We start from the raw sequence: 144,179 nt of genomic DNA on the forward strand, positions 1-144,179 counted from the left end.
GCGGGATGTCAGTGACGTACCGCTGTGCCGTCAGAGTTCCCTCAATCACTGTCAGTCGTGGCCTGAGGTCATATGCGATGACTACCCGCAACAGGACACCAGCATTAACACTGCTGTGCCTATTCACAACTTTAGAAGAATGAGAACTCTCCCAATTCGCAGTCATACTTGCGACGACAATCATCCGGGATGGTACAGGACCGCGACTCGTCCCTGAACAAACTTTGATGTCGCTCAGCAGCAGTCCAAGCTTTCTGATCAAGTCATGTCCAAAACAGTCGCTTGTGGTATGCCAGCCGACGCATGGAACGCTGACTGCCTAATACGTATGATGGGGGCGACGCGGATTGCTGCATGGAATACATTACTTGTTCTCGGATGGTAGCCGCAGATGTGAAGGGGTTGCGATGTGGTTGGTACACAATAGGGCGATCCTCCCTTGAGGTAGGATCTGACATGGTGGACAGGAGCCTTGACAACGAGTATGCCTGCCCTTTTTTTCCCATTCAGCCCACCATCGAACCATTGTCACATTCAAATGCCACAAAAACAGGATACTGCACGATGCAACCAGCAGACTCACAATGAGGACCCTTTCAAATTCTATTAAGTGCTCATAACGCTGTCTCACACGAGTACGCAGCGTGTCCGTTAATGATCACTCTGCATCTGACGCTGCTCACGCCTCTTGTATATCCTACTAGGCCTGGAAATGACGCTAACCACGAAAAACCCTAAAGCACTCTGGAGGCCGTTCTGCCTGTACAGAGAGTTCCAACTATGAGTCTTTACATATACATCGATGCTATGTATGTGCAGAAGTTACACTGAAATACGACAACATGTGGGTGCTTCACCCATTTCTGTCAGGCAGTGTACTAACCCACTAATCAATATACTTGACTCACTTTATTGGGAAATATGTACCAACACAAAGACAATTGTTGTCAATGTTGTCTCTATGTATTACCTCGTAAATCTGTAAGCAAGCATATATTTCCGGGCCCCTAAATAAAATAGGCAATGAAGTTTATTTTGTGGAGAGGCTATGGACTATATCACTGCTGTTATGAAACTATTTCAAAATGACAATCTTCTTTTAAGTCGTTAATAATTTCGTAGGAGCTTGCTCCTAAATCGTACCGTAGTTGGGCTGACAACCTTGTTACGCAGTGATATAATCCCAAGCGGATAGCATATTAATTTTTTCGTTTCTTATTTTTACATTAACTGTATATAATACAGTAAATCTAATCTAACTGTTTATAATGAAACAAATTTACAATTTACAATAGCTTTGGAGGTTTTAATTAAGAAGCGTTACTTAATATGTGCATTTTTGTGGCTCCTGTATTAGTTGTTGCTGCAAAATAAGTAAGTAGTATTATTCTAAGTGCTATGTAGAAAGTCACATATCGTTACTCAGCAAGGAACAATATATTTGGGCATTATGTTAAGAGCATAAGAAGAGTTTTCGGGTCTTCGATTTTCTTATGTGCTTCCAAACACGGCTCTTATCAACTGATACCTACTACACTATGTACGGGATTGAAATATTTGTAGGTTGACTTCGGAAATTAAAATGTAGCCTAGTCAAGAATGAGCGAGGAGTTGGTGAACAAGCACATAGTACTATAAAAGGGCGAGAGTACAATTTACGTCTCTCTCTCTTATTTGAGAGGGAGTGAGACAGGGATGTAGCCTGTCCTCAGTGTTATTCAATCTGTACACTGCACAAGCAGGAAAGGAAACCAAAGAAAAATTACGAATTAAAATTCAGGGAGAAGAAATAACAACTTTGAGGTTTTTCGATGACATTGTAATTCTGTGAGAGAAAGTAAAGGACTTGGAAGATCAGTTAAACGGAATGGACGGTGCCATGAAAGGTGGATATAATTCGAACATCAACAAAAGCAAAGCAAGTACAATGGAATGTAGTCGAATTAAACAAGGCAATGCTAAGGGAATTGGATTAGGGTAGATGAGTTTGGCAGCAAAATAACTGATCATGACCGAAGTATATTGTAACAATTTCGAATGAGCGTGCATAGTGACGAGGAAAGCATTTCTGAAGAAGAGACACTTGTTGCCATCGAATATAAAACTGGTTCAAATGGCTCTGAGCGCTATAGGACTCAACATCTGAGGTTGTCAGTCCCCTAGACTTACAACTACTTAAACCTAACTAACCTAAGGACATCACACACATCCATGCCCGAGGCAGGATTCGAACGTGCGACCGTAGCAGCTGCGCGGTTCCGGACTGAGCGCCTACAATCGCTCGGCCACCGCAGCCGACTAATAGAATACAGATTTGACTTTCAGGAAGTCTTTTCTTAAGATATTTATCTGAAGTGTAGCCATATATGGAAGTGAAACATGGATGATAAACAGTTTAGACAAAAACAGAATAGTCTTCTCGTTCTTTTCGGTATCTGCGGCTTCTATAGTTCTAATAACGTGTCTGAAATTTCGGTAAAAGGAGAACCCAGTATTAATTTTCAAAGAGTCACCCTCTGTTGCTACTGACGGATCAGTAATAGAGAGTTAATCTTCGAAATATAATATCAGCTTCTCGTGGTGGTGAAACGTGAAAAAAAAAAAAAAAAAAAAAACATGTAATAAGCATTAGTCCCAACAGGAAGGATAGTAGCACTGGTGCAGTCCTTCTAATGATGCTTGCTTATCAATCACATAACACAAAAGCGTGAAGTGAAAAACAACATGTCCTTGAGATGATGCAGAAATAGGAGTGCCGTTTTTACTTGTAACCCTTACACAGGACTCTAAAGGCAGTGAATGAAAGTGCCGTGCTGTGGGTGTGAAAACAATCACGTACTGAACATCAAATGATGACCTGTCACAATGTATTTGAATTACAAAATGTTTGGTCTGTTGCTTTGAGTATTTTATGGGTTATTGAAGATTGTCGAAGACCATAATTCGTGCAAGTATCGAGTTTCTAACATATTGTACTGTGGTCTTGCAGGAGGCTGGCTGGGGCTTCCGAAACCGAAACGAAGAAAGGAAGATTAGGGTTCAAGGTCCAATCATCGAAGAGGTCCTTACAGAAAGCGCACAAGCTCTTGTAGGATACTGAAATCGTCCGTGTCCTTTCAAGATGAGCAGCTATTCCTGATCACACATAAACTGCAGCGCAAATTAAGATAAAAGCTGCACCAAAGCTGCACCAATCATGAGAGGCGCTAAAATAAACTTAAAAGCTGTTGATGTTTTCACAGAGTCCGACATAACATAACAGTCTATGAAGAAAACGGAGGACGGGCAAATACAAACATGGCTCTAAGCAGCAGTGACAGTGAATACGAGGGCTAGGAGCTAACTTCCCGTCGACACGAGGTCATGGGAAACGTAGCCACAGCCCGGAGGGATAGGAATGGGGAAATATTTCAGCACTTGTGGCAATGAAGGCGAGAGGAAAGCGAGGAAACACCGCATATCGATCGCTCAACGCGATATTCCGAAACAACGTTTGCATTTATGGGTAAGTATCTCATACTGCATTTTTCTAGATTCAGGTCACACAAACCACTTTTAGCTTCTTTGAAAGTAATGTTTAGGTTGCCCGTTTAAAAAGAAAGAGAAAAGGGAACTACTAAATAACTAACAAAATATATTGCAAACTCGAAAACTTCCGTACACAGCTCCAAGTACCTCGACACGTTACATAGTAGCTCATCACCGTACAAATGTATACTATATTCAGATGCTTGTAGCACTACATACAAAGTGTTTTGAGTTTGTAATTTAGTTTTTTTGGTAATTGACTATTCTCATTTTCTTAATTTTTTTGAACATATCAGCTGACGAAGAGATCCTAAAAAGTTGAAACCAGTTATGGTAACATTTGTGTGTCTGGAGGCAGAAAAATGGAGCACAAGAAATTTGTTTGTAAAGAGAGAACTTCGTTCATATGGTACAAATGGCTCTAAGTACTATGGGACTTAACATCTGAAGTCATCAGTCCCCTAGACTTAACTACTTAAGCCTATCTAACCTAGGAACACCACAGACATACATGCCCGAGGCAGGACTCGAACCTGCAACCGTAGCGGTCGCGCGGTTTCGGACTGAATCGCCTAGAACCACTCGGCCACAGCAGCCGGCCGACAGTAGCAGCAGCGCGGTTCTGGACTGATCACTTTGTTCTCCATTTCCAGTTTGGTTAGACTCTATGTGTTCCAAATCTGTCAGATATTCAAAAGTCTTCCTAACATTTGTAGAGTGCTCCAAAAAACTGATTAAAATGTAATTCTCATATATTTTAGCAACCATTACAAAAGTATTACTCATTTAACGGGAGTAACACAGTTCCGAGTATTTATATTTCGTACCGCTTTAGCACGTACCTCCAGTTTTCTCTGGTAAGCAGATACGTGAGGTATTGGATTTTCTCATTGTAAAGAAAACACCAAACTAAAACTTTAGAGATATAAAACAAGCTGGATTTATTTCTATTCCTAACGAGTATCTAAAAACAGTTGTGCGACTCTTCTCCTAACTTGCAGCTACTTGGTTGGTGGTATATGTAGACCCTAGAATATCCCTTAATCGAGTCAAACTAAAAAATTTTGTTTGGTAGCCCTGCAATTTTTCTTCCTTTTCTGAATTTATGTACGATTGATTATGAAAGTTTGCACAGCTTACGAAATAATGAGTTTCCCTTCTCGCCTAGCTGCCGAACACCTCTAACCTTAATTGCTTCAGTCACGAGATTGCCTCGGGTTATTAATGTTATGAATCGAACAAGCACTCCGAGTAGCCGACGTGGACCAACCGGTTGGACTTGGCTAATAATTCATAAGTATCTACGCGAGAGCAGTTCGGGACACAAACTGGACAGCCAGTATGTTGTAACCTCCTTCTTCAGAGGATATGAGTGAGTTCATGTCACGAGAAGGACTAGATGTCTAGGACAACTAGCCGCGAAAATAATTCCCAGTGAAACAGCATTTGATGGAGCACAATACTAAAAAATGCGGCAAATATCTACGTATATGTATTCAGAATCTGTTTACCGTAGTCATCTCTTGGTTACCCTCTACGACTTTTACCCCTCTCACTTCCATTCAGTACTAAACTGGTGCCGGCCGCTGTGGCCGAGCGGTTCCAGGGGCTTCAGTCCGGAACCGCGCTACTGCTACGGTCGCAGGTTCGAATCCTGCCTCGGGCATGGATGTGTATCATGTCGTTAGGTTAGTTGGGTTTAAGTAGTTCTAAGTCTAGGGGATTGATGACCTCAGATGTTAAGTCCCATAGTGCTTGGAGCCATTGGAATTTTTGAACTAAACTGGTGATTTTCCATTCAATAAACTTTACCAACAGCCGTATACTTTAGGTTATTTTATTTCATTTCGGGATCAACCAGTTTCGGCAATTCATTTTGCCATCTTCAGGCCCCATATACTTTTTTCGAATCAACGAGCTTATCGTATAGCGTCATAAAACTGGATACCGTGAATCCACTGAGGGCTCAATTGGTGTTTCCCTTTCGTATGAATCAGCTGCACAACGACTGGGATTCATGGTATCCAGTTTTATAGCGCTGTACGATACGCTCGTTGATTATAATAAAGCATATGCGGCTTGTAGGTGGCAAAATGAAATGCCGAAAGTGGCTGCGTTCAAAATAAAATAAAATCACCTGAAGTATACGGCTGTTGGTAAAGTTTATTGAATGGAGAAGTAAGTACCAGCCGACATCCCCTGACCGTAATGGACTGACAGAGATTAAACTGTTGATGTTTCAGAATGTTCTATCAGCCGATCTCTTCTTCAAGTGAGGTTGTACTACAAATTTCTCTTCTCCACAATTCTATTCAGTACCTCTTCATTAGTTTCGTGATCTAACCATCTAATCTTCGGCATTCTTCAGTTCAAAAGCTTCTATTCTCTTCTTGTCTAAATTGTTTATCGTCCATGTTTCACTTCCATACAAGGCTATAAACACTTTCAGAAAAAAGGCTTCCTAGCACTTAAATCTTTATTCGAAGTTAACAAATTTCTAATCATCAGAGACGCTTTTCATTCCATTATCAATCTACTTTTTATATCCTCCCTATTTCAACCATCGTCAGTTGTTTTGCTGCCCAAATAGCAAAACTTATGTACTGCTCGGAGTATCATAATGGTGTTCTATGTCCAACCTATCAACAGTTAGGTTATAAAACGTTTCAATAATTACAATTTCGACAGATGAAGTTTGACACTGTAAACTGAAGCATGCGGCCTATTTGCAGTACATTCTTTTTTTATTCACAGGTATCTTGTTCGTAAATGATACATAGGTTACAGCTAACTGGTTTCGATTCTACAGAGGCATTGTCAAACTAAAACTGTATAAAAGACAAAAGGTAAAATTGATATTAAAAACGAGGCGTTATAAAAATTATAAAAAAGCAAAAGATGAAGAGAAAAGAAAATTACAACCTTATCTTGTTACAAATGTAACACAACAAACTGTAATCAGTCATTGTGGTCTGCCGTGCCTGCTCGTGAATTAACTGAAATTTACCCATCCAATTCGACCGAGGTACTTATGAATAAAAGAGTGTCGAGATAGCCTGTCTAACAATGTTAATTGTAAGACGATGGAGTCGATGGAGTGGGGCAGTTTGTGAATCATGTCTCACAGAACATTTCAGGTGCGTCACAAACCTTAACTGCGATGCTGACATCGCGTATGAAGCTAGATAAAAACATTCCTTCCTCATACACAAACGTGTAAGTGTAATTAGTAACATGCACTTTGAATCATTTACGCTTAACAATTGGGTGTGATGTTAATTACAAGAGTGACACCTAGCCGATTGCATAAGAAATAGAAAAAAAAGTGTTTTATTCCTCCGTCTGATTTCGTTCTTTCCATTAGACGGTGTTTTAATTACATGTTATTTTCGCCAGATTTGGTAATAACGTTTAGTTTTATAAGGCACATCTAATAGCATTTAATTATTAAAGAATTTTCTCCACTGAGGGACACTTAGCTCCCTGTAACGAGAATAAGTACTAATAAAAACTTCGACGACTTTATTTCCTAGATGTTGCGGCAGTACTTGCCGAAGAAAGTAAAATAATAATAATAATAATAATAATAATAAGACATAAATAAATCTCAAACTTACAAAACTCAATTGTTTTCCTTCTGCTCAGAAAAGTGTTCTCATTCAATAGTATTGCAAAGACGTGACATGAATTCTCAACTTCTTGCTTTGTCTCACTGTCATGACAGAAGGAAGTAAACAATAATTACAACGTTACAGTGAACAGCGATTTATTTACATAGAAGAGTTTGTAACACAGGAAGTGTATGATAATAGAAACATTCACGAAAACGGAATGAATAGTTTGTACAAAGGGGTTTAACCAAGAATAGCCTTGCCGTATCCCAATCCGCCATATCCGTATCCTCCATACGCCAGTGCGGGCCCAGCAATGGCAGCCCTAGCAATGGGGGCGGCGTAGGCGACTCTGGCGACGGGGGCAGCAGCGATGGCGGGGGCGGCGTAGGCTGCCCTAGCAATGGGGGCGGCGGCAATGGCTGGGGCAGCGTAGGCTGCTCTCGCATAACCGTAGCCGAGGCCGGCACCGTACGCCAGCGCTGGGGCGGCGGCGATGGCGGGGGCGGCAGCGATCGCCGGGGCCGCGGCGATGGCGGGGGCGGCGACGGCCACACGGGCGGGGGCGGCGGCAACGGCGGGGTGGGCGCCGGCCTCCTTGTGCACGACGGCGTTGAAGCCGTTGACGGGGTCGGCGGTGTAGTCGACGGTGCGGATGGAGCCGTCGGGCTCGGCCAGGCTGTAGCTGCCCTGGACGACGTCACCGCTGCGGCTCTCGTGCTGGCTCTTGGAGTCGCCCGTCAGCGCGTCCTGGACGTTGTAGGCGAAGCTGTACTCTGGGTGCGGGTCGTACTCGGCAGCGACGGCGGCGGGGGCGGCGGCGGCCACGGCCACGGGGGCGGCGCGGATGGCGGGGGCGGCGGCGATCGCTGGGGCGTAAGCTCTGGCGATTGGGGCGGCAGCGATGGCCGGGGCATATGCCCTTGCGATGGGGGCGGCGGCGATGGCGGGGGCGTAAGCCCTAGCGATGGGGGCGGCGGGCGCGAGGACTGCAGGTGCGCCCAGGTAACCGGCATGGGCCAGCGACAGAGCCGCCACGAAAATTATCACCTGTTGATACACAGAGATCACAACATTTAGCCGGCAAAAGAAAATAACGGGTGTTGGGTGCAGAGGCTATCACATTAAACATCGCTATGAGCAAGTAGGATTTCAATTTAACACTGTGGGCGTGGCTTGTCTGGACAAAACATACTAAAATAAAATATGATCGTATTTAATCTGAAGATTTCACAAGGCTTAGCCAACGAATTTGCTGAAAAGTAAAATAAGGTGTGCCAGGATAACTCAGTTGGTAAAAAAAGGTCAGTAATGTCGTTGCCCTCGAAATGGAGGGTTCCAGGTTCGAGCCCCAACCTGGTATTCACTTTTAATCTTTCAGGAAGTTTTAAAACAGCACACACTACTGTGTACAGCGATGCACAGTGGACGATTCAGAGATTTTACTTTTCGTACCACCAATTTCTTCGCGTGATCTAGACCTTCAAATTTAGCACAAAGTGCTTCTTGATGTGCAGAACAATGAATCCCACCTGTCGATCTCGCAAACAGCCTCTGGACCTGTGAACGGCCTTCACGTGCAGTCCTAAAGCGTCGACTGCACGCCAGCCACCGCAGCGACGCGAAACGCCATCAAGAAGGCGCTGACCAGCACCAATGCAGAGAGCGGTCAGCACCACACCTCCAGGAGGACAGAGCTCAGCGCCCCTGTCAACGTTGACTAAACCAGCCGCCCATCGCTGGTCGGACCCAGTTCGGTCAGGACTTCGAGAGCATCAGTACCGAGTAATAGCAAGCTTATACTTAACCTGCGTTGTGCAACTAGTAATAGCATCTCAAAGAAATTTGCATGTAGAAGGCACAGGAAGCAAGTTAAATTACGTTTATTTTCCTTTTACATGTGAAATGTCCTATTAATCTTCAAGTGTTATGATTTTGGATTCCTGTCACCGGACGTCGCAACTTCTCTCTTTCCTTCTTTGTGTCTGTGCTGATTCCCACAGCACCCTACACAACACTTCAAACCACGAACGCAGGTTAAACAGCGCTGACAGTGTGATTCTGCCACACTGGAGAGGGTTGTGCCGACCGAAAAATGCCGCTCAGCAGTGCTACATGCAATGTTGCGCTGTTCCGGATACTTCCGAGAAGGACCGAGTAAAGCCGAGTGACATGGAAGCCTTTGGCCCATCCGTGGCTCACACACGCCGCATACGTGAAATTTGGCACCGGTGGCCTCCACTATAGTAGACTGATTTGGGGCCACTCTATCGACTGGGCACGTAAAATTTCACTTTAAAAATCAATTTCTCTGTAATGAGAAACAAACTGACACTTTCCGTTGTCGCTGGGAGTCGTACGAAAGACGTGACAAGCAGGATTTTTTTGGGCTGCTGTAGCTACACGATGCAAGAACTAAATTGCAAATATTTGGCTCAACACGAAAGAAAGTGTGCCTGACAGCTCTTGGGAGGGTCACTAACACACATTTTGCAGAGGCAAATGTAACAGGCCAGCGTCTTTGCTGAGTTAAGATGATTCGTGCAGAAGACTAGCTCAAAGTATAGGGATCTGACCGGCAGTGACATTTCTAACTGAACTATCAAGATAACCGCCTAAAGTAATTTAGCACGCTGAAATAGACACAGAGGATGGAGAACAGAAGACTGGTGGGGACTGGACACCTAATTAGGACGGAAGAGGAAAGACTTCTGTCAGTAACATTCTCAGGATCCGTGGGGAGCAGAAGGGGCGTAGGACGGCCCCGGACAAGATGGGGTGATAGTGTCTGTAGGTATACTGAGGCGACAGGCCTGTGAAAAGCAGAATGGGTTGGGAAAGTTGGGAACACAAATGAGCCTAACGTGAAATATTGAAGAAGAAGAAATAAAGGGAACCCGGTCGATGTGGCCGATCGGTTCTAGGCGCTTCCGTCTGGAACCGCGAGACCGCTACTGTCGCAGGTTCGAATCCTGTCACGGGCATGGATGAGTGTGATGTCCATAGGTCAGTTAGGTTTAAGTAGTTTTAAGTTCTAGGGGACTGATGATCTCAGATGTTGAGTCCCACAATGCTCAGAGCCATTTGAACAATTTTTGAACAAGGATTCATAACTCATGATGCCTTGTCGTGGATTTATGGCTTGTTCCTGCCCAGTGTAGGCCCATTGTGGTAACCAATGCACTACTTTCTTCGTATTTGTTGTCCGCCCCCGCACCTGAGTGGACGCCGGCCCGGTAGCTCAGCGTCTTCGGTCAGAGGGTTAGCTGCTCTCTGTAATAAAAAAAAAAAACTGAGTTAATCGATCAACAACGAACTTAAACGAGTGTCTTACGACGTCCACTCCGAGCAGATGCAACGAACGAAAGCCAACAAAATGAGATTAAAAAAAAAAAGAATGTGGTAAGCGCGACAGACTGTCAATCCTAAGGGCCCGGGTGTGATTCTCGGCTTGGTCGCAGATTTTTTTCACCTCAGGGAGTGGGTGTTACGTTGTAATAATCATCATCATTTCATCCCCATCGGCAAGCAAGTCGCCGAAGTGGCGTCAAATCGAAATATTTGCACCTGGCGAATGGTCTACCCGACGGGAGACCCTAGTCGCACGGCATTTATTTATTTATTTCGTATTTGTTGCAGCCATTTCCTGATGCTCATTTGCAGCAGTAGACCTTGTATAATGTTCTAACCGAATACTCTAAAAGCAGATCTCCGTAATATACGGAATGCAATGACGGCAACCGAATTCTTGATTTAATTATTCTGTCCAAAAACTAAAACCAATCCACCTTTAAAACTACTTTCTTTGTATAAATAAACGCAATGGATGACGTATTCACCGATACAGATCTTTGCAGATTTGAAGCAGATGAAAAAGACCTATACGATGTGTAGAGGATATTAGCAAACTTGCTGGAGCAGCATGGATACCTATGACCGAAAACGTAATGCTGTGGAAGTATAGTTTAGACCTATGACAACAGTGATTTCCAAATGGCTAGTGATGATGACTATGATGATGGAATCATGTGATTCGCAGACGGCCAGGGGTTGTCTGAATATTGAGAGCTACAGACCCGGCGTTGTACCGAGGTGGCGTGCAGCAGTGTGCTGCCACTGCGGAGCCTCACCTTACAAGCCATGTTGTCCGCTGGTCAGTGCTGGCGTCCGTGTACAGTGACGGCTGGCGGGCCCCGCTTATATACTGGTCCACGGCGCTCGGCGGCTCGCTGGCAATCCCGTTTGACAGGAACGACTTGAGAGGTGCCACCCGCTACCTCAGTGCCGTGCCGGTCCTCCGTTCAGCCTGACAGGCGTCTGGCATTCCGCATTCCCACATGTCGGACACGCGCGTGCGGTGTCATCTGCTGCGCTGCACAGATCTTTTTATCTTATTTATTTTGACAGTTCATGACAATGCAACCACCAATAGTTTAAACACATCAGATCACCAACCCCTTTTAATTTTGATCTACGTACAAATCTCAGCGCAGTTGTAGAAAATGAAATACAAATTTTATAGAACTGGTATGTACAGGGTGGTCCATTGATAGTGACCGGGCCAAATACCTCACGAAATAAGCATCAAACGAAAAAACTACAAAGAACGAAACTCGTCTAGCTTGAAGGGGGAAACCAGATCGCGCTATGGTTAGCACGCTAGATGGCCCTGCCATAGGTCAAACGGATATCGACTGCGTTTTTTAAAATAGGAACCCCCATTTTATTACATATTCGTGTAGTACGTAAAAAAATTTGAATTTTTTAGTTGGACCAATTTTTTCGCTTTGCGATAGAGGGCACTGTAATAGTCACAAACGTATAAGTACGTGGTATCACGTAACATTTCGCCAGTGCGGACGGTATTTGCTTCGTGATACATTACCCTCGTTAAAATGGACCGTTTACCACTTGCGGAAAAGGTCGACATCGTGTTGATGTATGGCTATTGTGATCAAAATGCCCATCGGGCGTGTGCTATGTACGCTGCTCGGTATCCTGGACGACATCAACCAAGTGTCCGGACCGTTCGCCGGATAGTTACGTTATTTAAGGAAACAGGAAGTGTTCAGCCACATGTGAAACGTCAACCACGACGTGCAACAGATGATGATGCCCAAGTAGGTATTTTAGCTGCTGTAGCGGCTAAACCGCACATCAGTAGCAGACAAACTGCCCGAGAATCGGGAATCTCAAAAATGTCGATGCTGAGAATGCTACATCAACATCGATTGCACCCGAACCACATTTCTATGCACCAGGAAATGCATGGCGACGACTTTGAATGTCGTGTACAGTTCTGCCACTGTGCATACGAGAAATTACGGGACGATGATAGACTTTTTGCACGCATTCTATTTATCGAGGAAGCGTCATTCACTAACAGCGGTAACGTAAACTGGCATAATATGCACTATTGGGCAACGGAAAATCCACGATCGCTGCGAGAAGTGGAACATCAGCGATCTTGGCGGGTTAAAGTATGGTGCGGCATTATGGGAGGAAGGATAATTGGCCCCCATTTTATCGATGGCAATCTGAATCGTGCAGTGTATGCTGATTTCCTACGTAATGTTCTACCGATGTTACTACAAGATGTTTCAATGCATGAGAGAAGGGCGATGTACTTCCAACATGATGGATGTCCAGCACATAGTTCGCGTGCGGTTGAAGCGGTATTGAGTAGCATATTTCATGACAGGTGGATTGGTGGTCAAAGAACCATACCATGGCCCGCACGTTCACCGGATCTGACGTCCCCGGATTTCTTACTGTGGGAAAAATTGATAGGATTATTGCTGTAATGATCCACCGACAACGCCTGACAACATGCGTCAGCGCATTGTCAATGGATGTGCGAACATTAAGGATGGCGAGCTACTCGCTGTTGAGAGCAATGTCATTTCACGTATTGCCAAATGCATTGAGGTTGACGGACATCATTTTGAGCGTTTATTGCATTTATGTGGTATTTACAGGTAATCACGCTGTAACAGCATGCGTTCTCAGAACTGACAAGTTCACAGAGGTACATGTATTACATTGGAACAACCGAAATAAAATGTTGAAACGTACCTACGTTCTGTATTTTAATTTAAAAAACCTACCTGTTACCAACTGTTCGTCTAAAATTGTGAGCCATATGTTTGCGACTATTATAGCGTCATCTATTACAAAGCGAAAAAAGTGGTCCAACTAAAACCTTCATATTTCTTTACTTACTACTCGAATATGTAATAAAAAACGGGGGTTCCTATTTAAAAAAAATGCAGTTGGTATCCATTTGCCCTACGGCAGCGCCATCGAGCGGGCCAACCATAGCGCCATCTGGTTTCCCCCTTCAAGCTAGACAAGTTTCGTTCTTTGTAGTTCTTTCGTTTGACGCTTATTTCGTGAGATATTTGCCCCGGTCACGATCAATGGACCAACCTGTAGAAACGAAGCTTATCTATGTTGAAAATTTAATTGAAAGTCTGTTACAACAAAAGGCGTATTATTTTCATAAAATAATTGTGTACAAATACACTTCACTTTATGTGTCCGATTGGTCTGCCGATGCACTGGGTAAATGGGGCCGTCCTCCTGGCAACGCAATTCTTCTTTTGAGCTCTGCTCCCTAGGAGTGTCCGCTGTAGCCTATGGTCTCGTGCTGCGAATCTCCTCCTCCTCTAGCTTTCGACGTGAGTAGATATGTTGACAGCCATAATTCATTGAGAGCTGTGTATATGAATTTATACACTCTAACGTCTCTTGTTCCCAAAAGAGTGGTAACCAGCGGGAGCATTCGTACCCCACAGCACTCAGTTGATTTAGCGTCCCATCTATCCCGCTTGTCTTTGTTATATGGTTCATCTCTACTTCTTCTCCACGAGTACAAAAAGGGCTGTCGGTCAGGCCTAGGAGATACGAAAGTTGTTTTAAAACGACCGTGACAAATTTCATTCGTGCTATGGTTGCATGAAATCCTCTTGATATTATTTTCTTCGTGTACTAACGGGTTGACGGGATCACAGGTCGTATTGCTCTATAATATTTCGCTTTGATGTTGGTTCGGCTTCTCCATCCCCCATCCCACCTCTTTCGCATCGTCCTTTTAAGTCGTTGAATGAAGTCCATCTGCAGTAACGCTGAATGACATGGCGGTCCTGAATCTGCCGCCTATGCCGCTGTAGTGATTTGTTCAAAATGGTTCAAATGGCTCTGGGCACTATGGGACTTAACATCTGAGGTCATAAGTTCCCTAGAACTTAGAACTACTTAAACCTAACTAACCTAATGACATCACACACACCCATACCCGAGGCAGGATTCGAACCTGCGACCGAAGCAGTCGTGCGGTTCCGGACTGAAGCGCCTAGAACCGCTGTGTCACAGCGACCGGCTGTAGTGATTGACACAGATTAATTCTTTTTGCTGGCTTATAGGCTATTGACTTGAGTAATAATTTCATAGACGTCTGGTTGGTGTATTGCTGTGTAAAATGGTTTTCCAAGATGATGACTGTTGCTAGGGAGTCGGTTAAGATAATAATTTCGCCGTCAGTGCAGTTTCCTGCGTACTTAACTGCTTCTAAAATGGCTACTAGCTCTCCATCATAATAGACATTCCGTCAGGAAATTTATAACATCGACATACTCGTGTTATCTGGTCCACGAATGCACATATGATGACATCAGCATTAATAATCTGTATATAGTATTTTGACATCGGTTATATGTTCTAAGATTTGTTGTATCTCCATCACATGCTTTGAAGGGTTACGACAGCTATCTTTCATACTCTTCACTTTGATCTGAGTGAGGGACATAGTAGTCGTAACACGGTAGAGCTGTAGCGTGCACCACATTGTGTTGGTGTTCTTCCATATCTAAGTAATCTAGAACATATATTGGCGCATGATTGTTAGGTAAAATAGTCGACAGTTAACCCCCAGATATTCCACACAACCAACGGTCTCGTAAATGGACTATCCGCAGCTCGTGATCTCGCGGTTGCGTTCTCGCTTCCTAAGTACGTGGTTCCGGGTTAGATTCTCGGCGGGATCAGGGATGTTTCACCTGCCTCAACTGCCTCACCTGCCCCACAAACCAAACAGCGTCATCATCATCGTAAACAGACTATGCTTTAGCATGAATTTAGATGGGAGGTGACGCTGTCGGAGGTGCAGAGATACTTCTGCTGTCTCCCATAACAGTAGCTTTGTTGGCGTCGTTTTTATCACACCAACACGGATGCGGAGAGCTTTATACTGTATTTTGTCCAGTTTGCTGGCTTGCAGATCCGTAACAGATGTATGCATAGCCGAGTCATGCACGAATAAGTGCTCTGTAAATTCTATGAAACTTGGGGTCTGCCCTTCCAGCCAATACCCGTAAATGATTGTAGAATATTTATTGCTCTTTCGCATTTTTGTGCCACTCTTCCAACGTGTGGGCTCCATGCTAGTTCGTGCTCTATCTGCAAGCCTAAATATTTGACAGTTTTCTTGACTGGAAATTTATATGGGCATACTTTTATTTGACTCAAGCCTGTACATTCGTGTCTACTGAATACACAGACATAGGTCTTACTAGGGGACATATCAAGTGAGTTATATAGCAGCCAAGTCTGGAAATTCTCCACCAGTTGTCCTAATGTCTCATTGCGCTGATTTAATGTCTCAACGGTTGCTTAAAAAGCAAAGATCATCAGCAAATTGCAAGGTCTGTGTTGTCCCCCACCACATCATGTATATCCGTACTGTATAGATTGAAAAGCCATGGGGACAAAATAGAACCTTGCGGCAAACCAGCACTTGCGACCCGATTGTTTGATCACCATTTCTAATAATGATTTGTCGGTGCGATAATATCTGTTGTAGATTTAGAGCAAATCTTTTGGGCTCACCGTAATTAATCAGCTTACATGTTGATATCGGTACTGAGACAGTCTTGTAGCATTTGTTAAATTTGTGAAAATTGTCAATAAGTGTTTATTTTCACTTTAGGATTTGCGAATTTCGGTTGTTAAAAGCATTAGAACTTAGTCTGCGCCCATTCCTCGTTTAACCCCAAATGTTACGGCAATAGAATGCCAGTATTTTCCGCTTACAACTTCCATCTGTTCTTCATCATCATTTTAATGTTTCGTGTGTACACGTCAATAACTTTATTGGTTTATACGATTCAACATTATCCCCATCCTTGTCTCGTTTCTTAACTGTCGCTATTCTTTCTAGTTTCATGGACGGGATAACGACACATTGCTCCCATACTCTATTCGAGATATTAATTAGGTGTTGTCTTTCCACTCGTGGGAGATGCCATATCATTTCATAGCTAATATTGTCAGGGCCCAACGCTGTACACCTCGCATGTAGTAGTGCTTTGCCCATCTCTGTTAGGCTGTCCGATTGCAAAAGGTTCGGCTTTGAATGCCCACACCTTTGTTGAGGTCTGGTATCCACCGTAGGGAGAACCAGTTGCTGCAGTATTGCCTCTAACATGTTCTCCGATGGAGGAGCCTCCCGTGGCGTGGTCCTCCCTTTGTTTGCGAAGTGTTTAATTTTCTCCCAAACCTTTGCGAATGGTGTTTGTTTAGTGAAAATGGAACAAAGTCCTCCGAACTTCTTTTTAGCTTTTGTTTCAAAATAGGTTTGGCTTTCGCTATCGCACGTTTAAAAGGAAGATATATTTCTGCTGTTGAGAGTCTCTTGTGTCGCCTTACTGCCTCTGTTCGCATTGCCTTTGCGTCCTAGCATTTCGCACCCCACCATAGTCTTGTAGGCCGTCTTGGAATGCAACACGTTCGCTCTTCCAGTATGGGCTTACTAGTAGCATTGGTGATGGACTCCGTAAAAGTTGTATAGCTTGCTACAGGCCTGTGTCTTTCCGCAAGTACTTCTACGTTATATTTCTTACGTAGCTTTCCGTGAATCACACATATGCATATTACAACGATTTTCGCTAAACCATTTCTGGCCGTGGAAGTTTATTAGCAGCGGTCGGTCTTCCTATACTACTGGGCCTTGCACCACTTCACGATAGGAACCAATTCGATTCATGCAATAGTTAGGTCAACTGCTGACTTTCCTTGACTGCGTATACTGTTGCGAGTCGCCTAGCCATCATTCAAAATTACTAAATTTTCTTCATCAATTATTTCCGGCATTATATTCCCCTCTCTATCTGCCAGTGTGTATTGAGATTTCCCAAAATGACTTTAGAGCCTTCCACTTGCTGTACACTGGGCGCTCTGTGTACTGAAAGAACTGACGTGGTTTTACTTGCAATGGTTACTTCAATAGCACATGCCTCGATTCCCCTGATTCTGTTGTTTATTTCGAACTGTTTGTAATGTAAATCTTCACGGATCAACATTGCTGTGTGTCCGTAACTGTCCTCTCTGTCAGCTCGTACAACTTGGTAGCCTGGAAGTTGAAGTTTTCATCTGGAGCTAGGCATGTTTCGCTAATGGCACACAACTTAGTATCATTACTTTGCGGCAGGTTTTGTAGAACCTTTACATTGTTTGTTATAGACCTAGCGTTCAACGGCAATACATCCATTGCGAATTTAGCTGTTTTCAGCTGTTCCAGTACACAATTGAAGGTATTTCTCTCCCTCAAATATCTTCCGGGTGGTTACTGGTTCATTACAGTCACCTGTTTTTATTCGCACCACAATTCGTGTTAGAAGTTCTACTACTAATTCTGTAAAGGTATTAGGTCTTTTGTAACCATTGCTTATTGTTTGCTGGGAACGGTACGGGTTGATTCCAACTGCGCTCCCTGTTAAACATCTGGGGTTGTGGAGGTGTTCGCGTAATATATCATAATACACTGAGTTGTGGCGTAGCAGAGGCTTTTTTACCTTACAAGTACAGTGCCGGTACGTGGAACCTGCGCTGTGGAATGAGACATTTCCCTTGTGCATGTAGGAGCCGGTAGTGTTATTGCGGTCCCACACACCGAATCGTTCACTGTGTAGCGCGTATTGGGGTTTAGGAGAATGAATAAAATAAGCTACTAAAACAGTTGTACAACATGAAAAATGTGATGGCAGTGGATCTACTCTCCTGTAGCAGAGAAGGAAATTCTTTTAGGGCTATATTCGGGACTAAATACGATCTGTTGTTCAATGTGGGTGGAAAGTTTTGCTGACGTGTAACGGTTTCAGAGTAAGAACTGTTTTTTAATATACCGTAAATGGACACATACTGAGGTGGCCTCAGACCAGGAAAAGTTACAACACATGTTTCACGTTGCAGAACTGTTTTCGTAGGTTATTTTATCTATTCTCCTAAACTCCAGTACTTCCACTGACAATTTTATTTCTTGCATTAATTCGTCTGTGTCAAGATTTACATCCGCTCTTCGTATCCCTCCCTGTTTATATAGTAGGTGGTTTGGTATATATACGGTTCTGGCCGAAGGCTAGCCATTGTCTGAGACTTCACTCTTCTGCTGACTGTTCCCACTTTCATCCTTTAACCTATTTCTTCTTGCTACTTTAATATTCCAAACCTAGCCTCCGACTTTCGGTATGTTTGTGAAACAATTTCTCAGTGGCCATAGGACGGAGCTTTCCTACGATGCAGGTTTTCCCTTCGATAAATACCATGTAAGGACCCCGATCTGGTATCTTGTAAAAGCGGATTTTTCTATCTTCACTCAGAGTAAGTTTCTGCATAATCGTTATTCTGTTCCACACCACTGCCTACAACCATGTCTGATTGATTCACATGCGTCATGTGTTGCATTTCGTTATCTACCACATTGTCACCCAATGCCATTCGTTTATCAGCTCCACATTTTCTTTGCAGGCCTGCTGCACGTATTCTGTCAGCCCAAATTGTACAGTCTGATTCCACGTCTGAGCTCACTTGTGACTCTGCTGGGTTTCTGCACTACCGCCTTGGCTACCACTGATCACTTCACCATGTAGTCTGCGGGAACCGGACGGCCTAGTGGACTGCCGCCTCATTCTCCGTAGGGACCTCACTTAAGAATCACTGTTTTATTACCGTTTACCTGTTTTACATGATAACAGATCCAGGTCCTTACATGGTATTTATCGAAGAAAAACCGGCAACGCAGGAAATCTCTATCCCTCAATTGTTTAACTGTGTATTCCGTTAATCAAGATTCACTTCCGAGATACTGCACGCGGAAGTAAGACACTTGCTTCCAGAGAGCGTTCGCGCACGATGTTTACTCAACCACATCTTCTGCAAGACTGGACAGATCTCTTCTGACTGGAACTCTGCAGCTCCTACATTTAGCATGTTATTCCTGGTTTGTGACCCTTTCTTAGTAGCAAAAACAGAAACTGCTCAATTATTTTTGCTGTTGACGAATAACAAATTAACTACATGAAGCACAACACCGTCTAGAGATTTGTTTTGGTCATTTCACTGAACTGTTCGGTATTTCAGTCCCCTATTCGGTGTTCCGCGCCGAAGTGTAAGTGGTTCGGTATTTTTAGAAATGCATTCATATGACTGCAAAGTCAAGTTTCTTCCTCCCCAAACTCGTATTCGGGGAAAACATTTTTAAGCGGAGATACGCCAAATGTAAAACAAAATTATCAAAAGGATGATGGTAGTTCCATGAGGAATAACTTTGTGGGAAGAGTCTTCAGCCACATTATTTTTTGGTCTGACACTAGAGGCAAATTGAGTGTCGATACAGTAAAAGCAGCATTATGTATACATTGTAATTTGAAGTTCGCAACATGTAACGACTCATACAAAATAGTAAAGGCAACAAAGGTTTGTTGAAAGCTGTAACTGGCGATAATTATCATAATTTTTTAATGTTTACTGACTATTTTGTTGTGTTCACTCTCGCCCTCAATCAACAAATCCTTTCGAAAGGCAATGTTGTAAGAGGTCCGTAATTAAAGAATTTGTTGCTAGCGCACTCGAGCTGATGTAATTTCGATGTATTGCTCACGCGCTGCTGCGATATATAAGCTAGAAAAGAATCTGAGACCAAAGAGCAGTATTGACTGCAATAAGAACTGTGTGTTAGTAGGAGTAAGTTGTTGCTAGCGAGCAGTCGTGTCTGGTGTATCGTGTTGGCTGGGCCGGTCTTGTGCAGCGATGGCGGAGCCTGAGCGTTGTAGGATAAGGTAAAAGCAACCTCGCGCATATGTAGTATTGTTACATCAAGTCCCAAGTAAATGTTTAAAAAAATCTGTTAATAATAATCTTTCTCATAAAAGTAACTTTTGACATTCATCTCAATTTAAAGAATTCACTAATTTCTCCAATCCTTGGCCATCCCGATTATTGAAAAGGAAAATCAGTTCTTCCCTTTTATATAAGACAAATCTATCGGCCAGCATTGCACTTAGCTGCGCCAGGAAAAATTTCTTATAGGAGCAGATATATACGCGTTATCCGGCGACCTAATTAAGGTAAGATTTTTCAGCTTATTCAGAATGATGTATCAGGGCCATGACGCAGCATTGCTGACGTCCAAAATTTACCAGGTTAAATTGACTGTCAATTATTGAAAGGTTATAAGTGACCCACATTTTTTTTATTGAGGGATTAGTCACATTTTATTATTGATACGTTACGCAATTTTCCTGTTGGTAGGTTATACTGAATGTGAACGACATAATTATATTTTTTTACTGTTGAGAGGTTTAGAAATTTTTCTGTTTTGAGGTTACAGTAAATGAGAATATTATTCATATTATTTTATTTTGTGGGGAGGTTACACTTGGCGACAACCGGCCAGGATCGTATTTTTGTGAATTTCTGAGAAGTGGTCAGCTATATATCTGCTCTTATTTACTTAATATTAAAAGTAGTTTGCATCTGGCGCAACGCATTTACTAATTTGTCACTTTTTCTTTCACAGACCATCGGCAATTTATTGCTCTTTGTTGTAACTGTATTTGTTCCATTTTTGCTCTTTCTTTGTTGGATTTTGTGGTTAACTTTGAGTTGTGAAAATGCCGCGAAAAACTGCTAACAGTACATCGCGAGTCTTAATGAGTGAAAAAGCCGACTTTAATAACTTGACTGATAATACTAGCGACACTCAGTGTCTTGATGATAATCCTCCAGTTACAGACAATCAGTGCGTACCGATCACTAGTAATGATTTTAATGCTAATGATGAGCAAAAAAATTCGATTGTGTCCTCTGTTAATTTAACGACAATTGATGACGCGGCACTTTCCGTTACAATGAACGCTGCCCAGTTTAACAAACCTGATTTGCAAAATTCACACAGTGAACAGATAAATTTTTCTCACGAAGATGAACAATGTAGTCAAAAAACGTCAGATTTATTTGATTATGAGGTAGTGACCCACAGTGCACGTCCAATTAGCAAACCTTTTCGTGAATCAGGCAGTGACCAGATGGTTTCACAAAACGTGACAAATGCAGACACACTATCACACAGTACAGAAAAATAGAGTCGGTAATTTTGGCTTGGATCAAGTTGTGGCATTACTGCTACAATTCAATGAAAAACAAACCAACAATTACAAACAACTTAATGAAAAACTTGACAACAATTCCAAACAGTCGAATGAAAAACTAGATAATAATTCCAAACAACTTCATGAAAAATTAGACAACAATTGCAAACAACTTAGTGAACAGATTACAGCCGTTGCTGTGCAATGTCATAATACTAAAGAACAATTACGTGAGGAAATTAAGGCTTGTGCTAGGAATAGTAGTGAAGAAACTAGATCAGTTGCACAAGAATTAAGTAATTTTCAGCTATCGCAAACACATTTTGGCAACAATAGAGGGTTTTCCCCACAACATCAACGAAACCAGTCGGTTAGCATACCTAACCAACAATGTAGTTTGCAAGGTCAACCAAGCTTTAATGTTTCGCCGCCTACACGTATAGCGTCGGCTCCGCCAAATAGTAACGCACAGCAACAAGGAAATCACTACGTACAGAAAACACACCATTTCAACTCATATCGCAATGCGCCGCATAGCAACGATTATTATGACAGACGTAAAAGCAATGAGCACAGTTTTCAGCGTAACAGTCGGTCTTACCAGCAGCATAATCAACCACAACAACATATTATCATGAATGAACCAGACAGTAGATATCATCCCGAACGTAATACGTCAGGAAGAAATAACAGAACAGTACAAATAGTTGAAATGCCACAGCATCCTTCCGCAAATAATAGTGCGTGAGATAGAATGTGACTAGATACAGTACAGATTACATCTTCTAGCAAGGTAAGCAATACTTTTGACGCACAGAATCATGTTCACGAAAATGTTATTACTTTTGACGACTTCCGAGACACACTTTTGCAGGAAAAACCAGTTATTCAAAAAACCATTTCCCACCCTGTCATTGAAGTAAAGATTGGATCATCCACATTTTCAGCAGTAATCGACTCTGGATCACCTATGTCAGTTATAAATGAGGAAACTTTCAACGATTGTAACGAAGAGAATACTTATCCTACGTTACCATTAGGCAAAACTAAAGTAAAAGGACCAGTATCTGGTAAAGGAGTAGATGTAAAATTACAGACACACTTATCATTTTGTATTGCAGGTCATACGTTTCACTCAAATTTTTGGATTGTTCGCTTATTGACAACAGACGTTATTTTAGGTACGATTTTTCTGGTACAACACGACGCAGTTATTGACTTTCAAATTTCCTATTTAATGTTAAAAGATGAAAATGTACAACTGGCATTAGAATTTCAGCACTCTTTATCTGCAGAAGAACAAACAATTGATCGGACAGAGGTCATTTCTGCATCACGTAACATAGACTGTCATTCCACATTGTTCACAGATACGTTTGTACACAACTATAATACACCAGACGAAGCTGACTATAACGTTATGCAAATGATTTCTGATAAAGTAAAACAAAGCAGCGCAAATACAAACGACGAACGTACGCAACTACGCAAAATTCTTTTACGGCAAGCTCCAGTTTTTGACAACATCCCTGGTACTATATCCGGTTTCATGTATGAATTTCAAGTCAAACAGCACGACACATTTAAAGCCAAACATTATCCCATTCCGTATATTCACAGAGAACAGGTTAAGAAAGAGTTGCAAGCTATGCTTGACCAAGGTATTATTCAACCAGCAGTTAGTCCGTACATAAACCCGCTCCATATTGTTAAGAAAAAGGATGGATCACTTCGCCTCGTACTTGATTCGCGTCACATCAATGACATTATTATCAATGAAACAGATCGCCCAGAAACACTAGAAGAACTTCTACAGAAATTTCATGGTACTGCTATTTATTCCACATTAGATTTGAAATCGGGATTTTGGCAAATTTAGCTCCACCCGAACTGCAGAAAGTACACAGCATTTCTCTGTTTTGGTGACTGTTATCAATTTTGCAAATTACCGTTCGGTTTAACAATTTCTTCAGCAGCGTTTATTCGCGGTTTGAATACTATACTTCCGACAGAACTTAAAGACCGAATCACAACGTATGTAGACGACATTCTTATTGCAGAAGCTAACTGGTCTGAACACAATTTGATTCTGGAACAACTGTTGCAAACTTTTCGTGCACAAGGACTCACAATTAATCTTAGCAAATCACACTTTGGCAAAACTTCCATAAAATTTCTTGGACATGTAATTTCAGCAGAAGGCATTGCGCCTGACACGGAAAAACTTCAAGCTTTACGTGACATTACTGTTCCAACGACAAAGAAACAATTACGCAGCTTTCTGGGATTAATTAACTTTTTCCGTAAATTTATTCATTACATTGCTTTAGACACATCTAGATTATGTCAATTGACGGGTAAAAACACTATTTGGTCCTGGGATAGCCAAGCGCAGTCTGAATTTGTCAATCTGAAACAAGCTTTGTTGAATGCACCACTTTTATCACACCCAGATCTCACTAGAAATTTTTCCATTGCCACCGACAGTTCTAACACAGCTTTAGGCGTACACATTTTTCAGGAAATTGAAGAAGATGGTAATACAGTAATTAAAAACATCGCCTTTGCAAGTCGCATTCTGTCATCTGCTGAACGCAATTATTCTGTTACAGAACTTGAAATTTAACCTGTTCCGTAAATTTTCGTCTCGCCTGTTTTTAGAATGGGGGACTGATGACCTTAGCTGTTTAGTCCCCCTTAAACATACCAACAACCACCACCACCATTATGTGTCGTATGGAAATTGACCCGATTTAGGCATTTTCTTTATTGAAGACATACTACCGTTTACACAGACCATAGAGCTATCCAGTTTTTACTTTCCGCTAAATTTACACATGACAGATTAAGCAGATGGAAACTGTATTTACAGGAATTTAATTTTACAATTGTTCACATTCCCGGTACACAAAATATTGTAGCAGACGCACTATCCCGTTCTCTCTGCAACAATCAGCAACACATCGCAACCAACTTCTGCCAAGCAAATTCTAGCGTCATGTATATTCAACAAGTCGCATTTGAAAACTTCATTTCGTCGTCATTACGAGACATGGCACAAGAGCAGAGTAAAGACAACGTATGGAAAGAAATTAAACACCTTTGGCAAGATAAGAATAACGCTACCATTAGAAACCATTACACGGTACGCAATAATATTCTGTTTCGCCGCTCTCACCCTGACGAGAACAACTGGTTATTATGCATTCCTGACGAACTTGTTAACAAATTAATTTGGTATACTCATTTAAGTTACGCACATTATGGAGCCAGAAAATGATTTCTTATACTGAGACAGAACTGTTATTTTCCCAACATGGAGAAACGTATTCGACGAGTTTTGGCGTCATGTAAAATCTGCCAGAAAGCTAAATCAGACACGACTTCACATATTCCTCCGTTACATCACATTGTACCTGTTACATTGAGACACATGGCCGCTGTAGACATTTTTGGACCGATTCCCAGAACTAATAGAGGTTTCTGCTACATCTTTGTCGCTGTTGAACTCACACTCCGTTACACAAATCTACTGCTAAATCTGTTCCGCATGCATTTGTAAAACATTTTTTGTTTCATGTAGGGCATGTATTGAAAGTAATTTCCGACAATGGACCACAATTTCGATCTGCGATATGGACACGTATGTTACGAGCTAGAAACATTTCTCCGATCTATGTATCTAAGTATCACGCTTCTTCGAACCCTTGTGAACGACTGATGAAAGAAATTGGTAAACTGTGTAGAATGTACTGCCATAAAAGACATATTGATTGGGATACACACATACTCTCACTTCAGGGTGTAATTAACTCCATACCAAATGAATCTACTATGCTATCTCCGACTGTTATATTGAAAAATGTTGAACCACTTAACAAAATTAAAGAATTATTATCTTTTCCTACATCTCGTCGACTACGCCACCATGAAATAATTGAGACTGCGCTCAACAACATCAAATGTGCCGCAGAGCGCCGGAGACGACAGCACAAACAGGTTTGTACACGCCGTGACTTCCACATTGGACAGAAGATATTAGTACGCACGCATTATTTATCCAACAGAGGAAAGAGTGGATGCAGTAAATTTGAACTTCTATACGCAGGTCCATACAGAATTCGCAGCATTCCTCATCCCAATGTGGTACATGTTGAAACTTTGAGAACCAGAAAAAGCAAGGGCAATCACCATATTTCCAATATTAAACCCTTTATTGAATGAACATACTTTACGATCTATCACACTGTACCGCCATTTCCTGATATTTATATGACCACTCACGCAATTATATTTATGTGACTACTTACTGATGATTTTCATATTTTTCCTGGCAAGTGTCCGGCAAGGTAAGGTTAGCAGGTCACTTTTCTTGTCGTTATATATCAGACCGTGCACTTTTTCGGTTTTTTGTGTATGTATGATTGTTTTCCTATCGAAAGTAGAATTTTTGTCTGTATGCACTATGAAATGTTTAAGATGTAACAAACACCAGTTGACTTTGACGTTTTTCCTTATGATGTCTCAACATCTTGACTATTCTACATTTTTTTGCTACTACATTATGATACTGTGTGTACATTTTTTGCACTTGAAAACTGTCTTTGTTTTTGACCTAATATGTTTTCTGTCATGCTATGCTGTATGCTTAATTATGTTACTAGAAACAAGTTTTTATTTAAAGGGTATATGAATTAAATGCAAGATATTAATCCATATTCATCATTTTTCAGAAAGCAGTACCGTGTAAAAGAAATGAATTAAACAACCACAGTGGTTTACTATGAAATGGAAATTTTACCATCAGAATGAAGGAAAGAAAATGCAATATAGTATCATGAAGAGTAAAAGGATCAGAATTAACAAGCATTAACCAGAATATACTGTACACATCGTATGATAGCAGTCTTGACTAATTATTTTTCTTTCAGAATACAAGGCGATTGATGCAGACTGTCAGACAGAACTACAGATGTTAATTTTAGTGATGAAATATGCTAAAAGTAAGAAGCTCTATACTATATGAAGTAATGAATGATAATGAATAGTTGTATGAAGTAAATGACAATATGAATATGCATAATGAAGTGTCTATTTTTTGCAGATGGTAATAAATGATGATGAATAGTTATATGAAGTATATGGTAATATGAATAATGAAGTTTTTCTTTGCAGGTGGTTATAGTGATGAAGTTATGATAATATGAATAATGAAGTTTTTCTTTGCAGATGATGATAATATTTACTGTTAGTTAAGAAATGCTATGTAGTTATTTAAGTATTTGTTGCAGTTCCTTTTGACAGTATGTCTTATGTCGCATAGTATAATGACTGAATGTTTTGGAAAAGACAGCTAGAGCACATACATATTAAGTACACGTTTCATTACCTGCTAATTCGAAGTTTTCTACTTTTCAGCATAATATAAATTTATTTCTTTCAGGTCAATAACTCATTTTGTAATTTTTCCAGGAGAAGCTTTTCAGCATATTAATATGCTATAAGCTGTTAGTTATTAAACCTGTTCTAGTACTTGCATTTTTTTACCCAGTTGTGTCTATCATTTATGAATGTGATCACATATACTGTACTTATTTCATAACCTTACTACAGCTGACTCATGACGAATGACGTTAATAATCCTTATTTCCAGCAATAAGTCAAAAGCAAATATTTTCATGCCCCAGCAATTAATTATCGATTCCAGTGCAATGCATTTCTAGCAAAAAAAAAAAAAAAAAAAAAAAAAAAATATTACGAGGCCCAACTATTACCAGTATACAACTAAATAATGCTACCAGTTTAAGATATATTTGTAGTCCTAAAGATAATGTAAATTTTCTGTGTATTGATTCCATTATGTCTATGTTTTATTGGACTACCGACCTTGAGTAATAGTTCCAATGTCTTACATTTTAAATATGTCTTATGTCACTTACATGATATCATATATAAACACCAGTAGCTTGATGCTACACTCAATAGCTCCTGTTTTAAATGATGACTTGTGAATAACACTGAATAATGTTTTTTAACACTATATGAATACTTTGTAACTGGCCAATGAATGCCAATAATTATTCAAATCGTTTGATACACTAATGTAATTCTCAATGATGACTAGCATAAGACTTAATGTTTTTCACCTTCTGACCTAATTACCAGCAGTTACTGCAATATCCGTGTGTCCTGTCCATCCTCATGATCATGGAGCACTATATTGGTTTTTCCACTAATTCTACGTTGCTGTAAGAGTATGGATTCTATAAAAATATGGTGTTGACATATCAAGCTGTCCACCACCTTGAACGATGGAGTGTTATTATGGTCCTACTGTTTGGTGTACCTAATGTACTACCAAAATGATTACACTGAATATTAATACAACATTTCAGTGTCCCTCCCCCCATGAACCATGGACCTTGCTGTTGGTGGGGAGGCTTGCGTGCCTCAGCGATACAGATGGCCGTACCGTAGGTGCAACCACAACGGAGGGGTATCTGTTGAGAGGCCAGACAAACGTGTGGTTCCTGAAGAGGGGCAGCAGCCTTTTCAGTAGTTGCAGGGGCAACAGTCTGGATGATTGACTGATCTGGCCTTGCAACATAAACCAAAACGGCCTTGCTGTGCTGGTACTGCGAACGGCTGAAAGCAAGGGGAAACTACAGCCGTAATTTTTCCCGAGGACATGCAGCTTTACTGTATGATTAAATGATGATGGCATCCTCTTGGGTAAAATATTCCGGAGGTAAAATAGTCCCCCATTCGGATCTCCGGGCGGGGACTACTCAGGAGGATGTCGTTATCAGGAGAAAGAAAACTGGCATTCTACGGATCGGAGCGTGGAATGTCAGATCCCTTAATCGGGCAGGTAGGTTAGAAAATTTAAAAAGGGAAATGGATAGGTTAAAATTAGATATAGTGGGAATTAGTGAAGTTCGGTGGCAGGAGGAACAAGACTTCTGGTCAGGTGATTACAGGGTTATAAATACAAAATCAAATAGGGGTAATGCAGGAGTAGGTTTACTAATGAATAGGAAAATAGGAATGCGAGTAAGCTACTACAAACAGCATAGTGAACGCATTACTGTGGCCAAGATAGATACGAAGCCCACACCTACTACAGTAGTACAAGTTTATATGCCAACTAGCTCTGCAGATGATGAAGAAATTGAAGAAATGTACGATGAAATAAAAGAAATTATTCAGATAGTGAAGGGAGACGAAAATTTAATAGTAATGGGTGACTGGAATTCGAGTGTAGGAAAAGGGAGAGAAGGAAACATAGTAGGTGAATATGGATTGGGGCTAAGAAATGAAAGAGGAAGCCGCCTAGTAGAATTTTGCACAGAGCACAACTTAATCATAGCTAACACTTGGTTTAAGAATCATGAAAGAAGGTTGTATACGTGGAAGAACCCTGGAGATACTAAAAGGTATCAGATAGATTATATAATGGTAAGACAGAGATTTAGGAACCAGGTTTTAAGTTGTAAGACATTTCCAGGGGCAGATGTGGACTCTGACCACAATCTATTGGTTATGACCTGTAGATTAAAACTGAAGAAACTGCAAAAATGTGGGAAATTAAGGAGATGGGACCTGGATAAACTGAAAGAACCAGAGGTTGTACAGAGTTTCAGGGAGAGGATAAGGGAACAATTGACAGGAATAGGGGAAAGAAATACAGTAGAAGAAGAATGGGTAGCTCTGAGGGATGAAGTAGTGAAGGCAGTAGAGGATAAAGTAGGTACAAAGACGAGGGCTGCTAGAAATCCTTGGGTAACAGAAGAAATATTGAATTTAATTGATGAAAGGAGAAAATATAAAAATGCAGTAAATGAAGCAGGCAAAAAGGAATACAAACGTCTCAAAAATGAGATCGACAGGAAGTGCAAAATGGCTAAACAGGGATGGCTAGAGGACAAATGTAAGGATGTAGAAGCTTATCTCACTAGGGGTAAGATAGATACTGCCTACAGGAAAATTAAAGAGACCTTTGGAGAGAAGAGAACCATGTGTATGAATATCAAGAGCTCAGATGGCAACCCAGTTCTAAGCAAAGAAGGGAAGGCAGAAAGGTGGAAGGAGTATATAGAAGGTTTATACAAGGGCGATGTACTTGAGGACAATATTATGGAAATGGAAGAGGATGTAGATGAAGACGAAATGGGAGATACGATACTGCGTGAAGAGTTTGACAGAGCACTGAAAGACCTGAGTCGAAACAAGGCCCCCGGAGTAGACAACATTCCATTAGAACTACTGACGGCCTTGGGAGAACCAGTCCTGACAAAACTCTACCAGCTGGTGAGCAAGATGTATGAGACAGGCGAAATACCCTCAGACTTCAAGAAGAATATAATAATTCCAATCCCAAAGAAAGCAGGTGCTGACAGATGTGAAAATTACCGAACTATCAGTTTAATAAGCCACGGCTGCAAAATACTAACGCGAATTCTTTACAGACGAATGGAAAAACTGGTAGATGCAGACCTCGGGGAGGATCAGTTTGGATTCCGTCGAAATGTTGGAACACGTGAGGCAATACTGACCTTACGACTTATCTTAGAAGAAAGATTAAGAAAAGGCAAACTTACGTTTCTAGCATTTGTAGACTTAGAGAAAGCTTTTGACAATGTTGACTGGAATACTCTTTTTCAAATTCTAAAGGTGGCAGGGGTAAAATACAGGGAGCGAAAGGCTATTTATAATTTGTACAGAAACCAGATGGCAGTAATAAGAGTCGAGGGGCATGAAAGGGAAGCAGTGGTTGGGAAAGGAGTGAGACAGGGTTGTAGCCTCTCCCCGATGTTATTCAATCTGTATATTGAGCAAGCAGTAAAGGAAACAAAAGAAAAATTTGGAGTAGGTATTAAAATTCATGGAGACGAAGTAAAAACTTTGAGGTTCGCCGATGACATTGTAATTCTGTCAGAGACGGCAAAGGACTTGGAAGAGCAGTTGAACGGAATGGACAGTGTCTTGAAAGGAGGATATAAGATGAACATTAACAAAAGCAAAACGAGGATAATGGAATGTTGTCAAATTAAATCGGGTGATGCTGAGGGAATTAGATTAGGAAATGAGACACTTAAAGTAGTAAAGGAGTTTTGCTATTTGGGGAGCAAAATAACTGATGATGGTCGAAGTAGAGAGGATATAAAATGTAGACTGGCAATGGCAAGGAAAGCGTTTCTAAAGAATAGAAATTCGTTAACATCGAGTATAGATTTAAGTGTCAGGAAGTCGTTTCTGAAAGTATTTGTATGGAGTGTAGCCATGTATGGAAGTGAAACATGGACGATAAATAGTTTGGACAAGAAGAGAATAGAAGCTTTCGAAACGTGGTGCTACAGAAGAATGCTGAAGATTAGATGGGTAGGTCTTGAATAAGATTGGTGAGAAGAGGAATTTGTGGCACAACTTGACAACAAGAAGGGACCGGTTGGTAGGACATGTTCTGAGGCATCAGGAGATCACAAATTTAGCGTTGGAGGGTAGCGTGTAGGGTAAAAATCGTAGAGGGAGACCAGGAGATGAATACACTAAGCAGATTGAGAAGGATGTAGGTTGCAGTAAGTACTGGGAGATGAAGAAGTTTGCGCAGGATAGAGTAGCATGGAGAGCTGCATCAAACCAGTCTCAGGACTGAAGACAACAACAACAACAACATTTCAGTGTCTTGGCTACACTGATAAATACTTCAGGGAAGAAAAATTCATATTGTCTCACTTGGTGTTGTGCTTCTGTAGAAAGATATGGACATTCAGTGCAGCTACGTGCAACCTACTGTGCTACAACCATGATGCAATCTTTCCCATTCCTTTCCTAGTTCCTGTAAATAGTAAAGGCTTATACAGTGCATTTAAATTATTTTAAAATTATAAAGACATATATATAGTGCGTGTGCACTTTATTTCTTTTCTTAACGAATTCAGCACTTACAAAATGTTTAAATCTTTTATCGTGCATGTGCACTTTATTTCTTTTCTTAATGAATTCATCACTTACAAAATGTTAAAACTTTTTATGGTGCGTGTGCACTTTATTACATTTGTTAATGTGATCAGTTCATGTAAAAATGCCAAACATGTATACTGTGCGTGTGCACTTTGTCATTTGTTAATATATTTTGTACTCATTGCGTATATACTTTGTCATTTCTGAATATGTTTTGTACTCAGTGCGTGTGCACTTTATTTAATTTCTTAATATGTTCTACACTTATCAATGATGTATATACTCTGTGATTGTAGCCTTAGTAAACTAAATAGATTATAGAAAAATTTGTTGCTCATGGCAAGTCCAATTGACTCACCATCGCTGGCAAATTTTTGCCCCCCAGTGGAGGGTTATGTAAGAGGTCCGTAATTAAAGAATTTGTTGCTGGCGCACTCGAGCTGATGTAATTTCGATGTATTGCTCACGCGCTGCCTTCGATATGTAAGCTAGAAGAGAATCTGAGACCAAAGAGCAGTACTGACTGCAGTAAGAACTGTGTGTTAGTACGAGTAAGTTGTTGCTAGCGAGCAGTCGTGTCTGGTGTATCGTGTTGGCTGGGCCGGTCGTGTGCAGCGATGGCGGAGCCTGAGCGTTGTAGGATAACGTAAAAGCAACCTCGCGCATATGTAGTATTGTTACATCAAGTCCCAAGTAAATGTTTAAAAAAATCTGTTAATAATAATCTTTCTCATAAAAGTAACTTTTGACATTCATCTCAATTTAAAGAATTCACTAATTTCTCCAATCCTTGGCCATCCCGATTATTGAAAAGGAAAATCAGTTCTTCCCTTTTATATAAGACAAATCTATCGGCCAGCATTGCACTTAGCTGCGCCAGGAAAAATTTCTTATAGGAGCAGATATATACGCGTTATCCGGTGACCTAATTAAGGTAAGATTTTTCAGTTTATTCAGAATGATGTATCAGGGCCATGACGCAGCATTGCTGACGTCCAAAATTTACCAGGTTAAATTGACTGTCAATTATTGAAAGGTTATAAGTGACCCACATTTTTTTTTTTATTGAGAGATTAGTCACATTTTATTATTGATACGTTACGCAATTTTCCTGTTGGTAGGTTATACTGAATGTGAACGACATAATTATATTTTTTTTACTGTTGAGAGGTTTAGAAATTTTTCTGTTTTGAGGTTACAGTAAATGAGAATATTATTCATATTATTTTATTTTGTGGGGAGGTTACAATGTTCAGTAATTTTGTCCACAGATCTGGTAATCCTACTACAGATATCACTTTTGTAACGTTGGTAACAGGGGTTCATATTGTCCAATGTAGTTTTATTAGTCCGAGGTATGATACTTTACTGCGTAGCAGTGTTCTTAAAAGTGGATAACAGTCTTTTACTTCTCATAAGTGTGGTGAGATCACCAACACGTTCTTATGTGATAGGACTCGACTAGGAAATAGCAGTTTCTTATCACCGAACTGTGCATCAGTATGTGAATATTAAGTTAATTCATCGCAACGGTGTTATTCGAAAAAGAGTGGCCAACTTGGCGGCAGAAAATGTTACCCAACAAGGGCGCCCATACGATAGGTTTTAGTGGGAGGCCTAGACCTGGGGCTATGGAGTATATTTAATATTTTCGAAGACGAATGGTGACTTTTAGGTAGTCATAAAAACATTTTCAACTCCATTAGGCCATCTGGTACGGCAACCATAAGTATAATATTTGAATTAAAAACTGTTTTCGTTGCAGTTCTATTGCTCGCCTGTGTACCCGCTTGACTCTCCTGCCGCGAAGTTCATCTCTGTGTACTATGTTTAAATCTATACACTACTTTGTGAGTGTGGTCCTACCATTGCACCATTTTGGCCTCCTGGTATGAATTTATGAAGGTCTCCGTGGAGTCGTGCGATTCGACGTGTGCTTCAATCTAGCACAGAGCCGTTTTATGGTTTTTTATATACTGTAAAAGGAAAATTTTAAGATAGGCTGAAGATGCCCAACGAAGGCGAAACACGTTGTTGACAAAAGAATTAGCCGCAACTAAGACTGCTTTTAATTCAAATAGCCATAAAAATTTGCAGTTCCGATATTGTTAAAAACCTGTGTTACACCGACTTTTAAATAATTTTCTTGAAAGAAAAACACCTGACTACACTACATTCTTTCGTTTACTTGAGAGGGGGGAGGGGGAGGCGAGGACCTCCCTTGCTCCCAGGTATGGGCGCCCTTGTGTCAGACCGCAAAAACAACAGTAGCCTGAACAATTGCTTACATTATATGAGGAAACATTCACGGCATAACAGTGAAATATTGTGTGTTTTTGCTGAAAGCTGTACTTATTATACTTTGTTCTTTCGCAGTCAGTGCTCTTTGTCAACGTCTTCTGTTAGTAGATTCCAGTACTGGCTGAAAAATCAGAAACATGCAAAGAACCCCTCTAAAGCTACCATAACATTGTCATTGCTTTCGACACATTTTCCTGCCACACATTTCTCTAGATGTGATAATCGGTGGAAGTCAATTTGTCACTAATCTGATGAATAAGAAGAATATGTCTACAATTCATATTAAAAAAAAAAAAAAAACAGTGTCGCAACACCGAGGCGTTTTGAGGGCAGGGGCGTTGTTCTGATAAAATTGATTTTCTTTTCTCACATATTTCTTTATTCATTTGGCTAAGAGTACTTGAGAGTTATTACGCGATTAGTGATTTACTTGTTGAAGGGTAACAAATAAGAAGAAAACACCTACCCGTCAGATGTAACCTACTTAACTTTCGCTTGGTGAAGGTCACGGGATTCCTGCTCACTACGTTGGTTTCTGTTTAATTTCTGGCGTGGAGTCGCAGGTACACGACTATTAAACAGTAACATATCAGCGAGGACTGTTTTAAGGCTACCTCGAGAACCGCAGTCGCGGGCGAGCCCGAGCTTCATGTTCAGCGCCGTCTGGTTTCGTGCTAAAAGAAAAAAATTCTTCAAATATAGAATGTTGATAGGCTACTCCCGCTGTCGAGAGCACCTTCAGTATTCATCCTAAGAGGGTCGAGCAAAATTTTCCGTTCAAAGACCTTGTAGTGCGGAATCAGTATGCCAATCAAGCGTTGTGGCAGTGAGCCCTCCGACGCATCAGTTTGGAGACACCCGTTTGGTAAAACATGTCCTGCCGCGTGAAGAAGTGAGTAACCGCTTGCTGTACATCCTCGACCGATAGGAATCGTCGAACTCTTCAAGGCCTTTTTTAAGGGACCGAAGGCGTCGTAATTGAGTGGGGAGAGATCAGAACTATAGGGCGGGTCTTCTACGTTGCGACATTTGCGATATGGAGACGTGTGTTATCATGAAGCAGCAGCATCCCTTGACGCACCATTCTGACTGACATGCTGCCCCATACATAGCCTCCATTCTGGGACAGATGTCTACCGGTGTTTGTCATTCGGCAGCCAAGAAAACAGTAACAGCACTTTGGCCGTGTTGGATGCATTTGATAATAATGTCGTCACAGTTTGCGTTTCAGCCCTTAACACACACAAGTTGGAAAGACGCGAATATCATACTAATACCTTGCCTACATATCGGTGCTTAAATACCCACATGGGAAACGCGCTACGTTGCATATGTGGTGCAGCAGCTCTCTGAAACGTAACTTTTTGATCACCAGTTACGCTTTTCTTTAAACCGGATAGCTGTAATGAATGCCTCGACAGTTGTTTCCCACGTGAACCGACGGCAATATACGAGGACTGTTCAGTAAAGAATGATTATAATTTTTTATGGTTATAATTTCTCGCGTTTAAGTTTAGTCTTATGATATTCTGTTTGCTTAATGTGCAACAAACACGCCGTAGCAATTTCATTTTTGGGTCTCCAGGTTCCTGCCTGTGAGAGGCAGGCAATGTCAGACACGTTCAGTATCGCATACCGCTGCAAAGGAGGTAACACGCGAGGAACAAATGCGGTTTTGAAATTCTGCTTTCGTCTCAATAAATCTTCAGCTGATGCCTAACCATGCTACAGGAAGCTTATGGAGAGTCTATTCTCCGCTACAGCACAGCTGGAAGGTGGTGTAAAATGTTTAAAGAGGGGAGACAATCAATTTCAAAGGAAGGAGTACCCGGTGCTCCAGTTACTGCTCTTACGGAAGAAAACATCAACACTGCTGCTGTCATTGCGAAAGAGGATCGGCGAATTACCTTAAGATCACTTTCTGAAATACTGAACATTTTATTGAGTGCCACCCACACGTTGGTGACAGAAAAATTATGTATGACACGTGTTTGTGCACGATGGGTTCCAAGGCTGTTGATTCCCGAGCAAAAGGACTTTAGCGTGTAGGTCTGCATGTAATTAAAGTTGATGTTAGAGGAAGATCCGGAGTTTCTTTCAAATGTAATCACTGCTGATGAAACGTGGCTACAGCATTTTGATCCTAAGAGCAAACAGCAAAGCTCAGTGTGGAAATCTCCATCACCTAACCCCAAGAAAGCAAAAGTGGTTGCTTCTTCTAGGAAAGGTATGGTCATCTCATTCTTTGATATTCATGAAATGGTTTATCAGCATGGTGTACCTGCACACACATCAGTAACTGGAAAATACCACAGGGATGTCTTGAAAACATTGCAAGTCCACATCAGGCGCAAAAGACCACATTTCCGTGAAGCAGACTGGATGCTGCACCATGATAATGCGCGATCGCATATTGCCAATGTTGTTGCTGAATATCTTGCAGAAATCAACGTGAAGTGCATCCCTCACACTCCCTATAGTCCGGATTTATCCCCATGTGACTTTTTTCTATTCCCTAACATGAAGAAACGCCTTCGTGGAAAGCATTATCAATCATCATAAACAGTGGTGAAAGCTGCTGAGGCGATTTTGAAGAACCTCTCAAAAAATGGTTTCCAGCACGTATTTGAAGACTGGCAGAAACGCTGGGATAAGTGCATCGCATTCATTGGAGACTACTTTGAGAAGAACCATCAAAATTATGAGGATAAGGTATGTCGTTATAAAAAAATGATTGTCATTATTTATTGAACAGCCCACGTAGATTTCCATTTCTCTCCCAGGCGGGATCCGACCTGTCCGGAAATACCAGAAACATTTGATGTCACCGACCTGCGCGGGAAGTCTTTTTGCCTACAATGCTAAACAAAGTGCGGCGCGAAGGCCGAAATCAACAGGTAAGCCGGGATTGACAGCCCTCAACCCTTGCATGCCAGACTAAAGGACTCTCATGTTTTCGTTATTTTAATTCAGCAACCCAGGCACGCGTGAAGTGCGAACGCAGTCTGCGTGTCTGTTTCTGGTGCTATCGGAGTCTGTGATTCGTTTTAAGCAAGTTCTCGTCGGGTGAAAAAGAAAAAAAAAAAAAAAAAAACCTGGATGTGACATCCTGAAAAAGCAGTCGTGACAAAAGTGTTCATGAAATAAATTTTTAAACCGAACTGGCAGTGTTTGTTTCTTCGGATGTACAATGTAATATGAAAGAATATAGCGTTACTAGTCCATCAACAAAGGAGGTGGCTTACAAAACACTCGTTAGTCCTATACTTGAGTATTGCTCATCTCTGTGGGATCCGTACCAGGTCGGGTTGACAGAGGCGATAGAGAATATCCAAACAAGAGCAGCGCGTTTCGTCACAGGGTTATTTGGTAAGCATGATAGCGTTACGGAGATGTTTAGCAAACTCAAGTGGCAGACTCTGCAAGAGAGACGCTCTGCATCGCGGTGTAGCTTGCTGTCTAGGTTTCGAGATGGTGCGTTTGTGCATGAGGTATCGGATATATTGCTTCCCCCTACTTATACCTCCCGAGGAGATCACGAATGTAAAATCAGAGAGATTCGAGCGCGCACGGAGGCTTTCCGGCAGTCGTTCTTCCCGCGAACCATACGCGACTGGAACAAGAAAGGGAGGTAATGGCAGTGGCATGTAAAGTGCCCTCCGCCACACACCGTTGGGTGGCTTGCGGAGTATAAATGTAGATGTAGATGTAGTTTTAGGATATTAGCAATCATGGAAGACCCACGAGATATTATTGAAAAAATCTAAAATTTGCTGTGGATAGCGAGGCAAGAAATTGTTTTACAGTTTTTCATTGCTTTCATCATATTTTAAATGACGACAAAGTTAACGTATCTTTAACAGGTTCATTGTCTAAGAAAAGATGCCTTTTATTGCCTTTGTTGCAAGTTGCTTCATTAAAGGGCTGGCTCTCTCACAAGAAATGATTTAAAAGAATGCCAAAGCTCGTCAAAAGTTCTCTCTAACCATGTACTGGCTCGCAACCGTGTTAATGAACTGTGCAAGTGCAGAGAACTTTCGTAGAGATCTGAGAATTTAAAATTAACATAACAGGCGACCCCAGATCAAATTGATAAGGAAGAAAAGAGACGGAGACCAGTTTTATTAACGACGTTTTTCATAGTGTATTTCCTTGCCGAAAGAAATTTTCCATTAACATGTGACAGTGAAATGTTTGCAAATCCAGGAAATGAAAACTTTTTAGGGAAAGTAGAGTTGATCTCATAATGAATGATAATATTAATTGTGTGGCTAAACCTGGATGATTGGTTACTTACTTAAATAAGGATATGCAAAATAAAATCATTACCATAACTTCTGATGAAATCGTGTCTACCACGAGGCATAACATACTCAAAAATAAATATTATTCAATAATACTAGACTGTACAATAGATGTACGTCACAAGAGATCATTAAGTGTGGTTTTAAGATGGTAGATGTGTTTTCAAAATTAGTTGCAATTGAAGAATTTTTACTTTTTTTGTTTTTTTATTTTTAAGTGAGTGACACTACCGATGAAGGCCTCTCAGAAGTTTTGCTTCAGGTAGGACAATCCTTGGCATACCAGTTGCAGATTTCCGGGGACAATCTTTCGACAACGGGAGCAACATGAGAGGCAAGAAGAGTGATGGTTGAAATGGCTCTGAGGTCACCAGTCCCCTAGAACTTAGAACTACTTAAACCTAACGAACCCAAGGACATCACAAACATCCACGCCCGAGGCAGGATTCGAACCTGCCACCGTAGCGGTCGCGCGGTTCCAAACTGTAGCGCCTAGAACCACTCGGCAACTCCGGCCGGTAGGCAAGAAGAGTGACACTCAAGCTTCTTTCATCGAAGAAAATCCAAGGGCTCATTGTACACCTTACTGTGATCTTACCTTGAACTTGCCTGTTAGTGATGCAGTTAAGTAGCCTGTAACTGTGTTCCATTTGTTTGGAGAAGTTCACAGCTTGTTCAGATGTTTTCTGCCTCTGTGAAGCGCTGACAAGCACTCAAGAATCACATAAACATGAGTCTGAGCCGCTGTGAGATCAACTTGGGATGCTAGGGGCATAAGCAGAGTAAAGAAAAAAAGAAGGAAGCACTCGCAAAAATGATACAACGTGTTTCAGTGAAATATGTAGTCTCTTTAAAGAAATCACAGAATTTAAGTTTCCTTTGCGTGCAGTGTTCCTTGCCCTGTCAACTAAGTCAATAAAGCATCAAAAAGATATGCAGTTAGACACGACAGTAAAATTAATAAAATCAGCACTTGGCGTTATTGGAAGATACAGAGCCAACTGTTTTGAAAAGGCTAAGGAAGAAGAAGAGGAATTTGTTTCAGCTTTAAGAAATGTAGCTGAGTTAAAAAATCAGATCTGCAACTGTTAAAAGGCAGCTTCAATACGAAAGTAAAAGCTGTTGTGACGTGTTCAATGCTATTTGTGACATTAAGAATTTGACAACAAAGTAATACGATCTCGAGAGAGGATGCAGAAATCTTGCGTGTGTAAGAGAGGCTAAAATGAAGTCAGGAGACATAAATTCACAGGATCTTGCAAATGAATTGGAACTGTTGTCCCCTATGCTTCCACAAACTGCCAACATATGCTTTGAAATACTTCAGCACATCTTAGAAAACATCTTGCAAGACATTTTCCCAAATGCAACATGTGCGTTTAAGAATATTTTTGTGCATGCATGTGACTGTAGACTCTGCAGAATGTAGCTTTTCTAAGTTAAGGACGATTAAAAACTAATAGAGATCTTCAATGATGAGCAAGAAGCGGCTTTGATGTCTTGTCGTAATAGCAGTGAAAAGAGTCATTACGCGTTCGCTCAACACGGAGAAGTTGGTGAAGGTCTCCTCTGTTGAATAAAAACGCGGGAGAACTGCCGGATATCAGTAACGTTCGTTGTGGCAGAACGTTACTGATATCCGGCAGTTCTCCCGTTTTTTTTATGGAACAATCAGTACGCCGGGAAAACTTTAAACATCACAACAAGGTCTCCTCTGCTTAAGAAGCAAAAAAATGAACATTTAGATAAGTGTTTATACAATTTAGTAGATTTTTCCTCGTTTTATTTATCGTTAGACTGAATTTATTAAATTATGTACCTTATTCTGCATAGTTACAGCGTGGAATGTAAAAGATTTTTGTTGGGTTGGTAGAAGAGCCAACACCGTGTTACTAGAGGAGGCCGAAATGCACGCGTTTTAGCTCACGCAGGCTGGCGTGAGGAGGGATGAACTATACTGACGTGAGGTCTGGAACATGACAAGGAATAAGTATTCAGAAAGCGGACGTAATTAGTTTCACACTTAACTTTAATCCATTAATGATGAACGTCGCTCTTGGCGGTACATGAGTCACAATATTATCTGTTCAGAAGACATAGTAACTGAATATGGCGGCTTGCTAGGCCGTAGCAAATGACGTAGCTGAAGACTATGCTAAACTGTTGTCTCTGCAAATGAGAGCGTCTGTAGTCAGTGAACCATCGCTAGCAAAGTCGGCTGTACAACTGGGGCGAGTGCTAGGGAGTCTCTCTAAACTAGACCTGCCCTGTGGCGGCGCTCGGTCTGCAATCACTGATAATGGCGCCACGTGGGTCCGACGTATACTAACGGACCGCAGCCGATTTAAAGGCGGTGACCCATACAGTTTTACTACCTGGTCAGTCGACGTTCGCTCAGAACAATTGTGGAATTACACTATGTGATCAAAAGTATCCGGACACCCCCAAAATCATATGTTTTTTCTTATTAGGTGTATTGTGCTGCCACCTACTGCCAAGTACTCCATATCAGCGACTTCAGTAGTCATTAGACATCGTGAGGGAGCAAAATGGAGCGCTCCGTGGAACTCATGGACTTCGAACGTGGTCAGGTGTTTGGGTGTCGCTTGTGTCATACGTCTCTACGCAAGATTTCCGCACTCCTAAACATCCCTAGGTCCGCTGTTTCCAATACGATACTGAAGTGGAAACAGCACAAAAGCGTAGAAGTTTACCTTGTCTGCTGACTGACTGAGACTGCTGACAGGAATTCCAAACTGCATCAGGATCCACTGCAAATATCATGAGAGTTAGGCCGGAGGTGAGAAAACTTGGATTTCATGGTCGAGTGAATGCTCATAAACCACACATCACGCCGGTAAATGCCAAACGACGCCTTGATTGGTGTAAGGAGAGTAAAACTGGACGGTTGAACACTGGCAAAATGTTGTGTGGAGTGACGAATCACGGTACACAATGTGGTGATCCGATGATAGGATGTGTTTATGGCGAATGCCCGGTGAACGTTATCTGCCAGCTTGTGTAGTACCAACAGTAATATTCGGAGGCGGTGATGTTACGGTGCGGTCGGGTTTTTCATGGAGGTGGCGTGCATCCCTAGTTGTTTTGCGAGGCACTATCACAGCACAGGCCTACATTGATGTTTTAAGCACCTTCTTGCTTCCCGCTGTTGAAGAGCAATTCGAGAATGGCGATTGTATCTTTCAACACGATCGAGCACCTGTTCATAATACACGGACTTTGGTGGAGTGGTTACGCGACAATAACATCCCTGTAATGGACTTGCGTGCACACAGTCTTGACCTGAATACTACAGAACACGTTTGGGACGTTTCGGAACGCCGAATTCGTGTCATGCTTCACCGACCCACATCGATACCTTCTCCTCACTGCAGCACTCCGTGAAGTGTGGGCTGTCATTCCCCAAAAAACCTTCCAGTACCTGACGAACGTATGCCTGCGAGAGTGGAAGCTGTCATTAAGACTAAGGGTGGGCCAACATCATATTGGATTCCAGCATTACCGATGGAGGGCGCCACGAACTTGTCAGCCATTTTCAGCCAGGCGTCCGGATACTTTTGATGACATAATGTATACTAACGCGTGATCAACAGTAACAAATGATAAAGCATTACGAAAACTAAATTTAAGAATGTATGTAAATCGAGTTTATTTCTACGACAGCTCTCACCAGCTGCTTGTCTTGTTTGTAAAAACAGGTCAACGCAGTACGTAAGTAGACAACCTAGCGCTGGTCCAGCCACTTTTCTTTAAATAATGAATGGCTCAGTCGATAAGCTTTTGCCATATCTGCAGTAACCTATAATGGCTTAATTTTATGTAAAATATTGTAAATAGAATTTTTCCATAGGATGTCTGTTCTAAAAATTGTGGAACTTCGTCTACAAAACTTTTCTACGCTTACCTTTTACTTATTGTGCAACACCGTTTCCACTTCCGGAAACTGTTTTGGTACGCCTCTTTCTGGGTCGCGCGAAGCAAATCTTCGCTCTTTCAACGGGGTTTTCAACTTTGGAAATAAAAAACAAAACATTCCGCATGGCCCATGTCATCGAGAGTACGGAGGATAAGACAGCAAGGTGATTTCGTGTTTTTGTGCGACAGTCATGCACCAACAGGGATGAGTGTGCGAGTGTGTTATCGTAATGCAACAACTATTAATTGGTTCGCCACATTGCAGTCCGTCTCCGTCTCACATTTTCTCGCACCCATTGCAACGTCCCGATAGTACCATCGATTAATAGTTTGTCCCTATGACACAAATTCATCATGAATTAATCCTTCAAAGTTAAAGAAAACTATAAGCATGTCTTTGATATTTGACCTGACCTGACGAGCTTGCTTTGGTCTTGGAGAACTTTTCCCGACCCCTTGGTCTCAACATCATAATTGGTAATCCACGTCTCATGGCGAGTTATGATTCTCTTAAAGAACTTCTTGTACTCAGCTGCGCGATTCAAAAACTGTTCGTAGGTTACGAGGTGAAGGTCTTCTTGGTTCTTGACTCACGAGCCGTGGGACGAACTTGGAGGCAACACAATGTATTCCAAGGTGCTGTGCCAGAATTTCATGACACGATCCAACTGAAAAGTCACATTCCTCTGCAATCTCTCGGACAGTCAGTCTTCGATTGGCACGCACAATTTCGCTGACATTCCTGACTAGGGCGTCGTCGGTTGATGTCGAAGGGCGTCCGACCATTTTTAAGTTGTGTGAAGCATTCGTAACACCGAGCGCGGCTTAAGCAATCACTGTAGGCTTCCTGCAACATTTGGTGTTTCGCTGTAAAGGTTTTCTTGAGTTTCTCACCAAATTTAATACAAACGCGTTGCTCCTCTAATTCTGCCATCTCGAAATTCGCTAACTGTGCGACATTATGTTCTACTCAATATAGCGCTGCACAATAACTAACAGATATACAGCAATGAAACTTCCAGCAATTACACATCAAACACAGGTGTGTGCAGGGATGCCAACCACATGTCGCCCTAACACACCATTGATGCTAACTTACGAATGTTCTGGAATTTTTTGAACAGACGTCGTACACTACAGAATCGAAATATGCGCACTTATTCTTAAATTTGCGAGTTGAAGAAAAATATTATATCAGACTTTATGATTCCTGACGCAATTTCGGAGGATACTTTTGCAAGCGAATTTTCAACAATAAACTTTGTAACATAATGTGATACAGAGGGATCTTTTATAAATGTGAAAACTGTTTTTACAGGTGTAAGGAAGGCCTTTCTGAAAGGTTTAGGGAAGTATCTAGTAATTTATTATAATACACAGATCTAAAATCATTTCAGAATTAGTTTAGTATTAACATAATGTTAGAAACGTCTAATAAATAGTTAGTTTCTTATTTTCGCGACTTTATTTTGTGTTGGTTTTATGTCTAGGTTTTGTTCATTTTAAGTTTACATTCATATGAGGATATTTCCAAGTTTTAGTATATATTTTTGCTATTTTTTGCATATTTTAAACCATAAATGCATTCATTTAACACAGCAAAGCCGACTGGCGATCCAGCCAGGGCGGCAGTACCCGCCGCGTTTATAGCCGAAACAAAAAGAGAAAGAATAAAAGGAGATATTACGAAATGTACACGGTTCGGTATTCTTACAACTTGATCTGAACACGTTAGACTCTGTTGTTGTTGTTGTGGTGGTCTTCAGTCCTGAGACTGGTTTGATGCAGCTCTCCATGCTACTCTATCTTGTGCAAGCTTCTTCATCTCCAAGTACCCACTGCAACCCACATCCTCCTGAATCTGAATTTTCACATCTGTCAACACCTGCTTTCTTTGGGATTGGAATTATTATATTCTTCTTGAAGTCTGAGGGTATTTCACCTGTCTCATAAATCTTGCTCACCAGATGGTAGAGTTTTGTCAGGACTGGCTTTCCCGAGGCCGTCAGTAGTTCTAATGGCATGTTGTCTACTCCGGCGGCCATGTTTCGACTCGGGTCTTTCAGTGCTCTGTCAAACTCTACACGCAGTATCGTATCTCCCATTTCATCTTCATCTACATCCTCTTCCAATTCCATAATATTGTCCTCAAGTACATAGCCCTTGTATAGACCCAATATATACTCCTTCCACCTTTCTGCTTTCTCTTCTTTGCTTAGAACTGCGTTTCCAGCTGAGCTCTTGATGTTCATACAAGTGGTTCTCTTATCTCCAAAGGTCTCTTTAATTTTCCTGTAGGCAGTATCTATCTTACCACTAGTGAGATAAGCCTCTACATCCTTACATTTGTCCTGTAGCCATCCCTGCTTAGCCATTCTACACTTCCTGTCGATCTCATTTTTGAGACATCTGTATTCCTTTTTTCCTGCTTCATTTACTGCATTTTTATATTTTCTCCTTTCATCAATTAAATTCAATATTTCTTCTATTACCCAAGAATTTCTACTAGCCCTCATCTTTTTACCTACTTTATCCTCTGCTGCCTTCACTACTTCACACTCAAAGCTACCCATTCTTCTTCTACTGTATTTCTTTCCCCCATTCCTGTCAATTCCTCCCTTACGCTCTCCCTGAAACTCTGTACAACCTCTGGCTCTTTTAGTTATTCCATGTCCCTTCTCCTTAAATTTCCACCTTTGTGCAGTTTCTTCAGTTTTAATCTACAAGTCATAACCAATAGATTGTGGTCAGAGTCCACATCTGCCCCTGGAAATGTCTTACAATTTAAAACCTGGTTCCTAAATCTCTGTCTTACCATTATATAATCTATCTGATACCTTTTAGTATCCCCAGGCTTCTTCCATGTATACAGCCTTCTTTTACGATTCTTGAACCAAGTGTTACCTATGATTAAGTTGTGCTCTGTTCAAAATTCTACCAGGGGGCATCCTCTTTCATTTATTTTCCCCACTCCATATTCACCTACTACGTTTCCTTCTCTCCCTTTTCCTACTACCGAATTCCAGTCACCCATGACTATTAAATTTTCATCTCCCTTCACTACCTGAATGATTTCTTTTATTTTATAATACATTTCTTCAGTTTCTTCGTTATCTGCAGAGCTAGTTGGCATATAAACTTGTACTACTGTAGTATGTGTGGGCTTCGTATCTATCTTGGCCACAATAATGCGTTCACTATGCTATTTGTAGTAGCTTACCCACATTCCTATTTTCCTATTCATTATTAAACCTACTCCTGCATTACCCCTATTTGATTTTGTGTTAGACTCCATACAGAAAAATCATTTCATGTGTTGTGGAGACATTTGTTTGCATATTTGCTTTTGATCGTCAATCAATTAGACTCCATACAAAAAAATCATTTCATGTGTTGTGCAGACCTTTGTTTGCATATTTGCTTTTGATCGTCAATCAATTAGTATGGTGAACACCTTGCACAGTGCTTTGTTGTAGCTAGTTTTCCATGTAAAGTGTGCTGTACTCTTCCTCTATATTTCCTATGGCTTCGCCATTTCATGCATCTTTAAAACTTACAAACAACATTCAAACCTGGTACTCAAGGGAAGCAGGATTCGGTTACGATTGTGGTAGGATGGTAATCAGTTACTATTGGTTGCCTTTTGCAGTTACACACAATTTATTTGAAACCAGTAATTCCAGACTCAACAATAAATAAAAATACCATACGTTATTAATGAAGGCACAAACAACTATGTAAATAATAGCGTTTTCAGAGAGCTACAATTTAGCAAATCACCATTAAATACAGCAAGAGCAGATCATGTTTTAAAAGCAAACCACTTTGATCTGGACAGAAGGCCTTACACGCCAGGAATGGCAACAAGTTAAGAATTGTTTAAACTCGCTGCATATTACACGTTACAGGTATTGAAGTATTAAAGGCAAGTCGCCACAAACACTGCAGAAGGCATCAGACGCCAGGAACGGCAATAAATAAGGTTTTAACGCTTACTGCTAAAATACAAATACCAAATTAGAATTTTAAGGTAAGTAACCACAATCACGTCTGGAGGCGTTACACGCCAGGAACGGCAATAATATTAAAAAAAAATTAGAAACCTGCTGTAAAACAACAAATATAATAGCAAAGGTTAATCAAAAAACAAGCAACTGATCAACAAACGGGTGAAATAAGATGATGATCAATATTGTAACACAACCCTTAACATCCACTGAACACTACACTGCTAGATTTATTCCAGAAGGCGACCAGAACTATTAACTAGACATATATAACCTTCAATGTAGGCATGACAAGGTATTGTAATAAATAATTCAATAATAAAACCCAAGGACCAGTACATACGTTCCTGAGGCAGATTATACCTGCAGAAGGCGTCTGCTGAAGGAGTGTTACAACGAACTACTGGCCACCAGACCTCCTTTTAGAGCACACATGTATTACAAGAAACAAGGGCCACAGACGGTGCTCCAGGACCTCTGAGAAGGTCGGGCAACAAACACTTTTGCGAGCGATGAGATAGGCAGCCAAGAGTTGCATTCACTTCACTAGATGGTACCTCAGACTATTGGCAGTACAACGAATGACTAATGATAACCTTGCTGAAGCTCCCTGACGTGCGATAAACCATATGCAACGATGGAACAATACGCCAAAGCCGGACCCGGCGGTCTGCACTACGTCCCCAGAATACTGTGTTTAGAGCGCCCGGAACGAGAAAGGAACCACTGCCAATAGAGTAGAGGAATCACCAACCGCCCTACAATCAAGAACGTTTTCAAAACTACACGCCTTACCGGACATCAGTGGCAAGCCGAGGAAACGTACACTGCCGTTACCCCCAGGGCAGATAACTGGGACGTTAGCGGCCACCAGGCAAGAAACATTACCTCTGGTTGGACTTAACAAATCGTAACAAGTTGAACGTAGTAAATAGTAATAAGAAGTCGAGGAAAGCTAATCAGACCCGCCTTCCCACGCTGTCCCTCGCGACACTGCGAACAGCAACACGAATTTAAGTCGCTGGAGAATCATGAGATATCACAATAGTGGTGGTTTCTCTTCTTGGATTGAAATGCACTCATCTTCAAGCTTGCTGGATCCGGTTTACGACGAGGTCGTGCACCCTCGTGACCACAGCCCTTCCATTTGGCAGTCCATGTGCGCCGCCAGCGGTCCCAGCGGGCTCTGGCACTGCACGGACCTGGCTCTTCCTGAGTTCCCAACCGAACTGGCACACTCACACGACCCGGGAAAAACAACAACGTCGCCCCAAAGGCAGGGCAACAGTTACTACATATTGACAACCGCCTCTGCTGCCACTAGCAGGCAGGCAATGCTTGCGGTACCGAGAGGCGCCAGTCAACACGAGAAGACAAACAACAGCAACCATGCCAACTAAACGATGCAGTCTGGCCTCCAACAGAGAGCGGAAACCTACAAACACCACCAACGGGAGCCGCAGCACGGCTCAAACATTCTGGTACAAACAAGTTTCTGCGGAAGGCAGCACAGCTCTTAGACACATACAATTACAAAACACTCAACACTCAACAATCATTTGAATTGTCACAAAAACTATAACAGTGAGATAAGTTAAGAATGGTGAGGTGTTTCCAAACGCCAAATAGTCGTATGAAGGTGTCTAGTTCGCAACTAATGGTTTCTCGTCGGTATAGACACGTCTTCAGGTTTATAATGGTTATCAAGGCACAAAGGAATTAATGACATTAGATTCCAGTGGGCATTAATTTAAATCAATGTGGAAGTTTGTATCGAATTACATTTGGAACCCTGATCTCCTGGCCGGGCTGGGTGGCCGAGCGGTTCTAGGCGTTAAAGTCTAGAACCACGCGACCGCTACGGTCGCAGGTTCGAATCCTGCCTCGGGCATCGATGTATGTGATGCCCTTAGGTTAGTTAGGTTTAAGTAGTTGTAAGTTCTAGGGGACTGATGACCCCAGACTCCGAGCCATTTTTTTAACCTGATCTGCTTACGAGGCAGATGCACTGATCACTGTGCCATCCTGACACAGTGGTCATCGTAAATGTACGGGTTACCCTAACACGCCTTCCGAGTGCCCCAATTCTCAACTTATCCACACAATACTGTTTTACTGTCCCTTGCCCATTATCCTCATTACTCTCGGCGTTTTCGCCGATTCCCCGTATGAGCCAAGCGTGTTGTGCATCCACACTGAAGTGGTCAATTGGTCGTCCTCACTTTAATTATGTATATGTAGTATCTGTTATTTCAGAAATGTCCAAAAGAACAGAGACCACATATATGTTATAATAGTTATACTTTCATAATGTAAGTGGGCAATATTAAATTGGATGTTCATTTTTTAATCGCCGTTCACCTTGAACGTGGCTTATCATCCAATATCAAATTGTGCATATGTTGTTAATGTTTTCGTGTGTGTTTGTAATCTTCGAAAGTCCTGCACAAAAGTACAGTTACGCTGGAATTTAGCCCCCTATTTACTTAAGCCAGAAAAATATTCAGTAGCTTTGGATGAAGTTTCATTGTCAATACATAGTCGAAAGAAAATAACTTTGTGATGACACAGTGTTCCAGTTAATTTAGTTGAACAATACAAAGACATCACGAATACACTAAAACATCAAAAAATAAAATGCTGTCGGTTAATTTAACACTCAACTTATTTTAATGTGCAATATAAACCAACTTCTACTGCTACATCTGCTCCACCCCTGTGATATTCATTGTACACTCGTAATCAAAATGCATTTTTGCACTCAACAGGAGTAGAATAAACGAATCAACTTAATAGTTTCTAGCGGTTAAGTGAGAGATTTGCAATGATTTTCATCCTGCACCAAATTGTACTCTTGTTTGAAACCGTCAATAAGTTAGTGTCTGCATCTTGGGCTCGAGTCCCTAAAGATGGAAGAGGAGTACACATCTTTTTTAAAGGTCATAAACACACTGCAAACTGATACGACATGAAAACCGAGAAGGTTTTATGACGTTGACACTCGGTGAAAGCCTGTGTTTACATAACAACCTTTTTATACGAACATTTTTGCCATGTAATGGGATTGACCACCTTATGCGTTATGAGAATATTCCTCACATGCAGCGTGTTACATTTTTTGCCCCATTTATTTTACAAGTAACCACAACATAACACAACAACCAAGATGGCCACGAACCAGCTACATTGGTCAGTCCATGGAAGTCGTTGTATCGTGTTGTTGATCGTTGTCCAGTACATCAATGGCTACCCCATAGGGTCTTTCAGTAGAGACAACGTTGAGAGATCCTGTCTTACAGCACACAGGTAATAAATAAAAAAAGCCATATTGCGTTGCAAAATACTGTGATCATTATGCACCGAGGAATCCAGCTGACAGATGGAATTCTGATGTCCAATTGTTTGCACTGAAAGAATGACATAAGGGCCGAAATTGTTCGTGCAAAAGTTGTTGCTGCAAGTAGAACTGACATTCAGTAATATTGTGTGTAGTATTATCAGATTGTGTAAGCATAATTTGCGAGAGTGGTAACTACTTCATGTATCACATAGTGTTTAAAGCATACCCTATTCTGCCCGTCCCCCTCCCCCCCCCCCCCCCCTCCCATCAAGTTCCGTTGAATTAGTATCTGACTTACCAAATAGCCTGAGTTACTACCAACAACTTCACTTATGAGGCTGACACGTTATCGACAGGCAATAGGAAATAGCTATAGATTCTTCTTGTTACTCCATCTGATGAGCCTCTTTCCAAGGAAGTTAATTCATTACATGTATATGTAACATAGATTTCGTTATTGTATCTAGTTTCATAAGTTTCTTCCAAATGCAAAAGTTGTTGATTTTTCTCCATTGAGACAATATTTACATCGTTGTAACGAAAAAAAATCTAAAAATACTTCAGACGTTGACTTTAGTATTCTAGAAAGTGGGGCGGTTTGGCTGAAGAAATTCCAATACTAATATAGTCTCCAACTGAACATTTTAGTTGTGCTCTTTGCGTTCCACCCAAAACATTCCGAGTAACTGCGTGGTCGAGTAATTGTGTTGTAAAGAAATTACATGAAACAGAGCTTTATTATGCTCGCCGCCGTGACACAGGAAAGGAAACAGCAACTATTATTTTAAAGTGAATAGCGATTTATTTACATATCAGACTTGTTACACAGAAAGTGTAGAATAACAGAAACATTCACGAAAACGGAATGAATAGTTTGTACAAAGGGGTTTAACCAAGAATAGCCTTGCCGTATCCCAATCCGCCATATCCGTATCCTCCATACGCCAGTGCGGGCCCAGCAATGGCAGCCCTAGCAATGGGGGCGGCGTAGGCGACTCTGGCGACGGGGGCAGCAGCGATGGCGGGGGCGGCGTAGGCTGCCCTAGCAATGGGGGCGGCGGCAATGGCTGGGGCAGCGTAGGCTGCTCTAGCATAACCGTAGCCGAGGCCGGCACCGTAAGCCAGCGCTGGGGCGGCGGCGATGGCGGGGGCGGCAGCGATCGCCGGGGCCGCGGCGATGGCGGGGGCGGCGACGGCCACACGGGCGGGGGCGGCGGCAACGGCGGGGTGGGCGCCGGCCTCCTTGTGCACGACGGCGTTGAAGCCGTTGACGGGGTCGGCTGTGTAGTCGACGGTGCGGATGGAGCCGTCGGGCTCGGCCAGGCTGTAGCTGCCCTGGACGACGTCCCCGCTGCGGCTCTCGTGCTGGCTCTTGGAGTCGCCCGTCAGCGCGTCCTGGACGTTGTAGGCGAAGCTGTACTCTGGGTGCGGGTCGTACTCGGCAGCGACGGCGGCGGGGGCGGCGGCGGCCACGGCCACGGGGGCGGCGCGGATGGCGGGGGCGGCGGCGATCGCTGGGGCGTAAGCTCTGGCGAGAGGGGCGGCAGCAATAGCTGGGGCATATGCCCTTGCGATGGGGGCGGCGGCGATGGCGGGGGCGTAGGCCCTAGCGATGGGGGCGGCGGGGGCGAGGACTGCAGGTGCGCCCAGGTAACCGGCATGGGCCAGCGACAGAGCCGCCACGAAAACTATCACCTGTTGATAAGCAAAGAGCATAATATACAGGAAACTATAGGGCAGACGTAATACTCATTAAACATTGCTAACGGAAAATTAAGCGTCACATTAAAATAGGCTCCCAAGACCGTTGTTGATGATATTAAGACAGTCTAGTGTTTTGGTACTGCGTCATTGTTCCCACAATCTCCGGATCCATTGTTTCGATCTCTCTATTGTGGTCTTTTCACCTGGAGCTACCCGCGATGTGCTGTCAGCTTCCGGAAGAAGGCGCCAGTAAGACGGCCGAAACGACGGATGCTTAGGTTACGGAAAGACTGACGCTGTACCAAAACCCAAAAACTTCTAATATCGCGAAATTGCAATATATTTTCACACAGTAATTATGTATTGTCTGAAAAAAAACTAGAAATTAAATGATGTCATATGCAGTGTGTTTGCGTCAACCATATTCTTGCTTCTATCACACAGTTAAAGGCTGTTAAATGTCAAGGTACAATTATGAGGCGTTATGAGATTCCACTGCTTTCAGTTATGCTGAAATTAAGGCTTTTTTATCAAATAAAATAGCTTACGGTCACGAAAATGTTATAGTAAATGTACGTAGACATTTCTTGTCTAAATAATGCCGATGGTTTACAGTTTAGAAAAATCCAACAGATTAAAGCTAGATAAATGTTACTAGACTCATAAAGGGACATTACGAAAAATAATGAAACTCTGTGTGTGTAGTCAGCTCTCTACTGTTTTACATACACCGTTCGTGGAAGAAATGCGAAGGCAACCAGAATCTGGACTACGCCAAGATGTGCAGAGCGAAGGACTACCTAAAAATATAAGTTAGGTAATCCATAGTGGTCTTGCTAACGAAGTCGTCACGATAACAACCTCAAATATTTTGAAACATTATGGGAATGCTGATTCATGCTTCCTAGGACTGGATTTGAGGCATGCGACTGCCCAATGCAGCTGGGATCATCCCAACAGTTGAGTTAAGGGCTCGAAGTTCGTTGTGAACTGTGGTCGTGAACGAGGACACTGACTGATTTACGACGCAATACATTTCCCCATCCCCACGAACCCCACCCTCACACGCCCCCACTGTGACGATAAATCCTCAAATCTTTCGTCTCATTTAAGTTCAAGAATTGCTTTTAATCTTCTACAGAGAGTTTCAGAAATTTTGTTACGGTAACTGGACGGTGCATTTGTAACAGGCTTCTTAACCCAGAACGAGTTTACTCCGAATATGGGCAGCTACCTTACACTGATTTCTAGAATATAAAAATGATTTTTTGTGAAAAGCAATTGTGCCTGTATAAAGCACCAATACTAGAGACAGATCCTAATAACCCCATAAATGAGAGTAAGAAAAAGGATATTACACAAATTGTGTTATGCAGACAATCGATTCTCGAATGCTCACTTTTGCTGTAAACTACTGGGGATGTCGCTAAGGGTACAGAATACTTCCCACCAGCAACCTTACAATGGCATGGGAAGTACCTACGCAGGTGATTGTAGTGTATACCGCAGTTGAAATTTGGAATGTCTGTGAAGGGCGTTTCTATAAAAATGTTCTTTCTTTACGAGTCAATATATAAATTAGCTATTGCGAAACATTTTGTCTGTACTGCGTGTTCTTCACACACGACTGGCGTACCACGTATGTGAAACATATGAGTATTGAAACCTATTGAAACAGTACCACGGGTCAAGTACAAGAGTGTCCTGGACCTCACCTTGGAAGCCATGTTGTCCGCTGGTCAGTGCTGGAGGCCGTGTGCGGTGACAGCCGGCGGCCGCCGCTTATATACTGGTCCACGGCTCTCGGCGGCAATCTCGTCTGACAGGAACCACTCGATAAGTGCTGCCGCAACCTCAGCACCGGTCCTCCGTACAGCCTAACAGCTGACCGGCACTCCGCATGCCCAGATATATCGGTTACGCTCGTGCGGTGTCATCTGCTGCATTGTACAGATCTCTTCAGACTGGAGCCCTCCAGCACCTACATTGAGATTGTTTTTTATTACTGTTATGCGACCATCTGGTAGTGACAAAGACGGAAAATCCGAAACTGCTCTTGCTTTTGACATGTAAGAAGAAACGACACGACGCAGCATTGCAATTAGACTTATAGCATCTATAAAATGGCTTTACCTTGTATCAATACTATAAAAACATAAATGTACTTCTTAATGTTGTGCCTTCCTAATCATCCAATCAGGCACAACACCATAGCGGCTAATAATAATGATTCACTTCGCTCAATTTCTGGGTGCAAGTCTTTCAATTGGCTACCGCTGAGGCGGCTTTTGTGTCCCTAATGTACCCCATCTTCTGTATCCCCTGTTGTCCATATGGGAAAGGAGACCTAAGGGTTTTACTGGCCATCGAGACGCTCCCACACAGCCACCTCAATATTTTAATGTTAGTTATGACGATATGGATATGAGATCAACGCAACACACAGCCCCCGAGCGGAGAAAATTTCCTACCCGGCCGGGAATCAAATCGGGGCCCTAACGTCTACCAGTCCGTAGCCCTGACCAGCGCAGCAACCGAGCTGGACGGACCTGCCGTTAAACGTGGAATCTGCACCACGTGTCGTTTCTGGTGACTTCTCACTTCGTAGGGAGGTGATGGCTAAGTTAAAAGCAGACTGAAAATTTCCGTGGTCCGGCCGGGATTCCATCCTGTGACCAAGTGGTTTGTAGACACTGCCTTTAACGCAAGACAATGACAAGAGGCTGAGAGCAGAGTAGAGGGAGCTGCCATCCCCCCATATAGCCCAGACTGTCTCTCTCCAAACACGATTTAGATGACTAGCTTCTCACACTATATTCTTCAACCTGTTTTACTGCTTTTTGTGCTCTTCTTTTTCTTTATGTATCTTAATTTCCGAAATCAAATTTCTTCGTGTTTAAATAAAAAAAAGGAATGAAAAGTCCTTTCTTCTGGAGTGTAGTATTCTTTCTGGTCCGGTAATTACCATTAGCACTTGTAATATATCATATAGAGCTTGTGTCATTCGTGATGTTTTTTCTCATTGTAAGCCATCATGTAGCATTCCATATACACAACTACATCTACATAATTATTATGCAGTTTGTAGTTAAGTGCCTGACAGAGAGTTCATGAAACCATCTTTAAGTTATTTCTCTGCCGTTCCATTCTCGAACAGCGCGCAGGAAAAGCCAACACTTAAATCTTTCCATGCGAGCTCTGAGTTCTCTTATTTTATTATGATGATCATTCCCCCCTCTGTAATTGGGCGCCTCAAAATATTTTCACACTCTGAGGAGAAATATGGTGATTGAAATTTCGTGAGAGGATCCCGCCGCAGTGACAACGGCCTTTGTGTTAATTTTTGTTCAAAAAATGGTTCAAATGGCTCTGAGCACTATGGGTCTTAACATCGCAGGTCATCAGTCCCCTAGAACTTTGAACTACTTAAACCTAACTAACCTAAGGACATCACACACATCCATGGCCGAGGCAGGATTCGAACCTGCGACCGTAGCAGTCTCGCGGTTCAGAACTGAAGTGCCTAGAACCGCTCGGCCACCACGGCCGGCCCATCGATCCTATCTGGTGCGGGTCCCACACCGCACAGCAATACTCCAGAGGACGCACAAGCGTAGTGTAGGCATTCTCTTATGTAGACCTGTTGCAATTTTTCATTGTTCTGCGAATGTTAATCGTAATCTTCGGTTTGTTTTACCCACAACGTTATGTATGTGATCGCTCCAACCTAAGTCATTCGTAATTGTAATCTATAACTATATAGCTACATGTTTGCTTTTTCGTGTAACCGAAATTCAGCGGATTCCGTGGTCCTTATGTGGTTAACTCCACACTTTTCGATATTTACAGTCATTAATTGCCAATTTTCGCACTATACAGTTGTCTTAAACGTCTTGCAATTTCTTTTGATCATCTGATGGCTTTATAAGATGATAGACGACAAATCATCTGCAGACAGTGTGAGAGAGCTACTCAGATTGTCTCTAAAATCGTTTATGTGGATCAGGCACAGCACAGGGCATGTAGCTCTGCCTTGGTGAATGTCATACATTACTTCTGTTTCAATTGAGGACTTTCCGTCAATTACTGCAAAATGTGACACTTCTGACAAGAAATCACGAATCCAGTCAGTCAACTGAGTCCATAAGTACAAAATTCGATTAGAAGTTGCTTGTGAGGTATGGTGTAAATGGCCTTCGGGAAATCTAAAATTATGGAATCAATTTGATATCCCCTGTCAACAACATTCATTACTTCGAGAGAATAAACAGCAAGATGTATTTCAAAAGAACGATATTTTCTGAATTCGTATCGGCTGTTTGTCAATAAAGTGTTTCTTCGAGGTAATTCGTAATGTCCGAGCATAGTGTATGTTCCAAAATCCTTCTACAAATCGACGTCAGCAATAAGGGTACGTAATTCAGGGAATTACTAGTATTTCCTTTCCTGGATATTGGTATGACTTGTGCACCGTTCCAGTTTTTAAGTACGGATACTTCATCAAGCAGTGGGTTTTGTATGATCACTAAACATGGCGCTATTGTATAGGCATACTCTGATAAAAGCCTGACTGTTATACAGTCGAGGCCGGAAGCCTTGCCTTTATTATGTGATTTAAGTTGCTTTACCGCACCGACGATGTCTACGTCGAAGTTATTCGCGTTGGCAATTGTTCTTGGTTCGAATACTGCAATAGTTTCTTCGTCCTCTTTGGTGAAGGAATTTCGGAAAATGATGTTTATTAACTCTGGTTTAGTGGCACTGTCATCAGGAACACCACCATTGATATCCTGCAGTGAAAATACTGATTGTGTCTTTCCACTGGTATGCTTTGCATTCGACAAGAATCTCCTCGGATGTTCTGCTAGATTTCGAGACAGAGTTCTTTGTGGAAAGTATTGGAAGCATCTCGCATTGAAATTCACCCTACATTTCGTTCTTCTGTAAAACTAACCCAATCTTGAAACTTCCTGGCAGATAAAAACTCAGTGTCGGGCCGAGTTTTAATCTGACAGTAAGTTTCATATCAGCGCACACTCCGGTGCCGAGTGAGAATTTCATTCTATCCCAATCTTAATGGTTTTGCTTTCAGTTAAATTTCACTTGTTCTTTCCGTTACTTCTCCAACAGGGTTGTGGCATCTTTTGTATACCATGGAGGATCTAAACCGCATGCTATTAATTTATTTGGTATATGTCTCTCAACAGCCGTCGACATTATTTCTTTGAATTTAAAACACATGTGGTCTTCGTTTACATATTCAGATTGGAAGGTGTACTGTCTCTTAGGGGGCCACAAGCGAATTTTTATCTCCTTTAAAAAAAAGATATATGAGATATTTCTATTTATTTTTAATGGGTGTGAATGTTATGGTCGGCCGGAGTGGCCGAGCGGTCTAGGCGATTTAGTTTGGAACCGCGCTGCCGCTACGGTCGCGGTTCGAATCCTGCCTCGGGCATGGTTGTGTGTGATGTTCTGAGGTTAGTTAGGTTTAATTAGTTCTAAGTTCTATGGGACTGATGACCTCAGCAGTTAAGTCCCATAGTGTTCACGGCCATTTTTTTATGTTATGGTATTCTGTCTTGCCACAACAGCCTGTGGTCACTAATCCCTGTATCCTTCACGATGCTCCCTATTTCGTTAGGATTATTTGTTACTAAGACGCCAAGTTTGTTTTCGCAAGAATTTCACTTCGAATGGGCTCCTGAAGTAATCGTTCAATATAGTTTTCTGAGAACGCTTTCAGGACGATTTCGGATAATGTTTTATCTTACCTCCGACTTTAAACATGCATTTCCGTCAACATCTAGATTGAAGTCTCCACCAACTATGACTGTGTGAGTGGGGCGTACTTATTTGACGTGAGGCTCAAGTTTTATTTGCACTGTTCAGTAACTGTAAATCTGAGCTGAGGGGTCAATATAAGGAACGAGTTATTGATTTATTCCGTTTGTCAGGTATAATCTCAATCCAATAAACGGGTCTATCTATTTGGATTTCACTACAAGGTAAACTATTTGCGACAGCAATAAGCCGTTCATCACCAATTGTATTTCATCTATTCTTTCTGAACACGGTTATGTCCTTTGTAAAAATTCCGGCTGAACGTATTTCCAGTTTTTGCCATCTTTCCGTACTATAATGGTTTGAGCTTCAGTGCTTCCTATTAGCGCTTGGAGCTCTGGTTCTTTTCCAGCACTGCTGCGACTATTTACAATTACAATAACTATATTTTCTAGGTCTACGTTTCTGTGTTTGTCGTGCAGCTTTTAGTGTGACGCCCTTTCTGTAGTTTCCTGAGATCCTGTTACCTAAAGAACACCCCAGCTCCTCCACAGCCTGCAGTATAAATGTAGCAGCTTCTTGTGTCCAATAGACCCGTAACCTTTTAAGCGAAACTCAGAAACCCACTACCCCACGGCGAGGAATCTGCAAACCGCATGGTCGCAGACCCGTCTGAGCCTCTGATTCAAAACCTTCACTCAACTTTGTACCAAATTATAACGTGTTGTGTACACACGCTTCTTCACTACGCGATCAGAAGTATCCGGACACCCCAAAAAACATATGTTTTTCATATTAGGAGCATTGCGGTGCCACCTATTGTCAGGTACTCCATATCAGCGACTGCAGTAGTCATTAGACATCGTGAGAGAGCAGAATGGATCGCTCCGCAGAACTCACGGACTTCGAACGTGGTCAGGTTGTTGGGTCATACATCTGTGAGCGAGATTTCCACGCTCCTAAACAAAGCTAGGTCCACTGTTTCCGATGTGATAGTGAGGTGGAAACGTGAATGGACATGCAGAGCACAAAAGCGTACAGATTGACCTCGTCTGTTGACTGACAGACACCGCTGACTGTTGAAGAGGGTTGTAATGAGTAACAGGCAGACATCTGTCAAATTCATCACACAGGAATTCCAAACTGCATCAGGAGCCACTGCAAGTACTATGACAGCAGGCGGGAGGTGAGAAAACTTGTATTTCAGAGTCGTGCGGCTGCTCATATGCCACGTATCACGCCGGTAAATTCCAACGGCGCCTCGCTTGGTGTAATGAGCGTAAACATTGGACGACTGAACAGTGGAAAAACTTTGTGTGGAGTGATGAATCACGGTACACAATATGGCGATGAGATGGCAGGGTGTGGGTACGGTGAATGCCCGGTGAACGTCATCTGCCAGCGTGTGTAGTGGCAACAGTAAAATTCAGAGGCGGTGGTGTTACGGTGTGGCCGTGTTTTAAATGAAGTGGGCTACCACACTTTGTTGTTTTGCGTGGCACTATCACAGCATGGGCTTACATTGATGTTTTAAGCACCTTCTTGCTTCCCGCTGTTGAAGAGCAATTCGGGGATGACGATAGCATCTTTCAACACGATCGAGCACCTGTTCGTAATGCACGGCCTGTTGCGGAGTGGCTACGCGACAATAACATCCCTGTAATGGACTGGCCTGCACAGAGCACTGCACTGAATCCTATAGAACACTTATGGGAGGTTTTGGAAGGCCGACTTCGTGCGAGGCCTCACCGACAGACATTGATACATCTCCTCAGTGCAGCATTCCCTGAAGAATGGAATACTAAGAAACCTTCCGGCACCTGATTGAACGTATCGTGCGAGGAAGCTAAGAGTGGCCCAACATCATATTGAATTACAGCATTACCGATGGAGGACGTTACCAGCTTGTAAGTCATTTTCAGCCAGGCTTCCGGATACTTTTGATGAAATATTGTACACTCCTGGAAATGGAAAAAAAAACACATTAACACCGGTGTGTCAGACCCACCATATTTGCTCCGGACACTGCGAGAGGGCTGTACAAGCAATGATCACACGCACGGCACAGCGGACACACCAGGAACCGCGGTGTTGGCCGTCGAATGGCGCTAGCTGCGCAGCATTTGTGCACCGCCGCCGTCAGTGTCAGCCAGTTTGCCGTGGCATACGGAGCTCCATCGCAGTCTTTAACACTGGTAGCATGCCGCAACAGCGTGGACGTGAACCGTATGTGCAGTTGACGGACTTTGAGCGAGGGCGTATAGTGGGCATGCGGGAGGCCGGGTGGACGTACCGCCGAATTGCTCAACACGTGGGGCGTGAGGTCGCCACAGTACATCGATGTTGTCGCCAGTGGTCGGCGGAAGGTGCACGTGCCCGTCGACCTGGGACCGGACCGCAGCGACGCAAGGATGCACGCCAAGACCGTAGGATTCTACACAGTGCCATAGGTGATCGCACCGCCACTTCCCAACAAATTAGGGACACTGTTGCTCCTGGGGTATCAGCGAGGACCATTCGAAACCGTCTGCATGAAGCTGGGCTACGGTCCCGCACACCGTTAGGCCGTCTTCCGCTCACGCCCCAACATCGTGCAGCCCGCCTCCAGTGGTGTCGCGACAGGCGTGAATGGAGGGACGAATGGAGACGTGTCGTCTTCAGCGATGAGAGTCGCTTCTGCCTTGGTGCCAATGATGGTCGTATGCGTGTTTGGCGCCGTGCAGGTGGGCGTCACAATCAGGACTGCATACGACCGAGGCACACAGGGCCAACACCCGGCATCATGGTGTGGGGAGCGATCTCCTACACTGGCCGTACACCTCTGGTGATCGTTGAGGGGACACTGAATAGTGCACGGTACATCCAAACCGTCATCGAACCCATCGTTCTACCATTCCTAGACCGGCAAGGGAACTTGCTGTTCCAACAGGACAATGCACGTCCGCATGTATCCCGTGCCACCCAACGTGCTCTAGAAGGTGTAAGTCAACTACCCTGGCCAGCAAGATCTGCGGATCTGTCCCCCATTGAGCATGTTTGGGACTGGATGAAGCGTCGTCTCACGCGGTCTGCACGTCCAGCACGAACGCTGGTCCAACTGAGGCGCCAGGTGGAAATGGCATGGCAAGCCGTTCCACAGGACTACATCCAGCATCTCTACGATCGTCTCCATGGGAGAATAGCAGCCTGCATTGCTGCGAAAGGTGGATATACACTGTACTAGTGCCGACATTTTGCATGCTCTGTTGCCTGTGTCTATGTGCCTGTGGTTCTGTCAGTGTGATCATGTGATGTATCTGACTCCAGGAATGTGTCAATAAAGTTTCCCCTTTCTGGGACAATGAATTCACGGTGTTCATATTTCAATTTACAGGAGTTTATCTACAAGGGAATTAATCGAGAGTTCATATGCTCATTTTTATTATCTGTTCTCGAAAGAACAGATACCATTGATAGTTAAAGGCTACCCAGTCGTTGACCTCCGTCTGTGCGAATGCACACAGGTTGCCCGAACTCTTACGGGAATCGTCACCTTAGTGTGCGCGAGTAATGAGTGGATGGACAAATATTTATCAGGTACTTTACGTATGTAGATTGTGGACAGTTGGGTATGTGGGTCTCATGGGAAGCGTGCAAGGGATAAGTCCCTGCAGTCACGCTATTCATGTGGTTCCTCGGTGGCTCAGATGGATAGAGCGTCTGCCATGTAAGCAGGAGGTCCCGGATTCGAGTCCCGTTCGGGGCACACATTTTCAGCTGCTTGCATCGATGTGTATCAACAACACCTGTCGGCAGCTGAGGGTTTCAATTAATTACCATTTAATTAGCTTGTAGTTGAATGATGACAAATGTGTTAATGCAAGTGTCATTCCCAATGAATGCCTTTGAGGAGAATTTAAACCATTTTACAGCATTTCCTAATACACTATAATACTCTAAATTAATTCAAAGAATTTTGTTATTTACGAAGTGAAACCCCTTTAGTGAATCAGGATATACCCTTAACCTCTCATTTATTGTCTGATGAATGAATTAAATTCTAGCTGTACATGTACATAGCCTTTACAATATTGAAAACCTCTAGAAATCCAAATTTTGACTTTAAAAGTATATAACTGAAGCCAGATGGTTAAGTATCAGTGTTTTTATTTACTTTTCTAATATTTTCTATGATGCTGCCAACAGTGAACATATTCAGAATTTTGACGATGTCTATTTTTTCCTTACAATCAGGTTTCACATCATAATGACTTTAAGTGACAAAAACAAGCTATACAAATAGAGCGAATGAAATAAACGAAAGAGAATTCAAAGTTATAAAAATGAGACAGATGGGAAGTGTCAAATAGCAGTATATGTCTGGTTGGAGGGTAAATGCAGAGCTGTTTGAGATGGCATGACTATGGGAAAGGTATTAAGTCACATTCACTAAAATTAAAGAAACCTTTGGAGTAAATGAAGCAACTGTCTGAATATGAATAGGCCAGATGGCAAGTCAGTACTAAGCGAAGAAGAAAAGGATGAAAAGTGCAAGTTATATATGGAAGGGCTACACAAAGGAAAAGACTTCAAGATATTATTATGGAAATGGAAGAGTAAGTGGATGATGGAAGGTATGATAATCCAAGAAGAATTTCACAGGGTACAGGAAGTCCTAAGTCAGAATGAGGTACTTGGAGTAGACGATGTTCTCTTCGAATTACTGAGATTCTTGAGAGAAACAACAGTCGTACAGCTATTTCACCTCTATTTCATTTTACAAGACATATCAGACGGACGAAATGTCCTCAGACCTCAAGAAAAATGTAATAAAACTTTTATCCATTATTGGTGTGCAGCACTGCGGGTGTGAAGAGTAAATATTTCCAGAAATAACAACAATCTGTTGCCTTTTGCGATGCTTCAGTTTTTATCGACCGGTTTCGAAACATCTAACGACTTATCATCAGATGGTACTAACATTTAATGAATATATGGGGAATTGTGGGGTCGTGTAGCTTTGACAAGATAGAAAACGAAACAATTCAACACTGAATGTGACGAGAATTATTTACAACATAAGATCTACTTGAAGGATTACAGCTAACAGCAAACCTAGGTTTATCCCCGGTGCACGCATTGCTCTGAATTCATGTTGTTTTCCAGTTCCATTACAACTAAGATCCACACAAGGTTTTGTCACAGACAGCAACTCCCCCTTGCTTTACAGAATGTAAACAAACCAAAGAGCGTGACTGAAATTAGTGTTCAAAGAATTTGTATTGAGGCAGATATTTTCTTTGGTCAACGTTCATACTTCTAAAATTGCACACTGGCGACACTAAATACATATGGTTTTATATTATATTCTATTATGAAAGTGACAGTAGTTCATTGTTGTAGAATTAACATGTTCTATTTACAAAGTTTATGAAGCTAAGAGTTCAGGATTATATTTAGTCTATAATGTTAGAAATGAAATTATGTTAGAGATAATTAGTTTTGATTGTGACACAGTGATTATTGAATATGAACTAAATAGCAGAGCTTAGCAAGTCGATGGATTGATTTAATGACAACGTTACGTAACGTGGGCATTTGAGATGGTGATATACAGGGGACAGAGTGTGTGTGTGTTCATGTTTGTTTGTGTGGAAAAAAGAGACAGTGATGAGTAGGTGGTCTGCTGAGAAAGGGGTGTTGTGAGGAGGTAAAGGTGAAGGAGTTAATGGGGGATGGGGGTTGTAAGGATGGAGATGTGTGTGTGTATTTGTGTAATAAGTATGTAAGTTCAGAGCAACTGTATAGTTTTTCATGGTTAAAAGATTCTTCAAAATCTGAAAAAATATGTTACTTGTGAAATAATTTTTATCATTTAAAATGGTGAGGGATGAGTTATTATTATGGGTGAAAATCTCTGATTATTCCAGTAGGCCCATCTTTATTTCTTCGACTATAGTGTACAGAATATGGAGGTTAGCTACTCTGTCCATAATTAAAAATCTATTTTGATCTTAAATTAAATTTTCCCTCAGCCATTGAAGTCTCTAATTTGTCTATGATAAAGTTTGAAGCTGAAGAAGTGAATTAAAATTTGTGTTGTGGCCAGGACTCGAACCCAGGTCTTCTTACTTTCTAGGAACATCATATGTAGTACAGCAGTGCTGGTGTGCTATACCAATTTTGGAGAGACCTTGTAATAGTGTCAATTTAAGGGACGATGTGAACTGAAGTTTGTGTTGGGGAGGGATTAGACTTGGGTAGTTCGTGCAGCTATGTTGACCATAATGCTGTAGTGGTGTAATGGTCAGCATATATGCCCAGTAAGCAAGAAGACTCGGATTCGAGTCCTGGCCGCAGCACAAACTTTAATTCACTTCTTCAGATTCCAACATTATCGTAAAACTATTGTGAGTTATCTGGGCAGCAAAATAAGATTTATTTAGAACTTTTAAACTGTGCTAAGTTTTAGTTTTTATATCTGTAACCGAAAATCTATTTTGATGTAGGTAGGCAGCAGAATAGGATTTATCCAGAATTTTAGAAAATATTGTGTCATTGTGCTAAATTGTTTTCATAGTTCACCTACTTAGAAGCAGGAGAAGCTGTCATAATTAATTTATATACATATCAGTTTTATAAAAAGTTGGGTTGGCTTTTTCAGTCTTATGAACTATTTTTGTTTTGTATTTTGTTGTTTGTATAGAAAGCTACACATATAATAAGCTATGATGTTTAGTTTAGAATCATTTTGTAAAATAAACAGGTGAAACGTAATTCCAGTACTGACATTATAGATGAAATCATCGTGAACTGTTACCCTGATAGATGCTGTGAATAACACATGTTAATTTGGTAATAATGAAAACATATTAGTTTTGTAATAACGAATGTCATATTAATCCATATATGTATTTTTACTGTCATCAACGTGCAATTTTAGAAAATGTGCATGTTGAGCAAAGAAAACAGCGCCCCAACACAACCTCTTTGAGCACTAACTTTAAGCACGCTCTTTTGTTTGTTTACATTTTGTAATGCATGTTAAGTTGCTGCATGCGGCAAAGTTTTTTATGCGCTTAGAATTAACGGAACTGGAAAAAGGTATATTATGTTTTGCAGAGTAATGCATGCAAAATGGTTCAAATGGCTCTGAGCACTGTGCGACTTAACTTCTAAGGTCATCAGTCGCCTATAACGTAGAACTAATTAAACCTAACTTACATAAGGACATCACAGACATCCATACCCGAGGCAGGATTCGAACCTGCTTCCGTAGCGTAATGAATGCAGCACGAATAAACCCATGGTTGTGAATAACTCTAAGTAATGTCTTTACATCGACATTATAAATAATTTTCGACACATTCAGTGCTTGCTTGTTTCGTTTTTTTTACCTTGCCACAGCTACACGAACCACACAGTGCTCCAAATACTCGTTATTAGTGTGTATCATCTGATGAGGAGTTTCTAGGTAATTCGAAATCGATCATGGTAAATAACTAAAAACTGAAGCCTTATAAAAGACACTGTGTTACAGTTATTCCTGGGAATCAGTGTGTGAAGTCCTAACCCAGAAGACAGTTAAATATGCTGAAGTTATTTGTAACACCTTATCTCAAATATTTCGTGGGATCATTTACTGAACCTGATAACCCCTTCTTTTCAGCAACACATATAAGATACATGTTAAAATGATCTGAAACGCCGAGTACATCTGTAATCACTGTAGCATTTGCTATTCCACATTTTCTCTGGTTCTAACAGTCTCTTCCTTCACTATATCTTTTATTTACCTTTTTTAAGTTCTTTTCTGTTCCCATAATGCATTTTATTCGGTTTAGGGATTATTTGCTTCAGTATTTAGCATTGTGCCTAATAAGAGCTATGGGAACAGTGAAGAGATGTTGTTTACGGGTAGATAGTTTCCTGTTTATCTCAGAAGATGTCTTTATTCAGTGATGATCCTGTTTTTGGTAGATTTTAATTTAAGTAGGGTTAATTTTGAGGAAAGCAAGTGTCTTACATTTTTTGTTCATGCCACGAGCACTGTATTCATTATTTCACATAATATAGCTGAGTAGTTTCCTAAAATACGCCAGTTTTAGGTTATTTAGTACCCTACTGAACAGAGAAGTAACTTCATTTCATCGTCTAAAAGTTCATTGACTCTCGATTTTGTAATATCTACATCTACTCACATATTTCGCTAGCCACTGTACGATGCATGACTTTTCTGTTTGATTCGCAAATAGAGCGAGGGAAAAACGGCTGCCTACCTGCCTTGGTGCGAGCCCTAATTTCTCTTGTGCTTGTGATTCTTAAGCGAACTGTATGCAGCAGAACCGTTCTGCAGTCAGCTTTAAACGCTGGTTCCCTAAATTTTATCAAGGATTCAGGAAAAACAGGATCACAATAGATGCTCTTTTCTCTTTAAGACAGATAATGGAGAAATCCGTAGTGTTTAATAACCCAGTCTACTTGTGCTTCGTTCGCTTGTCAAAAGCCTTTGTTAGGATAGGAAAAAAGGATATAACTCAGACCGTAAAAGACAAGGGATTACCAATTGGTTTAGCGAAAATCATAAGAGATTGAAATAGAGATAATAAAACTAGAATTAAAACACACAAAGGATACACAGATGAATTATACCACATGAAGGAATTATACAAGAAGACTAATTAAGCCCATTCCTGTTCAACTTTATAATGGACCACATCAATGATGATGTAAGAAAGAGACTGGGATACAAAATGGGAAATAAAGTGGTAAATATTATACGTCATGTTGATCATGCTTTACTGATAGCAAATAATGAGAATAATTTACAGACGTTCCTTCATAAATTTAATAATAATCCTAAGATATGTAACATGGAAATGTCATCTAAAATAACTAAGAATATGGTAATGTCTAAAGCAGCTGTACGATGTCAATTAGAAACAGATGGTATGTCAACTGAACAAGTGAGCAGCTTTAATTGCCTGGGGACTGCTATCACCAGCTATGGAGACTTAACCATCGAAGTGAAATATCAAGTGAATGGCAGTAATGACAGCCGGATGCCTGCAAAATACAGTACGGAGAAACAAGTGTATGACAAGTGAGGGGAAAAACAAATATGTATAAAAAATGATGTGTCCTGCTTTGACATATTCGGCAGAAACGAAACAGATAAAACAAAAGTTAATGGCAATGTAAATGAAGGTACTAAGACAGATTCAAGGAGTATCCATGTGGGGCAAACGAACAAATGTATCGTTAAGAGGACAGTGTGGCGTACAAAATATAAATTAATGGATGACAACAGGATAAGAAAAGAGAAATATTACGTGGAAAGGATGGACCTTTCAACACAAGTTACATTTGTAAACGTGGGCGACTGCTAAGGAAACGACTACCCAGACAACCACCCTAGAGATGGGACAGGAGCAACATAGTCAGAAGAAGAAGAAGAAGAAAAAGAAGAAGAAGAAGTGATCCGGGGAAAGGAACGTCGTCGTCCCTCCAGGGATTCCCACTTGAGTTCACGAAGCATCTCCCCAATTCTCGCGTGTTGGTGGAACCTACGATCAACAAATCTAGTAGCACTCATCTCAACTGCCTCGATGTCTTTCTATACTCAGACCTGGTAGCGATCCCAAACACTCGGGCACTACTAAAGGATGAGTCACTTTAGTGTTTTACACGCTGTCACATTTACTCATAAACCACATCCTCCTAAAATTCTGCCAATAAACCGAAGTCTACCAATCACCGTGTACCATTACAGCTGTCAAGAGGGTATGCCTGCCCTAAGCTGGAAAGACGAGTAGTGACTTTGTTCAGTTCTAGGATGCTAAAAGTCGACTACACCGGTTAATTTGAGAGTTATTTTGCAAGATTTCTCATGTTCATCTAGTCGGTTACAGGCTCTAGGTTACAGTGTACGTACCCAAGTGAAAACATATAGTTTTAAGAATACATTTTGTTCAGTTTTTAGTTATACCAGTCAACATCATTAAACAGAAAGCATAAATCCATTAACTTGATCAGATATTTTTTGTAAACAAAGAAGGTGTTACAGATGAAATCAAATCTAATAAGCCTTTATTCAATGTATACAGCTTGGTCATCCATTTCGAGGAACATTATTTTTCTTGACATCCAATACGATGTTATCCACGGTTCTGATTTTTTTCCGTTTCATAATTTTAATTTTCGCTTCACATCTCATAAGGAGGGTGTAAATAAATATTTTATAAAAATTTTCAAGCTTTATCTAATAGATCGTTTAGTACGCTGGATTTTATCATATGAAGATGAAATTTTAGATAGCTGAATCAAAACGATGGCAATCACATTCATACTAATAACATAAGAAGGTATACTATGTATATAGAACTAAATATGCTTACCGTTGCGATAAAGTATTAATCTACCTTTAAAATACTAATTGGGTAAATACAACTATTTGAGGTACAAAAACGTTTTTATAATTCTTGATAAATTTAATTACTGGTGCGTGTTTTCAAACTCATCGAATCAGTTACATAAAAAATGGCAAATTAAGAGTTTCACTCCTGTAGGAAGAACTTCTGCGGACACCCATGGTTGGAAGAATCTCATACCAACTGATGTAAGAGCGTCTTCTTACAGGACACGGCTCTTATCCAACCTTACAAAAGAACATCGTTCCGACTGTGAGATGCGTACTAGTCCACGGATGTCGCTGTATCATGTTGTTGATTGTTGTCCAGTATATCAGTACCTACCCCATTGAGTCTTCCAGTAGAGACAACGTGGAGAGAACCTATGTTACAGTACAAAGATAATATATAAAAAAGCCATATAGCGGTTTGAAATTGTTAGCACTAAAATAATAACATAACGGCTGAAACTGTTAGGGCAAAAATTGTTGCTGCAAATGGAACTGCCATTCAATAAAATTGTGTGCAGTATTGTCAGATTGTGTAAGCATAATTTGCGAAAGTGGTAACCACTGAATGAATTACCTAGTGTTTAAATCGTACAATATTCTGCTCTGTCCTCCTCATCACATAACGCTGAATTAGTTTCTGACTTAACAAACAGCCTGCGTTATACCAACAATTTCTTATATTAAGGTCTCTGCCATTCTAGATGAAGGCGGTTATACAGACAGCCACTGTGGTTCACCTCTCACACAGAATTTTGGGATCCTTATGAATTCAGTCGCCGATGGGGTCCATACTTAGTGACTTAGAAAAGACGCCTCTTAACCATCTACAAACATAGAAATTTCATTATTTATGTCTACTGCAACAGTACTAAAATGGTAGTCTCACAAATAGGAACAGCAGACTCTGGGTTGATTGTCAGTTACGAGGCTGACGCGTTACCGAGAGACAAAAGGAAATAGCTATAGATTCTTCTTGTTACTCCATCTGATGGGATTTTTCCAAGGTAGTTAATTTACCACATGTAAATGTAACGTAGATTTCGTTATTGTATTTAGTTTCATAAGTTTCTTGCAAATGCAAAAATTGTTGATTTATCTCCATTGAGTAATAAAATCTGAAAATACTTCAGGCGTTGACTTTCGTTTTCTAGAAAGTGGGGCGGTTTGGCTGAAAAAAATCCAATACAGTCTCCAACTGAACATTTTAGTTGTCCTGTTTACGTTTCACCCAAAACATTACGAGTAAAAGCGTGCTCGAGTAATTGTGTTGTAAAGAAATTATATGAAACAGAGCTTTATTATTCTCGCCGCCGTGATAGAGGAACGGAAACACCAACTACTATTTTATAGGAAACAGCGATTTATTTACATATCAGACTTTGTTACACAGAAAGTGTAGAATAACAGAAACATTCACCAAAACGGAATGAATAGTTTGTACAAAGGGGTTTAACCAAGAATAGCCTTGCCGTATCCCAATCCGCCATATCCGTATCCTCCATACGCCAGTGCGGGTCCAGCAATGGCAGCCCTAGCAATGGGGGCGGCGTAGGCGACTCTGGCGACGGGGGCAGCAGCGATGGCGGGGGCGGCGTAGGCTGCCCTAGCAATGGGGGCGGCGGCAATGGCTGGGGCAGGGTAGGCTGCTCTAGCATAACCGTAGCCGAGGCCGCCGCCGTACGCCAGCGCTGGGGCGGCGGCGATGGCGGGGGCGGCAGCGATCGCCGGGGCCGCGGCGATGGCGGGGGCGGCGACGGCCACACGGGCGGGGGCGGCGGCAACGGCGGGGTGGGCGCCGGCCTCCTTGTGCACGACGGCGTTGAAGCCGTTGACGGGGTCGGCGGTGTAGTCGACGGTACGGATGGAGCCGTCGGGCTCGGCCAGGCTGTAGCTGCCCTGGACGACGTCTCCGCTGCGGCTCTCGTGCTGGCTCTTGGAGTCGCCCGTCAGCGCGTCCTGGACGTTGTAGGCGAAGCTGTACTCTGGGTGCGGGTCGTACTCGGCAGCGACGGCGGCGGGGGCGGCGGCGGCCACGGCCACGGGGGCGGCGCGGATGGCGGGGGCGGCGGCGATCGCTGGGGCGTAAGCTCGGGCGAGAGGGGCGGCAGCGATAGCTGGGGCATATGCCCTTGCGATGGGGGCGGCGGCGATAGCGGGGGCGTAGGCCCTAGCGATGGGGGCGGCGGGGGCGAGGACTGCAGGTGCTCCTAGGTAACCGGCATGGGCCAGCGACAGAGCCGCCACGAATATTATCACCTGTTGATGAGCAAAGAGCACAACATATAGACTAGTATAGGCTAGAGATTATACGCATTAAACATTGCTAACGGCGGATTAAGCATCATATAAGAATAGGCTACCAAGACCGTTGTTGATGATATTAAGAAAATCTTGTATTTTGGTACTGCGTCATTGTTTCCACAATCTCCGGATACATTATTTCGATCTTTATGCCGTGGCCATTTCACCTGGAGCTGCCCGGAATGTGCTGTCAGCTTCCGGAAAAAGGCACCACTAAAATGGCCGAAACTACGGATGCGTGGGTTACGGAAGGACTGACGCTGTACCAAAACCGCGCGGTATTACAATATATTTTCACACAGAATTAATGTATTGTCTAAAAAAAGGCTCAAAATTAAATGATGTCATATGCAGTGTATTTTCTTCTAACATATTCTTGCTTTGTTAAATTGTCACACATCATTTTCTTTCACCCAGTTCAAGGCGGGGTGATACGATTCAAGATGTCAAGATACGATTCAGATACCTTTTGAGATTCCACTGCTTTCAGTTATGCTGAAATGAAGGCTCTTCTATCATATAAATTGACTGAAGTTCAAGAAAATGTTACTGTAAATGTACGTAGTCATTTCCTGTCTAGATAACGCCGACGGTTTACAGTTAAGAAAAAGCTAACATATTAGAGCTAGACTAATGATACTATGCTCATAAAGCCACATTGCGAAAAATAATGAAACACTGTCAGCTCTCTGCCGTGTTACATACACCGTTTTTAGAATAAATGCGGAGCCAACCAGAATCTCGGCTACGTCAAGATGAGCAGAGCGAAGTACTAGCTAAATATATCGGTTAGGAAATCAATAGTAGTTTAGCTAACGAGGTCAACACAGTAACCGTCTCAAATATTTTTAAACATTATGGGAATGCTGATTCATGCTTTCTAGGACTGGATTTGGGACATGCGACTGCTCAATGCGGCAGGGATCATTTGAACAAATTTCGACACTTGAATTAAGGGCTCGAAATTCGTTGCGAACTGTGAGTGATATACCACACAAAACCTCTGCCCCCCCCCCTTCCCCCACCCTTCCCCATCCCAACTATGGTGGTAACTCCTCAAATCTTTTATCTCATTTAAGTTCAAGAATTGGTGTTTAATCTTCAATAGAGAGCTTCAGAAATTTTGTTCCATCAATGGAACGGTGCATTTGTAACGGGCTTGTTAATTCAGAACGAGTTTGCTCGGAATATGGGTAACTTTCTTGCCCCGATTTCTGGAACATAAATATGATTTTTTTCTGAAAAACAGTTGTGCCTGTATAAAGCACCAATAATAGCGACAGATTCTAATAAGCCCATAAATGAGAGTAAGAAAAAGGATATTAGACCAAATAGAGGTGTTATACAGACAATCGATTCTCCAATGCTCGCTTTTGGTGTAAAATAATGGGGATGTTGCTAAGGGTGCTACCTTACAGCGGCATGTGAAGTACCTAAGTAGGTGTATACGGCAGTTGAAATGTGGAAAGTCTGTGAAGGGCGTTCCTATAAAAAAGCTCTTTCTGTACTAGTCAATATATAAATTAGCTACTGCGAAACACGTTGGCTGGACCGCGTGTTCTTCACACACGATTGGCGTAACGCGTGTGGATCATATGAATATTGGCACCTATTAAAACAGTACCACGGGTCAAGTACAAGAGTGTCCTGAGCCTCACCTTGCAAGCCATGTTGTCCGCTGGTCAGTGCTGGAGGCCGTGTGCGGTGACAGCCGGCGACCGCCGCTTATATACTGGTCCACGGCTCTCGGCGGCAATCTCGTCTGACAGGAACCACTCGATAAGTGCTGCCGCAACCTCAGCACCGGTCCTCCGTACAGCCTAACAGCTCACCGGCACTCCGCATGCACAGATATATCGGTTTCTCTCGTGCGGTATCATCTGCTGCAGTTTACAGATCCCTTCAGACTGGAGCCCTCAAACTCCTTTATTCAGCATGTTATTACTGCTATGCTCGGTGACAAAGACGGAAAATCCTAAACTGCTCTTGCTATTGACAAGTAAGAAGGAAACGACACGTTTAAATGGTTCAACTGGCTCTGAGCACTATGGGACTTAACATGTAAGGTCATCAGTCCCCTAGACTTAGAACTACTTAAACCTAACTAACCTAAGACATCACAAATCTCCATGCTCGAGGAAGGATTCGATCCTACGACCGTAGCAGCTACGCGGTTCCGGATTGAAACACCTAGAAACCATGCAAACCATCTTAAAGATGCCGGGTGGCATCCTGCGATAGATTGTCCCAAGAATCTTGCTGCTTTTGTTGCAAAGCGACAGTGGTTCCTGCAGGCCCTGGAGATCGAGTACGTTCCCGCTTCATCATATCCCATATGCGTTCAATTGGCGAGATATCTGGTCGTATTGCTGGCCAAGGCAGTTGTTGTTGTGTTGGAGCTGACGGATGTGGACGTGCGTTGTCTTGCTGAAAAGTCACCTTCCTTTCGAAGTAATGCAAATAGCTCGGGGAAAAGAACGTTCACCTTTCCTACTACTGTCCTGAAGTGAGCATTCCATTTTATATGACTTTACAACGTTGCCCCGAGATATTTAAAGAACGTGCCTGTACCAGTCAGTACACCCTTAATGCTGTATTCGAACATTACTGTATAGTTTCTCCTGCTGGTCTGCATTAACATACATTTTTTTACAATTAGCGGAAACTGCCATTCATCACAAGGCGCTCACCTTACACATTTATGTACCTGTGTGCAGAAAATAACAGCGGTCCTATCATACTAATGTGGGGCATTTCTGATGATACCCTTGCCTCTGGTGAACATTCGCTGCCGAGGACAACTTAATGGGTTCTATTATATAAATAGTCTTCGAGCCACTCACATTTTGGGAAACTATTCCATATGCTTCTACTATCGTTGAAAGTGTGCAGTGGCGTACCGTGTCATGTGCTCCCCGGAAATCTAGGAACGTGGAATGAGCCTGTTGACCTTCATCAGAAAATGGTAAGCTGAGTTTCTCACGGGCAATGGTTTCTGAACCCTTGCTGATTTGTAGACAGAAGATGTTCCGTCTCGAGGAAATTTATTAATTCTAAGTTAGAATTTATTCGAGGAATATGCCCCAGACGGTTTTTCTACTGTTTTTCATTAGGCCTGTCTATAAAGACCTTACCATTGGCTGTCTCTGCCTCTAATTTGAATGTTTTGTCAAATAGCGCTTCGAAGTGATTTATGAATGAATTACAATTGCCTCCATGTTCATTACGTACATTTATTGTTACAAATGGTTTGTTAATAAATTTTACTCCTCCCGAACATACTTTCAGGTTCCTCTCTGAGCAAGAATTATTCAAGCCTGTGTTCTTAAGCGTATAGGATTCAGCATTAATATGAAAACTCCTCTATTCTTCATTTCTGCTCTACAAACGTTTAACGCTACCCTACATGAATTACCATTTAACAGACCTCTGGTCTCCCAATACTCAAACATGCATATCTCTCAAGGGGACGTACCCACTCCTATTTTGTTGATGTATATAAAAATGATTGTAAAATATGTTTATGATTACTGCCAAAAATTTTCAACAATTAACTGTTTGTCTGTACGCCTTATGCTAGAACTGGGCTTTTTTATTTACTTCACTGATGTCCTTCAAAATATTATTTCTTACTGCAATCCCTACCTTCAAAAAAGTGCTGCTTTGACGCCTGTAACCATTGGTACTTTACCATTCATGACTGTACCTTACCACCTTGTATTTTCTGTTGTTAGCCCGGCCACTTTTCCCTTTCCTTTCCCGTTGAGGTTGAGGCCATACCTAGTAGAGCCCCATCCACTGACAGAATTAGCAGGACAACGACCAAAGGGTGACACTGCTCACAACATAATCAATCGTGCCACCTCCAGATTAACTCTTCTTATGAAGATTTCAATCTGTCAGGGAACACCCTGCCCTGAAATTCTGGACAATTTTTTGTGTCAATTGTTTAAAGTGGGGATAAACGAATATTGAATAAACGAACGAAAATATTCTTTTTCGTTACTAAAATGACAGAGAAAGTAAACTGAAAGTTTTATCGTCCTATACTTTTTTTTGTTTAGGAAGGAGTATTTATGTGTTCTCTGGTGTTCAAAAATGTTCAAATGTGTGTGACATCTTATGGGACTTAACTGCTAAGATCATCAGTCCCTAAACTTACACAGTACTTAACCTAAATTATCCTAAGGGCAAACACACACACTTATGCCCGAGGGGGGACTCGAACCTCCGCCAGGATCAGCCGTACAATCCTTGACTGCAGCGCCTTAGACGTTCTCTATTGTAATTTAAATTGAAATTTAATAAAGAAGTTAAAGGTGTTGATTTATTTGAAATTCTTTTTTCTAGCAATTTGGCTGTGAAGAACAAATTACAATTGGTTCGATCACACTGAACGTTCGTGATCGGGCGTACAACGAAGAGCAGGACATACCAATTGCTTAAAATTATTACTTTACTGTAACAGCAAAATAGATATGTTTCCTATTAATAACTTTTCAGCACTGGAGACGTGATGCTGAATTGCCGTAGTTACTATATTAAGGTTTTTGAACAACAGTGATCTAAATCTTGTAGTGAACATGTAACACTACCGCCTGCTACTGTTGTACTATAACCTCAAAGCTGGAGGTAGTTCGTATAAAAGAAATCATTTTTAATAAAACATTTGCAGTATAAAGAATCAGAGCAGTGTTACCCTCTGAGAGGAATTTAGTTGTGTTGACCGTGATATACCTAACGGAGGTGGCTTATCGGAAGTGAAAGTCAAAATTACGTAAATATTTAAACAGTAACAAACAATGTTTTACCTATCTACACTGTTCAAACAGTAAAGAAAACGGCCGCCAGCCTAATTAGGCAAGAGAATGAGTAACATTCTTATTCAAGAACTGAAAATAAGTAAATTCAATGGGCAAACACAGCCTATACTTTTGTCAGTCGAGAGTGCAGTGAACTCTTACACCTGCATATGTTCACGGTAAGATTGGAACTGACAGAACAGAAGAAACTATTTGCATAAATATAACAGATAACCATACATACTATTACTTTCAGGGCTTATTCAAACTGAATGGACTTTATAACATTACTATTAATATTCACTGTAGAATCATAAATTGGACATAGGTTCAGTATTACTTTTCAAAAATTTTACTATCTGACAAAAAACTGTAAATATAGTTCACTGCAAAATTATGAACTGGTCATAGGTTAAGTCTCTCTCAGCTAAATACTTTTCTATGTAGAATGAAAGTTAAATGTATTTCACTAACAAACAATTTCTCACTGAATTTTGAATAAAAAAATTACTGTTTTCATAGATAGTGGTCTTTCTATTAATTATTATTTATCATGAGCATAAAGGATAAACTGTGGATCCTATTACACTATTAGTATACACTTTGAATACACAAGAGGAACCCAATATTGTACAGAATTTGACTTGAATAGCAAGAGTAATTAAAATTTCTATAATTAAGTAACTTCGTGCATTTGAACGACTTTCAATGGAGGGGGGCCCTTAATCTTGATCACTGTAGCAGAGCAAACTAAACACACTTTCAATGCACTAGAGAAACAAGTACTTAGCAAGCATGAACATATAACTCTCAACAGTTGCAGTTCTGAACTTTTACTGCAGTGAAACACAAATTTGAGATATTTGTAAGATCCTTTCAACAAACAATATTAGTTTTATCACACTCTAATGCCATATTAATTTTAATATGCCTTCAGTAAAGGACACCCGGTAAACACTTTAGCGTGGGAGGGACCCTAAGTGGATATGTGACTGAGGATAAATCACGGTAGGTACAAGAGTTCAGTCAAATTTTACCTTGTATTTGGGTACACTATAACATCCTATGAGCTGATCCTTCACTGTACATTATTATAGTGTTCCATTACAGTGACTGCGCAGTGTGGTACGTTTGCATGTTGGTAGGTAGATTTGCAGGTAGAATTGCTGGACTCTGCCATTTCTTGGTGGCTATGATAGATACCAATTCCAGAATAGTTCCAGCTCTTTATCCATCCAACCGAGGAATTGGAAAGCGTCGGGGTTTTGTTTATGATTTCCGACTCACGTAAACACAGGTATTCCTCTCCCCAGCTCCGAACTCATTTGTTGTTGCTTTAGCGTACAGTACGCTGCATACCGGTGCTGTCGAGCATCAGAATAACTTAGTAACTGTATGGCGGCATACCCACTGTGAATACAGCTTCTGTGGTGTATGATGTACACGCATGATTATAAGATAGAAATTTCGCTGGCCTACGGAGAAAGTTCTTTGCCAGGAAATGATATAGTAATTTGCATTTTTATGTCCAGTACTGTTAGAGAAAATGATTATTATGTTTTTATCTTGCACTCTGTTGTAAAAGGGTCACTTCAAAAGAAACGCACACTATGTTTGTAAAAATATAGTTTTCATTCTACATGTATGAAAGTTTTACAGTGTGTAGATACAGCCTTCCTGTTTGTTTTCAAACTTAGTTCAACCTGTTCCCGTGAGTGGCGCCGTCACAGCATGTCTTCAAGACGGCTGCTACACTTGACGTTCGTCAGAAGCAACGTGCTGTCATAGAATTCCTGAGCTGTGAAAACGAGACAGTGGGAAACATCCACAAGAGGTTGAGAAAGGTGTATGGAGATGCTACTGTCGATCGCAGTACAGATAGTCGGTGGGCAAGCAGGTTACGTGATGAAGCGGGTACGGTAATATTGAGGATTGTCCTCGCAGCGGCAGGCCTCGTACTGCATACACTCCAGACAATGTGCAGAGAGTTAACGAATTGGTGACTGCTGGCAGACGCATCACAGTGAACGAATTGTCAAGCTACGTTGGGATAGGGGAAGGAAGTGTTTGCAGAATACTGAAAATGTCGTTAAAAAAGGTTTGTGCCAGATGGCTTTCCAGGATGTTGACAGTTGCTCACAAAGAAACAAGAAAAACGGTATACAGCGAACTTTTGGAACAGTACGAGAATGGTGGAGATGTTCTTGGAAGAATTGTGACAGGTGATGAAACATGACTCCATCAGTTTTTACCAGAGACGTAGAGGCAATCAATGGAGTGGCATCGTGCAAACTCACCCAAGAAAGAAAATTTCAAAACCACACCTTATACTTAAGGCTATGGTGTTTTACGATTCCGAAGGACTCTTGCTTGTGGGCATCATGCCATAAATTCTGATGCATATGTGACGACACTGATGAAACTTCAAGCTCGACTGAGTCGTGTTCGACCACGTCGGCAAAAGCGGGATGTTTTGCTGTTGCACGACAATGCACGGTCACACGTCAGTCAAAAAAACCATGGAAGCGATTCCAAAACTCGGATGGACAGCACTGAAACACCCGCCTTACAGTCCTGACCTGGCTCCATGTGACTATGGGAAACTGAAAGACCCTCTTCGTGGAACAAAGTGGCTCCAACAGGTTGGTCCAGAATTTTACCGCGTGGGTATACAGGCGCTGGTTCCAAGATGGCGTAAGGCCGTTGAGAGGGATGGAAATTATGTGGAGAAATGAAAATATTGTTCCTAAAGAATGTATCTACACACTGTAAGACTTTCAAACATGTAGAATAAAAGATGGATTTAAAAAAAAATAGTGTGCATTTCTTTTGGAGTGACCCTCGTACATACCTGTACTGTAATTGGCTGTAGGCGGGCGACATTCTGTTCGGACTGTACAGCAGACTATTCCCTGAAAAACCATTGCCTTCTCGCTGGATGTTTGGTCGTCTCATTTCTAGTCTACCTGAAACGGGAAGCTTAAATGCAAGACCTCGAAGTCGTTGTGCAACACGAACAGACGAAGCTGCAGAGGTCGCTGAAGGAGCCGTGAATTATCAAGTCTGCACACGACAAATTCAACATGAAGCTGGGGTCTCGAAAAGAAGCGAACATCGCATTCTGCAACGTCATAAATTCCTTCCTTACGATGTTCATTTGCACAAAGAACTTCATGGAAATCGCTGAAACATTAGGATTCAATTTTGTCAGTGTGCTCATCGACAACTTCTGACTAATCCTAAATTCTTCTCAGATGTTCCTGTTACCGACGAGATGTCATTCTCCAGCAAAGAAATTGTCAATATGAGAAATACGCGTTATTGGTCCATCAACAATCCATGATGGCTCTTACAGGTAGAGCATCAACGTCCATGGTACGTTAATGTTTGGTACGTAATTGTTAGAGATACAATTGTCATACCTTTCTTTGTAAATGGCATTCAAAATGGCAGACAATATGTCAGATTTTTAAGACATACTCCTCCTCTCCTCTTGGACGCCTTAACTGTGAATCAGAGGATGGTCATGTGATATCAGCATCATGGATGCCCTACACATAACGCCTTACGAGTACGGGAAATCCTGCAATGAAGATCCCTCGTAGGTGAATTGGGCGTGATGGGCCTGCCAGATCTCTAGACCTTACGCCATTTGATTTTTTTTCTGTGGGTAGCAATCAAAGATGCAGTCTACCAAAATGTTCCTGATAATATGCAACACCAAGTACTGTCTCATAAAATGCGTGTTTGATCATCAGCTCCTTTTTTATTTAAAACCCAAAAGTAGGCCGGTTTCAGTCAGAGACCTTGTTCACGGATTAGGGTTAAAACAGTTTAGGCGACAACATCACATAGGCATGTGAGACGTGGTCATTACCTAAGTAATGACAGACATGATGTTGTGACCTACACTGTTTTAACCCTAATCCGTGAAGATGGTCTGTAACTGAAACCGGTAGATATTTTTATCTTAAATAAAAAAAAGGAACTGATGGTCAAACATGTATTTTATACATCAATTGACGGCTGTTAATAGTCAACTTCCAAAAAGGCATCACAGAGGAAGTAGTAGCTCGATGTAGGGCGTCCTTCATCCATAGAGTGACCCTATGTGTGAATGTGAATAGTCACCACTTTGAGCATGTGTTGTAAATGCTCTGTTTTTCGTGTAGTGGTAGCATCACAATAAAAGTTACTAAAAAGGACCATGTTACTTCTGCATTATCATACTGTAATACAGCACTGACACAAAGAGGATCCAATTTCTGTACAGTGCTGTATTGTTGCGTTCAATATTTATTGGTGATTTGTAAATTGTTCAAACGTGCCTTGAATAGGTTAAGTAATGTAGTTAATGAAATGTACAGAACTTACATTTAAATTAGAGAAGTAATATATTATTTACCATTTCAGTTGCTACTAGTTTCGTGGATAAAATGTTACAGTGTGATACATTTTTGAATAGCTCTTGGAGAGGTTGAGTGTATTCTTGAATAAAATGTACATTGACCCATTTAACAAATTTAACCACTACCCTGTACCATCGACATCTGTGAGAATACTTAAGGACTAGTCAGTGATGTTGAAAAATATTTGATGAAACATTTAACACATCAGACAAAAAGTTATTCTGAGTTAGCAAGATCAATAGGACACCCTTTATATTAAAACTGAAGCTACCTTCCAGATACAAACTGCCGAAATAAAAAAAGCAATACCCTCAAGGCATAATACGCGCATACTGGAAGGCTGCAGTGTTAGTGATTCATTTGTCACGGTCATTGGCGATCAGATGGCTCTCATGTGGCCTTTCTGAGCAGCTTTTCTTTCGACTCTGCGGACAGTAACTCTGCCGAATTCAGAAGTGAACATCGTTTGCAACATTCGTCATAGGGTACTCCTGTTCAACAGCTTCAGCCATGTGAACGGGGCCGTGTTGTTGGCCTGCGACAAACTGAATGGATGCATCGACACATTACTGCACATGTTGGACACAGTGTATCGGTCGTCTTTCGGTGCTTTCAGCAATGAACTTTGGAAGATTCGCATATATGTAGACCAGGTTTTGTATGTCCGCCTAGTGCAGATGCACGTCGGGATCGACGCATTGTGCGAACAGCTGCGGCCGACCGAATATAATCCAGAGACGAAATTCGGGCACATCCTGAACATGCCGCATCATCAGAGACCGTAAGGAACAGACTGTTTGCAGCAGGATTAACATCACGTATGGCTCTCACCAGGCTACCACAGACATCACGTCACCGCCAAGCCTTCCCTGGTGTCGTGAAACAGTTGACTGGAGAGTGGAATGCGTTCTGTTGCCTTCATTGGTGAGAATAGGTTCTATCTGTAAGCAAGTGATGGATGTACAAATGTATAGCATGGACCTGCTGAGATGCCTGTTCCAGAATGCATTCGTTCACGACACTTATCTAACATCCTGGCTACATGTTGTTGGTGGGCCATCAGTTACAGCTGGCGGTCGCACCTGATGTTTCTGCAAGGTGAAGTAACAAGTAAGTGTTGTTATCTCCGAGCTATTTGCATGTCTTCGACAGGAAGGTGATTTGCTTTTTCAGCAGGATAATGCACGTCCATATACGGCTGCTGCGATGCAACGTTATTTTTGTTAGGTACAAGAACTTACCTAGCCAACAGTATCACCAGATATCTCGGAAACTGAACACTTATGGGATATGATGAATCGGGAACTAAGTCATTATCCAGCGCCTACAAGAACCATGCCGAATTGCAACATAAGGCGCAAGATGCTTCGGAAAGTGTATCGCATGATGCCACTTCGCACCTTTGTGATCACTTGCAAGAGAGAATACACTAGTGCGTTGTCACTAGAAAGAGTACACTACATATTGATGCGTCTGGTTGGTCATCCTTTGTTGTGACATGTGTATTTCGTTTGGTCTGAATTTGTTATCACATACTCCTACAGTGATAAATTACATGACTCCTCGACCCACCCGGCTAGCCGCTCGGTCTAACGAGCTGCTTCCTGAGCGGGAAGGCGCGGCGGTCCCCGGCACAAATCCGCCCTGAGGATTAGTGTCGAGGTCCAGTGTACCGGCCACCCTGTAGATGGCTTTTAAGGCGATTTTTCATCTGAATCGGCGAATGCGGGTTGGTTCCCCTTATTCCGCCTGTTAGACTATGTCGGCAATTGCTGCGCAAACACTGTCTCCACGTAGGCGTACGCCATAATTACTCTACCACGCAAACATTGGCGCAGCACTCGTTCAGTATGAGACGTTCCCAGGGGGTCCACTGGAGACCAAACTGCACAATAACCCTGGTTTCGGTGTGGTGTGGCGGTGGGGTGGGTGGACTGCTGTGGCCTGTTGTGAGGTTGTAAACCACTGAGGGCCACGGTGGCACGAATCCTCTCCGTCGTTTCAAGGCTCCCAGTTCAATACACACACACGTGACTCCTCATTTGTCAACAAAGTGAACTTGTGTGGGCAGTGTTGCAAATGGAAATTTGTGGTGATGACTATAGGACCAAACTGCTGAGGTCATCGGTCCCTACGCTTCCGCACTACTTAATGTAACTTAAACTAACTGACGCTATGGGCTACACACACACACCCATGCCTGAGGGAGGACTCGAACCTCCGACAAGACGCCCCAGCGGCTGGCGGACGGTGTTGCAATTTTTACCGACAGTGTATGTATGTTAAACAACAGATAGATAGGCTCTATTTATGTAAGCTGAAATTACAACAATTAAATAAAAGTTCCATGTTTACTGCACCAAAACGTAAACAATAATATATCTACAATCTTTCGGCGTTTCAGTGAGTAATACGTAAAAGAAAGTGAAACCTGTAACGCACCCGGGGGGTAGTTATGTTTGCAAAAAGCCTCCCTTAACACAGGAACAGGGGCTGGATGTTTAACGACATCGTTCCTAAGCTCCAAGTAATTGGTTTTCCCGCGGCAGCTGCTCTTCTCTCCTTGCGTTGCCTGCTTTGATGTGTCCTGTGATAAGTAGATCTAACAGGGTGTGGAGCTAACAATGCGACCCAATCTGATGTGAAAGTGAAGGGTGCGTGGCACAGGGGGAGCTGTGATCAGTCCCTTGGGGGGAAGGACCATGGAAGCAACTTTATGATAAAGAAGAGACGGGAAGAAGGACCTACCAGTTGCTGCCTAACATCAAGGAACGGCTCCAACTTACACACTTTAAACCAAGTAAAGGATTGTTGCACTTTCTTACGGGGAATGGGCCGTACCTGACACGTCTTCGCCTATTAAGTTAGAGGGCTACCCCCTCGTGTGACTGTGGTGCTGAAATATGCACTCTGGATCATGTGATCTACGAATGTCCCATTTTCGATGACATAGTCACCAATTTAACAAATCAATTACCTAATAGAGACACTTATCACCTGATTAGAAATCCATTCACATTTATAATCATCGATAGTCTTGCCTGCGAAGTTGAACCCTGGTACTACTCAATTCTTTAGAAAATCAAAATTACAATCTCACCACAGTTATTTAAAGGAGATAGAAAGTCCGGGATCATTGGTGATGGACAAGTTTGTGATTATTGTCGAATTTTAATTTGACTGAAAACAAATTTTATTATAAACTTCGATTCGGACATTTGCCCTCTTACTGATTCAATATACAACTCTTCACTTTAATTGAATTACATAAACACGACTAAGAATCCTATTATTTTACGTCCGTAACCGAAATCATTGATAGTATGCGCTGTGAATAATCAATCACAAACAATCGTTCTTGTTTAACCATGTCTCAAGACACTAATAACACTATACACCTCCAACCAAAGTTACACAGGCACATAATACCACAACTTCATAAAGAACAAAGAAATCTTAAAGCTTACTAAAACTGAATTGCCCACATGAAGGTCCACAGAGAAACATTCTTATACTAAAAATACAAGGTGGGCCAACCACGGTCGCAAAACTTGGACACACAAAAAATAACAAGTTGCATGGTCATTAGAGATACACGAATGATTAAAATAGGTGTTAAGTAAGAATGGCTACTAGTAACTCAGCCACTAAAATAACATAGAGAAACGCTAATATTATAACATGGTGGCCTCACTTAACTAACGGACATAATGACTCAGAATGATTCCCAAATTGCACTTAAGTTCAGACAACAGCGTCAAGGCCCATAGCAGCGTTTTGAAGCAATAACTCTACGGCCGGCAGACAACACAAGCGTTCACTGCCCACGGATTCTGCACAGGGTCACATAGCAGGCGGTATGTACTTATATATAATCCAACAGGTACCACAATGAGCGGTCCTGACAATCCATAACAGCGCCGACTCCAGGGAACAAACAGTCTTAACAAATGGCCTGCAGAACAAACAGAGTGCAATGAAAACAACAAGGTCAAGTCACAGCCACACTGGAATAAATAATAAGCACACCCCCAAATTCTTACGGAGCAATACTCTAACATTACCCGTCTCCCAGTAAATTAGCGGGTAACTTTAGAGATCACTTCCAGTTGCCTTAAGGCACTTTCAACATTAAATAAACATACCAAATGCTGCCGTGACAAATGATTAAACCTTGATTAAGCCGTGCCGCCGGGCACGTACACAACCGGAGCCAATCCCAAAGCTGACAATATGGGCTAAACCAAGTGAAAATTTGCGTGAAACCCACCTAAAACACGCACTCCACGGATAAAGAGAAACGGAAAGTGGAACATGAGTCTCCTTAAAAATAGCCACTATGGGACCGAGTTCAGAACCATCTCCGGCAGCTACCCATGCCACCATAAGTTTCAACAATCTTCTTAGTCGAACACAGGATAAAAATCATACGTAACTTGGAGCTTTCAAATTACGAGCTGGGAAGCTATTCAGCGTAAGACGACGAACCCACCACAATTTTTCACTTCAAGGCTCCTACTGTTCGGCACCGTACATCCAGCGCGCGCTGAAAGACAAGGGCGGCGAGCAAGGCGAGCTCCATGCACCACGGTTAGGGCCGTGAGCTTGTTTGCAATACAAGGTGGCTCGTTGAACGCCGAACGGAGACTCCCTCATCACACGTTCACCCGGATAATCGCCAGAGAAGCAGTCAAAGATAGCAGGATAGCCGAATATCGATATCAGCGTTGCAAGTGGAGCGCCCTAGCGCCAGCCGCCACGGCTCAGAGGTAACAGCAAAAGCTCTCCAAGAATATCGAGGGGAAATCTATGAACAGTACAACATAAAACGACATTTCCCGCACCTATCCCATTCCGGCTGGGCGTGGATTGGCCGATCGCTGTGACGGTCGGAATCCGCTACGTCTTGGAACAGGGGGAAGGTGTGAAAATATCCCGTATTTGACTCTGCACACCAGTGATGACTAATAGTAGTTGGTAGTTTATTAAGTAGGAAGTAGTTTTTTGAACAGTTCATTGACAATACCTGCAGCGGTTTCTAGCTAAGGCCAGCCCAATGACATGGGCACTGGGGTCAGCTTGGTGGGCATGGCCAAAAAACTGTAGGGTTATAGATTTACTGGCACGCTTGTAACGTTGCAGCAGTTAGTTTACTAGGATAGTTAGGATAGCATTAAGAGATAGCAGTACTTACCCATAGTGTAAATAACATCCTTATATTCTTTAGAAGTAAGAAATTAGAAAATTTAGAATAGAATAAACGATGCTAATAAAACCATTATATTGCAGATAATTAAGACCCACTAACGTGTAAGGTGGTAGGTTATCGTGTACCATACATCTGTTTGATGAAAAAAAAGAATGTGAAATTAGTCTGACAGATTTCAGCATATTCCGATAAACACACGCACAGGATTGGACGGCACCGTTCACAATCAACGTTATTTCACAATTAAAATAGTCGGTATTTGCATTACAACCGCGTAATCCGTTGCGACATACTGAAGGTATTGTTGAAGGAGTAGCATCCAATGCAAGTACGTGTAACACGTTACTCATGAAATTCACTGTTGAAAACGAGCTGAATAAGTCGACGAAAACTACAGTCTTGAATGAGATCCAGACCTTCAGCTGCTTACAGGCGTTGATAAATATCAACGGGGGCAGTTGAAAATGTGTGCCCCGATCGGGACTCGAACCCGGGATCTCCTGCTTACATGTTACATGGCAGACGCTGTATCCGACTGAGCCATCGACGAAACAGAAAAATTGAACTGCGGGGACTTATCTCTGGCACGCTCCCCGTGTGTCCCACACTTCCAACTTATTGTCCACACGCTACTTTTGTAGTGCCCCTGCCCAGTATACTCATTTCTCGCGGCAATAAATCTGCCGATTCCCGTAAGAGTTCGGGCAATGTGAGCGCACCCACACTGAAGAAAATCATTGGACGGTAAGCCTTATCCATATAAAACCACGGCCCTCCCAGTCAGTACTAAACTATTCCTTCGTTCTTTACACGAGCGTCCACATGACCAATCGCAACGCTTATTTTTCAAAAAGTCGGTGTGCCATATAAAAAAAGAGAAAGCACCTACGTCTTTATATGAAAACAGTTCATCCACAGATGTGTCTTTCATTTGAAACTTTTAACTAGAGTCAGTCCAGTGTAAGTCGTCTTCGCGTCACCGTCCCGACGTTTTTTTTTATTGGTCTCTCGACAAGACACACGTAATCGAAAATCGTCACCTTTTAGACAACATTAATATTGAGCCGTGAACGCTTATATGAAAAATACAACTTGCGTGGCAAACACTTTAATTACGTCAAAATGACTTAAGAAACACGTGCTACAGCCACGGCATCAGCACTGCACAATGCCCAAGCCCAATGGCAACTAAGATACGGCTTCTGACGCAGTGTATTTTCGACAGAGACGCGATTATCGATAGTTTGGCGATATAGCAGTAAGCTTACAAAACTTCATTATGATACTTAAAAGGAAATTATTGTAGGAATTTAAAATCTGTATTTCATTCAGTAATTAGACTTTGTCGAGGATTTGGATTACTGAGTGAAAACGAGCAACATATTGTACGGTTGGAAAAAATTGGTTGTAACGAATCGAACATTGCAACAGATACCAGTGAATTCTCAAACAAATATCCGAAACCAATTGCAGCAAAATGTATAGTATAACAAACACCATACAAAATATAATAATGCACGTTACTGTCACTGACCCCCCATGATCCATGGACCTTGCCTTTGGAGGGGAGGCTTGCGTACCTCAGCGACACAGAGGGCCGTTCCGTAGGTGCAACCACAACGGAGGGGTATCTGTTGAGAGGCCAGACAAACGTGTGGTTCCTGAAGAGGGGCAGCAGCCTTTTCAGTAGTTGCAGGAGCAACAGTCTGCATGATTGACTGATCTGGCCTTGTAATATTAACCAAAACGGCCTTGCTGTGCTGGTACTGCGAACGGCTGAAAGCAAGGGGAAACTACAGCTGTAATTTTTCCCGAGGGCATGCAACTTTACTGTATGGTTAAATGATGATTGCGTCCTCACGGGTAAAATATTCCGGAGGTAAAATAGTCCTCCGTTCGGATCTCCTTGCGGGGACTACTCAGGATGTCGTCGTTATCAGGAGAAACAAAGCTGGCGTTCTACGGATCGGAGCGTGGAATGTCAGATCCCTAAAATCGCACAAGTAGGTTAGAAAATTTAAGAAGGGAAATGGATAGGTTAAAGTTAGATATTGTGGAATTACTGAAGTTCGTCTCCCTTCAGATAGTGGGGGGAGACGAAAATTTAAGTCAAGGGGGACTGCAATTCGATAGTAGGAAAACGAAAAGAAGGAGAACTAGTAAGTGAATATGGAATGGAGGTAAAGAATGAAAGAGGAAGCTGCCTGCTAGAAGTTTGCACAGAGAATAACTTGATGATAATTATCACTTAGTTCAAGAATCATGAAAGAAAGTTGTATATTAATGGAAGAGGTCTAGAGACACTGCAAGGTTTTAGATAGATTATATAGTGGTAAGACAGGGATTTAGGAACCAGGTTTTAAATTGTAAGACATTTCCAGTGGCAGATGTGGACTCTAATAACAATCTATTGGTTATGGACTGTAGACTAAAACCGAAGAAATTGCAAAGGTGTGGGAATTTAAGGAGATGGGACCTGGATAAACTGAAAGAAACAAAGGTTGTAGAGAGTTTCAGAGATACAATTACGGAGCGATTGACAAGAACGGGGAGCGAAGTACAGTAGAATGGATAGCTTTGAGAGATGAATTAGTGAAGGGCAGAGGATCAAGTACGTAAAAAAACGAGGGCTAGTAGAAATCCATGGGTAACAGAAGAAATGCTGAATTTTATTGATGGAAGGAGAAAGTATAAAAAAATCTAGTAAATCAAGCTGCCAAAAAGAATACAAACGTCTCAAAACTGAGGTCGACAGGAAGTGCAAAATGGCTAAGCAGGGATGGCTAGAGGACAAATGTAAGGATGTAGAGTTGCATATCACTAGGAGTAAGATAGATACTGCCTACAGGAAAATTGAAGAAACCTTTGGAGAAAAGAGAACCACTTATATGAACATCAAGAGCTCAGTTCTAAGCAAAGAAGGGAAAGCAGAAAGGTGGAAGGAGTATATAGAGGGTCTATACAAGGGTGATATACTTGAGGACTATGTTATGGAAATGGAAGAGAAGTATATGAAGATGAAATGGGCGATATGACATTGTGTGAAGAGTTTGACAGAGCACTGAAAGACCTAAGTCGAAACAACGCCCCAGGAGTAGACAACATTCCATTAGAACTACTGATAGTCTTGGGAGAGCCAGCCCTGACAAACCTCTACCATCTGGTGAGCAAAATGTATGAGACGGGCGAAATACCGTCAGACTTCACAAAAAATACAATAATTCCAATCCCAAAGAAAGCAGGTGTTGACAGGTGTGAAAACTGCAGAACTGTCAGTATAGTAAGTCATGGCTGCAAAATACTAACACGAATTCTCTATAGGGGAATGGAGAAACTGGTAGAAGTCGCCCTCGGGGAAGATCTGTTTGGATTCCGTAGAAATGTTAGAACACGTGAGGCAATACTGACCCTACGATTTATCTTACAAGATAGCTAAAGCAAAGGCAAACCTACGTTTCTAGCATTTGTAGGCTTAGAGAAAACTTTTGGCAATGTTGACTGGAATACTCTCTTCAAACTCTGAAGATGACATGGGTAAAAAACAGGGAGCGAAAGGCTATTTAAAATTTGTACAGAAATCAGATGACAGTTATAAGAGTCGAGGAGCATGAAAGAGAAGCATTGGTTGGGAAGAGAGTGAGACAGAGTTTAGCCTATCCCCTATGTTATTCAATCCGTATCTCGAGCAAGCAGAAAAGGAAACAAAAGAAAATTTCGGAGTAGGAACTGAAATCCATCAAGAAGAAATAAAAACTTCGAGGTTTGCCAATGACATTGTAATTCTGTCAGAGACTGCACCTTTGCAGAGCAGTTGAGAGGAATGGACAGTGTGTTGAAAGGAGGATATAAGATGAACATCAACAAAAGCAAAACGAGGAAAATGGAATGTAGTCGAATTAAATCAGATGGTGCTGAGAGAATTAGATTGGGATATGAGACAGTTAAAGTAGTAAATGAGTTTTTCTTTTTGGGGAGCAAAATAACTGATGATGGGCGATGTAGAGAGTATATAAAATGTAGACTGGCTACGGCAAGGAATGAGTTTCTGAAGAACCTCGATGGCTCAGAGGAGCACACACAGAGGTATACTGACAATCTTTCTTTCCACGAACAATACGAGACTGGAATAGAAGGGAGAATCGATAGCGGTACTCAATGTACTCTCCGCCACACAACTTCAGGTGGCTTTCGGAGTATTGATGTAGATGTAGATCCTTGTAAATGTCACTAGTCATCAGACACAGAAACTCCGCGGCAGTAGGAAAATCGTAAGAGGGCACAAATCTCGTATTCCTTTTGGAAAGAAAAAAGTCCAAAAGGAATGCGAGATTTGTTATCATTCTAGTGCTGAGCACGTTTCCTGTTTTGGTCAGTATTCTGTTTATTACTGAAAAGATTCTCTCCACACTAGTCGACGAAAAGGATATGCATAGCAGCGACATCATCATGCTGATAACTTGGGGAACATAGGTGTACCATATCCCCGTTTCAGTTAACGGATTGCGTTCCTGAATTCAGCCAGAGTGTCTTCGATGTTACTTCTTAGTTTCTCAATATCCTCCTCTCAGTGTGAGTTCACTGAATGTCATTTTTAATTAAACTTGGAAACTTTGATGCAAGACTGGCAACAATCGGAACTCTCTTGTCTCTAATGCAAATTGAGTCAGGTGCCTCGGAATCTTTTAGAACATTATCACTAAAAGGAAACCGTTTGAATTTCTCTTCAGCACTCCCATTCAAAAAGTCTAAGCGTCGAAGTTTAAAGTTCCTCAGTTGGTCACAAGTTAGAACTTTGTTTTTATGAATGTTAACGAAACCTTTGCTTGTAAGTACAGTTCGTCAAGAGATTAAAATGAGTGGGATTTCGATATTGAATTTCTTTCAAGTTTGTTGACTATAGATAATTTTCCTTCATGCAACATTCTAACATCATTTTGAAGTGTCGCCTCAGAATCACATGACATCGTGTCGGATTTGTGGAGAATCTAATTGCATCTTAAGATTAAGTGTGTTGAAGATAGGCAACACAAAATCCAAAAAATCAAGGAAGAGTCTTGTAGTACTACCATTTAATTTCTGCAGAATTGTGTCACCTGCCAAAAGTCTCCCGTTAGCCACATTACCGGTAAAAAACAGTTTCAGAGAATCATATTGCTCAAGAAGCCGGGATACAACCTTACGTAAAGAGAGCCAGCGTGTCTGACTGGGATGAGGTAATTTGTGCTGTTTCACTTCCACAAATTTCTGAAACTCTTTCACTTTACCAACACGTTTAGGGCTACACATGAAATAATTATACACATCCCTCTCTAGGTCTTCTATGCCTGTAGGAAGGGTTAAAGAAGGATAGTAAGCGCATAGCGCAAATGAATGGCAAGTGCATTTCATAACGAACAGCAGTGGGACATCTTGCTTAAACAAAGTGGATAAGGAACAACTAGCCCCTAACATAACTTTCGCTCCATCCGCTGCGAAACCAGTCATATTCTCTTTCTAAGGAATGTTATAGTCACAGAAGAACTTGACAGTCTCCTAATATAATATATCACTAGTAGCATCAGTAAGTGGAATCAGCCTTAGAAAGGCATAAGTTATTTCGCTTCTTTCACTCAGAACACGAACTGCCAGACACAAATGTTTTATACACCCGTTCTCTGTCGACACATCAGCACTGACGCTAAATACGCTCTGATTTATCACCTACTGTGATTCATACATCCGACAATACTGTAGATAAAGAAGAGGAATATATGTTCATAGAGATCAAATCCATTAACAGAAAGTGCTTAACATGTGTCCTTTACCAACCTCCTAAAGTAGGTGGGTTCGCCTGCTTCAAAACTGCCCTCTCAAGTCTCGAATCGTCATATGAACATGAAATTATAGCAGGTGACACTAACATTAATTTTCTGCTCAATAGTCCTTCCAGTGGGAAATTTAATGGGATGCTTTCTTCCTCAAATATGACGCTACTTCAGCTGGCACCTACTCACACACGACTACCAGTCACATTTTCATAGATACACTCCAGGAAATGGAAAAAAGAACACATTGACACCGGTGTGTCAGACCCACCATACTTGCTCCAGACACTGCGAGAGGGCTGTACAAGCAATGATCACACGCACGGCACAGCGGACACACCAGGAACCGCGGTGTTGGCCGTCGAATGGCGCTAGCTGCTCAGCATTTGTGCACCGCCGCCGTCAGTGTCAGCCAGTTTGCCGTGGCATACGGAGCTCCATCGCAGTCTTTAACACTGGTAGCATGCCGCGACAGCGTGGACGTGAACCGTATGTGCAGTTGACGGACTTTGAGCGAGGGCGTATAGTGGGCATGCGGGAGGCCGGGTGGACGTACCGCCGAAATGCTTAACACGTGGGGCGTGAGGTCTCCACAGTACATCGATGTTGTCGCCAGTGGTCGGCGGAAGGTGCACGTGCCCGTCGTCCTGGGAGCGGACCGCAGCGACGCCCGGATGCACGCCAAGACCGCAGGATCCTACGCAGTGCCGTAGGGGACCGCACCGCCACTTCCCAGCAAATTAGGGACACTGTTGATCCTGGGGTATCGGCGAGGACCATTCGCAACCGTCTCCATGAAGCTGGGCTACGGTCTCGCACACCGTTAGGCCGTCTTCCGCTCACGCCCCAACATCGTGCAGCCCGCCTCCAGTGGTGTCGCGACAGGCGTGAATGGAGGGACGAATGGAGACGTGTTGTCTTCAGCGATGAGAGTCGCTTCTGCCTTGGTGCCAATGAGGGTCGTATGCGTGTTTGGCGCCGTGCAAGTGAGCGGCACAATCAGGACTGCATACGACCGAGGCACACAGGGCCAACAACCGGCATCATGGTGTGGGGAGCGATCTCCTACACAGGCCGTACACCTCTGGTGATCGTCGAGGGGACACTGAATAGTGCACGGTACATCCTTACCGTCATCGAACCCATCGTTGTACCATTCCTAGACGGGCAAGGGAACTTGCTGTTCCAACAGGACAATTCACGTCCGCATGTATCCCGTGCCACCCAACGTGCTCTTGAAGGTGTAAGTCAACTAGCCTGGCCAACAAGATCTCCGGATCTGTCCCCCATTGAGCATGTTTGAGACTGGATGAAGCGTCGTCTCACGTGGTCTGCACGTCCAGCACGAACGCTGGTCCAACTGAGGTGCCAGGTGGAAATGGCATGGCAAGCCGTTCCACAGGACTACATACAGCATCTCTACGATCGTCTCCATGGGAGAATAGCAGCCTGCATTACTGCGAAAGGTGGAAATACACTGTACTAGTGCCGACATTGTGCATGCTCTGTTGCCTGTGTCTATGTGCCTGTGGTTCTGTCAGTGTGATCATGTGATGCATCTGACCCCAGGAATGTGTCAATAAAGTTTCCCCTTCCTGGGACAATGAATTCACGGTGTTCTTATTTCAGTTTCCAGGAGTGTATTAACAACCTACTAGACGAATACCTTCAGGTTTCCGTAAACATGGAAGCACAACATCCGCAATGATAAAGGGGACAGATGACCTGACACATGCCATGCATAGACAAGAAGCGACAATCATTTGCTTCTTAGATTTCAGCAACGCATTTGGTACTGTCGACTTCGACATCTTACTTGCCAAACATAGCGATCTAAATTTCTCAACAAGTGCAGTGCAATGGTTTCGCTCATACATGACGTCTCGTCAGCAACGCATCCTGTCCGGGAATATAAAATCACAATGGCAGAAGGTAGTGTCAAGCGTTCTCCAAGACTCAGTATTAGGTCCTATACTCTTCTCTCTGTATGCCAATGATGTGTTGTCAGTTCTGACCTACTGCAACTATCACATGTATGCTGATGACCTTCAGTTGCATATAAGTGCAAAACCAATCAATCTGAAGAAAACTATTAAAAATTTCAATACTCACCTCGAATCACTATCAAAATGGGCATACAACATAGGGCTAAAACTCAACACATCTAAAACCCAAGCAGTACTTGTTGGTCACTCTAAGGTCATTAGCCCAAAACATCGGGAATCCATAACATGTATAATCCTAAATGGAACAAATATCAACTTCTGTCATTCTGCAAAGAGTTTGGGAGTAATAATAGATGACAATCTAAACAGGACAGATCATGTAACTGCAGTTTGCAAAAAAGCATCAGCATCCCTTCTTGCTCTACAAAAATATAAAAAACTCTTCCCTTCAGATCTGAAAAAGAAATTAGTACAATCGCTTATACTCCCAATCATTGACTACAGCGAGCCGCTAGGAATTAGCCGAGCGGTCTTAGGCGCTGCAGTCATGGACTGTGCGGCTGGTCCCGGCGGAGGTTCGAGTCCTCCCTTCGGTATGGGTGTGTGTGTTTGTCCTTAGGATACTTTAGTTTAAGTAGTGTGTAAACATAGGGACTGATGACTTTAGCAGTTAAGTCCCATACGATTTCACACACATTTGTTTTGACTATAGCGATATTATCATACAAGGTCTCTCTCAGGAAAATTCACGACGTCTGGAACTGGTCATGAATTCCTGCGTCCGATATATATGTGACGTTCGACTTTTTGATCAGATTCCACCAGCATATGCACAACTGTCCTGGCTGCGTGCAGACAAACGCAGAGATCTCCATACACTCTGTCTCGTCTACTGTCCTATAAACGTACACTGCCCCTCATATCTCTCCTCGTCCTTTACTCTCATGTCTGAACATGACAGAAACGCACGTTCCCATCATAATAAAATCCTCTCTGTTCCACTATATCGCTCAGTCACCTTCTCGAAGTGCTTTACAGTAGCTGGAACCTGACTCTAGAAGAACCTCCTCGTTATATTACAGAACTTAAAATCATGTCCGGCTTCAAAAAACAGTTAATGACGTATATACTTAAGCAACAGTAATGCCTTCCTCTGTACATAAATGCACTTCACAATATTACTTCTTTCTTTCCTACTAGATCTTCTTCAGTTCCCAGTCTTTTTTTTTCTTACCTGATGTTGCCTCCTTAAATCTCCCTTTTCCAAAACTCTCTATACCAGTAAACATCTGCTTTATACACCAATATATTAATGTACATCTGCACAAATCTTCATTACTATTGCCGATTTTTCTCATATTTACCATTACTATTTCATATTTTCTTTTACTGTTATTATTATTTCTTTTATCATAACTTTATGTATAGCAGCTGTTGTAAAAATACTGCCTGTATTTACTTCATTAGGTTTTAGTCATTACTCTTCATTCATATTGTCACTAGATTACTCTAATTTTTTAAATTTCAAACTGTCATGACGTAACTATGATGTGTAAAACGATGCATGTGTGGAATACTGATCCGATGTAAGAGAGGACCTGTTGGCCCTAATCTGATCAGGTTAAATAAATAAATAAATAATAAATAAATAAATTTGTTTGTCTTAAGCTCGTCAGTTAGTTTCGAGAAACCTGCCTTGCCTTTAACGTTATTTATGATTCCAGCTATTTTTGTTTTGCCACAACGAGTATGTTTTGCAACTTGTGAATCAGGACACGCTGGCTGGATGAGTTTCGGTGAATGTTTAGTAACCCGAAGTGGCAAATCATGATCTACAACAAAACTAGAAAGGCGTATTTCACTGGCCTTAATTGTGTGATGTAATTCTGAGTTGCAACTAATTAATGACATATTGCTAAGTTTAGGCTGCCTTTGTTGAACACCACATTCAGTTACATGCTTCTTACCGCTCACGTACTTTAATATACCACTTTTCCCAGGAGTAATTATTAGATTACAATCACAAGTACAGCATTAGGCGTTATAAGGACCTTTCTTGCTGCTTCTGAGCCAACCACTAAACACTGTTACTTTTTCCCATGTTGTTGTTGTTGTTGTTGTCTTCAGTCCTGAGACTGGTTTGATGCAGCTCTCCATGCTACTCTATCCTGTGCAAGCTGCTTCATCTCCCAGTACCTACTGCAACCTACATCCTTCTGAATCTGCTTAGTGTATTCATCTCTCGGTCTCCCTCTACGATTTTTACCCTCCACGCTGCCCTCCAATGCTAAATTTGTGATCCCTTGATGCCTCCTTCTAGTCAAGTTGTGCCACAAACTTCTCTTCTCCCCAATCCTATTCAATACCTCCTCATTAGTTACGTGATCTATCCACCTTATCTTCAGTATTCTTCTGTAGCACCACATTTCGAAAGCTTCTATTCTCTTCTTGTCCAAACTATTTATCGTCCATGTTTCACTTCCATACATGGCTACACTCCAAACAAATACTTTCAGAAACGACTTCCTGATACATAAATCTATATTCGATGTTAACAAATTTCTCTTCTTCAGAAACGCTTTCCTTGCCATTGCCAGTCTACATTTTATATCCTCTCTACTTCGACCATCATCAGTTATTTTACTTCCTAAATAGCAAAACTCCTTTACTACTTTAAGTGTCTCATTTCCTAATCTAATTCCCTCAGCATCACCCGATTTAATTTGACTACATTCCATTATCCTCGTTTTGCTTTTGTTAATGTTCATCTTATATCCTCCTTTCAAGACACTGTCCATTCCGTTCAACTGCTCTTCCAAGTCCTTTGCCGTCTCTGACAGAATTACAATGTCATCGGCGCACCTCAAAGTTTTTACTTCGTCTCCATGAATTTTAATACCTACTCCAAATTTTTCTTTTGTTTCCTTTACTGCTTGCTCAATATACAGATTGAATAACATCGGGGAGAGGCTACAACCCTGTCTCACTCCTTTCCCAACCACTGCTTCCCTTTCATGCCCCTCGACTCTTATGACTGCCATCTGGTTTCTGTACAAATTATAAATAGCCTTTCGCTCCCTGTATTTTACCCCTGCCACCTTTAGAATTTGAAAAAGAGTATTCCAGTCAACATTGTCAAAAGCTTTCTCTAAGTCTACAAATGCTAGAAACGTAGGTTTGCCTTTTCTTAATCTTTCTTCTAAGATATGTCGTAAGGTCAGTATTGCCTCACGTGTTCCAACATTTCGACGGAATCCAAACTGATCCTCCCCGAGGTCTGCATCTACCAGTTTTTCCATTCGTCTGTAAAGAATTCGCGTTAGTATTTTGCAGCCGTGGCTTATTAAACTGATAGTTCGGTAATTTTCACATCTGTCAGCACCTGCTTTCTTTGGGATTGGAATTATTATATTCTTCTTGAAGTCTGAGGGTATTTCGCCTGTCTCATACATCTTGCTCACCAGATGGAAGAGTGTAGTCAGGACTGGCTCTCCCAAGGCCGTCAGTAGTTCTAATGGAATGTTGTCTACTCCGGGGGCCTTGTTTCGACTCAGGTCTTTCAGTGCTCTGTCAAACTCTTCACGCAGTATCGTATCTCCCATTTCGTCTTCATCTACATCCTCTTCCATTTCCATAATATTGTCCTCAAGTACATCACCCTTGTATAAACCTTCTATATACTCCTTCCACCTTTCTGCCTTCCCTTCTTTGCTTAGAACTGGGCTGCCATCTGAGCTCTTGATATTCATACACTTGGTTCTCTTCTCTCCAAAGGTCTCTTTGATTTTCCTGTAGGCAGTATCTATCTTACCCCTAGTGAGATAAGTTTCTACATCCTTACATTTGTCCTCTAGCCATCCCTGCTTAGCCATTTTGCACTTCCTGTCGATCTCATTTTTGAGACGTTTGTATTCCTTTTTGCCTGCTTCATTTACTGCATTTTTATATTTTCTCCTTTCATCAATTAAATTCAATATTTCTTCTGTTACCCAAGGATTTCTAGCAGCCCTCGTCTTTGTACCTACTTTATCCTCTGCTGCCTTCACTACTACATCCCTCAGAGCTACCCATTCTTCTTCTACTGTATTTCTTTCCCCTATTCCTGTCAATTGTTCCCCTATGCTCTCCCTGAAACTCTGTACAACCTCTGGTTCTTTCAGTTTATCCAGGTCCCAACTACTTAATTTCCCACATTTTTGCAGTTTCTTCAGTTTTAATCTACAGGTCATAACCAATAGATTGTGGTCAGAGTCCACATCTGCCCCTGGAAATGTCTTACAACTTAAAACCTGGTTCCTAAATCTCTGTCTTACCATTATATAATCTATCTGATACCTTTTAGTATCTCCAGGGTTCTTCCACGTATACAACCTTCTTTCATGATTTTTAAACCAAGTGTTAGCTATGATTAAGCTGTGCTCTGTGCAAAATTCTACTAGGCGGCTTCCTCTTTCATTTCTTAGCCCCAATCCATATTCACCTACTATGTTTCCTTCTCTCCCTTTTCCTACACTCGAATTCCAGTCACCCATTACTATTAAATTTTCGTCTCCCTTCACTATCTGAATAATTTCTTTTATTTCATCATACATTTCTTCAATTTCTTCATCATCTGCAGAGCTAGTTGGCATATAAACTTGTACTACTGTAGTAGGTGTGGGCTTCGTATCTATCTTGGCCACAATAATGCGTTCACTATGCTGTTTGTAGTAGCTTACCCGCATTCCTATTTTCCTATTCATTATTAAACCTACTCCTGCATTACCCCTATTTGATTGTGTGTTTATAACCCTGTAGTCACCTGACCAGAAGTCTTGTTCCTCCTGCCACCGAACTTCGCTAATTCCCACTATATCTAACTTTAACCTATCCATTTCCCTTTTTAAATTTTCTAACCTACCTGCCCGATTAAGGGATCTGACATTCCACGCTCCGATCCGTAGAACGCCAGTTTTCTTTCTCCTGATAACGACGTCCTCCTGAGTAGTCCCCGCCCGGAGATCCGAATGGGGGACTATTTTACCTCCGGAGTATTTTACCCAAGAGGATGCCATCATCATTTAAACATACAGTAAAGCTGCATGTCCTCGGGAAGAATTACGGCTGTAGTTTCCCCTTGCTTTCAGCCGTTCGCAGTACCAGCACAGCAAGGCCGTTTTGGTTAATGTTGCAAGGCCAGATCAGTCAATCATCCAGACTGTTGCCCCTGCAACTACTGAAAAGGCTGCTGCCCCTTTTCAGGAACCACACGTTTGTCTGGCATCTCAACAGATACCCCTCCGTTGTGGTTGCACCTACGGTACGGCCATCTGTATCGCTGAGGCACGCAAGCCTCCCCACCAACGGCAAGGTCCATGGTTCATGGGGGGGAGGACTTTTTCCCATTGGGGATTATATTTCGTAGCATATTTTATCGTTTGGGGCGCCGCCAACACAGATTCAGTAACAGACTTCAAACGCATATCTAAACAAGCACAGCACTGCACTACTTTGCACAAGCTGATGGTGTCATCTGGTGGCACAGCTAGGAACTGCCCAATGCCTTGCACGCGCTTTGTTGCTCGTATGCTCCTTTGTTGAATCGGCGTAACTTTGAAAACATCAGCTGGCTTCGCCGGCATTTGAGTCCATATACAGCAGTAATTAACGTAATGTCTCATTGTGGATGGAATTGATAGGTATGCGTCATGTAGCAGCATATACTATCGATGAAGGAAGATTGGAAAATTTCGGAAGATTTACTCAAAATATCAGGAAAATCACAAAAATTTTGGACGATTTACATAAAATTCCGTATTTTGTGGAATAATCAAAAAATCGGAAGATCTTCCGAAGATTCGGAGGACGTGGCAACACTGTTAACGATGACGTAACTTTCTTTCCTGAGCCCACTGATGGGACCTAACCCAATTATCTGTGGCCTGAAAAATACAGCATGTAATAACGCAATGAGTAGGTGTAATTATCTTTAGCGTCAAAGAGGCCTAACTTATGGCCACATAAGTTGAAGGAGACGAGATGATCTGGTACTGGATCGTTTCGTTCTCACTCTTAGTGTCCTGCAAAGATACTCAAAGCTACAAGTTCTCACATCTAGAGGAGCTTATGTAATAGCAATCGCTGAGACTCACAGCAGGCGTCTCGCTACTGACAAGCACCTCAGCCAGACCTAACGCATTTACTACACATAAACTGGCTACTGGCAAGTATCGGTTCGTGACACGAAACCCGTTCCATTCTGAGTTGTGTTCTGTTCTAAACCTAACGGCGCCTTGTAACGTCTCTGTCTGCAGTGACAGATACTGTACACTTCCAGGGACATCGAACTCGTCGAAACGTATTTGCGTAAGAGCTCATGTTAGGGAACGAGCCTGTTGCGTGCTGCTGAGCTCTCCGTCTGTCCCAGCTGCTAAATTATTCCGCATGTGACCCTTAAGATGTTGTGGGCAGCCGTGGCGTGAAAAGCTGTGGCGGTGGGGCCCACCGAGATGGAGGTGCAGTATATAAGCCCTGGACGCCGTATCTTTCGTCACTGTGCGCCTACCGTTGACACAAGAGCCCCACCATCATGGTCCCACAGGTAAGCGTACCTGTCTGTACTGCAGTCGCCAAACCATATTCATTTTTGAAGTATAGTTCCATACTTAACAATCATATACAACCGTTCGCTGGATGAAAGATCGGTACCCAAAGACTGGAAAGTTACGCGGGTCTCACCAATATTCAAGAAAGCTAGTAGGGGTAATCCACTAAATTATAGGCCCGTATCATTAACGTTGGTATGCAACAGGACTGTGGAACACATATTGTGTTCGAACATTATGAATTATCTCTAAGAGAACGGTCTATTGACACACAGTCAATAGGGATTTAGAAAACATCGTTCTTGTGAAACAAAACTAGCTCTTTATTCACGCGAAATGTTGAGTGCTAATGACAAGGAATTGCAAACTGATTACGCTTTTCTAGATTTCCAGAAGGCTTTTGACACTGTGGCACACGAGCGGCTTGTAGTGGAATTGTGTGCTTATGGAATATCGTCTCAGTTATGTGACTAGATTCGTGATTCCCTGTCAGAGAGGTCACAGCTCGTACCAAATGACGGCAAGTCGTCAAGTGACTTCTGACGTTCCCCAAAGTAGTGACATAGGCAATTTGCTGTTCCTTAGCTATATAGAGGATTTAGGAGACAATCTGTTCAGCCGACTTAGGTTGTTTGCAGATGATGCTGTTGTTTATCGATTATTAAAGTCATCAGAAGATCAAAAGAAACTGCAAAAAGATATCTGTATGCTGCAAAACTTTGCAATTGGCCCTAAATAACGAAAAGTGTGAGGTCGTCTACACGAGTGACAAAGGAAATTCGTTAAACTTCGGTTACACAATAAATCAGTCAAATCTAAAGGCCGTAAATTCAACGAAATACCTAGGAATTACAGTCACGAATAACTTAGAATGGAAGGAAAACATAGAAAATGTTGTGGGGAATGCTAACCAAAGACTGCGTTTTATTGACAGGGCACTTAGAAAATGGAAGAGAACTACTAAAGATACTACCTACACTACGGTAGTCATTCGTCTTTTAGAATACTGCTGCGCGGTGTGGGACCCTTGCCGTATAGGACTGACGGAGTACATCGAGAAAGTTCAAATAAGGGCAGAACGTTTGGTATTATCGTGAAATAGGGGAGAGAGGGTCGCTGAAATGGTAAAATATTTTGGGTGGACATCATTAATACAAATGCGTCTTTCGTTGCGGCTGGATCTTCTCAAGAAATTTCAATCACCAACTCTCTCCTCTGAATGCGAAAATATTTTGTTGACGCCGACCTGCATAAGAAGAAACGATCATCATAATAAAATGAGGGAAAGTAGAGTGGGTACCGAAATATATAGGTGTTCGCTTTTTCTGCGGGCTGTATGAGACTGAAATATTAGAGGATTATTGTGCCTCTGCCAGGCACTTAAATGTGGTTTGCACAGAATCCTAGTAGATGTAGATGTATTCACTATTTTGTTAAACCTTGTTTTCTAATCAATCGATGACATGTCAAAAGTTCTATTATCACCGCCGTGAAAGCGTTTGTATTTGTATGGAGGAAACGCAGGATGTGCGACTCTGAAGTCCGTACATCTAGGTTCGATCATCCACTACATGGTCCCATTTAGGGGCAGCAGACATAAAACGGTCGAAGAATAGTGGTTTTAGGGTTATTGTGAGGGGGGGCGGGGGGTAGGGGAAGGAATAATGCCATGGCAAGGGCCGTGGGAAAAAAGCAAGCCCGTAGACAGTCTGGATGACTACCAAGCCTGCTGCCAACAGTGATAGTCCATACATGGTACAAGGGTGTAAGGACGTGTTAGAAGCGGACATGTTACAGTTATTAATGACCTCCCGGCGGGGTCAGGGATTTTCTCTGCCTCGTGATGGCTGGGTGTTGTGTGATGTCCTTAGGTTAGTTAGGTTTAAGTAGTTCTAAGTTCTAGGGGACTTATGACAACAGTAGTTAAGTCCCATAGTGCTCAGAGACATTTGAACAATTTTTTTTAATGACCGATGATATCTCTCGTGCCAGCGTCAGCGTACCTGTAACATGCCAAAGTCAAGATCATACAGCCAGTTTTGATCGCAAAATCGGACGCTCGGTGTTGAATGTCGTGCGGTTTTTGTTTGAGTTTAAGTGTGACGGGCTCCCCTGACGATGCTACTTTGCGGGCTGTATGAACGCAGCTAGCTATGCGAGTCTGATCTGCTGTGATGCAGGGGCTCGCCGATATCGCGTTGTCTGAGTGTTTACTTTAAGCGTGCCATAGATAGGTGAGTGTCCCTAAGAAAAAGTGTTTTTTGGAGATTATGCTTCCACTTCCGGTTGTGATGGTAGATTCCCACACTTAGGATGAAGGGGTTGTTCTGGTATCTCGTATCTCTGAACAGTCGTTTGGATAGTTTCCTGGAAAATCTCCGCGAGGCTGTCGACACGGTACAACATTGTGCATATCAGCTGTTCGTGTTTACCGTGGAACATTCCTTATGACTCGTAGAGGTTTGCGTTGTATGACCACAGGCGGCGGACACGTAATGAAGCTGCATAATCCGACAGGCGCAGCGTATGTCATTATTGTTCTAATATCAGTGTCAGTACTGTAAATTTTGACTTTAGGGTTTCCACACGTATCTGAAAAACGAATAGTTTTTAGTGAATAGGGAAAGAAAAAATTATCAGCAGTGAAGTTACTAGATCTAAAATTATATTGTAGGCGAAGAAAGCGAACGGCCACGGAGTTCAACAAGCTCGAGCATGGATAAAATAACACCAAAACTAAGTGCTAGTACGTTGTATGAAGGGTATAATACAGATCAGGAAAACAGAACATAAGATCAAAATAGTTGTATGCACTGCTGAGAGAAACACATTTTTGGCAACCCTTTTACATCTACACCTACATGACTACTCTGCAAATCACATTTAAGTGCTTGGCAGAAGGTTCATCGAACCACAATCATACTATCTCTCTACTATTCCACTCCCTAACAGCGCGCGGGAAAAACGAACACCTAAACCTTTCTGTTAGAGCTCTGATTTCTCTTCTTTTATTTTGATGATCATTCCTACCTATATAGGTTGGGCTCAACAAAATATTTTCGCATTCGGAAGAGAAAGTTGGTGACTGAAATTTCATAAAAAGATCTCGCCGCGACGAAAAACGTCTTTGCTGTAATGACTTCCATCCCAATTCGCGTATCATATCTGCCACACTCTCTCCCCTGTTACGCGATAATACAAAACGAGCTCTGCAGTCCGGAGCCGCGGGGCTGCTACGGTCGCAGGTTCGAATCCTGTCTCGGGCATGGGTGTGTGTAATGCCCTTAGGTTAGTTAGGTTTAAGTAGTTCTAAGTTCTAGGGGACTTATGACGTAAGATGTTGAGTCCCATAGTGCTCAGAGCCATTTGAACCAAAACGAGCTGCCCTTTTTTGCTCCCTTTCGATGTCCTCCGTCAAGCCCACCTGGTAAGGATCCCACACCGCGCAGCAATATTCTAACAGAGGACGAACAAGTGTAGTGTAAGCTGTCTCTTTAGTGGACTTGTTGCATCTTCTAAGTGTCCTGCCAATGAAACGCTACCTTTGGCTCGCCTTCCCCACAATATTATCTATGTGGTCTTTCCAACTGAAGTTGTTCGTAATTTTAACACCCAGGTACTTAGTTGAATTGACAGCCTTGAGAATTGTACTATTTATCGAGTAATCGAATTCCAACGGATTTCTTTTGGAACTCAAGTGGATCACCTCACACTTTTCTTTACTTAGCGTCAACTGCCACCTGCCACACCATACAGCAATCTTTTCTAAATCGCTTTGCAACTGATACTGGTCTTCGGATGACCTTACTAGACGGTAAATTACAGCGTCATCTGCGAACAACCTAAGAGAACTGCTCAGATTGTCACCCAGGTCATTTATATAGATCAGGAACAGCAGAGGTCCCAGGACGCTTTCCTGGGGAACACCTGATATCACTTCAGTTTTACTCGATGATTTGCCGTCTATTACTACGAACTGCGACCTTCCTGACAGGAAATCTTGAATCCAGTCGCACAGCTGAGACGATACCCCATAGGCCCGCAGCTTGATTAGAAGTCGCTTGTGAGGAACGGTGTCAAAAGCTTTCCGGAAATCTAGAAATACGGAATCAACTTAAGATCCCCTGCCGATAGCGACCATTATTTCGTGCGAATAAAGAATTAGCTGCGTTGCACAAGAGCGATGTTTTTTGAAGCCATGCTGATTACGTATCAATAGATCGTTCCCTTCGAGGTGATTCATAATGTTTGAATACAGTATATGCTCCAAAACCCTACTGCAAACCGACGTCAATGATATAGGTCTGTAGTTAGATGGATTACTCCTACTACCCTTCTTAAACACTGGTGCAACCTGCGCAATGTTCCAATCTGTAGGTACAGATCTATCGGTGAGCGAGCGGTTGTATATGAGTGCTAAGTAGGGAGCTATTGTATTAGCGTAATCTGAAAGGAACCTAATCGGTATACAGTCTGGACCTGAAGACTTGCCGGTATCAAGCGATTTGAGTTGCTTCGCAACCCCTAAGGTATCTACTTCTAAGAAACTCATGCTAGCAGATGTTCGTGTTTCAAATTCTGGAATATTCCATTCGTCTTCCCTGGTGAAGGAATTTCGGAAAACTGCGTTCAATAACTCCGCTTTAGCGGCACAGTCGTCGGTAACAGTACCATTGGCACTGCGCAGCGAAGGTATTGACTGCGTCTTGCCGCTTGTGTACTTTACATACGACCAGAATTTCTTCGGATTTTCTACCAAATTTCGAGACAATGTTTCGTTCTGGAACCTATTAAAGGCATCTAGCATTGACGTCCGTGCCAAATTTGGCGCGTCTGTAAATTTTAGCCAATCTTCGGGATTTCGAGTTCTTCTGAACTTCGCATGCTTTTTCCGTTGCCTCTGCAACAGCGTTCGGACCTGTTTTGTGTACCACGGGGGATCCGTTCCATCTCTTACCAATTTATGAGGTATAAATCTCTCAATTGCTGTTGCTACTATATCTTTGAATTTGAGCCACATCTCGTCTACATTTGCATAGTCAGTTCGGAAGGAATGGAGATTGTCTTTTAGGAAGGCTTCTAGTGACAATTTGTCCGCTTTTTTGAATAAAATTATTTTGCGTTTGTTTCTGATGGATTTGGAAGAAACGGTATTGAACCTAGCTACAACGACCTTGTGATCACTAATTCCTGTATCAGTCACCATGCTCTCTATCAGCTCTGGATTGTTTGTGGCTAAGAGGGTTCGTGGACTAACTGCTCGAAATAATTTTCGGAGAAAGCATTTTGGACAATCTCGAAAGATGTTTTCTGCCTACCACCGGTTTTGAACAAGTATTTTTGCCAACATATCGAGGGAAGGTTGAAGTCCCCACCAACTATAACCGTATGAGTGGGGTATTTATTTACTACGAGACTCAAACTTTCTCTGAACTGTTCCGCAACTGTATCATCGGAGTCTGGAGGTCGGTAGAAGGAGCCAATTATTAACTTAGTTCGGCTGTTAAGTATAACCTCCACCTATACCAATTCGCACGGAGTATCTACTTCGACTTCACTACAAGATAAACCACTACTGACAGACACAAACACTCCACCACCAATTCTGCCTAATCTATCTTTCCTGAACACCTCCTGAGACTTCTTAAAAATTTCTGCAGAACTTATTTCAGGCTTTAGCCAGCTTTCTCTACCTATAACGATATCAGCTTCTGTGCTTTCTATTAGCGCTTGAAGCTCAGGGACGTTTCCAGCACAACTACAACAAATTACAACTACAATTCCGACTGTTCCTTGATCCAAGCACATCCTGTATTTTCCTTGCACCCTTTGACATTGCAGCCCACCCCGTACTTTCCCGAGGCCTTCTAACCTAAAAAAATCGCCCAGTCCACGCCACACAGCCTCCGCTACCCGTGTAGCCGCCAGCTGAGTGTAGTGAACTCCTGACCTTTTCAGCGGAACCCGAAACCCCACCACCCTATGGCGCAGCCAACACGGTCGCAAAACCGTCTGAGCCTCTGATTCAGACCCTCCACCCGGCTCTGCACCAAAGGTCAGCAGTCGGTTCTGTCAACGATGCCGCAGATGGTGAGCTCTGCCTTCATCTCGTAGGCAGCCTTCACCAAATCAGATAGCCGCTAGAATCCAGAGAGAATTTCCTCAGATCCAAAGCGACACACGTCATTAGTGCCGACATGTGCCACCACCTGCAGCTGGCTGCACCCTGTGCTCTTCATGGCATCCGGAAGGACCCTTTCCACATCAGGAATGACTCCTTCCGGAATGTACACGGAGCGCACACTGGATTTCTTCCCCTCCTTAGCCGCCATATCCCTAAGGGGCCCCATTACGCGCCTAACATTGAGCTCCCAACTACCAATAAGCCCACCCTCTGCGATTGCCCGGACCTTGAAGGCTGAGAATGGTCCTCTGAAACAGGGCAGGCAGCTGCATGTGGCTCAGCCAGAGACAGTGCCTGAAACCTGTTTGTCATACGCACCGGGGAGGCTTTCTGATCAGCCTCCGGGGTCGTCTTTCGCTGCCTGCCACGCCTTGGAACGACCTCCCAATCAACCACAGGCGAGGGCTCAGCCCCACTGCAGGCAGCAACTGGGGCAACTACAGGGGCAGACCGGTCTGGGGACAGACGGGACGAGGTTGACATCCCCGTGATACCCGAGTCCGGCTCCCCACAGTAGTGCCCATTGGCAACAGCCTCAAGCTGCGCGACCGAAGTCAGCGCCGCTTGCAGCTGTGAGCGAAGGGATGCCAACTCAGCCCTCATCCGAACACAGCAATCGCAGTCCCTGTCAATTCTAATCGATGTTGAACAACAGTTACTGAAACACGAGTCCGTGCCTAGATAACGCAAGAGAAACACGCAAAGAATGTATCAACTAACCTGTACAAATGCCTAACGACTGCGCTACAATCTGCCTGAATTTACGATTACAGTAACTAAAACTCGAAATTACACCTCCTATACGAAACTCACACGCAATTTAAGTAATAATCTTCCAAGTAAACACTAAAGAACTATGCTACAAGTCTCAAATACCACAATACGCCCGAAATATATGAATTAAACAATGCAAGTACCCAAAAACACGCAAAGAAATTAAGAATTAAACTATGTAACAAATAAGTAAGCTAGGGGTATACGACTTGCTGCTGCAGCTGCTTACCCAACGGCGGCAGGGAACACACTGGCTGTGACCAACCGACACTGGCCGTTCTAAACAAAAACGGAAGACAGACGACTACACGAATTTACACTATTCAGGTACTAAAACGCGATGCTACAACTCTCAAATACTATAATACGCCAGAAATATATGAATTAAACAATGCAAGTACCCAAAAACACGCAAAGAAATTAAGAATTAAACTATGTAACAAATAAGTAAGCTAGGAGTATACGACTTGCTGCTGCAGCTGCTTATCCAACGGCGGCAGGGAACAGTGAGTCGTTAGCAATAGCAAAGGATTCCTTTGCAAACAATGAACCAAGGACCTCACACTTGTGTAAACACCGGCAATTGTGATACACTCCGATCATGAAGATGGCATGCTGTGCAGGGTGGAGGAAAACAGCCTCATAATGAGGTCAGTGCACGATAGAAGCTACAGGTCAGAAAAGTGTCGTTCCCAATATGTTGCCGTAAAACGACAGCCACCTTCGAGCGCGCGTGATTGTGGGCGTTTAAAGTAACTTGCTTCAGCCAGCGCATTTACTGATTAAATTTGCTGAAAGTAATGGATTAAGCAGACAAGTCAAAGCTAGGTTCAAAAGATCCTGTAATTCCTCTTCACTTTGACTTAGGACAGCAGTGTATCAGTGAATCTCATCATTGATACCCTGTCACCCGGAATTGTAATCCCATTCTTCAACCTTTATTCTATTTCGGTCATTGCTTCGTAGATATACAGATGAAACAGTAGGGGTGAAAGACTGGGATGGTAATGGCATTGAAAGAGAGGATGACAGGCGTAAAGCTGAAATACTAAACACCTTTTTTCAAAGCTGTTTCACAGAGGAAGACTGCACTGTAGTTCCTACTCTAAATTCTCGCACGAACAAAAAAATGGCTGACATCGAAATAAGTGTACAAGAATAGAAAAGCAACTGAAATCACTCAACAGAGGAAAGTCCACTGGACCAGACGGGATGCCAGTTCGATTCTACACAGAGTGCGCGAAAGAACTTGCCCCCCTTCTAACAGCCGTGTCTCTAGAGGAACGGAATGGTCCAAATGATTGGAAAAGAGCATAGGTAGTCCCAGTCTTCAAGAAGGGTCGTCGAGCAGATGCGCAAAACTATAGACCTATATCTCTGACATCGATCTGTTGTAGAATTTTAGAACATGTTTTTTGCTCGAGTATCATGTCATTTCTGGAAACCTAGAATCTACTCAGTAGGAATCAACATGGATTCCGGAAACAGTGATCGTGTGAGACCCAACTCGCTTTATTTGTTCATGAGGCCCAGAAAATTTTAGATACCGGCTCCCAGGTAGATGCTATTTTCCTTGACTTCCAGAAGGCGTTCGATACAGTTCCGCACTGTCGCCTGATAAACAAAGTAAGAGCCTATGGAATATCAGACCAGCTGTGTGGCTGGATTGAAGACTTTTTAGCAAACAGAACACAGCATGTTGTTCTCAATGGAGAGACGCCTACAGATATTAAAGTAACCTCTGGCGTGCCACAGGGGAGTGTCATTGGACCATTGCTTTTCACAATATATATAAATGACCTAGTAGACAGCGTCGGAAGTTCCATGCGGCTTTTCGCAGATGATCCTGTAGTATACAGAGAAGTTGCAGCATTAGAAAATTGCAGCGAAATGCAGGAAGATGCGCAGCGGATAGGCACTTGGTGCAGAGAGTGGCAACTGGCCCTTAACATAGACAAATGTAATGTATTGCGAATACATAGAAAGTTGCAGTTACTTCTGCAAAATATCTGGGAGTATGCGTGCGGAACGATTTGAAGTGAAATGTGTTGTTGTTGTTGTGGTCTTCAGTCCTGAGACTGGTTTGATGCAGCTCTCCATGCTACTCTATCCTGCGCAGACTTCTTCATCTCCCAGTACTTACTGCAACCTACATCCTTCTCAATCTGCTTAGTGTATTCATCTCCTGGTCTCCCTCTACGATTTTTACCCTACACGCTACCCTCCAACGCTAAATTTGTGATCTCCTGATGCCTCAGAACATGTCCTACCAACCGGTCCCTTCTTGTTGTCAAGTTGTGCCACAAATTCCTCTTCTCACCAATCTTATTCAAGACCTACCCATCTAATCTTCAGCATTCTTCTGTAGCACCACGTTTCGAAAGCTTCTATTCTCTTCTTGTCCAAACTATTTATCGTCCATGTTTCACTTCCATACATGGCTACACTCCATACAAATACTTTCAGAAACGAGTTCCTGACACTTAAATCTATACTCGATGTTAACGAATTTCTATTCTTTAGAAACGCTTTCCTTGCCATTGCCAGTCTACATTTTATATCCTCTCTACTTCGACCATCATCAGTTATTTTTTTCCCCAAATATCAAAACTCCTTTACTACTTTAAGTGTCTCATTTCCTAATCTAATTCCCTCAGCATCACCCCACTTAATTCGACTACATTCCACTGTCCACGTTTTGCTTTTGTTGATGTTTATCTTATATCCTCCTTTCATGACACTTTCCATTCCGTTCAACTGCTCTTCCAAGTCCTTTGCTGTCTCTGACAGAGGGGAATGATCATATAAAATTATATATGATCATATAAATTAAATGCTGGTAAGGCGGGTGCCAGGTTGAGATTCATTGGGAGAGTCCTTAGAAAATGTAGTCTAGCAACAAAGGAGGTGGCTTACAAAACACTCGTTAGAACTATAGTTGAGTACTGCTCATCAATGTGGGATCCGTACCAGGTCCGGTTGACAGAGGAGATAGAGAAGATCCAAAGAAGAGCGGCAGTTTCGTCACAGGGTTATTTGGTAAGCGTGATAGCGTTATGTAGATGTTTAGCAAACTCAAGTGGCAGACTCTGCAAGAGAGGCGCTCTGCATCGCGGTGTAGCTTGCTGTCCAGGTTTCGAGAGGGTGCGTTTCTGGATGAGGTATCGAACATATTGCTTCGCCCTACTTATACCTCCCGAGGAGATCACGAATGTAAAATTAGAGAGATTCGAGCGTGCATGGAGGCTTTCCGGCAGTCGCTCTTCCCGCGAATCATACGCGACTGGAACAGGAAAGGGAGGTAATGACAGTGGCACGTAAAGTGCCCTCCGCCACACACCGCTGAGTGGCTTGCGGAGTATAAATGTAGATGTAAATGTAGATGTAGACTGTATCCCTCTTTTACAGCCTTTCTAATCCGAGCATTTCGTTCTTATTATTTCCTCTTGGCTTTTGCAAATATTATTTGTCACTTGTCTTTCCCCCTAACTTACTACTAATTCTCTCAGAATTTAAAACATTTTGCATCGTTTCACATTCTCGAACGATTTTTGTATGCCTACAAATCCTATGAGCGTGTCTTTTTTTTTAGTCGTGCTTCCATTGTCAAACGGAAAGTTAGAAGTGCCTCTCTGACGCCTTAACCTTTCCTAAAGCCAAAGAGATCGCCGTCTAATAGATCCTCAGTTTTCTTTTCCAGAAGTACAGAAGTGTACATTATTCTTGCCAGCAGCTTGGATCCATGAAGTGTTAAGCGAATTGTAAGAGAGTTTTCGTACCTATCTGCCAGTGTGTGAGTGGTCTTTATACGTTGACGTAGCACATAGGCAGTGGTCACATCAACGTGATTGGATCACGTAAATTTGGTGGTTTTGCATTACCCCACTGCGCTCACTAGGAGGAGACGCCAAGTGTCTGAAACTGATTTTACAGAAAAACGCTCAATGGAAGATGGGTCAAAATAAGCGAACACGCGTCTTAGCTTATCCATAATACTCGATCGTTTCTGAGAAAACGAGGGTCAAAGTTTTCGAGATCCTTGATATGCCTTCTAGCAAGTGAGTCGCTCAGCCGAACAGGTGGCACAGTGGTCAGCGTCGCGGCTTCACACTTATGTGCTCCGTGTTCGAAGCCCGATTATTATTATTTCTTTTCATTTTTGTTTTTCATTTACCTACCCATGTCCATAGAAGACTAATACACGAAATTTTTCTGATCTATACTGAAATAGCGTTGCCCTTATTCGTCTGCCAATTATATGATGAATGAATTAAAAAGAATACAGACAGAAAATGAGTGGAAGGTTTATTTGAAATTGTTTTAATTGTTTTTGGTGGAATTCTTGTGGTGTATCTTGATTCATAATCAATAGCAACTGTCAGATTTCTGTAAAGTGGTCCGTTATGCGTGTTTCCCCGCTGATATTGCCAAGGAGTAAAATCTTCAGCAGTGTTAACGCCACTTGTTTGCCGAGTAAGATCCGTTCGAAGAACTGTCGATGTGGGAAATCTACCTTTTCGTGATGCGCTCATTGTTCGGAATTTTTGTGTTTCGAACGTTTTTACGCTCGGTGTTATCCAAGGGAATGAACCATATCATCCTGAAGAATAAACATAAGAATACATTATAATAATTAAGAACTGATTTTACAAAGTATAAGAACACGATAATTTAAAAAGATTTTAACCCCTGAAAATACCATAACACATATATTATATAATGAATGGATAACAGTTATTGTGAAACTCAGTTGTAATTTTACAAACAATACGAGTATAACACCCTTGTATCCCCGAACATGATAAGAAACATCCGTGTTATAACATTCTACATGAGGAGATAAATGTAAAATTAAAATAAAATAAATAAAAACGATAATCAGTTTCCGTACACAGGACGCGAAAGTTAGACATCGCCATGTTAGCAACCAGTTGGGCTGCGCTTGTCGAGCGCTAAAAAGAAAAATTTGACTGGCATTTTCTCAGAAGCGATCGAGTATCTACGGATAAGCCGAGACATGTGTTCCCGTATTATGACTTCTCTTCCACTGAGCGAAGTTTCTGGGAAATCGGGTTATGGCACTTGCCGTGTTTCCCTTATAAGACTCCAGTCACTAGGAGGGAACTGACACCACGAATCCTGTTTATCCTGTCCATAAACCCGTAAGGGTACGAGGGGGTGGAGATCTCTTCTGAACAGCACGTTGCAAGGCATCCCAGACATGCTCAATAATGTTCACGTCTGGGGAGTTTGGTGGGTATCGGAAGTGTTTAAACTCATAAGAGTGTTCCTGGAGTCACTCTGTAGCAATTCTGGACGTATGGGTCGTCGCATCGTCCTGCTGGAATTGCCAAAGTCCTTCGTAATGCACAATATACATGAACGGATGCAGGTGATCAGACAGGGTGCTTACGTACGTGTCACCTGTCAGAGACGTATGTAGACGTGTCAGAGATCTCAGATCACTCCAGCTGCACATGCCCCAAACCATTACTGAGCCTCCATCAGCTTGGACAGTCCCCTGCTGACATGCACGGTCCATGCATTCATGAGGCTGTCTCCATACCCGTACACGTCCATCCGCTCGATACAACTGAAATGAGACTCGTCCGACCAGGAAACATATCTCCAGTGATCAACAGTCCTATGTCGATGTTGACGGGCCCAGGCGTGGCGTCAAGCCTCGTGTCGTGTAATGATCAAAGATACAAGTACAAGACTTCTGCTCCAACCGCCCATATCGATGATGTTTCGTTGGATGTTTCGGATGCCGAGACTTGTCGATGGCCCAGCACTGAAATCTGCGGCAAGCTGCGGAGGGGTTGCACTTCCGTCACTTTGAACCATTCTTTCAGGATTTTTTCCGGCCCCAGCGATGTTGGAGATTTGATGTTTTAGCGGATTCCTGATGTGCACGATACACAGGTGAAATGGTCGTACGAGAAAATTCCTACATCATCGCTACCTCGGAGATGCTGTGTTCCACCGCTTGTGAGCCCACTATAACCCCACGTTCAAACTTACTTAAATCTTGATAACCTACCGTTGTAGCAGCATCAGCCGAACTAACAACTGCCCCAGAAACTTGTTGTCTTATGTAGTTGTTGCCAAATCTTGATAACCTGCCATTGTAGCAGCAGCACCCGAACTAACAACTGCCCCAGAAACTTGTTGTCCTATGTAGGTGTTGCCAAGCGCAGCGCCGTATTCTGCCTGTTTATATATCTCTGTATTGAATACGCGTGCCTGTACCAGTGTCTTTGGCACTGCAGTGTAATGTTGTTGTTGTTGTGGTCTACAGTTCAGAGACGGGTTTGATGCAGCTCTCCATGCTACTCTATCCTGCGCAAGTTCTCCGTCTCCCAGTTCCCACTGCAGCCTACGTTCTTCTGAATATGCTTAGTGTATAATTCATCTCTTGGTCTCCCTCTACGATTTTTACTCTCCATGCTGCTCTCCATTACTAAATAGGTGATCCCTTGAAGCCTCATAGCATGTCCTGCCATCCGATCCCTTCTGCTAGTCAAGTTGTACCACAAATTCCTCTTCTCCCCACTTCTATTCAGTACCTCATCATTAGTTACGTGATCTTCCCATCTAATCTTCAATATTCTTCTGTAGCACCACATTTCCAAAGCTTCTATTCCCCTCTTGTCTAAACTATTTATCATCCATGTTTCACTTCCATATATGGCTACACTCCATACAAATACTTTCAGGAAAGACTTCCTGACACTTAAATCTATACTCGGTGTTAACAATTTTCTTTTCTTCAGAAACGCTTTCCTTGCCAAAGCCAGTCCACATTTTATAACCTCTCTACTTCGACCATCATCAGTTACTTTGCTTCCAAAAAGCAAAACTCATCTACTACTTTATGTGTCTTATTTCCTAATCTAATTCCCTCAGCAACACCTGATTTAATTCGACCTCACTGCCTTTGTTAATGTACATTTTATATCCTCCTTTCAAGACACTATCCATTCCGTTCAACTGCTCTTCCAGATCCTCTGCCGTCCTTGACAGAATTACAATGTTATTGGCAAACCTCAGTTTTTATTTCTCCTCCATGGGCTTTAGTTCCTACTCAGAATTTTTCTTTTGTTTCCTTTACTGCTTGCAGATTGAATAATATCGGGGATAGGCTACAACGCTGTCTCACGCCCTTCCCAACCACTGCACCCTTTCATGGCCGTCGACTCTTAAAACTGCCATCTGTTTTCTGTACAAATTGTAAATAGCCTGTCGCTCCCTGTATTTGATCCTTGCCACCTACAGAGTGTGAAAGAGAGTATTCCACTCAATATTGTCAAAATCTCTACAAATCCTAGAAAAGTAGGTTTACCTTTCCTTAATCTGTCTTCTAACATAATTCGCAGGGTCAGTTTTGTCTCAGGTGTTGCATAATTTCTACGTAATCCAAACTGATCTTCACCGAGGGCGGCTTTTATCAGTCTTTCTATTCGTCTGTAAGGAATTCGTGTTAGTATTTTGCAGCTGTGACTTATTAAACTGATAGTTCGGAAATTTTCACACCTGTCAACGCCTGCTTTCTTTGGGATTTGAATTATTATATTCTTCTTGAAGTCTAAGGGTATTTCGCTAGTCTCATACATCTTGCTCACCAGATGGTAGAGTTTTGTCAGGGCTGCTTGTCCCAAGGCTATCAGTAGTTCTAATGGAATGTTGTCAATTCCCGAGGCCTTGTTTCGACTTACGTCTTTCAGTGCTCTATCAAGCTCTTCACGCAGTATCATATCACGCATTTCATCTTCATCTACGTCCTCTTCCATTTGCATTATATTGCTCTCAAGTAAATCGCTCTTGTATAGACACTCTATATATTCCTTCCACCTTTCTGACTTCCCTGCTTTGCTTATAACTGATTTTCCTTCTGAGCTCTTGATATTCATGCAAGTGGTTCTCTTTTCTCCAAAGGTCTCTTTAATTTTCCTGTAGGCAGTATCTGTCTTACCACTCGTGAGATAAGCCTGTACATCCTTACATTTGTCCTCTAGCCATCCCTGCTTAGCTATTTTGCACTTCCTGTCGATCTCATTTTTGAGACGTTTGTATTCCTTTTTGCCCTCTTCATTTACTGCATTTTCATATTTTCTCCTTTCACGAATTAAATTCAGTTTCTCTTCTGTTACCTAAGGATTTGTAGTAGCCCTCGTCCTCTGCTGCCTTCAATATTTCATCTTCCAAAGCTGCCCATTTCTCTTCTTCTACTATACTTCTTTCTCCAGTTCTTGTCAATCGTTTCCTAATGCTCTCTCTGAAACTCTCTAAAACCTCTGGTCTTTGTTTATCCAGGTCCCATCTCCTCAAATTCCTACCTTTTTGCAGTTTCTTCAGTTTTAATCTTCAGTTCATAACCAGTAGATTGTGGCCAGAATCCACATCTGTCTCTGTAAATGTCCTGCAATTTAATACCTGGTTCCGAAATATCTTTCTAACCATTATTTAATCTATCTTAAACCTTCCAGTGTCTCTAGGCCTCTTCCACGTTAACAACCTTCATTCATTATTCTTAAAGCAAGTGTTAACTATGATTAAGTTAGTCTCTGTGTAAAATTCTACTAGGTGGCTTTATCTTTCATTCATTACTCCTATTCAGTATTCACCTACTACTTTTCGTTCTCTTCCGTTTCCTTCTATCGAATTCCAGTCCCTCATGTGTATAAAATTTTTGTCTTCCTTCTCTATCTGAATAATTTCTTTTATTTCATCATACATTTCTTCGGTCTCTTCGTCATCTGCGGAGTTAGTTGGCATAGAAACTTGTACTACTGTTTTAGGTGTGGGATTCGGTCTATCTTGGCTACAATAATGCGTTCACTATATTGTTTGTGGTAGCTTATCTGCGCACCTACATTTTTATTCATTATTAAAGCTACTCATGCGGTACCCGTATTTGATTTTGTACTTAAAACCCTGTACTCACCTGACGTGAAGTCCTACTCCTCCTGCCACCGAACTTCACTAATTCCCACTACATCCAACTTTTAACCATCCACTTCCTTTTTTAAATTTTCTAACCTACCTGCCCGATTAAGGGATCTGACATTCCACGCTCCGATCCGTATACTGCCAGTTTTCTTTCTCCTGGTGGCGTCGTCCTCCTGAGTAGTCCCCACCCGGAGATCCGAATGAGGGACTATTTTACCTCCAGAATATTTTACCCAAGAGGACGCCATCATCATTTAACCATACAGTAAAGCTGCATGCCCTCGGAAATAATTGCGGCTGTAGTTTCCCATGGCTTTCAGCCGTTCGCAGTACCAGCAGAGCAAGGTCGTTTTGGTTAGTGGTACAAGGCCAGATCAGTCAATCATCCAGAATATTGCCCTTGCAACTACTGAAAACGCTGCTGCCCCTTTTCGGGAACCACACGTTTGTCTGGCCTCTCAACAGATACCCCTCCGTTGTGGTTGCACCTACGGTACGGCCTTCTGTATCGCTGAGGCACGCAAGCCTCCCCACCAACGGCAAGGTACATGGTTCATGGGGGATTTTCAGTGTAATATGTCTTTCAAAAGCTTTGATAGCTGATTGCCGTCTCTCTTATGTAACAATATAATTGGTTTATAGGTGGACTACACCAGGCAGGTCAGAAGATCCCTGAGAGGGGTGTGGCAAGTTCCGGGTAAAAGAGTCCTTCCGTTCCCTCTTCACCGAACTGCGAATGCCCATGGTCTGTGTTACCGGCCGTCCTAAAATTATTTCCATACCATTAGACTTCATTTTCAGCCATGCAGTGTTTCGCTGTTGGCCGTTTCTGACCTTGTATCTTATTTTTCTTCTTTTGATATTCAGCACAAACGTCAAGAGAAAAATTGCAAAGGAATGTGGATTCAGATGTAACACACCCATTGTAAGGAAGAACGGGAAGAATAAACCTTACCATTGGTGATGTATTACCTGAGTGTCTACGTGAAGAAGAAGCAGCTATTGATATAAACGAATTAAAAAATTGAATGGCCGTGTTCCGACAGTATCAGAATGCTTAAATAGTGTGGCGATTAATGTGTTTAGCCTTATCAGGTGTGTCACAACTACAATGTTGCCACAGCTGCATATACGAAAATATTTTCAGAGCTCCGGAGCACGTCACAATACACACCCGACGGACTTATGTACTCGTGAGGCACGCATTCTTCTCAGCAGTCTAATCCATGTAAACAACTCTCACTATGTTTTAAACATCCATTACAAAAAAATGTGTCTGAGTGTGGAATCAAAGCTCTAAGATTCGATCCTCTATTAATACTAGGGTTTTGACTGCTTGAAAGGAATAAGTTTCCTTCGTCAAATGTTATTCATTTTCATTGCATTTATTTTTTTGCACACCAAATTTGAACTGTGTAACCATTCTCACGTAAAATGTTTAACCAGTTACGTATATATGTGTTTTGGGCTAAAGTGATTTTCATTTGCAGTCTACGGTTGGCCAGGCTTGAAAGCTGTAGCCGTGATAATATGTTTAGTATAAGCAGTAACACACAGCCACGCCTTTTTACTATTCAAAATTTATCAATTGTAAATGGCGCGATTGCGTGCTACTGTTTATACTGCACATAATACCAAGGCTGCAGTTTTCAAGCACGGCCAACAACGGACTGACCATGAAAATGACTGTAACCCAAAACGAGTGTACTTAACAGGCTAAAAATTTTATTTCAGAATGCTTACAGAGCCGAAATGTCGCAGTACTTGAAATAAACATGGATTTGAAATGAGTACCAATCGATGCAGGAAAGTTATTGATCTCAAGAAGTTTAACATGGCTGTGGAGCCTATTGCAACTAAATTATTTTTATCGGCCTCATATCACTTCTTTCACGTCTGGAAATCTCTGATACAGCCGACTGGCCTCTAATAGGACAGTGCCTAGCGAAGCACTACGTTGTTCAAACCAAGCTTTGGGTTGACGACAGCGTCATCTATAAACAAAAAAATCATGAAAAGCAGTGTTTAGCAGCAAGGCGGACGGAAAAAACATATATAACGTGATATTCCTTTAAACGAGAGAGGTAGGAATTGGCAGAGTTGTTGACAAGCCACCTTCTTCCTCTGCAGGTGTTAGTTTTGTTGGCCGCGGCGGCTGCGACGCACGCCGGCTACCTGTCAGCGCCTGCCTTTGCCACCACCTACGCTGCTCCCTCGATCGCCGCCGCCCCGCTGGCATTCGCCGCCCCCTCCATCCGCGCGGCGCCAGTGGCCATCGCCGCTGCCGCCCCCGCCGTGGTCGCTGCGGAGTACGACCCACACCCGGAGTACAGCTTCAACTACAGTGTGAACGACGCCATCACCGGTGACTCCAAGGCCCAGCACGAGAGCCGCAGTGGAGACGTCGTCCAGGGCAGCTACAGCCTGGCCGAACCCGACGGCTCCACCCGCACCGTCGACTACTCTGCCGATCCCGTCAACGGCTTCAACGCCGTCGTGCACAAGGAAGCCGGCGTCCACCCCGCTGTCGCTGCTGCCGGCCCCGTCGTCGTGGCCGCCCCCTCGCTGTCCTACGGTGCCAACTTGGGCTACGGCTACGCCAGGGCTGCCTACGCCGCCCCCGCCATCGTCGCCGCCCCTGTAGCTGTACCCGCACTGGCGTACAGCGGCTACGGGTACGGCCGTCTGATATACGGCAAAGCCCTTCTGGGTTGAGTGCTTCGTAGCATATACCAAAGTCATTCCCTTACCTCTCATTAACCTTAACCATTCACGTTGGCATCCAGATGTAAGTCTTCTACAAAAAGTGCTTGTGGTCAATGTATTGCTAATTTTTGTACATAAATAAAGGCCTTGTAACCATTACGTTTCCTGTTTCATTCCCGTTGTCTGATAGTTCATGTTCGGCTGTTAGTGGTACAGTCGTCTCGCTCTATAGCCAACAGGTTTAAAATACACCGAATCGAAATGATACAGTGTAACTGGTGAGATATATACTTATTTTTTAAAAAAATAAAATTATAATTTTGGTTTATGGTAATTGCACGCTAAATGTGTTTTGTTTTGTATTTTACACGTATTTACATATCTATATACGAGTGTGTACTGAAAAGTAATGCCTCTGAATTTTTTATGTAAAAACTCTTAAATCCTCTTAAATAAAACAAGAGTCAATAACATTCTGCATCTTTATCCTTAATGTTTGCACACTTGCCTCCAGAGGGCTGCAAATTGTAGCGTGGCAGGCACGTAACGTATGTCGGCGCGTGTCAAACACCGTGTTGTAATCCAAATTCTGACTGAGGACAACGTACCCCCAGTTGAAATCCATAGAAGAATGAAAGCTGTGTAAGGAGATGTCTATATCGACTTTGGTAATGTATGACATTGGGTTGCTGGTACTTGTAGTGAAAGAAGCGAAGGTGCTAACTAAACGTGGGTGACAGAGCTCGGACTGCACGCTCGCTTACGGCAATCGGCGAGAATCATCGGAATCGGGTTCATGAAACCATCAGAGGAGACCATCGGATAACGCAGACACAGTTCTCAGGTAAGTGTGGCATATCACAAGAGCCCGTACAAGCCATCATTGCAGAACTGTGTTACAGAAAACTTTGTACATTCCTGACACGAAATAGAGGATACTGGACATATTTCAACAATTTCTTTTGCGTTTTGAATGTTGGAGTGATGGATTACGTAAAATATTCCTACAGGTCATGAAAGCTGAGTTCATCATTTTGACATCGAAAATAAGAAAGTTGGACGGTGTTCCGTCGCAAATGGTCACCAATGCCAAAAATGTTGAAGAACATGCCATCAGCAGACAAAGTGATGTTCAGAGTGTTCTGGGATATTCAAGGTGTGTTGCATTTTGAATTCGTACCTAAAGGCACAACCATAAACTATACACCGTAATGCGAGACCCTCAGAAAACGGAAAGTCTTAAAGAACACCTTCGCGGACTTCTCTTTGCTGGTGATGAAGCAGCGCAAGCATAGATGAAGTTGTGGCTCCGTCAACGTTATCAACAAACTGGACTCTCGTTGAGAAACGTGTTTGTCACCAGGGTGACTATGTTAAGAAATAAAGATGTGATAAAAAGAATAAAGATGTAGAACGTTAATAAGGCATATTTTGTTTAGAAACACACATGTTTCACATGACAGACGGAGGTTTTACTTTTCAGGACACCTACATATGCTGAAAAAGAAATAGATGGCGAACCATTGAGGAAATCTTAAAGAGACGTATTGCACATTCATTGAAAGTTGAAGAACGTACAGTGAGAAGTGTAATTAGAAGATTGAAGGTTAGACGTTCCTTAGGCTCGTGGGTTGTGGTTATAGTTAAAGAGATAATCAATTGAAGACAGCCGGCCGCGGTGGTCTCGCGGTTACGGCGCTCTGTCCGGAACCGCGTGACTGCTACGGTCCCAGGTTCTAATCCTGCATCGGGCATGGATGTGTGTGATGTCCTTAGGTTAGTTAGGTTTAAGTAGTTCTAAGTTCTAGGGGACTGATGACCAAAGATGTTAAGTCCCATAGTGCTCTGAGCCATTTGAACCATTTTTGAATTGAAGACATAAAGTGTGAAAATGAGTCGATTATCGTATTTTGACACTTTATTTTACAGATCCGTCTTGTGTCATCAAGACGGACCTTTAAAACAAAGCAAGTAAAAGGGGTAGCTGACTTGCACTCGGGGAGATGAGTACACTGCATACAGAGGGTGAATGGTAGAAAGTGTTTCACGAACGAGGTAAGTCCTGTGTCCGGCTTTGCGCTGGAACCAGTACTTCGAAGGCAGCCCCCGACTGCTGCACCCACTCCAGTCTCTTCTTCGGACTGTGGCTGCTGGCAGATCACGACGTCCACTCCAGTTCCTTGTTCGAACTGTGGTTAGTGGCATATCGGTTTCAGATGAACTTGCCGAGTTAGGAAACATCTTTTGGTAAAATACCGTCAAAATAGTTATGCCGCTTAACAAAAGTGGCGTGTCGGTAGCGTCTGTTCACAGAGAGGTGGACAAATTCATATTTTACAATGCAAAGATAATATAATGAGTGACCAATTCGAATTCTGTTGGACATTCGTATAGCAACAGGCCGTTCAATCTGTTCATGATCGTGAAGCTGATCCTGAAATATTCTTTCTTTTTAATGACGCTCAGCTCGCAGGAGAATCTTTGATGAACTGAAGATCTTCGCAGTAGCCTCCGAATAATGTCAAAAAAGGAGTGTGGTATGCAATTAGTACAACATGAATTATTGCACTATATCTTCCCATCTAATCGTAACTTCTGATAGATATATAAAAATCACAAGAAACGTTTTTCCAGAAAGCTAATTAGCAACGAGAAGACCTACGGTCATTTCATGTAGGGAAATGCAAGAGCACATGCCGCTAACGTCATTGACAGTATTACTAGAGTAATTCCTACTATCAAAAACAAGTTTAAGTTTAATACTGTCATATATACGGTGCTTACGACGTACGTGAAACACCTTGAAATACACTGAAACGCAGTAGGCAACTAGGATTTGGACTGGGACGTGTTATAAAGAGGAAATGGGCAGGTGTATATGGAGAGTGGGAGTCACGATGTGGCATGGAATAGGGAGGGAAGAGGTTAGAGTTGATGTTCAATGTTTATCTAAGTTGTTGGTGTAAGCTATTTTTAAAATTGTGAGATTTCTCCCTACCCAAGTATCCAAGGCTATTACAAAATACAAAGACGTCAGAAGAAAAATACTTAACACTGGTATGGTTATGTGTGACAATAGACGTTACAAAGAAATGGGAATGCTATCGGTTTACGTAAAATCCCTGTTTAATGTAAGTGTGAAAGAACCCAAGACATTCAAAAGTGTGTTTAAAGAAATCATAGAGTTAGTGCATTATACAAAAGGAAGACTGTTTGAATGAAGAGGCATATTACTTGTATTTAGAACTGAGAGAAGTGTTTCATCTGCCTTTTAATTTTCAAATGTATATGATATGGAACACTGCAAAGACGTAATTTTTGAGAGGCATGAAAAGAAATTAGCTAAACTCAGGAGCGTTATCCTGTAGCAGGATGTCGTAATGCTGTTGGCTTTCAATAATCTGATCACAGGCTTTTAGTCGAGTCATAAATAAACCACAAATAAAAATTTTATGGAAGAGAAGAATACCCTATTGAAGAAAGGACTCAAATATAAAGTAAATCCAAATGATACAGATCTAAATGTGGAGAAAAATCTTATTGTGGATTGTAAAATTGATCTCGATAGTAAAGAAATTGAAAATTCCCAACAGATTAGCACAGCCAATGACGTCTATAACATTTCTGCTAAAAATGAATTTAATGGTCAGTTTTCACAAAATAAAGATTTAAAAGTAATTAAATATATTAATGTAAAACCTAAACAAAATGAAGCCTCTATAACAAAATCTGTTTATAGCCAGTAGACATGAATATACCTCCAACAGTTTGAAACACTTTGAGGACAATATGTTGTTGTTGTTGTCTTCAGTCCTGAGACTGGTTTGATGCAGCTCTCCATGCTACTCTATCCTGTGCAAGCTGCTTCATCTCCCAGTACCTACTGCAACCTACATCCTTCTGAATCTGCTTAGTGTATTCATCTCTTGGTCTCCCTCTACGATTTTTACCCTCCACGCTGCCCTCCAATGCTAAATTTGTGATCCCTTGATGCCTCAGAACATGTCCTACCAACCGATCCCTTCTTCTAGTCAAGTTGTGCCACAAACTTCTCTTCTCCCCAATCCTATTCAATACCTCCTCATTAGTTACGTGATCTACCCATCTAATCTTCAGCATTCTTCTGTAGCACCACATTTCGAAAGCTTCTATTCTCTTCTTGTCCAAACTAGTTATCGTCCATGTTTCACTTCCATACATGGCTACACTCCAAACAAATACTTTCAGAAACGACTTCCTGATAAATAAATCTATATTCGATGTTAACAAATTTCTCTTCTTCAGAAACGCTTTCCTTGCCATTGCCAGTCTGCATCTTATATCCTCTCTACTTCGACCATCATCAGTTATTTTACTTCCTAAATAGCAAAACTCCTTTACTACCTTAAGTGTCTCATTTCCTAATCTAATTCCCCCAGCATCACCCGATTTAATTTGACTACATTCCATTATCCTCGTTTTACATTTGTTGATGTTCATCTTATATCCTCTTTTCAAGACACTGTCCATTCCGTTCAACTGCTCTTCCAAGTCCTTTGCCGTCTCTGACAGAATTACAATGTCATCGGCGAACCTCAAAGTTTTTATTTCTTCTCCATGAATTTTAATACCTACTCCAAATTTTTCTTTTGTTTCCTTTACTGCTTGCTCAATATACAGATTGAATAACATCGGGGAGAGGCTACAACCCTGTCTCACTCCTTTCCCAACCACTGCTTCCCTTTCATGCCCCTCGACTCGTATGACAGCCATCTGGTTTCTGTACAAATTGTAAATAACCTTTCGCTCCCTGTATTTTACCCCTGCCACCTTCAGAATTTGAAAGAGAGTATTCCAGTCAACATTGTAAAAAGCTTTCTCTAAGTCTACAAATGCTAGAAACGTAGGTTTGCCTTTTCTTAATCTTTCTTCTAAGATAAGTCGTAAGGTCAGTATTGCCTCACGTGTTCCAACATTTCGACGGAATCCAAACTGATCCTCCCCGAGGTCCGCATCTACCAGTTTTTCCATTCGTCTGTAAAGAATTCGCGTTAGTATTTTGCAGCTGTGACTTATTAAACTGATAGTTCGGTAATTTTTACATCTGTCAGCACCTGCTTTCTTTGGGATTGGAATTATTATATTCTTCTTGAAGTCTGAGGGTATTTCACCTGCGTCATACGTCTTGCTCACCAGGTGGTAGAGTTTTGTCATGACTGGCTCTCCCAAGGCCGTCAGTAGTTCTAATGGAATGTTGTCTACTCCGGGGGCCTTGTTTCGACTCAGGTCTTTCAGTGCCCTGTCAAACTCTTCACGCAGTATCTTACCTCCCATTTCGTCTTCTTCTACGTCCTCTTCCATTTCCATAATATTGTCCTCAAGTACATCGCCCTTGTATAAACCTTCTATATACTCCTTCCACCTTTCTGCCTTCCCTTCTTTGCTTAGAACTGGATTGCCATCTGAGCTCTTGATATTCATACACGTGGTTCTCTTCTCTCCAAAGGTCTCTTTAATTTTCCTGTAGGCAGTATCTATCTTACCCCTAGTGAGATAAGCTTCTACATCCTTACATTTGTCCTCTAGCCATCCCTGCTTAGCCGTTTTGCACTTCCTGTCGATCTCATTTTTGAGATGTTTGTATACCCTGCTTCATTTACTGCATTTTTATATTTTCTCCTTTCATCAATTAAATTCAATATTTCTTCTGTTACCCAAGGATTTCTAGCAACCCTTGTCTTTTTACCTACTTTATCCTCTGCTGCCTTCACTACTTCATCCCTCAGAGCTACCCATTCTTCTTCAACTGTATTTCTTTCCCCCATTGCTGCCAATTGTTCCCTTATGCTCTCCTTGAAACTCTGTACAACCTCTGGTTCTTTCAGCTTATCCAGATCACATGTCCTTAAATTCCCACCTTTTTGCAGTTTTTTCAGTTTTAACCTACAGGTCATAACCAATAGATTGTGGTCAGAGTCTACATCTGCCCCTGGAAATGTCCTACAATTTAAAACCTGGTTCCTAAATCTCTGTCTTACCATTATATAATCTATCTGATACCTTTTAGTATCTCCAGGATTCTTCCACGTATACAACCTTCTTTTATGATTCTTGAACCAAGTGTTAGCTATGATTAAGTTATGCTCTGTGCAAAATTCTACCAGACGGCTTCCTCTTTCATTTCTTAGCCCCAATCCATAATCACCTACTATGTTTGCTTCTCTCCCTTGTCCTACTGACGAATTCCAGTCACCCATGACTATTAAATTTTCGTCTCCCTTCACTACCTGAATAATTTCTTTTATCTCATCATACATTTCATCAATTTCTTCATCATCTGCAGAGCTAGTTGGCATATAAACTTGTACTACTGTCGTAGGCATGGGCTTTGTGTCTATCTTGGCCACAATAATGCGTTCACTATGCTGTTTGTAGTAGATTACCCGCATTCCTATTTTCCTATTCATTATTAAACCTACTCCTGCATTACCCCTATTTGATTTTGTATTTATAACCCTGTATTCACCTGACCAAAAGTCTTGTTCCTCCTGCCACCAAACTTCACTAATTCCCACTATATCTAACTTTAACCTATCCATTTCCCTTTTTAAATTTTCTAACCTACCTGCCCGATTAAGGGATCTGACATTCCACGCTCCGATCCGTAGAATGCCAGTTTTCTTTCTCTTGATAACGACGTCCTCCTGAGTAGTCCCCGCCCGGAGATCCGAATGGGGGACTATTTTACCTCCGGAATATTTTACCCAAGAGGACGTCATCATCATTTAATCATACAGTAAAGCTGCATGTCCTCGGGATAAATTACGGCTGTAGTTTCCCCTTGCTTTCAGCCGTTTGCAGTACCAGCACAGCTAGGCCGTTTTGGTTAATGTTGCAAGGCCAGATCAGTCAATCATCCAGACTGTTGCCCCTGCAACTACTGAAAAGGCTGCTGCCCCTCTTCAGGAACCACATGTTTGTCTGGCCTCTCAACAGATACCGCTCCGTTGTGGTTGCACCTACGGTACGGCCATCTGTATCGCTGAGGCACGCAAGCCTCCCCACCAACGGCAAGGTCCATGGTTCTTGGGGGTTTTCTGAATTGGCGGAGGATCTGACTTCCACGTTACAAAAAGAAATTAGGTGTGCTGTAGGTGACGCCAAACGTAGTATTTGCAAACGAAACGGTTGGTTAACGTCAATCCACAGGCTCTTAAGCTAGTTTCTCAGTTCAAGGGCCATAAAATAAAACATCCAGTTTGTTCGATTGTAAACAGTATTAGCAGTGATTATCATGAAGTAGCCAGGTTTATTTATTAAAAGATTAAAAAACATACAATTTTCAAAATAGTTATGCAGTAGCCAACAGTCAAATCCTTTCAAATAAAATTGAAGGTTGGTTGATTCGTGGGAGGGCACCAAACAGCGAAGTCATCGGTCCCATTGGATTAGGAAAGGATGGGGAAGAAAGTCGTCCCTGTCCTTTCAAATGAACCATCCCGACCTTTGCCTGAAGCGAATTATTAAAATCACAGGAAACCAAAATGAGGAGGGCTGGCCGTGGGTTTGAACCTTCGTCCTTCCGAATGCTGGTGTAGTGTGCTAACCACTGCGCCGCCTTACTCTACATATAATTAAAAAAAAATTGGAATGCCAACATTACTATCTTTCGACACTACTATTTTTACACTAATGTACCAATTCAAACAACTGTGGGAATCGTGGAGAAAAACTTCAGAGTTTATAAAAAAGATACAATGAATGGCCAAATTTGCAGATCTTGTACGGTCACTAAAAGTGATAGTTAAATACATTTATTTCGATTTTAACGGAAAATTGTTTCGCCAATCAGATGGCCTTGATATTAGTAATGCGTTAGCAAGCATTTCAGCAGACATTTTTATGTTTTCAATAGAAGAAAATTGTTTTAGAAGTTATGCTTCTGCAGAATTAGGCATTCAGTCCCACTCAAGGTACATGGATGATATTTTACTTATATACAATGGAACTAATGATGTAGCAGACTCTTTGAAAAATTTACTAACCTTCATGCGAAAATTAATTTCACTTGCAAATTGCAAAGGGAAAACGTGAACTAAGTTTTTTTTGGGTCTCAGTTTGACCATAATAGACGATAGAGTAATTTTAATATCTTTAGTACAGCGCAAGCACTGCCAAATCCAATCTTCTGATTCACCACATTCTCAGTCCCACAAGACAGCTTCCTTTCGTTCAGCTTTTCATTGTGCTGAAGTCACACAGTTATCAGCAGCTAAACTAATGAAAGAAATTAATTTAGTTAACACAGTAGCCTGTAATAACGCTTATGCACGTAACTAGAAGTGTGAAACTACCGCAGGCTTCCGAAGAAAACCATACGTTAGCGTAGACTACGGTAGTTTTTTTAGTAGCTTTCGTCAGTTAAGGTTTTACCTGCGTTACCTGTATGTTGCGTGTGTTGCGTACCTATTGGGCGCTACCATCTAATCATGTGCGATCAGTGTCTCACTAGATCCCCCGAAGAAGTAGAAGAGGTGAATCGCCTAGAAACTAAGTAATAATAAATGAAAGAGATGGACATAGTTATCCTTCTGTCTGTTACTTAAGAATAAGCAGTATTTATAACAAAACTGAGACTCTCGATTTTTAATTCAGGGTATATTCGAAAATCATTAATCTCTAACGCGAAACACATGGATGTTGCAGTAAAAATAAGGAAAACAGTACAGATTTATCATATAGCGCCAGAAAACCGAATTTCCTTAACAAAAAGGTAAAACAAAAATACACAAAATAAAAATATATCAAACACCGATCGCTTCAGTACTTCGTCCAACTTACATAAAAAGTGTTTCTGTTAATCATAAATGGTGTTCGCTTATATCAATAATAACAGAAAACCCTTGCCTTAGATCATGACAAAGAATGTTCTTTTGAGTACACAATAACACCAATAATGATAAATAAGTATATATCTTCATGCATGTACACTATGCTTGCATCAAAAGTAATGTCTGTTTGGTAATATCTTGTTAAAGTCTTGCTACTGTATGTCGTTTATTAATTTTCATCTGCACGACTTTGTACAATTAAACAATTTATTCATTCTGTGATAGGTATTGTGGTAATTATTTTAAAAAGTTATTGCTTTTGTATTCTCGTTTACAACGTTATTTCTTTTACGGTATGTACAACTTGCTCTATTTAAAACACTGAAATATATGTTGCACTGATGTATTAGTATTTCAGTTACGTGTTTCATACGGTTTAGCGTTTATCACGCTATTAGCGCTCAGCAAATGGCTTGCGCTATGTTACTTTTATTTGGCATCGTAACTAGGTGCCACATGATTAGTTCAGTGTTTGTTCTTACAGCGAGATGTACTTGTGGAGTAATTGTCGCTGTTTTTCATGGAGGACTTAATCTATGATTTCTGCTGTTTGGCTTGAGCGTTTTAGCTCGTAATGCATGGTTACAATTTCAACGTGATGTAGGTTATGCTGTTATCACTTTCATTCTGCCTGCTTCAGTTCACTTTTGTGATTATTTTATATGTTTATTTTGTATTGTTTAATACCATTACATGTGACTTCATTCCTCCTGAAGAAGATGCCGCTAATGGTATTGAAACCTGGTCAAGAATTATTTCCATAAGCTTTATGCACCCGAGTGGTTGTGTAGATCATTTATTGAAAGTTTATCTACGATTGCTGCTGTCAGCATAAAATTGACTGACAGAAAGGACAAATACCACGGCAGCTTTCTATGTCTGTACATGTCGGTATAAGTGCAACAATTTAACATGATTGGAAATTGGTCTCGTGTTTGTGACAGATTATACTGTATAAAGGTGTTCAGTATGAGCAAGCATGGGTGAGGATTTGATAAGATGATAAAAAGATTCATGTGGGGAAGGGTAAGCTGATGTAGGCAGCCAGATGTTGTTATCCCTCCACGTTCTCGATATTTACGTTTTTGTCCAGAGAGAATGAGAAATATGTTGCAGAAAATTGATTACATGTGGCTAGTTAATAGTCTGTACTCTGTTGGCGGGGCACTACTAATCGTGCTATCCAGCTCTATCTTATGGAGTGACTCCCATCTTTAACTAGTGAAAGCTCTGTGTTAGTTCAAAAGACGTGATCAGACAATATAACTGATGACGCACGCTAGTAAACGAATATGAGACGAATATAAGCTTGCAGCCCAGTCAGGTTGACTTCTTTGACTTGTTTCATTTAACCAACGTACCATGTACTCCTCTCAGAGCTACAGACTTCATCATCATGTTCCAGGAGCTGCCTGAAACCATCTGTGGGTCAGACCCAGAGGCTATCAGAAATGTAGCAAGTGAGTTAGTTAGTACAGTAGTATATTTTACCTTAACACTATCCACAAGCAAAAAACTGAACTCTTCTGAAGCACACCAAGAAAATACACGAGGAACAGTCGTGTCAGTATCTGTTAAACCGCACCAGTGCTTCCTAATATTCATATCTCACAAATGCAAAGGCATACAGCAATACAAAATGAATACCTCAAATGCTATACAAACCGCAACTGACAGGTATTGATGATACGAGGGCTGGAACTTAAATAGGGGCAACTATTTATTCACAACCGATACAAAAGAGGTTCATGTTTGCACCTGCTACTGTCTTTCAAAGTAGTCACCAGCATTGCGTAGAACTCGTTACCAACGATGTGGATGATATTCAGCAGAGCCTGTTCTGTTGATGGTGCGAATGGAGCAGTCTACTGCCTGTCGAATCTCTGGAACAGTTCTGAAGCAAATACCACGAAGCGGTTCCTTCACCTTCGGAATCAAATCAAAGTCACAAGGACTTAAGTCCGGGTAGTATGGTGGACGGTACAGTACTTCCCAGTCCCATATACCGAACACAGCAGCCACAGCTCGAACTCTAAGCGCCCGCGCATTGCCGTGCAAAATCATGGGTGGGTTGCGCAGAAAGTGTCGCCGCTTCTTTAGCAAATCTGGTCGCAGGTGATGCTCCAAAAACGAACAGTAATACTGTGCGTTGACGGTCTGCCGTGGAGGAACGTAATGCGTTAGGACAACACCATCACAGTCGTACACGAGAATCACCATAACTTTCACCATACTGGGGCTCTGACGCACTTTCGGCTTTCTCGGCGACCCATAAAGACGCCATTCGTTGGATTGGCGTTTCAGTTTTGGCTCGTACGATGTGGCCCATGTCTCATCCAGTGTTACGATACGGCGTAAGAAAGCCTCTCCTTCGCGACCATAGCGCTCCAAGTGCTTCTGAGCAGCGTCGTAACGCATCCATTTCTGCATTTCCGCCAAGTCATGCGGAACCCATCGTGATGCAATTTTTCGCATGCCCAGCCCAGGCGGTCCTCCAGGATGTGAAGTACAGTCGTATGCGCTAATCCGGTTTCGTTGGCGAGCTCATCAATCGTATGGCGTCGATCACTGTTCACTAACGCGGCAACAACATACACTTCTTCTTCAGAGACGCTAGGACGATCTGCACAATGCATGTTTGCCACAGTTTGCCGACCTTCGTTGAAAGCTTTTAACCAAAGTGCCATTGTTCTGTGCGGCAATGCGATTCCCCGCACACCTCTTGAAAACCTTGTTGACGCTGTCATGCTGTACGACCTCTGGCACATTCAATCTTGATCCAACTCCGTTGTTCCTGTTTCGAAACCATAGTGACACCGTTACGTTAGACCGCTCGCTCACGAGTGACTGTGTTTCCCTCTATTGTGCGCACGCCTGTGACGTGCGACGGGCGAGTCCATATACGCGGAGGTAACTTAGGTGTGTCAACGACGTCTGCTGTCAGTGACAATAGTAGATTCCATTGCAAAATGTCTGCCGGCCGGAGTGGCAGTGCAGTTCTAGGCGCTACAGTCTGGAGTCTAGCGACCGCTACGGTCGCAGGTTCGAGTCCTGCCTCGGGCATGGATGTGTGTGGTGTCCTTAGGTTAGTTAGGTTTAATTAGTTCTAAGTTCTAGACGACTGATGACCTTAGAAGTTAAGTCGCATAGCGCTCAGAGCCATTTGAACCATTTTTTTTTTTTCATAATGTCTCCACAGCAGTGTTGTCACTATTTAAGTTACAAACTACGTAACTGCCACATACACTTTGGGAATTCGCAAAAATCGAGGAAACATTCCTAGATTATAAAATAATCTGGGAGCATTTCGTTATTTACGTCACATAGCATAATGATTGGTCTACCTCAAATTTGTAAAGGTTTTCTCATGACCTGCATGTTTCTCGAGATAATTACTATAGGTCCGTAGCATACAAAAACCTTCGATGAAGTAAATGTTCTACTACTACAGTTGATTTATTTATTTATTTAATCTATCATAAACATTTTTGACGCTAAATCATAATTGCCGTATAACATGCCCTCCACAGTAGAGTTTTGGCGTTGTTGAACCACATATGAACCGCTTATGTTACATATGAGTAATGACTGTGCAAGGTACAGAAAAACCTCTACTGCAACTGCGAATATGGGTTGTATACATTGCTGCTGAATGCGTTGTCAGACGTTTCAACGGCCCTTTGCAATACAGCACTAAAAATATTAATAGGAACTATCACAGCTGTATTAATGCATATGTGTTATGTCACGATTGGTCGTTAAAAAGAACACCATGAAGTTTCTCTTTTAACACTCTTCGTAAGAAATCCTTACAGACTAGCGCCAATAATATGACTTATCAAGTCTAGTTATCTAATGTAGGATAAGCAAACTTCGTAAGTCATAATAGTGACACAATTCTGTGAGCATTTCTCATGAAGACTGTTGGCAGTGAAGTTTAATTACAATGTTTCGAACAACTTTTGCGTCTATGGAGTAACAAAAAACAGCAGATATTCAGCCATATCTCCGATTATGTATACACCAATATTGTGATCATTTACTGACTTTAATGTACACTTTTAACATCCATAAGAAGAAATAAACTATCTTGAAGTTTATGAATAGTGAGACACATGAAAAGTCTCACCTAAAAGGGTCTAAACACAGAAGATGTGTACAACAGCGTACAGTCAGCACACGATTTGGAGTGTGAAGAAATCAAGTATACTTAAGCCAATTAATGCTCTCCCTTGCGCGACTGGAAATGTCAGTGTTGTGCCAAGATTAGTCAACGGAGAACCCTCAAACGATGTGGAAACTTGGAAGCAAGTACCTGTATGTAGCTTCACTATCATAGATACATTTTGAGTTTCTGAGCTCTTTCGAATGAGGCATAATGATCTGTCTGTCAAAGACAGGTCTGTCATGCCAACATTCTGACTCGTACAGGAAAATTCAGCTAGGTCAATGATGAATGTGTACAAACAGAGGGTAAAAGAGGGCCATTCGTAGCGCTGAGCGTGTAAAGTCACGCAATATAAACAGAAAACAGAATGACAGTCTTCTACATTGCCATTACGGTTCGTAAAGTTTCGTTTACAGTGTTAATTCGATCCTGGAACACTGCAACCGATCTGAACTTGTCTATATTGATGTTTTGATGGTGATTGCTGAGGGTTGGACTGGTGACATGCCTGGTTATGTATCGCTTTCCGTAGTCCAAAAGCTAAAAATGCTTCAGGCTGCAACCGCCACGTGAACCTCGTCGCTGACACATTGGACATGTCTAGCATTTCCGGCCAAGTAGGGCTTCCAGCGATTCCAGTATATGTGATAGGCCTGTCACCCACCGTGCCCTATTGAGCGTCATAGCAGGCCGCCATCAAGCGAAATATGCTTTGAAATTCCAAGGGGTACTGCATGCGATCTCGAACCCTGTGCTTCACGTGATACCTTAGTAACATGCACTAGGAACCGAGGTCCTGCCATAACCTGAGGCGCCAACACACTCCATTTTTCAGTCTGACAATAGTCTTATCGCAAGATGACGGACACATTTGCTTTCCTAACCTGTACATTCGATTGACATTTCGTCATAGAGTATGTCAGGAATGTGGTTGACTGGCAGGTTGTTCATCATTTTCATGCTTTGTGGAATCACCCATGGGCAAATAGATCCCTCACTGACTTATCCAGACTGCCTTTACTTCCTATCCCATGACATTAAGCATCTGGTTATAACGTATAAAACGTAAAACTTTACTGAATGTGCGAAGTCGCAGATAATGTAATGTTATGTCATCTTTGTGAAAGACACCAGTAAGTCAGTAGTACTAGTAAAAATAACTTACTTAAATTTATAACGTAGTAAATTACTTACGTAACGAAACTCTGTATTGTAGAAATTGGAAGACATTTAAATTTTCTATTAAGACGTTTTACAACGAAGTAGGTGAAACATAATAAATACTTGTCTCAGCATTTTCAAAATTAAAAAAGTGGGTAGTTAACGTACAATGGCTTTTAGAAATGTTTTGTGCAGGGAAACAATCTGCGTGACAAATAGTTTTGAATTTGATAGGTACTGTCAGCTGATATTATAAGTAAATATGACACATGATATTGTTAAGTAATTAAGGTAGAATTTTTTTATCCTTTCGAAATATTCGATGACCTACCAATCGGTTCTGCATGGGTGAACACTGACATCATTATTCAAATGTTCAGAACTTGCAGTACAATTATAATCAAATTCTAAAGTGGAAAATACATTGTTGATTTCATGGAAAGTATATGTTCATCTAAATTTGCAGTAAGCATCTTAACAGCTATAAATGATTTAAAAAGGACATGAGTTTATTGTACATACTTTAGTCCACTAATGAGTAACGAGATTATTTTTTGGGCGGACAGCATGTTGTTGTTGTTGTTGTTGTTGTTGTTGTCTTCAGTCTTGAGACTGGTTTGATGCAGCTCTCCATGCTACTCTATCCTGTGCAAGCTTCTTCATCTCCCAGTACCTACTGCAACCTACATCCTTCTGAATCTGCTTAGTGTATTCATCTCTTGGTCTCCCTCTACGATTTTTACGCTCCACGCTGCCCTCCAATACTAAATTGGTGATCCCTTGATGCCTCAGAACATGTCCTACCAACCGATCCCTTCTTCTGGTCAAGTTGTGCCACAAACTTCTCTTCTCCCCAATCCTGTTCAATACTTCCACATTAGTTATGTGATCTACCCATCTAATCTTCAGCATTCTTCTGTAGCACAACATTTCGAAAGCTTCTATTCTCTTCTTTTCCAAACTATTTATCGTCCATTTTTCACTTCCATACATGGCTACACTCCATACAAATACTTTCAGAAACGACTTCCTGACACTTAAATCTATACTCGATGTTAACAAATTTCTCTTCTTCAGAAACGCTTTCCTTGCCATGACCAATCTACATTTTATATCCTCTCTACTTCGACCATCATCAGTTATTTTGCTCCCCAAATAGCAAAACTCCTTTACTACTTTAAGTGTCTCATTTCCTAATCTAATTCCCTCAGCATTACCCGCTTTAATTCGACTACATTCCATTATCCTCGTTTTGCTTTTGTTGATGTTCATCTTATATCCTCCTTTCAAGACACTGTCCTTTCCGTTCAACTGCTCTTCCAAGTCCTTTGCTGTCTCTGACAGAATTACAATGTCATCGGCGAACCTTAAAGATTTTATTTCTTCTCCATGGATTTTAATACCTACTCCGAATTTTTCTTTTGTTTCCTTTACTGCTTGCTCAATATACAGATTGAATAACATCGGGGAGAGGCTGCAACCCTGTCTTACTCCCTTCCCAACCACTGCTTCCCTTTCATGTCCCTCGACTCTTATAACTGCCATCTGGTTTCTGTACAAATTGTAAATAGCCTTTCACTCCCTGTATTTTACCCCTGCCATCGTCAGAATTTGAAAGAGAGTATTCCAGTCAACATTGTCAATAGCTTTCTCTAAGTCTACAAATGCTAGAAACGTAGGTTTGCCTTTCCTTAATCTTTATTCTAAGATAAGTCGTAAGGTCAGTATTGCCTCACGTGTTCCAGTATTTCTACGGAATCCAAACTGATCTTCCCCGAGGTCCGCTTCTACTAGTTTTTCCATTCGTCTGTAAAGAATTCGAGTTAGTATTTTGCAGCTGTGGATTATTAAACTGATTGTTCGGTAATTTTCACATCTGTCAACACCTGCTTTCTTTGGGATTGGAAATATTATATTCTTCTTGAAGTCTGAGCTTATTTTGCCTGTTTCATATATCTTGCTCACCAGATGGTACAGTTTTGTCAGGACTGGATCTCTCAAGGCCGTCAGTCGTTCTAATGGAATGTTGTCTACTCCGTGGGCCTTGTTTCGACTCAGGTCTTCCAGTGCTCTGTCAAACTGTTCACGCAGTATCGTATCTCCCATTTCATCTTCATCTACATCCTCTTCCATTTCCATAATATTGTCCTCAAGTACATCGCCCTTGTATAGATCCTCTATATACTCCTTCCACCTTTCTGCTTTCCCTTCTTTGCTTAGAACTGGGTTTCCATCTGAGCTCTTGATATTCATACAAATGGTTCTCTTTTCTCCAAAGGTCTCTTTAATTTTCCTGTAGGCAGTATCTATCTTACCCCTAGTGAGATAAGGCTCTACATCCTTTCATTTGTCCTCTAGCCATCCCTGCTTAGCCATTTTGCACTTCCTGTCGATCTCATTTTTGAGACGTTTGTATTCCTTTTTGCCTGCTTCAATTACTGCATTTTTATATTTTCTCCTTTCATCAATTAAATTTAATATTTCTTCTGTTGCCCAAGGATTTCTACTAGACCTCGTCTTTTTACCTACTTGATCCTCTGCTGCCTTCACTACTTCATCCCTCAAAGCTACCCATTCTTCTTCTACTGTATTTCTTTCCCCAATTTCTGTCAATTGTTCCCTTATGCTCTCCCTGAAACTCTGTACAACCTCTGGTTCTTTCAGTTTATCCATGTCCCATCTCCTTAAATTCCCACCTTTTTGCAGTTTCTTCAGTTTTAATCTATAGTTCATAACCAGTAGATTGTGGTCAGAGCCAACATCTGCCCCTGGAAATGTCTTACAGTTTAAAACCTGGTTCCTAAATCTCTGTCTTACCATTATATAATCTATCTGATACCTTTTAGTATCTCCAGGGTTCTTCCATGTATACAACCTCCTTTCATGATTCTGAAACGAAGTGTTAGCTATGATTAAATTGTGCTCTGTGTAAAATTCTACAAGGCGGCTTTCTCTTTCATTTCTTAGCCCCAGTCCATATTCACCTACTAAGTTTCCTTCTCTCCGTTTTCCTACTCTCGAATTCCAGTCACCCATGACTATCAAACTTTCGTCTCTCTTCACTATCTGAATAATTTCTTTTATTTCATCATACATTTCTTCAATTTCTTCGTCATCTGCAGAGCTAGTTGCCATATAAACTTGTACTATTGTAGTTGGTGTGGGCTTCGTATCTATCTTGACCACAATAATGCGTTCACTATGCTGTTTGTAGTAGCTTACCCGCAGTCCTATTTTCCTATTCATTATTAAACCTACTCCTGCATTACCCCTATTTGATTTTGTATTTACAACCCTATATTCACCTGACCAAAAGTCTTGTTCCTCCTGCCACCGAACTTCACTAATTCCCTCTATATCTAACTTTAACCTATCCATTTCCTTTTTTAAATTTTCTAACCTACCTGCCCGATTAAAGGATCTGACATTCCACGCTCCGATCCGTATAACGCCAGTTTTCTTTCTCCTGATAACGACATCCTCTTGCGTAGTCCTCGCCCGGAGATCCGAATGGGGGACTATTTTTACCTCCGGAATATTTTACCCAAGAGGACGCCATCATCATTTCATCATACAATAAAGCTGCATGCCCTCGGGAAAAATTACGGCCGTAGTTTCCCCTTGGTTTCAGCCGTTCGCAGTACCAGCACAGCAAGGCTGTTTTGGTTATTGTTACAAGGCCAGATCAGTCAATCATCCAGACTGTTGCCCTTGCAACTACTGAAAAGGCTGCTGCCCCTTTTCGGGAACCACACGTTTGTCTGGCCTCTCAACAGATACCCCTCCGTTGTGGTTGTACCTACGGTACGGCTATCTGTATCGCTGAGGCACGCAAGCCTCCCCACCAACGGCAAGGTCCATGGTTCATGGGGAGGGACAGCATGTTACAGAATATAATATTTGCAGGATATAGAAAATAATCATTTATGGTGTAAATATTGAAGCAACCTGCAGAGGTTTGGTATTTTCTCAACGGTTTTATATCCAGTATTTCCTTCGGCGTTACCACTAATTCACTTTCTTCAAAAAATACAGAGCTTGACTTCAGTACTAGGACAAAACAACCATATCTGCACAGATTTACAGTGAGAACAGAAAGAAGTCTGATTCATTACTAAATATGTATTTGAAAAACCGCCCCATCCAACGTTAAATCTCTATCAAAGGTATCTTTCAGAGAACAATAAGTGAGTTATTGACAGTGTAGAGGGATTTAAGATTGAACAGATGAATTTACTGGGGGCCATCTTCACCTGCCACGTAAGGAAGTACATTCAGAGGAATTCTTAAGGCGAGTGACGTTAATGTGCTTTAATGTACCCTTTCACTCGTTTCCATAACCAATATACAGTTTTCATCCGCACAGTATCCACACAATGTCATTTGTGTTATGTATTGTCAGCCCTATCAAATATGGTACAAATTAAGGAAGATTAGAATTTAGGCCTATTTCTATCTGAAGTTTATGAATACAACTACAAACAGCAATGGTTCTGTGTTCAACGATTTCTATTGGAACATTCTTTTTGCCTCGTGAATAACTGTATTTCAAAGGTCTATTCAGAATCGAGGTCCTCGTATATCGGGCTATGTAGTTTTGTCTGCAGATAAGGTTATTTTCTGTGAAAATATCGTCCTTAATATCAGTTAAAAAGTATGGTTAATGATACTTACGCGAAAATAAGCTGCTAAAAGTAAACAAAAGGAGTGAACGTAGAGGCACTTGTAGGATGTGAAATACAGTAGTACGGTCATCGTCATGATCAAAGTAATCAAGAGACATCTACCACAGGAAAGAGGTCTTCGATAGACTTTTCTACGCATTGTGGGCTTCAACTAAGAGCTTTCATGTAGACCTAACACTACCCAGCAACCTGTCAGATGACTGTTGTCTCGGTTTTCGTTGTCTCTTGAAACGCAATTAAGATCTTTCTTGGTGCATGCACCATCCAGTCAACTATATACACGTCCCACCAACCCAGATTTCGTTGTCACTAGTCATAATTATGTATTTCCTTCAAGTCCCTTTGCTGACGCATTGTTTTATTGTAACTCACGGTGCGACGTGGTGTAGTGGTAAGACAATGGTGTCGTATTTGGGAGGACGGCGATTCAAATATCCGTCTTGTGAACCAGTGTTTCCCGTGATTTCTGAAACTGCTTAAGTAAACCATGGATTGGTTCCTTTGAAAAGGGAACAGCTCATTACTTTTCCAGGCTGAGCGTGTGCTGCAATTCTAACAACTTGAATGGCAAGTTAAATAGCTATCTTGTCTTTTTGTTGTCTCTCCTAGGAATTCCAAACGTCACATTGTTAACAAAGACATACTCCAGTGTTAATGTTACTGGAATGGAAGTCCACATGTTATTGCCATAACACAAAATTAGTAATACACATTGATAGTAGATTTCCGTTGCAGACCGATCAGAAACTTCTATTTGAAGCGTCTACTCAGTTTATAAATGAAGAAAGACTTCGTATGCCACAGCTGCAATATAAAAATTTTTAATGTTTCAGTATGACTGGTTTCAGCAGTATTATACTACAGTCAACTGATCTAAGGAGTGAACAAGAAGCTAATGGGGGAGGGGGGTGGGGAATAAATTACAATTAGTTTTTTTTTCCTTTTTGAGTTTGGACTCCCCCCGAAGGGGGCGGGCTGGCAGCGACTTAGTACGCCGCTCTTCAGCCTATTACAATTAATTTCACGTGCTATATAAAACAAAACGTTCTTCTCATATCCGCCTTATGTCCGACACCATCATGCATGGATGGTAAGAGGTTATTATCAGTTGCATGCATTTTATCAACTCTGTGTTTCTTATATGAATGCGTGGTGTCTGTTCTTTCGGACATGACATATAATTCATTCGCCTCCATGAGCAATGAATCTCCAACCTTCTGTTTGGAATCACAGTCACTTTCTAGCTCTTGCGGAAGTCATAAAGTAGAGAGCATGGAGGACATGAACGGGGACAGGGGATAGGTCGCGCTAGGTGGGAATGTGGGTTGGTCGGGGGCCGTTCCAAGACAGTCAGCGCAAGGGCGATAAACACTGTCCGGGTGGCGTAGTGATTAACGCCAACTGCCTAGTAAGCAGCAGATACCAGGTTCAAATCGCGCTCCTATACACATTTTCACTCGTTGCCGCTGATAGCGTATCAAATATCGACGCAGCTGACCTCAGTAGTTCTTTCCCATTCTCCCTCTTGTAATGTTGTCGCTTTAATTTGTTATGTGAAAGCGGTGCTGATAGACAATAAAAGAGGGTTAAAAGCTGTGAGCTATCTGAGGAAGTTAACGTTGCATTACTGAGCAACTGTTTCACCAGGTATCCAATCTAGCTTACCAAATTTCCAACCAGACTAACATTAATTATAATCTTTTAATAGTCATACGAAAACCGGTGATACATATATAAAAAAGAGAATTTAAATAAAAATAAATAAATCAGTTTATATTTGGAAATTTATTTTAACATTGATCATTGAAATTTCAGCATATTAAACTTGAGTCATAACTAAGCTGGTGCCTTATTTTGGATTGTGAAAATGTGAGTTTGTAATCTTACGGAACACATCAAATAGGGAGCCAAGATTGGGAGACTGCATACAACACTACATTCATAAAATAACACACGAAGAACATTGAAACATATGTAAGAGGAAATTAACCACAACCAACCGATTCACTTTTCACCCAAAGAAGTAACGTTCGTAACGCAATCCTGTCCGTCATGTAATTACCACACCCTGGTATACTAAATTCATACTAACTCTCTGTAAAATCTTCCCGAAAAGAATAGCTGAGAGCTACTTTGATGATTACACCACATGCTTCACGCGGTTAACTTGCTTTACACAAAGAGTGTAATGCCACAATAATTTTGATAATTAAAATAAATTAGATCGAAAAGCAATTTACAAAAGAAAAACCTCGAACTGGTTACTATCGTCTTACTATTAACCTGATGGGTCAAACAATTGTATCAGCACGTGGTACTGGTCTCACGAAGTACACCCCACGTGGATTGAACATAAAGAAAAGTTGCTATATTGAAAAATATTGTTAAGGCGAGACGTTATAATCTCACGCACATTCGCATTTAAGATTGATGATCTTAGTTAGAGTTACTGATCAACACGTGGTTCCACTTTACTCACAAACTAGTGACAAAGCAACTACTGTAAAATAATCTGAAGTTCGCACTCGAAATACACTGCGTTGCAACTTAAGATAACATTAGATTAGATATTTTAGAGCTAAACCTGAAATAAAGTTGATTAAATTTTCAGTTAGGCTGAACTTAAAAAATCCATTGTCCTGCGGACTTAGCAGACACGCGCTTAGCCGGAGATCTTACCACTTCAGACGCTCGCCGCGGACAGACTGACCTGCGCTCCTACCGAGCGTGCTTCCCGATACAAAACGGAAGTGACCAGAGGAGCAGCTTCCTATACCAACATGACTAGGGACGGACAGAACCATACTAAGGATAGAAACCTCTTTGCTTTTAGAAAGCATAGCAACCTGTTCCGACGTTGGTCCTACTGTTCTCTAGCAGACAGGCTTGTCTGCTACCCTCAAGCATGCAGCTAAAAATACATTTGCTCATTCATCCTCTCACACAGAAGGAAAGGGGGATGACAGTATCTTATCATTTACAGTACATAAAAGAAAGCGGTTGTACGTTCCGTATGAGACTGTGTGACATGAATTGCATATAAACTGTGTTTTAAAGTGTAGTAGTGTGACAGATCGTTCTTGTTTATGTGTAAAAGTAACACGTTCCACTACTCAGTCTCCTCGCAGATAGTCAGAAACGCCACAGTAAATTTAGAAGAGGAATTTATGCCGTAAATGACAACAGATTTAAGAAATTAACATGAAAGGAATCTAACAGAGACCTTTCACCCTCCACCTTTATTTACATAATATGTGTTTTTTTTTTATCTAGATATGTATATGTGTGAAGTGCCATTCGTGCTTTGATGTCATGGAAAAGTGGTATGAAACTTTTATATAGACATGAGAAGAAAGTTTTATTTTATATAGTACGTGAAATTAATTGTAATATCCATCTCCCTCCTCCCCCCCCCCCCCCAATTAGCTTCATGGTAACTCGTTAGATCAGTTGACTGCAGCGTAATACTCCTGAAACTGGTCATATAGCAACAATAAAAGTTTCTATATTGCAGCTGTGGCATACGAAGTGTTTCTTCATTTCTTAAAATAGAACTTTCTGATCTGTCTGCAACGGAAAGCTACTATCAATGTGTATTACTAGTTTGTGTTATGGCAATAACATACGGACTTCCATTCCAGTAACATTAACACTGGAGTATGTCTTTGTTAACAATGTGACGTTTGGAATTCCTAGGAGAGACAACAAAAAGACAAGATAGGTATTTTACTTGCCATTCAAGTTGTTAGAGTTAGAGCACACGCTCAGCCTGGAAAAGTAATGAAATGTGCCGTTTTCAAAGGAACCATTCCATAGTTTACATTAAGCTATTTCAGAAACCACAAAAACATAAATCTGGATGACAAGACGGGTATTTTAATCGCCGTCCTCCCGAATACAACACCATGTGTGACCACTACACAACTTCGCACAGTGAGCTTTTGTAACAATAAAACTGTACTTCAGCATAGGGACATGAAGGAAACACGTAATTATGACCAGTGAAAACGAAATGGATGTTGGTGGGACTGTATGGTAAATGGAGTTCTCTGAGTTTTTAGTCACTTTGCCCTCTGACATTTAAACATCTTTTCGCATCCTCTCGAATAAAATTTTCAAATGGTACAGTATAGTTCACTATTTTTTATTATGTTTTTATTACTATTTTCTTCTCTTTAGTAGCTTCCGTGTTCCAGTTGGTGTTTTCTTTTCTACTGCATTCTTTGTATGCAGCGTCTTTTGTATTTTTTTTTCGTCTTAATATTCGCTAATCCCTAGCAGCTTCTGCTTGGTTTACGATCGTTACAATTTGTTTGTGAACAAATACGCAGTTTAATGTTCAGTTTCATTCCTTATTTTAATATGAACTGAATATGTTTAAATCAGACGAACCGTGGCCTAATTTTTTCTGCAGTTTCGTACATGTTGCCAGCGAGTTAGTTGAAGATAACACAGAGATAAGCTACTGACAAAACCTCAGTGTAGTTTCATACCAAATACTGTGAAAATGTCGAATACAGTGTTTTTATTACACTGCAGTCACAGCCTAAAATAAAATGAAACATATTCAATGACATAAACGTGATTCAATAAGAATTCTTGGCAGCAAAGTTGACTTTTTAACATTTTACTATATCTAATGTATCTCGTATCTTGAAATACACTCCTGGAAATTGAAATAAGAACACCGTGAATTCATTGTCCCAGGAAGTGGAAACTGTATTGACACATTCCTGGGGTCAGATACATCACATGATCACACTAACAGAACCACAGGCACATAGACACAGGCAACAGAGCATGCATAATGTCGGCACTAGTACAGTGTATATCCACCTTTCGCAGCAATGCAGGCTGCTATTCTCACATGGAGACGATCGTAGAGATGCTGGATGTAGTCCTGTGGAACGGCTTGCCATGCCATTTCCACCTGGCGCCTCAGTTGGACCAGCGTTCGTGCTGGACGTGCAGACCGCGTGAGACGACGCTTCATCCAGTCCCAAACATGCTCAATGGGGGACAGATCCGGAGATCTTGCTGGCCAGGGTAGTTGACTTACACCTTCTAGAGCACGTTGGGTGGCACGGGATACATGCGGACGTGCATTGTCCTGTTAGAACAGCAAGTTCCCTTGCCGATCTAGGAATGGTAGAAAGATGGGTTCGATGACGGTTTGGATGTACCGTGCACTATTCAGTGTCCCCTCGACGATCACCAGAGGTGTACGGCCAGTGTAGGAGATCGCTCCCCACACCATGATGCCGGGTGTTGGCCCTGTGTGCCTCGGTCGTATGCAGTCCTGATTGTGACGCTCACCTGCACGGCGCCAAACACCTGGCACCAAGGCAGAAGCGACTCTCATCACTGAAGACGACACGTCTCCATTCGTCCCTCCATTCACGCCTGTCGCGACACCACTGGAGGCGGGCTGCACGATGTTGGGGCGTGAGCGGAAGACGGCCTAACGGTGTGCGGGACCGTAGCCCAGCTTCATGGAGACGGTTGCGAATGGTCCTCGCCGATACCCCAGGAGCAACAGTGTCCCTAATTTGCTGGGAAGTGGCGGTGCGGTCCCCTACGGCACTGCGTAGGATCCTACGGTCTTGGCGTGCATCCGTGCGTCGCTGCGGTCCGGTCCCAGGTCGACGGGCACGTGGACCTTCCGCCGACCACTGCCGACAACATCGATCTACTGTGGAGACCTCACGCCCCACGTGTTGAGCAATTCGGCGGTACGTCCACCCGGCCTCCCGCATGTCCACTATACGCCGTCGCTCAAAGTCCGTCAACTGCACATACGGTTCACGTCCACGCTGTCGCGGCATGCTACCAGTGTTAAAGACTGCGATGGAGCTCCGTATGCCACGGCAAACTGGCTGACACTGACGGCGGCGGTGCACAAATGCTGCGCAGCTAGCGCCATTCGACGGCCAACACTGCGGTTCCTGGTGTGTCCGCTGTGCCGTGCGTGTGATCATTGCTTGTACAGCCCTCTCGCAGTGTCCGGAGCAAGTATGGTGGGTCTAACACACCGGTGTCAATGTGTTCTTTTTTCCATTTCCAGGAGTGTATTTAAAAATAGATGTGTGGGGACTGCAAGTAGAATACGTATAACAAGTTTCTCTTTTGCGTCGAATCACCTTCCCTTGAATGTTTCTAATTTTTTGTAGCAGTTGTAAAAAGATGGAAATAGAAAATACAAGGACACAGTGTTTTTTTTTTTTTTTTTTTTTTTTTTTTTTTTTTTTTAAGAAACAGAATCTCAACATACCCTGTGCGTTTATAGCCTATGTTGAGACAACCCGCAACACCTGAATGCGATACAGGTTGCATCATTGAAGTAAAATTCAAGTATGTATACCGAACTTTCCTCTGCCAACAAATTAAAATGAGTATTGATAGCTTTACTATGTCTGTGTTAAATCATCGATAGTATCAGTGCTCTTATTATCTTGATTTGGAGTTTCAGTTTCCTTCTTACTTGTCACACCAATATACAAGAACCAAAATGGAACTAATCCGCAGAATTGTAGATCCATACGGTTGACAACAATTTGTAGTAGGATTTCTAAACATATGCTGTATTCCAACTTAATGAAATACTTCGAAGAAAACTGACTATTGATGTATAGTCAATACGAGTTCAGAAAATACCATTCTAGTCAAGCACAACTGGCTCTCTACTAACAAGAAGTAGCTAGTGCTATCGAAAGGGGTTATTAAGTTGGTGCCACATGTTTGGATTTTCAGGAGACTTATCACAGCGTTACTCACCAGTGGCTTCTATTTAAATTAAGTGCCTGTATAGTATTGGCACAGATGAGCGACTGGAGTCATGATTTCCTGTCGGAATAGTCATGCTTCGTAGTAATTGATGGGAAGTCATCTAATGAAACAGAAATTATATATGGCGTTCATAAAAGCGTTACAGTCCCTCTACTATTCCTAATCTATATAAACGATTCGGGAGACAATCTGAGCAGCTCTCTTAGATTGTTCGCGGGTGATCCCATCCTTTACAGTCAACAAAAGTCTTCAGAAGGTTGCAAAATGGCATAGACAAGATATCTACGTGGTGCGAGAAAAGGTATTTGACCCTGAAGATTAAAAAGTGTGAAGTATTACACATCAGTACTAAAAAGTGTTATTAAATTTCGTTTACACGATAAATCACACATATTTAAAGATTCAAATGGCTCTAAGCACTATGGTACTTAACATCTGAGGTTATCAGTCCCCTAGACTTAGAACTACTTTAACCTAACTAACCTAAAGACATCACACACATTCATGCCCCATATTTAAAGGTTGGAGATTCAACTTAATATCTAACGATTTCAGTTACGAATAACTTAAATTGGAGATATAGAACATTTTGTTCCTATGGAAAATTTTGTGGGGAATACGAACCAAACACTGCGTTTTATTGGCAGAGTACTTAGAAGTTACAACTAATGTGCTAAAGATACTGCCAATACTACGGTTGTCCGAGTTCTTTTGGAACATCGCTCCACAGCACGGGATGTTCATGAAATAGGATTGACGGAAGAGTTAGAAATTTTTCAACGAAGGGCAGCCCGTTTTGTATTATCACGGAACAGGGGAGAGACGCTCGTGTGTATGACAAGTGGGTAAGCATGGCAATGATTTAAAAACAAAAGCGTTTTTCGTTGCAGCGACATCTTTGCACGAAATTTCACTTACCAACTTTCTCTTCCGCAGGCCAAAATATGTCGTTGACTCCCATCTACATAAGGAAGAATGACCATCGCATTAGAAAAAGAGACACCAGAGCTTGCACGGAAAGATTTAGATGTTCATTTTTCCTAAGCGCTATTCGGGAGCGGAACGGTACAGAAATAATCTAATAATTTTTCTATATACCCTTTGCCAAACATTTGTGTGTGAATTACAGAGTAATGATATAGAAACAGATGTTTTTTGCCATTATGATCTGCGATCTTAATGTCATGTAGTTTTGAAAGTATGCAATTTTATTGAAAAATTACTTTTTCTTTCATAAATAAGAAAAATATATGGCGAAATCGTAAATTTGAAACATTTAGTTTTTTCGACAGTATGTGACTGAAACTAGTGGTTTCCTCTACCTCTTCAAACCGATGGTACCGGCACCCTTTGTTTTAGAGGATTCTGTACAACAACATCAGGATGGCACCAAGTGCGACTTCACTCCGAGCCTGTCGCGCGTCCCGAAGCTTTCGAATGAGTGGTCTCAGCCTCTCACGCGCAGCAGTACCACGAACTGACGTAAATCCCTTAGGCTCCGTACTTTACAAATAACAAATTTATTACTATGATTCTTA

The 144,179-nt window shown here is 42.0% G+C and overlaps 3 protein-coding genes across 3 annotated transcripts; 1 reads left to right on the plus strand and 2 right to left on the minus strand.

Annotated features, from left to right (window-relative positions):
- Positions 1-7,277: 7,277 nt before the first annotated feature.
- LOC126335943 (ice-structuring glycoprotein-like) lies at positions 7,278-52,881 on the minus strand. The gene is made up of 3 exons (XM_049999420.1): positions 52,833-52,881; positions 50,305-51,108; positions 7,278-8,189 (listed from the first exon to the last, which is right to left on the minus strand). The coding sequence occupies exons 1-3, from the start codon at positions 52,842-52,844 to the stop codon at positions 7,383-7,385; spliced, it is 1,623 nt and encodes a 540-aa protein (XP_049855377.1). The 5' UTR covers positions 52,845-52,881; the 3' UTR covers positions 7,278-7,382.
- Positions 52,882-68,637: 15,756 nt separating this feature from the next.
- On the minus strand, positions 68,638-71,304 carry LOC126334807 (cuticle protein 21-like). The gene is made up of 2 exons (XM_049997441.1): positions 71,260-71,304; positions 68,638-69,556 (listed from the first exon to the last, which is right to left on the minus strand). Exons 1-2 carry the CDS (start codon positions 71,269-71,271, stop codon positions 68,750-68,752), a joined length of 819 nt encoding a protein of 272 aa, XP_049853398.1. The 5' UTR covers positions 71,272-71,304; the 3' UTR covers positions 68,638-68,749.
- Positions 71,305-98,311: 27,007 nt separating this feature from the next.
- On the plus strand, positions 98,312-117,130 carry LOC126336336 (larval cuticle protein A2B-like). Its single transcript, XM_049999901.1, has 2 exons — positions 98,312-98,351; positions 116,396-117,130. The coding sequence occupies exons 1-2, from the start codon at positions 98,340-98,342 to the stop codon at positions 116,978-116,980; spliced, it is 597 nt and encodes a 198-aa protein (XP_049855858.1). The 5' UTR covers positions 98,312-98,339; the 3' UTR covers positions 116,981-117,130.
- The last annotated feature ends 27,049 nt before the right edge of the window (positions 117,131-144,179 follow it).

Source organism: Schistocerca gregaria, chromosome 2, assembly GCF_023897955.1.
Source record: "Schistocerca gregaria isolate iqSchGreg1 chromosome 2, iqSchGreg1.2, whole genome shotgun sequence".
In the NCBI taxonomy this organism is placed as follows: domain Eukaryota; kingdom Metazoa; phylum Arthropoda; class Insecta; order Orthoptera; family Acrididae; genus Schistocerca; species Schistocerca gregaria.

Coding starts and splice junctions, on each gene's coding strand:
- LOC126335943 (XM_049999420.1), bottom strand. Junction 8,190..50,304: donor ACGGCAAGGCTATTCTTGGT/TAAACCCCTTTG, acceptor GTGTATCAACAG/GTGATAATTTTCGTGGCGGC.